Below are 144,179 nucleotides of genomic sequence, written 5' to 3' on the forward strand. Positions count from 1 at the left end.
TAAAACAGTATAAATTTTTTTGTCTAAATTATGGTCAGTGCTAGTTTTGGAGCCCTACCTGAATTGGTAGGCACTCGGGGCATTCTTCTTACCTGCAAATGGTAATTCTGTTGACCGCAATTCCAGGGAAAACTTGCAGATGGTTTCTTCATTGTAAAAAGGAAATTCCTAACACTGAAGACAAAAATGGAGATCTTATAGCAAATTTAATTACTTTGGCAGTTTATGAAATGAGTGTTTCCTTACCTTTACAATGAAGTCAGAAATTACTATCGTGAACAATCACTTACGCTGACCTCCTTACGTGCTGGGCAGGTTAACCATGGAGGTACTTACCAGGAAGCCTATAATTCGGAATTCTTGCTGAGAAGGAAGCTTGAGTAATAACTCTTCTTGCTCCTTGATGCTGCAACTATCACACTCATCTTCAAAGTAAAACCTAGTCTGACACTTGCAGCAACGAGCAGGGATGGTAGGGTGGGTTCTGCTGACCTTCTTGTCCTTCAGGAGCAAAGGAATGCCTCTGGACTTGGTGCAGGCTTAAGGCATTCTCTATTTCCAAGTATCATCGGGTTTTGATGAACACAGGTTGCATCTGAATTAGAGGCTGAGTACAGGGCTTTGAAGAGTCTGTGAGCTAGTAAACTGCTTTTGCTGGATTTCTTCAGCAATATTCCTTCCTCCAGCAGGAAAAGCAGAACCATAAACATAAACACTCTTTCGTGTCGGAGGGAGACGGGTGGCGGAAAAGCATGGGTTGAGTAATCACATATTGTGAAACACTAAGTTATGAATCACCAGAATCAACTGAGTGTTGGCATAAACAGATAACAGGGAAAGCAAAACATTACAGCAGCTGGAACTAACATTGAAAAAAAGATTTGCCTCTGTTAAGTGGTCTTCAGTGATCTGTGCAGGGTGACTTGGTCTTTTTGAAAATTATCTGCCAGCTCCATTCATTTCAACAGGGCACTAAAACTGTTTATTCCCATCTTCCTTTAGCCAATTTCTCTGAATTGAATTCAGGACCACGTGAATTAACTACTTGCATGCTTACTATTTACAAATTTGTGTAATTGCCTGAAATTCATCACGTAACAGCAGCAGCATTTTCAGCAGTGCACTCACACCTCCACAGGCAGCAGCCAGCCCAGCCTGCTTTGCTTAATAGGATGACTCTCCATCCTCTCCCACCCCTCACATTCATCCTATGCTCCTCTCCTACATGGATGTTTTGCCAAAAGACCATTCTTTCTGTGTAAATGCCATAGGGTACACATCACATGCAGGTTCAATGACAGCTATATAGCTGGCCGATTTTATCTTTTGCAGTAGAGGGAAGTCGTCCACGCTCCTCACACAAGTAAATCCCATTTGTGCCCACAAACACTTCTGTCTTTTCCAAACAAGAAAATGGATTATCCACCTTGGTTTTCATACCATCATCTCAATCAACATTAAACCTACTAAGTAAAAGCCAGTTAGCATGACTTGGAGAAGAGTTTTCTGGCTTAACCAATCATAAATGACTTATTTTCCCCAATGAGGTCACTAGATCCCATCCTTATGCCTGTAAGGAATCAAGCTGGGGACAGAACTTGAATTAACATATTAAAATACATCAAGGGAAATATGAATTTTCTTTACTGAGCAGCATCTGCTACTCCCAGATTCTCATCTACACTGTTAATAGAAAATGGGACCCACAGTCTTCCTACATTTTACTCCTTTGCTTTCTGCAAGCTTTTCATGGAAAGTTTCAGGAACAACATTTCCGACAGGAGTACACAAGTAAGAAGATGCATATTGTTTCTTCAAACTCCAAAGTGTGATTTTACTTTGTAAAATCTGACCTTGATGATAAACTTGCGTGCCAAGCAGTATTACAGTTTCTTGGGAGCATCTCTCCAGATGAGGACAGGCAAGACATGTAGTACTCCAAGACAAAAGAACATGAGTTAATTGGATCCCCATAGCAGGGGCTCTATTGAACAAGATATACCGCCACACTGTTTAAACAGTATTTTTCTTTTAGCATATTCAACAAATTAATTCATTGTAAGTTGTGAAGGCTTTTCAGAGATGTATGTGGCAGTCTTCTGTCCCCCCAGAATTTGGATTAAAAAAGAAAACCAAAACAAGTACACCTTTTTCTGTCACTAACTCTTAAGAGTCTAACTAGACAGGTGAGGTCGATTACCACGATTTGTAAGCTTCTGCTGCTCTTTGCCTTTTGTACTGTTTTAAATAATGCCTTCTCCACTATGGCTGCTTTCAAAGCTTTCCATTTTAAAGTATTCAAGGGAAATCACACTGTGTCTAAGCCACATTTTCCTTTTTCCAAGCAGTTAAGATTCCTGTCCAGTTGCACGTGCACGCACCAAACACCGCCGACAATCTGCTCAAACATCTATATAAAGAATGAAACCACCCTGTTCACCTTCCTAAGCTCTGATTTTTAATTCTGTCTAACTTACCACACCTCTCCAAGCTATCACGCATGGCTTAGCATGGACGTTGTTACATTACACGTGGGTTTGTAGAACAGTCCTGGTTTGGGATTCTTTGAAATGAATCAGCAGCGCGTCAACTCCTATCTACAGCTGGTAACATCTGTTTGACGAGTGTTTTATTTTAACTGATTTAGATAGAAAAATCCCCTGAAGAAGCCCACTGTGAAATGTTAGACACAAAAATCAGGCACAGAGGGAGGGTTCAGTGCCTTGCAGGTATTTAAACCAAACCAGATTCAATGTCAGTCCACACAGTTTAAGGCACTGTAAGCAGTTAAGAGCTAAAGGTCGATCTCGTTTTTACAACATTGTACAAGCTCATATTGAAGTTCTTCCTGAATTTATCAGGAAGAAATCATTACAGGCATCAGACTCTCAATATTATGCACTGCACAAACTTAAATGTTAATAACCACATAATTAAATTTAACACAAAACACAGATCAGTTTAGAAGGGCTTTCTTTTTTTTTAATGTTAGCATCTAAAGGAAAAAACCAAAAAGCTTTTTTAAACAAATTCAGGAGTACAATACCTTTCACCTTCTTCCCCCTTATACAATGCCAAGTTGTCAGAGGCTGATCATTAAAAGATTCAGCAGAGTCAGAAGTTGGGCTTCCCTCAAAGCAGAGTAAGAACGAAGAGTAAAAAGGCTACTTTGCCTCATGCGTGCCTATTTGGCAATGCATACCGTGAGTGCCACAGAGCATTTTTCTGCCATTTATGCTTGCCACCAGTAAGGAATACATTCAGACTCAAACACCACTAGGCACAGCAGGGAGAGAACACTATTAACAGAATTCATGGTCATTAAGAGGTCTGTTTATTGGCTGCAGGGTCCAACACTTTCTTCACTGCTGCCATATGCAAAGTCAACTCCATTTTTGGTGCACAAAGGTTCTCCTTGCTCTTTGTTCAAAGGGCTCAGTACAGTGCCAGCATGATTTTCAACCCATCATCTTTTAATCAACACTGATGATCAATGAGGCAAAAAAACCCAAACCATGCAACATGTGGTAGTTTGATAAAATTGGGCTGAGAATATTTATATATTTACACAGAGAACGTTCAACATTGCAACCGGCTTGCAGCCCTGTATTATCCTGACGAAGCATCCAAACAGCTACATTCTGGTGTACAACACTCTTTAAGGTTTGGTGTAAAAGCTACTTAATTTCACAATGCCTTTAACTGGATTCTACTGCATCTATTTTTGATACAGAATTTCTACACACCAGTGCCACACACTTCCAGTCACACCTCATAGAACAAGGTAAGGCATTCGCAGATATCTCTCTGCTGTGATCACAAGAAATCCATTTTCCAGAGCATTCAGCCACGACCTTTGGAGACCATTGACAGAATTCTAAACACAAAGGGTTGTCTGTAGGAGACAGCCAGTTCTTCCAAGAACTATAAACTTGTCATTTCTTGACGTTGCTACACACAACACAGATAGAATTTAAGACTACTTTATTGATGTCCTAAATAAAAATTTGTTATCCAGTGGGGTTTAAGAACAACAGGGCTTAGGCACTTCTGAAGATTTTATCTTTTATCTGTCTTTAACAAGGGGAAGCTTCAGACTACAAAATACAGGACAAACAATCATCTGGAAAGGGAAAAACTAATGATTGGCAAGAAGCAGGCCAATAGTCTAAAAAGTGTAGACTATTTATTTGGACTCCACATCCATACAGAACTTCAGTGACCAGATGGTATTCTGTACATGAGGGTCTGCCAGAAGAAATCTGTCTGCAGAGCCAAGGATTTCACTGTCTAAATTAAAACTCGGTGTAAGAATATACTTTGGAAAAAACGTTTTACCATGTGTGCAAACAATTTTCTTTTCTGGAAAGCACACCATGCCCAGAAATGGAAAACTGAGTGACACCAATCCAGAGCCCAACATGCTCAAGCCTTGTAAACAACGAAGACCAGGAGAATAAAAAGAGAAGGTACATGAACAACACACAAACTGGATTAGCCAAGACAGCTGAAAGATTTGTGGAGTTTCTAAAAATGGCTTCTTCTTTTAAAGGAGACTTGGAACCCACCCTGTGCTGGCTGACAATAAGAGAACGCAATTTCACATATGTGATGGTCTCTAAGACAGAGCAATAATCTGCTAATACAAAATTACTGTTTTAAGAGCTTTCTTTGAAAAACAAAGGCATTTTACTTGTTAAATTGACAGCAGTGAAAAACCTGTTGAGGGTGAAAAGATTTACATCTTTGCATTTGGCATCTACCAATATACCTTGGAGGGTTCAAGTGGTAAGCCTCGATCTCCAGAGGGAGTGAATGGGCAGAAGGATGGAGGAAGTTAACTGAGTAGTGAGGTATGGTGGGATTCTGTAAATAAATAAAGCTGTTCTGCAAAGCTTCCCAAATTTAACAATGCTGCAACCTCAAGCACCAACATAGCTAATGAAAACCACCGTGCTCGAAGAGTTGACATCCACAGCTATACAGCCTTTATAGCATGCAGAACACCTCAGTTCATTCCTCAGCAATTATTTAAATGGCAAACAGAGGCTCAAAATGGTTTACTGATTAGGACCTACAGAATTAACCCCCCCTCGAAATTAGAAGGGTGAGAGTTCCTATTAACATTCCCTTTTCTTTTTTGGTATAGTGCAATAGCGTGCTAAGGGCCCAGCCGTGCCATCTTGACCCAAGCAAAACTTTGATCACCTTCCCTGTCAATCTGTCTATACAAAGACAATAAATTATAATTTTCAGGGTTTGTTTAAAAGCAGAACAAAGTTTGTTTTGGAATTTGTTTCCCCCCACCTTGAGAACAGAAAGTGGGAACCAGGGGCTATACATCAGAAGTGTAAGTCCGCTGTTTAGAGGAGGAATAACTGACAATCTGGCACATCTACTTGTTTCTGAAAAGCACTATTGACATTCAGTAGACTTTTTGACCTCTTTTTTCCATAGCTGTCCACCTGGGCATACCTGTAGCCCTTTACTGCTAAAAGAGCCGAGACTTTGACATAGCTATACCATATCCACTGGCAAGATACAAGAAATAAATTGACTTTTTTTTAGGACATTTACATTGCAGCCCTTCAAAAAGTAGACATCAAAATCCACCCACGTACATGTAACAAAGCAGACTATACCTCCTGCATAATAGATGTGGGATCTGAACTTACTTTCTGTAACGTTGCCTTTATACTAATGTACTAGTTTAGAATCATTCATTTGCTCTGAAATCTTAGGCAGCAAGATTTGTTCAGTCTTTCAGATCACATGAAATTAAGCTACCTAAACATAATACACAATACCAAGAAAGCATTATAAATTACTGTTGACTGAGAAGTATTCAGGCACCTGCCACTCAGGTTCTAACCTGGATACATGTCCTTTTCAGGTGTGTTATTCCTCTAGCTGTTTGACTGACAGGTATCAATTGTCACTAGTAGCACAAATATGAACCCTCTCTCCCTTCCCTCCCCTCCCCTCCCCAATGAATATTTAAAGGAAAACTGAGCAGGGATTTGCCCAGCCCAGCAGTATGAAAGTGAAGAATAAGGCGCATCTTGAGAGGCTTCAGAGCAGGACTGGTCTGGCTGAAGAGTGGTTTAACTCTCAGCGTGGGCACAGGGAGAATATTTGTACCAACTGACATCAGGCACGCTACCTAGGGATCTCAGGTAAGCACCCAGGCTGCCTAGCAAGTTCCTTGAGGGCACTTCAGCTGCTGATTTAGGACTCCACCTGTTCCCCGGCTCAGGAAGGACGCCCAGGCACCCACACCACACGCCTCAGGTTAGACGGGGTGAACACCCTCACACATGCACAACCGCACGCTGCCACGGAGCAGAGTTGGAAGGCTGCCATGTGAAAAGTGCCTGCACTGGTAACAACAAAGTGAATGTTCTTCTAACACAGTTGCAACGCATTTGAAGCAAACTTCAAACCGGTGAGCTGTCCCTGTCATGCACTCATGCTGCCAGTGTTAGAAATGCTGTCACTCTGTGCTAAGGTGACTGCTTCCAGGCCTAACCTCAAATAAAAAAAGACCTCCTTACCATGCTGGATTCACCGTGTTGGGCTGAATGATAAAGTTAGTCTACCTTTAGGCTGAAGTGGAGCTACTCCCATGGAAACTGGCCTGGGGGAAAAAAGCAGAAAGTCCTATTTGAGAGGTTAAGTCATCAGATGCTTCTGAGAGAATAACAACAAAGCACTTTGGGAACGGCTGGGTGTAAGGGAGACCAAGGTCCAGGCCCAGAGCACATGCCATCGGTAACCGTGGCAACAGTGTTAATTTTTAGGTGCTCAGAGTCTGAAAAGCGACAAACCCGGCATCTTTGCTCTCCCTGTGTGCATGTATTGAGTCTCACATGCTGTAAGCAACACACTACCCCATCCACTGCCATGCCTGTATGCAGTTGTAAAGAAACCGGTGCGTGACTGGCTCCCATATTGAAACAGTGACCCAGACTGCAGCAGTCTCAGTATTCAATCATTTAGCTTTCAAATGTCAAGGACAGCAGAGTTTTGCTATTTAGAGAAAGCTGAATTTTACCTGTAAACATAAGGCTTTTTTCCTGAGAGCTCCTGACACGCCGTTTTCAGACCTCCCACTATGCAATTTTTAGTCACTTTTTAGAGCAGAATCACATTTTAATCCTTCTTTCAAGAAAACTCTCTATGCTTTGGTGTGTAATAGTACTGTGAAACGCCACCAGGAATCGAAGAATCCAGGCAAGCTGCCCAACCATTAATCAGCTCTCATGCCCTTCTTGGCTACAAACGCTACTGCAAGGATGACTCCACGTACTCTGAAGTCCAGTGCATGCAGGAGGATGTTGGCTATTGGCAAGGTTTTTAGGTTTTGGAGTCCGATTACTGCCTCCTATTCTTCCACTTTAGACTCAAACTTTCATCGACTCAGCTAACAGAGAGAGATAAGCAGCATTAGTACTGGATACGAACCTCGGCTTTGCTATAGCAGCACATTTTAGCCTTCTTTTCACTGGCTTATTTTCTTAGCCAGTTCTTGAGGATGAAAATGTCGCTGTTCTTTGGTAGATACAGAAATCTGTCAGCAGAGTTCACCTGTCCTAACACTGACACATGAACGAATGGGAACATTTTCAGCCTCCTTTAAGCTCTGGCCTGGCCTGCTGCACGTACCAAAATGGCAATGTACCTCTGTAGCATCTTTTTCCTTTTCCTCCCTCGGTAGGAAATTATCTTATCGCTCCGATCCCCACACGTACGCACGCACACTCGCACACACATTAAGCCAAACCAACACGGAGAGTGTATGGGCGAGAGTCTATGGAATGACGTTCATTAGTACATCATTATGAAATTCTCAGGTTTTTTCTTTCAAAGAATATAAAGTTTAACACATTCTGTACATATTGTTGGTTTCTTAATTATAAAGTAAACACAGTTACAAACTGTCCATAAAGCGTTGACTCGTTTTAAACACAGCCCCTTCTCGTTTTGCCTTGCTGAAAGTCCTCTTCCCAGTCAGAAACACTCAAGCGATGTACTGCAAGTGGGCATACGGTGTGTGACAGCAGAGGAGGGAAGAAAGAGGCACTTTGATCGGCTGGTATTCTTGGACATCCCTTTTTCCTGCGGAGGTTTATGTTCCTGACACTAGATGGTAGTGTTAGCACAGAAAACCGCTGTGGTTAGGCACTTGGCAACAAGGCTCCAAGGCAGTGCCCGCTCTCTGCTATGTCATCAGAATTGGTTTCTGCCGCACTTCCAAGATATCTGGGTAAGGGAGAGAAACACACACAGCAAACTTAGGAGACTCCTGAAAGTAGCCACAGTACCAGAAAGCGTGAAGAACCAGAGATGCAAGCGTGGGCTGCAGCGCAGCCCCCCTGCTACACCACTAAAGGAATTCAAAACGACCGAGTATGTGCCTTTGCCTGTTAAAAGTCCAATTAAATTCCTCCCCAGCTGCATCCTAGCTGAGAGATGGTAAAGCTGCAAATATATCCCATCACACAGAGATGATGGCTGACCTATATTAAGTACCATTTATAGTGGGATGAAGCAACATGTGTCAGACACAGAGTGGCATAATTTTCCAGAGAAACAAGTGGAAGTGACATAAACAGGAGATGCCAAGCGTTTTCCTTTTCTTGAAGAGAGAAATGCACCATCCTCAAGACCCTCAAAGAAACTTTTGGCTCTGAAGATGTGGGTAGAAATAATGCAACTGTTTCATCCATCCTACAGTCCAAAGCCTACATTTCTGCACTCAAAAAGCTGCCAGAAAAAACCCACTCCTTTTGTTGGCCCCTCAGCTCCATATTGTCCAAATGTGACAGCATATGAAGCTGTAAATTATCTGTTATAATCAAGGGCATCTTTCCAAATGTGGACAGTAAAACCAGCATGCTGGCAGGGCCATATGTAGAAATACCTGGAAATTGGGCTGCTATGTCCTTTTCAAGGCTACACAGAAAATAAAGAACATGGGAAAAGGGAGCACATGCTTCCCTAAGAGGCTGATCACACACAACTCCATGAAGAGGATGACATGAATAAAAATTGATCCACCGCTCCAAAAGGCTCTAGCCACAATTATAAAAAATAAGACACAGCAGAACAAGTCCAGTGAAGGACCACAAAGATGATTAAGGGATTGGAGCATCTTATGTACCAGAGAACTGGGATTATCTAGCATGGAGAGAAAGCTCAGAGTGAAGGAAGTCTTACCAGTATGTAAAAACTCCAGACATTTTAAGATGTACCTGGATCACTATCACTGGGATTTTAATTTCTTAGTACCCAAGGAAGATGAGTATCTTTCCCACTCCACCTTGCCTCACATGTAATACTCCCGCTTGCTGGAAAGCTGCCACTGAACAAAGCGTTAATTACAAAAACACACGGGAAATGGGCTCTACCCAATGTGCCAAGCTAAACAAACATGGGGATTGAAAACTGCAGAATAAAATTCTGCCTTATAGCCCAGATATTTCATGTCCTATTTCTGTGCAACTCAATATATATACTCCAACTCCTGCAACTGTATGTTAAACAAATTAAGTCTTAGAAAGGATGTTCAAGCTTAGAGCAAATATTTGAGCACAGAGGCATTTATGCCACCCACTTAAGCAAGTATTAAATGCCAGCAGGAACAATACATCTTCTGTGAACTCCAAAATGCCTGTGGTGAGACAGTGTGTGAGCTTGATAACTCCAGCTAACTAGCTATAAGATTATCACCACAATTATCATACGGAATAATTACGTATTTCACAGAAATATTCTTCAAAATCCACCCTTAATTACAGAGGATCAATTTCTACTGGAATCTGTAATTTCTTCTAAATTGAAATCAATCCCTACATACAGTGAAAGGGCAAATGTAAAAACACCTCTTTGCTAAGTATAATTTCCACCTCTAACTTACCAGCTACAGTTTCCTTTTCTGTAGGCTAAGAGCCAGCCTACTTTTGCAACAGGCTCTAAGACCCTAGCCTGCAAACAAGGACAAGATTGCAGCTATTACTATTACACTAGCATCATAAACCTGACGACATTAATACCCATACTATCTTCTCATCTCTTAGCAGCAGCTTAACCCGTTTACCAAAAGGTTTCCCAACTCCTTTCTTCTTGGCTACCTTTCAGGAATTCTGGAAACAACCACTGTGTAATAGACTAGGTTTGATTTCAGGTGTGTTCTCTTTTTAGAGCCAGACAAGAAAAAGCAGGCACTGACCAAAACCCCACAGTCCAGACAAACGTATTCAGACGTTATCCCACCTGCTGGATGGGAAAAGAATAAAAAAGATTCACTTCATAGAGGAAGTAACAGTTCTGCGGCTCTTCCAAGGTTAGAGACAGGACTTTACATTGTGCTGCGATCATAACTTTATTCCAGTGGATTCCAACTTTATTCTGGTCTAGATTTTGGAGTTCAGCAATAGTTTTGCCCGAGATACTACTGTGCAGCTGGATCAAGCTTTCTTTCTGCCTGAGATAGTCCTTGTGTGTTTTCAGTAGTTGACACTAGCAATGTCTATATGAAAGAAATTGTCACTACATTTAGACAGAGGAGAAAGCCTTTAACCACTGCTGCTTTCTCAGTTTTCAGATGTATCTCAAGAGTCCCATGGGCACCCTCATACTGCAAGCTGTACCCCTGAAAGGCTAGCAGGCTTGCTGATGCATACAGTTCAAACAGACCAGTTCTCTTCTCTAGTCCACCTGTATTTGGAGGCAGACAAGAGTTACCTGGATAAAAATCAAAACGTCCTTACTGCCTGCAGATTGTAAAACCCAGCTTACTGTGCTATGCTAGCCCATCTGAACAAACATAGAGTTGGCTATCATCAGCATAGTAGCTGGCATAGCTAGACCAACGACAGGGAGGACTGATTATTCATGGCATGACACACATACATCATTATGTCCAGTTAAAGACACTGGGCACCTGACAGATTTACGGGCATCAGTGTGGACACTCTGATCAGCCCAAGCAAAACTTATACAGAAATCAAATCTAGGAGTCCAAACTGGCAAAGGAGGTCACTCCAAATTCCAGAGCTGCCTTTGTGTAACACTCCCAGTCACAGGTCTCTGTTACGGCTGTTGCTGTCAGTGCAATATGCCTTGCACTCAGGAGATGGATGAACTCTGTATTCCACTACTGAGGCAACTAGTGCTCCTCTGCACATTTGTTAGTACAAACTACCAGTTTATGTGAGCCATCACTGAGCAAAGCTGGCTCAAAGCCAGAGAACAGGTTGATGCCATTCTACTTGTTCATACTGATTTGCTGCTACAGTGAATAAATGAGGCCTGTGAAGTGATGCTCCCTTACAGAGAAATACCTGTTCCTCTTGTTGTCCTGGCTAGAGTTAACTTTCTTCTTAGCAGCTGGTGCAGTGTGGTGTTTTGGCTCTGATGTGAGAACAACATCAATACAACACTGATGGTTTTAGTTGTTGCTGGGTGATGTTTATACTACATCAAGGACTTTTTGGTTTTTCAGGCCCTGCCAGCCAGAGGGGTGGAGGGGCACGGGAAACTGGGAGGGGACACAGCCAGGGCAGGTGACCCGAACAAGCCAAAGGGGTATTCCATACCATATGACGTCATCCTGAGTATATAAGCTGGGGGAAAAACGAAGGGGGGGACATTTGACATTATGACATTTGTCTTCCCGAGTAACCGTTACGTGTGATGGAGCCCTGCATCCCTGGGGATGGCCGAACACCTGCCTGCCCATGGGAAGTGGTGAATGAATTCCTTGTTTTGCTTTGCTTGCGTGTATGGCTTTTGCTTTCCTTATTAAATTGTTCTTATCTCAACGCTTGAGTTTTACATTCCTTTCTGGTTCTCCTCCCCATCCCTCTGGGTGAGGGGGGGGTGAGCAAGCAGCTGCGTGGTGCTTGGCTGCCGGCCGGGGTTAAACCACGACACTTATCTAATAGCAAAATCCCCAAACAGAGAAGGCTACTTGGGACCCAAAGGACTCTCTGTTTGTGTGTAACACAAGTTAAAATTCACCTGTTAAAATTCGATGCAATGGCAAAGTGATGTAAGTTAAGTGTGCATAGAGTAGAAAGTTTTCATCTGTTCTGTTCAGCTTCAGCCACGAGCCCACCAGAGAGCGTCCTGTTCCAGATAAGGACCGCGACCTCAGATTTGTCGCATTGTGCAGATCTGTGAAGGCAGAAGACAGCAAGCTTAAAGTGACTGTTCTTTCTGCGTTTTACTGGAACACTTCTGAACATTAAAAAAAAAAAAAAAAAGGAAAGGCTACTATTCATTGTCTCAAGAGATGTCACATGCAGGACAGGTCAGAACTTATCCAAAGCCAACTGAAGAAAATGCCTTTTCACCAACTTTAACCAACTTTGGATCACATCAGGGAATTCAGAGAACTTGTCCATGAGAGGATGCTCTACCCCCTGTGAGGTTCAGGCTGTTTTTGAAAAAAAAACAAAACCCAAAAACAAACCAAAGAAGTGTGCTGAAGAAGGGAAACAGCCGTTGTAGCCATAAAGAGAGGAGCAGAACTTGGCATAGTCTGGGTAGTTTCTCCTTTCCGAGGCCCTCGATCCCTATTGCGCATAGGTGATAACACTGCCTTGCTCACACCCTCCATCTCAAGGGGAACAAAGCCCAGAGATAAAAACTATCTATCCGCTAAGGGGGAGCACACATCCAGTCTTGTAACACCTCCATGTTGTGTCTAAACTGATAAAAAAGGCTTGCCTATCGAAGTTATCCATACAAAAAGCCTACATGACTGTAAGGGTATAAAATCTCAACTCAGAAAGTGCTCTATGGAGCTCCCTCTCAGCTGGCCTGAGATCCCTTATCATCATCACACAGCGCTTTTCCCCTCAGCAGGTCGTATGTCTATTTACTTTTCCCACTTGTAGCTTACTCTAATGTGTTGATCACCTTTGTAGTCTATTTCTTTACCTTTCTATGTGTTTATTATGATACTATCAAGGGCGATCAACATATGATCACTACCTCCATTCTATCAACGGGGATAGTAGTTTGCTTGTGAGGATTGATTTATGGTGTTTACTAAAGTAATCATATTAATCACACGGTGAGTCCCACTGTTTGGTTGCACTTCCCAGGTCTATAACCAGTGAAGGTTATTCCCCACTCTGGGTAGCAGGCGGGAAGTCTGTTGGGTCACGACATCCCCTTAATATTGCGATACCTGGAAAGGTGCCACCTGGGAGCACAGTATCTGGGAAAGGAGAAGGCTCTTTCCTGCTCAAGTGTTTCTCAAATGGGTCTATATAAAAGGTGGAGATCAATTTTAAACATACGCAGGAATTAGTTTCCTGCCTTCAAAAAGATGCTGAGCTTGTGAACAATCCCATTTTCAGAGTGGCACTAGCGTTGGACTTTCCGGACCTAGGTTTTTCACACTGCAAACCTTTTGGAAATCCAGCATTGGGATCTCTTTCCATAGTTCTGTACCCTCTCCAGACAAGTCTATTGAGTTGATATTACATCTCTCACCTCCACCATCATCATCTCTGAAGAACTCCTCACTGTCATTTGCTGAGTGGGATTTTTTCATCTCAGCAATTCGATTTCGGGGCACTTTTCTTTTGAGGGATGGGGAGAAAAAGGATGGGCGATTGTTGCGTTCTGGGGTTGGCGGTGTGCTGAAAGAAGTCACCTGAAAAGGAAATAGAAGAAATGCTAGTACTACGCTTCTAGTAAGAAATAATCACTCTCAAATATGTGCCACGAGGCAGTCATATGTGTAAAAATCAGAATCATGACTGGTGAGCAGCTGTAAAAGTTTAATCACAGTGGCCAGAGAATATCAACCGAACAGCCATCTCAGCTTCAAGATGCTCATCAAGATGAAAATATTTTGACATATCATCACCCTCAGCTGTTCAGTGAGTAATGAAAACCCTCTCTTAGCTGATGACTTAGAAAGCATTTGGTCAAAAAGGGACAAAATTAATAATTTAGGCACAAGAACATCAATCTTACTTTTGTGTGTTGAAATTTAGAAGACTTAATAGGCTAAGAACGTATTGTACTTGACACACTAGAATTGCGCATCTTCATTTCTTTGGCAAACGCAAGACAGTAGTTTCCCTGCTTAGAAAGATGCCACATGGGATCACTGCAAAATGTCACAGTGTCTCTGTGAAGCAGGGTCACAAGGCAATTACTTAGCTCAAGATGCTGATGCAAAAGTGAAGTCAGCGTACAATTATATGTATACCATATTTCAATACACGATGGAGAAAAACAAGATGAGATGCCCCTGATGATTTCGTTAAAGTGATGACAAATACAAGGACATAATTGTCAAAGGTGAAATAGAGGTTATGGACAAAACTATAGAGTCACCCTTCCTTCAGAGCAGCAGTTGCTCTTGTGTAAACCACAACTTCAGTCAGCCACACCTATTTCAGAAAGAGTTGAAATGCAGTGCTTATGCACTGGTTTTGGTAGTGGATTTTTAATAGTTTCTTTTCAAATGCAAAAAAATAGAGATAACTACTTTGCTAATGGAGGTAACTTCTATCTCACCCTTCCTTCTTCACACAGTTAATTTAACAATCCCACAACTCTCCCTGAGATGACACCTGATATTGCTCATGTCCGTCCATACAAATAAGGAGGGAGGTGACATGTGAGTAAGGATGACAGCCAAGCCAGGTTGGTGTTGGACTGCAGAAAACACTGTGTCGTCCCTCTATTGTTAATGTTTAAAATAAATTAAAACAAAGTAGAAGCATTCTATCACCCAACTGATCCTCTCTTTAGTGCACCTGACCTCTGATTTGCATTTGTCTCTATTTTTCATTCTGTAGCCATTTCACATCATACCTGGAGGGAACATCAGAAACCGACAAATCACCATTAAAAGCATTAGCAAAATGCAATAATAATGCATTAGCAAATCTATTTTATTTTCCAGTTGACACTGGAAGTCTTTGAGCCAAAAGATCGTGAAGTCCCTCCAGGCCTGATTTCTCCAGGCTGTACCTCTATGGTGGAGAGCAAGCAGCTAACAAACTCTGTGCTGGCAGCTTATTTTCCCTTTTAGGAAGCCAGAAACAAAAAACATTCAGCTTGCACACAGCCATTTAGAAGCAGTCCTGCAGACCTTTAAACTACACTATGTAGCTATGTTACACATAAAACCAGACTAGAATCCATCAGGAACTACCCAGCCCAGGCCAGGACACATCTGTGCAGGTATCTTGAAGACATGTTGCCTAATCACCATTAACTAGGTAAAATGCTTTAGTGGAAAACAAGGCTCAGGACTGAACAAGGGCCAAATCAGCATCTATGGACTGATTCTATTTGTATTTTACTGCCCTTGCATCAAAATCAAGCACGTGCATAAATATGATACTGCATCTAGATCCGTAATCTTTGTTTTAATATTATACAGGCTTCACATTGGCAGCATTCATCAGTGGCAAAATCTCCTAACAGTACCACTCCCTGTGAGGTTTAACAAGCACCCTACACAACACACAAATTCCACATTTCTAGGTAAATCCCGCCTTGCACAGAAATGGAATCTGTTAATTTTCACAGAAAACAGGCAGAATCATAATTTTCCCTGGCATCAACATTGCTGTTTCAACAAAACACTCCCCCAGAAGTATGAATCATCCAGTCATCTCTGTATTCAGTATTTGCTCAAGGGAAACTGTGCTAAAAGCCCATCTGCACGTACTGAGCATGTTCAAATCATACACAGCAAACCTAAATTCAGAACCTTGATGTGAGTTAATCCCAGCTTTAGTTCATCTCCTGGCTTTGGAACAAAACAGGTTCACGCAACTTTAATTCAGTATTTCTGTCTGCTACTTACTCTCTCATGCACTGGGGATTCTGGATTTGAATCTTCTTCCGTCCCGTACGGTGAAGTGTCACCAGTAGAAACTCTACTCACTGCCATCTCTGCGTGTCCTTTCCCTTGTGGCCCTTTCATTCGGACAAACTCCATGTTGTTATATTTATAAAAGCCAAAAGACATTCTTTGAGCCATCTTAGCTGCAACACTCACCTACAGTGCATCAAGACAGGAGAGAGAAGCATGATATATCACCTCCATGTTTCAAAAATATAACATGCCCTGAAAGTAGTTATCTAAGAATAAGTAAAAAACATAGTGGATAACAATCATTATCTTGATTATTAAGAAGCATTTTAAGCTACAATCTGAAGTGTCCTCCAAAAGGGAAGCAGTTTTACAGATACAAAACCAGAAGCTCAGAGAAGAGTCAACTACTGTAGCTATCCAAAAGGCAGTTACCTAATGGCACACTGAGATAAAACAAAAGGTTTTTATTCAGATCCACGCAACGTGGCACACCAGAGCACAAGAAGGCACGTGCACAACTCAATGCAGCCTGTGCAGGGACACTCATTTGAGTTCAAAAAGCAATAGACACACAGACACAAGATGCTCCAAACTAGCAAAGCGCACTGCACAATTCTGGCACTACTTTGTGGCAAGCCAATTTGGACAGTTGTGTGTCCACGCTGTCCAGGCCAAGCCATAAAGAACCAGCCCCCGTGCACAACTAACCTGCATCGCATTGCTCACCGCAAACCCCTGACAGCTTTTGAACCCTCTGAACAGACACAAGGGCTCAACTTCCAGTTAACACAACTGAACTGAAAACTGAACTGAGAACTGAAAAAAGGAACAGACCAATATGAAAACAGTCAAGGTTTTGCCACATGAAATAAGTAAGACTTATCCATAAGTTTAAGCGGTTTATCAAAACTTCCAGAAGTTTAATGCCTGAAAGGGCGAAGATGCTCACCATGTAACACAACTCATACTGTACTAAGAATCGTAAAATCATAGAATTATTTAAGTTGGAAAAGAACTTTAAGATCGAGTCCAACTGCAAACCTAACACTGCCAAGTCCATCAATAAACCCTGTCCCTAAGCACCACATCTACACACCTTTCAAATACCTCCAGGGATGGTGACTCAACCACCTCCCTGGGCAGCCTGTTCCAATGCCTGACAACCCTTTTGGTGAAGAAATTTTTCCTAATATCCAATCTAAACCTCCTCGATACAACTGAAATCAAGTAACCTTCAAAAGGATAGAGAGATTGCTTCCATTCTGTTACAAGAATGGTCGAAGTTCAAGTTTTGCCTTCAGCCATAATTGAGTATTTGAAGAGCTAACAATTTGATTTCATTTAATAGAACAATGTAAAGTAGCTGTGTGGTCAGACAGGGCATTTGGAGGCTACGACATGACTTTACTACATCAAATCTTTTCTTTCTACTGCAGGACTTTTTTCTTATGTTGTCTTTAGTGATTCTTATTCCCATGTATTTTAATAACCCACCTGCCGATTATATGAGGCCATAAGACGATGGTGGGACAAACAACTTCAGTTTCACATTCTCTTGAAAAACTGCTAGAAAAGTTCAATTATTCACATTTAAAACAGGAAGGAGAGAAATTACTCATGACTTCTCATGACAAGGGTCGGAACAAAGGAAAATGAAGTTTAGAGTCACAGTAGATATTGGGGGGGCGCGTTTTTTAAAATCTCTCAGAATTGTCTTCATAAACTGAGAAGTTTATTGGCTCTTGCACTCACTGGACTTGAGCACTAAGTACTGAATTTCAAGCTGAAAGTGCTGGCATTTCATGTTTCTGTAGGGAAACAAAGAAAGCTTCTTTCTGTGGCAGTGAAACTACAGTGGTCAAATAGCCACGAGTACAAAGACACTAAAGAAAAACATGTTTTACATATAGCAAGACAGTGATCAGAGTTTAAGATCTCCCTGCAAAACATGCCTTCGCTGAAGTAACTAGAAATATCCATGACATTTCCAGAAAACGAAGGGGCTCGCAGACTTCCGTTATTCAGATCCCTTCCTGTGTCACGCTCCCAACTATTTACCACCTTCACTAATTCTGGCAAACACCAAGGTAATATATATCCTGATCTGAATACTCTTCAGCTGTCTGAGCCAAAAACATTAGCTTTCAGGTAACTTTCAAAGCCAAAAAGGACAGACTACGATATCTAACGGGACAAAAAGCCAACAGCCTCAGCAGCCAAGAACGGTGATCAGAGGATCATTGTTGCAAAGGGCATCGTCTTTCAGATCCACCTTACCCTGTTGTCATAGACCTTCTTGAGTGCTTCATAGCGGATGGACCCCTGAAAAATCACCCCTTGGAAGGTGTTGCTTTTGTCACTGGCCACCAGCTCCACACAGACCATTTCTCCTTCTCCAACAGTCATGTCACTGAAAACCTGCCAAAGATGCAAGATGAAACACTTGGAGGCAAACTGCAGCTGTTAAAGTTGAAATATATTCAGGTTCCCATGATTGTCCTTAGGCCCAAGGCAGTTTCAATGTAAATGGCAGAAATCAAGGCAGCTGTATGCTCCACCCCAGCCTTTCAAAAAAAACTTAGTTCAGGCAGTGCACACTGCAAATCATTTGTTGAGATAAGCAGCTCTCACATCAAGCTCCTTGCTTTAGCCCATCATAAAGACAAATGCCAAAATCCAGCTTTAAGCTCAGATTTCAAACACTGAAAAAAGAGAAAGGTCATATAAAATAAAAATTACTGGAAGATAACACCCAACTAGCCAAGAACATTTGTTCAAAAGGTACAAGAAAACAACTAATCAGGACATAAGACTAGAATAGGCCAAAGTTCTGCTGCTGCAGCAAGGAACTCACCTCTTCAAAACTGTCGATCATGAAGAATATGTTGGGGTAGCTGATCTTTGACTCCTCTCCTTTACTGTCCATTGGGTGTTTGCTAGGAGATGCAAACACTTGCTGAGAAAGATATGGAAAGACATACATTTTCTCAGTGCCACGTGCTCAGGAACGGGTGTGCTGAATACAAGGCAAGCAATGCCAAAACACCATGGTCCCACACTGCTCAGTCAGCCAACACTCACTTACGCTAGAGATGCTGGACATCCTGCAGGCAAAGCTGAGCTGGTTTCTGACAACAGCCTGTTTTGCAATAATGACAACACTTGTGAAATCCTTGAGTTTTCACCTGCAAGTTATCAAATACCAGTTGCTCCACAGTAAATGTGTACTTGGCCTCTCAACATCTTATGGTACAGCTAAGGTATTCTCCTTTTCATTAACAGAGAAAACCACCTTGAGCTGCCTTTAAGTTACTGCAGTGCACTGCAAAAATAAAAGCACACACAGCAAGAAAGTTACTGTGGAGTAGCTGACCTAACACTATTTGCTTGTACAGTTAATTCCATTGTTATTGTTTGCTTAGTACCACAATAAGATCAACATCACTCAGTAATGGAAAGCATGACCCTCAGGAAGACAAGCACTCGATTCTTCATCCTCATCTTCTGCTTCTGTTTCTTTCTCTATTGACCGTGCCTCCTCTTGCACACTCCTCCCACTGAAGCAGTTCCTGAAATTCACTGGTCACTTAACTCCTCAATCCAACTTCTGTTTAAAGAGCTAAAGGCTTTAGATTTTATCATTCCAACAAGATTAAAAAGCAGATAAAGAGGGAGAAGAATTCATGCCGAGTACCTTGCTTTGCTTCCACCTCTGTTTACAAACAAAGCTTTGAATTAAAGAAACCTGTCAAAACTTAGCCCACTGTGAATGTGTGGAAAGCTCTGAACCTGCCCAGATTGTCAGGCTTGCGATACAGTCTCGCTACAAAGCATTCAACACAAACCACGACTAAGGGTAGGGTATTAGATATTCATGAGGGTTCCCTTTCCTTATTTGTACTTATGAAGCCTACATGCCCATTTAAATACAGATTATTAAACAGAAAGGCTGCTTCATGACAAGAAACAGCATTGTAAAGTAACAGGACTCCTCAAAGATGACACTTGCACTAATGACTGAAACAAGGACGTCTTCCAGGCATCCTTGTTCTCATGGCATCCAATGTAACACAAAAACCCCCTCCAACTAATCTCCAGTCAGACCTGTCACACCTGAGCAAAATACACATCCAGTCACACCTGAGGAAAATACAGTCTGTAGAGATCTTAATTGTCAAGCCAGCAGAGAACCAACCTCATCTGCAAAATAATTGAAGGGAAAGTCAGCCTTTTTCAGACTGGCTTCTTGCCTTAGGTACTCTGCTGGTATGAGCACATGGCGTTGTCATAGGTCTGGGGTAGCACAGCAAGTCCTGTGCCTGAATAGAGCTTCTACGTATTCAGCATCTGGCTGCACACTGATAGGATAATACATGCTTTCTAAAGCAAGAACCATCACAGCAGTAATATAGATCCAAAAATGTTAACTTCTGTTCATTTAAAACCGAGCCTCAGTGACGCACGTTACAATGAAATGCCATACTGCAAGTATGTTTTCCACAGCATATAGAACTGCCCTTTCTCTCTCCATAGATCAGCTTCATGATGTTGAAACGATACTAGTATGTACTGGTAAGTTTTAATGTGTGCTGAGTTTGCCCTAGAAAAGGGGAGACAAAAATTTATAAGCAGTCCCACAGTACAAGTCTCTGGGAATGAGGAATAGAAAACCTCCTCCTTACTCCGAACACCACTCACATGCAATGAGGGTAGGTCCCTCATCCTCATCTTCCTAGTTTTGAAATCTGCAAGTAATATTTACAGATTTTTCTCAAAAGAATTTTACAGAAGTTTACTGGGAGTGAAATTCGCAGCAATGGAAAAAACAGTAAGAAATAAAAGGCTTACATCGGTGGCGTTAATGTGTTCTCAACACCACCAGAAGGGAATTATGTGCCTAACTAATGCAAATTACAAATACAATAATCAGCATTGCTAGTTTTGTCTGTAGGCAAAGCAACAATTGTTTCAAAATGGTAAAACAAAAGTAAAGGTTTAAAGAGCATTGGTTTATTTTAGGTAAAGCCAGTAGGCAGCTGAATGAGCTAGAAGGAATGGAAATGCCTGTGAGAAACAGCCTTTTAAAGGCAACAGGAGCCTTTTACAGGAAGAATTTCTGCCTAGGAGAAGTTGCTGCAAGATCTGCTGGAAACTGAGTGAAGTTGTCTAGGGTTTCTTGTTCCTATCCCCTCCATGCTTATTACTCAGTTTCCTCCACTATGCTAAACTCTGAATTAACTGTGTGCTGCACACAAACAAGCGATAAAAGCCTTTGGCATAGAGATGGAAGGAATGAGCAGTTTAAGAGAGAAAACAAAAATATCATAAACCAATAAAGAGATGAATTGATAATCAGTAAGTTGTCTACAATTCAATAGCCCTACATTACAGATTTACCCTGAAGGCTTCTAATAGCTCAGGTCTCACCCAGTTTCAGGGTTACCCTCAGACTGGTCAACAGTTGGGCATACTCCCCACCTTCAGCAGCTCCCACCATCCCCAAATCCAGCAGGCAAATATACAAATCTTGAAAGCATGCAGAGGTCTTTACAATTTTTTGAGAGGGACTATAAAGGACATTTAGATCTCATATTTAGATGACTGGCAGGAAATGTCACTAGAAAAAGACTTGAGATGCTTCACAAGGATGCATCTGTCTGAGCACAGCCTGAGAACCACCGCCTGGTTTTGATGCAGTTTTTAGGATTAGGTAATACTGGATGCCAGCCTCTTAACCACTGCAACAACAGGGTAATCTCACCTGAGACTTCTTTTTGTGAATGTGAATATCTCCTCCATCGGAGCGTGTGCACACAGCACATGTCACCACATAATCCAGCTAAAACAAGGCACCAGAACAAGAAATAAAGGTTTAGAGTTAGAAAAACATAACATTCATGTGCATGAAGCAGAACACATTCTGTCTTAATATTTTTAGCTGTCTCGTTAAAAAGTAAGATGCTTTAGTATTGCCATTTTCTTTATTTTCTTTACTATACTGAAACTCCTACAATTTTCAAGCCTATGTTTGTTTGTTAACTTAGTGATACTGAAATATTTTGCACAGATGCTTGCTGAGGTGCACAACCTATGGGTAAAGAAACTGCTGTCAATATTGTTTAAGACTAGCAAGCATGACCCACACACACAAGCACACTTAAGGCAGAAATGGAAAAGACACCCTCACTTCAAAAAGGGAAAAATAGAAACACTAAAGAACACAAGCAACATGTTAGAGAGGTCAGAAACCAGTACCATAGCCTGCCAAACAACCTGAAAACAACTTGTAAGGAGTAAGCATGATAGATCTGGATAGAATGCCCAGCTGTAACAGCATCTCTGAATTCTGACTGTAGCAAATGGATTCTGGTTTTATTCAGCACCAAATAAAGGTGGAAACTGCTCTCTGGAGAGAAGTTCTGCAATGAGACTTCTGGGAGGAAGGAGAGAGAATGAAAACAATTTATTTTCCAGGATGTGTGCAATAACCCAGCAGTCTCTCATTCTGAGATCATAATCAACAAAATTTTTAGGGGATCTCAAGTGACTGCAGTAACATTCAGCTTCCCTAAGCACTGACTTAAAATATGAAGTAACTAAGCAACCTATGAGTTAATTACAGAAATAATTTGTGCTCATGTTTCCACCACCAACAGAAAAAGTTTTATTGAAGTTCTGATGTCAACAGCAGCAAAGTCCCTGTGTAATACATAACACCTTTAGTACATTTCCACACAGCAGTTCGCTCTTAGATGCACCAGGATTGTGAAGTCTAATGGAAATGTTGCTTAACAGTCTCATTCACCCACAAAAACCATTAAAGTTTTGCAAAATGGAAGGCTTTGTCACAGAATATAAAATTCAGTCCAGCTTCACTGGATACACGTAAAGATTTTTTGAGGAAAGCTATTAGGACTCCACTGAAAAATAATAAACATCTCAGATTATATTCATTTGGACTCTGAAAGACGAAATTAAAGCCATGTTTTCTTTATATCCTCCAGAAGTATTTAAATTCCCCAAGACAGCGACGAAAGGGGACAGATCAAAGCCTACCCTGAAAAGTCTCTAGCATAAATAGCCCATGAAAATTAGATAAACATTGCTGTTACCTTCTGTAGGATGAGGTTCAAGTAGACGCTCTCTTCCCAGTCAATGTCAGGGTCTCCCAAGCCAGGAAGCTTCTTAGAATCTCTCCGGTAAACTTCAACTTCAACCTGCTAAAAAAATATCCCATCTCCTTGAAAAGTATTACTTAAAGGTACCTATATGCAAAACTGAAATGGACACCAGAAGCTGCACGTTGCACAGCATCCTGCTATATTTTTCTGTCAGGACTGGATTTTGCTGACCATGCAAGGTGAGCCCTTGTGGAAGGTTTTGCATGGAAGTGAAGCTGGAGAGACGGGGATGCCAGGGAGAACAGGTGAGAAAGGCAGGTCTGTGCAGGGGAATCTCAGTTTTGAGCAGCAGCTTCATTTATTCCTTGTAAGTGGCATGGTTTAGCAAAAATGAAAAGAAAATCAGGGATACACACACATATTTATCCTAACACAGTCCCTCGGAACCAAACATGTCACTGGATTAATGCTCAAGATCGTCAAGCAGGTAGGTGTTGCTTGCTCTGCATTAGGGTGGGAGTCTCTGGGAAGATGAAGTCCACGAATTAAAGCCTCACAGAGGACATTTTGGCAACCCCTCTGTATTTGGTTTGCATGGCAAGGTTTGGGGCGGGGGGGCTACAGTGGTGGCTTCTGTGAGAAGCTGCTAGAAACCTCCCCCATGTCTAATAGAGCCGATGCCAGTTGGTTCCACAATGGACCAGACGCTGGCCAAGCGTAAGCCCATCAGTGAAGGTGGTAGGTGCCTCCCTGATAACATATTTAAGAAGAGAGGAAAAAAAACCTGTGCAACAAATTGCAGCAGCAGGGTGAGAATATGTGAGAGCAATAACCCCTGCAGACACCAAGATCAGTGAAGAAGGAGGGGAAGGAGGTGCTTCAGGCACCTTCTCTTGTGGTGAAGACCATGGTGAGGCAGGCCACCTCCTTGCAGCCCATGGAGGTCCACAGTGGAGCAGATATCTACCTGCAGCCCATGGAGGACCCCACGGCAGAGCAGGTGGATGCCTGAAGGAGGCTGTGACCCTGTGGGAAGCCCGCGCTGGAGCAGGCTCCTGGTAGGACCTGTGGACCCATGGAGAGAGAAGCCCATGCTGGAGCAGGTTTGCTAGCAGGATTTGTGATCCCATGGGGGGTCTTGAAGGACTGCACCCCATGGGAAGGACCCATGCTGGAGCAGTTCATGAAGAACTGTAGCCTATGGGAAGGACTCATGTTGGAGAAGTTGGTGAGGGACTGTCTCCCATGGGAGGGACCCCACGCTGGAGAGGGGAAGAGTGAGTAATCCTCCCTCTGAGGAGGAAGAAGCAGCAGAGACACAACGCGGTGAACTGACCACAACCCCCGTTCCCCATCCCCTGCACCACCTGGAGGGGGCAGAGGCAGAGAAAAATCAGGAGTGAAGTTGAGCCTGGGAAGAAGGGAGGGGTGGGGGAAGGTGCTTTAAGATTTTATTTTATTTCTCATTATCCTTCTCTGATTTGATTGGTAATAAATTAAACTGATTACCCCAAGTCAGGTCTGTTCTGCCTGTGATGGTAATTGCTGAGTGATGTCCCTGTCCTTGTCTCAACCCACCAGCCTTTTGTTATATTTTCCCTCCACTGCCCAGCTGAGGAGGGGAGTGATGGAGTAGCTTTGGTGGGCACCTGGTGTCCAGCCAGGGTCAACCCACCACACCTTCTTCTAAAGGTTTCACACTGACAGCACTGATTGGACCCAACTGCATGTGAGATTTTCAGCTGTACTGAAAATAAGCAAATGAAAAATCCCAAATAATCTCAGAAAGCAGAAACAACTCTACCAATGCTAACAAACTGAAGCAACTGAGATAAATATAAAATTTGACGATGTAGTACACTGTGATGAACTGTACCTTGACACTTCCAAAAAAACCCCCAAAAAACTCCACAGCATGGCTTAATCTCTGAATTAGAGTGGAATACAAAATAGGGTGACAAGTAGCACACCTAACAGGTGTCAAAGCTATGCACTATCTTGACAGAATACCTGGAAAAGCATTTATTTCTCTGTGTTTGTCAAATATTTATTTATTTTTCTTTAAACACAGTAACATACTTTAACAGATGTTTAAGAAATATCCAGAATACGGTGACCGGTTGACATAGCTATAAACAGAAATTCATGATTTTTTTTTTGCTTTGGTTGGGGCAGAGAGAGAAGGAGAGAGATGATTTGTTAAAAAACAACAGATTGTTATAAAAATCAGGTTGTGCGAATGAAATCAGAGTAAGATTAAGCCCTATAGTACCTGTGCTTTTGTTTCAACTCCTCTGGGAAGGATAAAGCTACAAGACCGAAGTACAGTGAACAACAATGGAACAGTACAGTATTTCAGGATTGACCCTATTATCAGGTGCCATGAAGACTGACTGCACTGTTGTCTATCATTCACTTTTTAACTTACAAGTATCTTGTAGAAATGCCTGTAGACTCATACAACATCATTCTTCTGTTTTGTTTCTGTTTCTAGTAAAGCTCCTAACCATTAATTTTTCTATTGGCAATACAATCACATAAACTAATGAGAGTTACTGTAAAAAAACTAATATGTGAGCAGCTGAGGGAAATAATCTAATTTCAATTCTTCTCCAAATAAACAAAGGTGATATTTGCATTTTCATGCCTAAAAGCCTAAAAACACCACATTCACAAGATTCTAGAAATACTCTGTGAAACAAAACCCATCCTGTTTCCGAAGGAAAGACACAACGAGAGGGCTGGGTGAATGCACAACTGAGTAATTCATAGAATGGTTTGGGTTGGAAGGGGCCTTAAAGATCATCTAGTTCCACCCCCCTGCCACGGGCAGGGACATTTTCCACTATACAGGTTGCTGAAATCTCCATCCAGCCTGGCCTTGAATGCTTCCAAAGTTGGTTCTTCTCTGGGCAACCTGTTCCAGTGCCTCACCACCCTCACAGTAAGGAATTTCTTCCTAATACCTAATGTAAATCTATCCTCTTGCAGTGTAAAACTTGTCTTTACCCTTTGTCCTGTCACTACAGGGTAAAACTCCAGCTTTAACTAACACCAGGGTAAGTGACACCAAGTGCTCAGCACTCTCTGCCTCCGCATCCACGGAGCCTTTATTTTACTCCAGACACCTCTTAATGATGAAATTTAAACTTTGCTTTGCAGAAGTCAGCCACTAATGTTTTCTGCTGGTGAAATTAATTCACAAGCTCCCCAGCAATTACAAAGCCACTGCACAACAATTCTTTCACGGAACGTGTGTCCCCCAACCCTGTCACAGATAACGACAGAACACGGCCCTTTCTTTAATCACTTTTTCCCTCTGCACTGATTTAGGGTAGGATTCCCAGGCAGTACAGCCTGCGGGTTAGGCCATGGTGGAGCACCATGAATCACCACCAAGGCTGTTCCCCAAGTCAAGTGCTTAAGCCACACTGTATTCCGAAGGAAATTAATTTAAGGAATTCAATCTTTTGCCAGGCAATAAATCGCACAGGGTACAGATCTCTGTTCAACTGGTCAAACTGGGCAGGACAGAAGCAACCTCCTCCCAGCAAGGAAGGGGCCATCAGCAGCCAGAAGTAAACAGAGGCAGTACTCAGCTGACCTCAGAAAGACAAAATGGACTTCCAAACGCTCTCTGTGGGGCTGGCATCTACTGGATGTTTTTGCAGCTCCGGCTTGCGCCCAGGTAAGCATGCTCGGTGAGCATCAGGGGAACAAACCAGCCCTACCCAGCACCAGGACAGTAGTTACACCACAAAGTCAGCGTTTGCTACAGCAGCCAGTGATTTCAGATATCTTAACGTTCCACATCACTGAAGACTCTGCTTTATAAAACACAATGAGCCCCCGCCAGGGTGCTGTAACAAGCAGCACCGCTGCTCCTCAACTGACTGGTAATATGCTTCATAGTGTGGGCACCCAAATTACAAGTCACTTTTGAAAAAAACCCACACCCCTTATCTCACGAACACCTCTATCTGCAACATCTCTTTTACTCGTTTCCAAACACTTGTTTCAGAAATACCAAAAAGGTGTCCATAAGGCATCTTGGCATAAAGCAAAATGCTAAATCCAGGCTGGCCAATACAAACAGCGCTTTCCAGGGGTTCAGTTTCACATACACTGCTGTAGCTCACAAATTAATCTCAACTACCCTCTGCTGCCACTGCACTGGACATGTGAAGGTGGCAATCCAATATTACGTGAAATAAATCAACAGGCCAGTTCAGCTCATAGCAAATGATCCTGCTGTCGTTGGCACACTGTGGAGTCTCAGGCAGGGCCAAGGACGTAGGAAAGACTGGAGCTGACTCCAGTCAGACCCTGCAGCCGCTTGTTCAGCATTAGCCAATAGAAGAGCCATCCAAATCAACCACTTAAAAAAATGTAAAATTTAAAACCCCTTATACAACAAACTTTAAACACAATTCTTCACTGTTCCATACATCTTAATCCCTATTGTTTAAATCAACAATCTAAATTTCTTGGCAGGCTGACCTAATTTGTCTGTGTCCCAAGGAAGCTTGCTTAGCATCTTTACACTTATATTCCTAGTACTATGCGCAAATGGCATATATGCCAAGTATGTAAAATCAAAACCTGAAGCCTCAGAAAGCCCCTTACTCAAACTTCTTATGCAAAAAAAAATAATAAAAAATTAAAAAAATAAAAATTGCGGCTGTAAGATCACATAGGTACTGTAGAAGCAGCTACCTTAGCTGTCACCAAGGGATTTTCTTCATTTAAGCCCCAGTCTGAACATCAACAAGTACGTACTAACCTTTCATATTTAAGTTAAATGTTTCAAGTAAATGTAGGCATTTGGGATTGGCGGTATGGGAGGCAGAAGACCCACGTATTCACTGTTCCGACCTCTAAGTGCTCGGACATCAACAAACTCTCAATGAGCTCCCAGTAACAAAAACCATTATGTGAGTTTTGGTAAGTTATTGTTGCCAGAGCTGAGCACAGCACTTCCTAAATAAAGAAAAACATCTGTCTTGCCAAAGTGTTGCCTTATAGTTACATAGAAATCACATGGTAAATGTGAGCCCAATTGCTTTTTATAGATAATAATATATAAAATAATATCTATAATACAGATATTATAAAAAAAAAATTATATGATTTCTCAATATATCTCATGCTTTTCATTAGAACACCATTTTGTGATAGTCTAGGCTTAATACATGTTATCACATTTGGCCTTCCGGAGTTAAGAAATGATATGGACTAGAGAACATGATGGATTTCAGACAGCTGAGCCCTCCCTGGAAAACAAGTCTGTCTCAGCCAGGGATCCAAGAGACACTGGGTCTTCTTCCAGGCGTGCTGCTGATTCACTTGGCCATGCCTCACCTCTATGCTTGTTTATCTGGCTTTAGACTAGATGTGCCTTCCTGCAAACGTGAAAAGTTATTAATAGAAAGAACAACATAAATACTAATTATTTATCCCAGTGAAATCCAAAAGCCAAGCTGGACACTTCTTCATTCAAGTCAAGAAGATGACCTTTCTACAATTTCAGCAAGCTGAAATCCATTACGCCACCTTTATAAAGTTTGCACAGGGTTACTGAGCTAAGGCTGTAACGGAGAATTACATCAGCCAGGCTGACCTCCTACGTGTCACCGACATTTTATCCTGTTACTTCTTCACAAAACCCAGTTAATCATATTTGACTAGACAGTGCCTGGGAAAATACCTTATTTTGAGAACATGTTCCAATGATTAATCATCCTCTTGGCTGAAACTGTGCAACTTCATTTAATTCAGCTGCTTTCCTTTTGCCAGCCTCTGGTTTTTATCATGCCTATTTTCCCTATATTAATAAGCTCTTTAATACTCAGTTCTGGTTGGTGGGTTTTTTTGGTTTTTGTTTTTGGGTTTTTTTGTGATTTATCTTTAAGATGAATGAGACAAAAATTCCTTTAGGAGGTCTCTGTGCCACTGTAGAACTTGTGCTCCTTTTCCACCTCCTCAGTATTTCACCAGTACTGGAATTTTCTGGTACCAGCACAGCACTAGCGTACACACATTTACTACTCCCTCAGGATTGCATTTTTTCTGCACAGCAACATGACTACATGCTAAATAACTTGCACTCTGTCCCTTCCCTGTCCTTCCCAGAGCCTGTGCACACTCCTGGCACTGAAGTCTTCAACTATACTAATAAATGGAGCCATCTCTCCTAGGGATCAGGCTGTGCAGTCTGATGCGCCCTCAATTTATGCAGCACCAATATGTGCCACCTGCAAATCTGAATCCACTGTAATTTTACAACTCCAGTCACCGATCCCTGCAGAGCCCCCTTACAAATATCTCCACCCGAAGTTGTTTTCCCCTTCCCTGCTCCATTTACCACTTCTGCTAGCCAGGATCCCTACCGTCATCCTGCTTTTCCTCAGTCCGTTTCTTTTCCGTGCTTGGCAAATGTTCTGGCTACCTTCCCGCACAGCTCTCACACACTAGTACGGTCCATCCCTGGGACTTCATGGGCTTCTGTGCCACAGTGCTTGTGCCTACTCTGGAGTGACACCAGAGGTCCCAGAGAACCTCACAGCTACTTCCAGCTGCAGCTACTCCCACCCACAACACACATTACCAAAACTGTTGTCAGGAGTTATCGTCTGCACGAAAAGAATATCCTAAGTGCAAAGAAGCAAACTGGTGTATTTTTTAACAGAAATATGCTTTTCTGAGACGAATATATTATGGACTTGTTATCTTTACAGAAGAACTCAAGCCATACAAGACCTTGTACTGGAAGTCAATACAACAGATCTTAAGTTATACACTTACAGACAGCTGGAACACTTTTATCATGAAACCCATCTAAGACCTCAGTCTAGGCTTAAAATCTTTGTGATAAACTGGATACTTTCTCCACTATGCCTATTTACTCCCCAAAACTTCCAGAATACAATCAATATTCTTAATTGATATTAATAAATATGAACACTGGGATATTTGGGCCCTCCCCCTCCAAGCCCCTCACTCAGGAGAGCATTAATCCTGTTCAGTTCCCAAGGCATTAGAGCTGTTTGATGAAAACTGTGTGAATTGAAAATCATCTTGTTTGCACAGCTTAGTACCTAAGCCTTTGAAAAATTCCTGGAAACAAATCTACAATCAAAATTGATACAGGCTGTCAGCTGGGCAGCATGGAAAGCATGGGGTAATAAGAACAGAGTTTACAAGAAGCACCATTTTGTTGGCATTCAGAAGCCATCCAAAAAAAAGCAGATTCTGGTTTTCTATTAAAAAGAAGTCTAATGGGACTACAGGTCTATCTAGTAGTAGCACCACTTTTCAGTTTTTTTCCCCCAGACCACAGTCACTAAAAAACAGTAAAGGGGAGGGGGTTGAACAGATACAGTGAACAAAATTCAAGATTTTTTCCACAATACAAGTTTAGCGAGGAAACACTCCTACTGTCTCCAGAGCCAACCGCAATACAGAGATTGCAATTTGATTTTTAGGATTTTACAGGTTTAGTTCAAAAGATCCAAAAAAAAAAAAATTAGCAAAAGAAAAAGTTTCTTTCAAAAACCGTCCATCTTCTACAAAAGTAGAATTATCCCCCAGTGTGTGCTCACCTCACAGTTTTAAAAGATCCCATCACACAGTGCATCTACCTATTGTGAAGCTAGTGGCTTTCAACATTTGAAGCATCTTGCTCACATTTATCCAAGTATTTCCTTTTACTAGTCTTCCCTGTAGCAAAAAGGTATAATTCCAAAATGGTATCTTAAACACTAACTAAATTAAATGTTTTTTCTAAATTCACTGACCAAAGGAACTAATGTCCTCCTCTCCCATGTTTCCGATCCACCTCCAAATACAGCCCTAGTTTGTTCTGTGCTTTTCGTGTGCATTATCTGCCAGTCACTTGTTTTACTTCCTCCCACTTTAACAATCTTTTTTCAGCACTGAGGTACCTTTAAGTGGTGTAACCCAGCTAAACATTAACAGAGCAAATTAGTATTACCAGCAGCATAGCATGTCGTCATTTTCTGGATAACACTTTACTCTTGGACACCTAATATTCTGCACCTCCACAGGCACTTATTTAAGCATCTAATCACATAGCTGGGATTTATGTGTGGCATCCTGTCTCCTCAGCCCAGCAACTAAACCTACAGCAGAAGGAAACCAGGTAGCTTTGGTACTGGTACCTATGTGCTGCAACTGCATGAGCCTGGCAGAAGCCAGCAGCTCGAGCCGTTAGGCTTTCTTGTTCCATTCCAGCAGCTCCTCATGGTGCAGCACCGCTGCCACAGCATGAAGCTGGAAGTAAGGAGTCGTTCCACAGTCTGCAGGTAGTCACAGACACCTACCATACCCCATCTAGACCCTCTCCAAGTAGAATTGTTGGTTCTCCAGGATTCAGGGCATCAGAAGAGCCTCTCCGTACAGATGTGATACTCAGATGCTTTCAGATCTGACTTGCATACAACTGACACAGCACACGGCACTTAGTTACAAAGGTAGACTGTGAAAGGTTCTTACCAGTATATATTTCTCTCTTAGGGGAATGAAAGATGTCTTAAAAAAATATTTAAAGAAAATATTTAAAGGGCAACAAAGTAGTGTTAAACGCTAAATACCAGCCATCAAGCAATGTCAGGACAAAAAATATATATATATATACACTTAACTGTAAATGCAATGTTAATGTAAGTTCTAGTTATATTCCCAAGCTGGGCAGAACATTAAACCCCTTCTTCTTTCTGGATCCTTTAAACACACACATTACAAGTAACTTTAAATGCTTCAAATAGCACCACCAGTGCTACTACAGCAAGACAGTTTATAGATGTGAAGGAGAGAGAATTTGTGACTACAGCAGCTTCTTATTAGAACCAACTGGTTACACAGCACGAACAAACTCTGGGGCATAAGCAGTCACCTTTGGCTCCTTCCACAACAGAAAATAATCTGTTTTTCCCCAACCTACGCAAAGACATCAGTTCTCACTCCCAGACCTCAGTTTTCCAATAACCTGAAAATAGTAGCTTCAATGGTTCTCAAAACCCAATATACTTCTGGACTTCTGCATCATCTCCATGACCAATGTCACCAAGGCTATCTCATTGATATAAATATATTTTGAACACATCAATCAAGCTGTACTAAGGTATTGGAATGCTTAGAAGAGTCCTAAAAGAGGCATTAAGAGAAAAATCCAGGTTCTCTGATGGAAGCAGACCTTCATTAGAAAGCAGATGATAAAGGGCATTAATTTTCTATGTTTCACTTTCACTGTCGCTCTGAAACACTCCAAATCCCAGTAGGCTTGCTTCTAACAATGTTAACTAAAAGAAAAAAAATACATGCAAACTCCCTTATAACTTTCAGAACATTATTTAATTTAAAGATGTAGCGATGCTGTTTTAAATCAGCCTCACAAATATCTCAAGCTACTTTAATACACTAATGATGGGGAAAAGAAGCATTATATTGATTTCTGCATCTAAAAAAAAAGAAATAATAATAAAAAAAGAAAATCAATAAGCTCCATGACCTCGATGTAATGCAGAGCACTCTTCCCTGGTCTGAACTTTTAATGGCATTTTTACCAGCAGGTGTCAGGTCTGAGATTATCAGATATTAGAAGGTAGATTCAGTCTGAGCCAAAGCTACCCAGTACCAGAAGAGGTTTTGTCCTATTCATCTTGGTCCTGGGGCTGCAGTGGAGGTAATTCATAAAAAAAGGAAACTAAGTGGAAAATAAGACTGCTGCCTGAAATCCAGCAGCAATACAGACCTGCATGAAAAATGCCAAAATCTCCGCAACGTCTCTGGCTTTAGCACCTTCTCCAGCTCATTGGAGCAAGGCTGGCTGCACAGAGACTGACCAGCCAAAAATCTGCCAAAACACGGTCCAAACTCTTCCTACAGCGTGGAGCTGCCATTACAACAGCGTTTGTTTCTTTGGGCAAAAGCTCCCCACCTCCAGACCACTGAGATGCAGGTCACTCCTTGCTTCCTTGCCTAGGTACTAGAACATATCAACAACATGATGCAATTTGGGAGGAAAAGACAGTACCCCAGGAGCTGCCAGGACTCTGGCATGGAAATAGGACATTTTCTCAGAACATGAAATCACCACAAATGGCATGGAGATCACCAATCTCCAAAGACTCTGGCCTCACGTGTATTTAACAAGCTGGAAGACGTGGCAATAATACAGACCTGTATACGAAGCAGTGTTCTTGTGTTTGGTAACAGGCTGCCAAGCATCACTGTAGATTATACACCCGATAAGACAGCGTGAACTGATCCGACCAAGTCACCCATGAAAATCCATCTGCTCACTCATCCGCTCAGCATTGACAGACCTGTCTTTATTAAATGGGAAGAAAATCAAAGTAGTCTGGTATTTTCTGGAGCATGTAGAGAAGCCCTATGGGAAGAGTGAATCCCCAGTCCTGTCACATAGAGAAGGTGCAGAAGGGACAACAATACAACAGATTACAACAGATTATGGTTACTGTAATTTTCACTGGCTGTAACTGTAAAGGACAAGAAAGCCCTCCAAAGCAAAACTCCAATTCCTTTTTCCTAGATACCATTAATTATTCAGAAGTTGCACCTGATCCTCCTGGAATGCACTCCGAAGCCCACATAAAGGCAGCATAATGCCCAGTAGCTATGGCAACTCAACACCCACCTTAGCTATAAAGCTGAAACAAAGCCCACTGCAATAAAGCAACTGTAACCTGTTTTTGTGCAAGAGGCAAAGTTCATCTACGGACAAACCCATCTGTGTTCTAAAAATTTGCTTCAACATTAATTACTTCTAATTCTCTCCCCACAACCACTTTGTATAATCAAAAGCCAGACCAACGGAAAGAGCAGTAAATGATCTAAAAAGCTGACTGTAATTTCTAGTGTATCTGAATAAATCAGAACAGCAAGAAGATAGCTCAGACTCTACTGCCTTGCAGAGGTTCCTTCAAAGGTCCAAATGGGACAAGTTGTGTGCCCCAAAAACGTTGCTCATCTTTTCTGTGATGCAATCACCCAGGAGAGTATATTGATAGCTTTGCACTCCCTCTTCCATTTGTTGGCATAAGAAATGCTGGGTGACTACAACTTCTGCCACTCACTCGTGACCTGCAGGTGAGAAACTTAGCAACGCAGATCATCCCAAAATGCAGTATTTACACCCTACCTCTGCCAACACCATGCTGACATTTAGCTTCAGCATTCAACTTGGAATATTTACTGCAAATGTTATGTATATTTGTAGGTAAGGACATGGGAGAGCATCTGTAGGTGGAATAAGAGCCTTGGAGAATGGCAGTGGATTACCCTCCCATCACCCAAGCTGCAGAATGGCTGAGGACACATGAAAGCTGCTAATACAACAGACACCATCCCTCCTCCAGCCCATACTAATCAGGAACAGGATTCACAGGTGGCTACAAGCAAACGTGCTTTTTAAATTGAAACGTAAACAAACACTTCACTCTGTTTTGTCACACAATGGGAGAGCCATTCAAATCAAAATCATCCAGACTATGTTGCAAGAATAGTTGCAATATTTCCTATCCTGAAGAAGCCACGTTAATTTAAATAAGCAGCTGAACTTGTTGTAAAATGTCTTCCCTCTTCCTGTCCTCTTTCTTGCATCTCTTGCATGTATTTAGAACATCACAACAGTAATCACCCCACGTGAATGTAGGATTGCCAGACAGATGTCACCTTAGAGCAAACTGGCTATGTGCATAAAGGGCTGTAGGGTTACTGACGTAATAATGCATATAATGGGGAAAAAAATACAACATCTAGCTTAAGAAAATGGGATTTACACAACCGGGTTCCTTCCTACTTGCACCCATCTTTCAAATGTGTCAGCTAGCCTCAAACCTGACAGAGGTCTCACAGACTGTATCACCGTGACAATTGGCAATCAGACGCCTCCTCGTTCCTACGCTGCTGAGAAAGGAAAGGGAAGCTCTGTCTTTTTCTCAGACACCATATGCCATGAACCACCCACAGCACCAGCTATCTTTTTGGTCTTTTTGGTCGCTACCAAGGCAAAAGGACTACACAGGTTAAGAGGCATGGGATGTTGCTGGAGGGACACTGGGGATCAAGCATGGAGATGAGCTGTACTTTGGAAAGGCCCAGGGAATACTGCAGGAACAGAATCACAGCAGTAAGAGAAGCAAGATTAGTCAAAGGGGATTTTTACAGAGATCAGATGTATCCATAGGCCTAGCTATATTATTCTGCAATTCAATTTATTTTGCCCTCTATATTTAATGGGAATGAAATTCTTGCCCATTGAAATTAATAGCAAAATTCTCAGCAACTTCAGAGGAGCTGGCATTTTACCTGAAGATTTTCCAAGTATTTGTAACTTATACACACATAACTCGAAGTAAATTTGACATTGGTGTATCTACAATAGTCTAGATTGAAATGTTTATAAAACAGGCAAACCACTGTAACAGGCAAACTGGATCAGATTCCAAAGAGGAATAATTACATATGAAGATTCACCACACAGGATCTTTTCTTTTGTACCAGAGTAATCTGATGGATTTGTAGACTTACTTGCAGTCCTATCACTAAAAACCACAGGCCTTGTAAGGTTTATTAGTCTTCATGTAAGAAATATAAAAAGCAACAGTAATGATTTTAAATAAGGTAATGAACGCTAGGGAAGCTAAAAAGAAAGTATGTGATTGCATAAAACATTTTTATTTGGTACAAAAAATACAAAAGGCAGGAAAATACTGTATTATAAAAATTTAATTCATATTTTGTTGTCACTTAAAGACTTCACTTGCAATTATTAAACTGGAATGATGCGTTTGAGACAGACAGCCGTTACATGGAGAACCATTACCATGATTTGCATGATATGTACTATATTTTTATTCCTGACAATTGAAATTAATTAAGGAGATTAAAATGGGCAGTGATTTCACCATATTTGATAAGGTTCAGCATGGTTCCCAATCATTTAAGTTTAGCTTTTATCAGGCAAAGAGCTAGAATTATGCTTTCTTTTTTTCATAGTTAACTTGGGATTTTAAAGAAAGTAAGACGACTAGGCTTACTGCTCTCCCTTCTAAAAGTCAAATAGGACTTAAATCCTTAAGGAAATGAGATGATCATGAGCTAGATTGCTTGGGAGCTTTTTCTTGTGCTAACCAAGAGGTATTAGGGATAAAGCCTCATACACCTGTGAAGGAGAGCAAAGCAGGGCTTTCTTCCTTGAACAAAGCTCTGAGCAAGATAGGCTAAAATTCTGATCTTGCACCACTTCATTACACAACGCTCCTGTACCCTCCACGTTCTAATGCACAGTAATGCTGAAAGGCTCAGACTGGGGATAACAGGTAACTGTATCCACTGACCAGTTAACTCATCGCCTGTCCACTCAACAAGTGCAGTTGCAGTCTAAGCTTGAAAACAGCAAAGTCACCTAATGCATAGCCTTTATTCCCTCCCTTTGATTTTACTCTTGATACTCAGTTCTGCAAAGCTATTCCCACTACTCACATGGGTTTCAGTGCTGCTGTAATTCCTTACAATCTAATCTTTCTCCTGTCATATATTGATCTGGTTGCAGATGATGGCTTAATGACATAAACCTGCCCTAAAGTCAACATTTTAGTTTACCTTAGACTGAGAAATGCTCTGATTGTGAAGTCCAGTCCCTGGAATTCAAGGTTAATTATGCTGCTCATCATCCCAACAGATGTGTGTCAGAAGACACGGAGGCAACGCTGCAAACATCCTCAGCTTCCATCCTTTGGCATCCTCTCCTTCCACCCAACTGCACTTTTCAGGGAAGAACAGACTTTGGTCTATGATTAGGTTTGAACTGAACATTAAACTCCAAAAAGAGAAACCCCATATATCTCTAATGAGAGAAAAAGCACACAGGGCATCAGTTGGCAGCTAGAAACAGTAGCTTCCCGTCTCTTCAAAGACGGAAAACACGCTCCTGTAACCTTTGCAATCTGTAGCAAAAAAATGCTGGTTTCCCCCCTCATTTGAGGGCACACACCAAACACTAAGGGTTTTTTTTAGATCCTGCACTGCCTTCTGTTTTCTCACTTTCTTCATTATTACGTGTTTATATCTCAGTATTAAAGAAACCACATTAAAATTAATTATAGCTCTTGCAAAAGTAATTCTTAAGCACAAGGAACTCCTCCCTAACGTAATGTTTTCTTTTCAATGAGCACAAGACATTCCTTCTGGATCAGCAAGTCACAGTCATAGAAAACAAAGACTTAACAAGCCTACACATCTAACTGTTTCCAGTACCTGCATATTGTACACAAAAAAGGAGAATCTGAAGTGATAAGAAGAACAAGTAAATTATAAGACTGAGAAAAACTAATGAGACCCACGGAGCTAAAAGTTGCCTTCAATCAACCACGACTGAAATTACTTATGTGAAAAGAATCCAAAGAGCCTAGTTCTGCCTTTGCAACTCCAGCAATAGCAGAAGAGGTATAGAAGATTAAAAATACAAAAAGTGCAAGTCGTTCATCTTACTGGAAGCGCCTAAATGCTTGATGATGCTCATCAAACAAATGAGGGGAAAGCAACAACACGTAAATCGTAAGACACACAGGGTTCGGAAACTGTTTTCCCCCAGCATAGCTCCGGCACCAAGAAAGCCATTGTAACTGTGGCTAAGCAAGACAACGCTGGGAGTTAAAATATGCTGATCAGTATCAGCAAGGCAAGAAATCACAGTATTCAAGATACTGGCAAAGTAATCCTAGCTGCTGACACCTGTACTCTGCGAATCGCATCAGCTTTCATTCCCCACTTCAAACCTTCCATAAATCTGCTAAATCAGCTTACAAAAATGGGAAGGATAGATACAAGTGACTATTTAAGCATTATCAAACATGGTCCCAGACCACACAGTAACCAATATTTTCAGATGTAATGGGTTGCTCGCTGTTAACCTTATTCCTGTAATATTCTCCAGTCTTTCTGAAGTCCTCCCTAGAAAAGCAGAAGTGCCACAAGCAACATGTAGCGTGCCTCCTGCAGAACAGCCAGCAAAACAAGGGAAGACGTGCTACATCAGTAATGAAGGAGAATGAAGGAGGCAAAGGCACGGCAGAAATAAGCTTACAGGATGTTAATAAATCATCTTATTTCAAACCATCTCTGTTGAATGTGGAAATGCATAAACTGGATTACTGACCAGAAAATGGGGGGGGGGGGGGGGGGGGACACCCAAACTTGGTGAATAGATTAGACATTGAAATTCTAATTACTAGTGTTATTAGAGACTTGATTACAATATTCCAGAGCTTCCCTTCAATTGCATATGAATTTTGACACCAAAACCAGACATTGTCATACCTCTACTAAGCAAGTTGCAATGGACTATAACCCACAGATCAAACATACCAAGTGCTCTGCTGAACTAGTAGCCTGATAAGGCTTTCAGGGAGCTCCAAGCAGACACTTTTTCCAGGGTGTAAAGCCCAGCCCAGCAGTGCTCTTCTGCCCCTCAATCCCCCAGTGACTCTGATATGCTGCATTTGTGATACTGAATTATTTATTACAATTCTATCAGACAGGGCAATCAGCTCTGGGCTTCTTTTCTTCCCACTGAAGTTTCTCTCTGCTGCAGAGAGTAGAGCACCCTCTCAGCCACATGACTCAGGGCTACCATGTTGCAGCACAATTCATATTAGATTCTATTCTGATCTGGGCTTTCTTGTCACCTTACTTGGCTGCTTAAGAAGAGTTCTTCAGAGACTGGAAGCAATTAATTAAAAATGCCTCTGCAGCCCACACCCTGCTCCCGAGTCCGGAGTTTACTGACTGTGATACTGCAAGGATATTTCAGCTGCATCCTCGCTTTGCCTCAGACACAAATTTACTCTGGAAACAGGACAGAATATGAAAGCATGTCCACTTTGAATGCTTGCTAGCCTGCCAGGTACGTTATAAACATATTCAAGTCACAGCCAGCCAGACCCAGTTCTGTGTGGGAAAGTGATGTTCTTGTAAAACCTGCGGCAGTATTCTTCTCTTCACTTTCGCCAAAAGATCCACTTTTGCATCACATGTAGGAAATGAAGAAGGTCTTGCAAAAAATGCACCATGAGCAGAGGCTGTCCGGTAGCAGCTCCTTTATGTTCACGTATTTAGACAACCAAACACTAGCAAAATAGTGTAAGAAAGTACAGGAATTTCTGAGAAGGTTAAGTATATAAGAAAAGCCAAATCTTTGCATTTAAGATGTTGAGCTCTTTACAGAAAATTGTATCAATTTGATAATGCCAGTGTTCCTTTTTAATTTCAAAATGAGAACCATGTGCTGATGCTGTCCTCTTCTGCAAGAGCCACTGCTCCTACTCACTGCAACTCCTCCATGACTTAGTGTAACAGAATAGTTGAGGCAGAACAGCTGTCTCTGGACTGACTTGCATATGTTGCAATCATTTTTTGATCCCACATACTATCCATGTTCAAGGAAAGAATTTATGTGGCAAAAAATATGCATTTTTTGACCATTTGTTTCTCTGTTGCATTCAAACAGTGATACAGAACTGTCACAAAGTACACCAAACAGCTCTTCTGGAGACATCCTGTTTGCTTACAATGTTCAGAAAAAAAAAAAAAAAGGGCAAAAAAAAAAAAGCAGCACTGTTCTGAAAAGTGCAACAGAGACAGCAACATAAGATTTTTAAAACATGCATTTCTGCTATATGCTGAGTTCAGGCTGTCAAATCTTGCAGCCAGATGGTGACAGTGAATTAGAGATTCAGCTATGAAAATCCTGTGTTTTTCAGTGGGAGTCATATGCCTGAAGTCACTTAGCTTTGGAAGCTAACTGGTCTCCTACCACAGCCAATATTTGTTGTGTCACAGGTCCAGATGCACACCATGGTACTGATGTTGTGGCTCCTGTTCAGTTCTGCTTCTGAAGCTGCAGCCACAACATCAGTAGCTTAAGCTTTTTGAAGATTTAACAGCCTAAATGACTACTCCATGCATTTGGCAGCAACTCTACTCCTCCACATTTATAGGATGCTGAAGAAAACAGGACCTAATCCAAAATCCAGGCAAGCTCAGAACATATATCAACAGTGTCTTAAATTTATCTTTCTTATTGCTTTGCCCTATAAAAGCAGCACCCTTTCCAGGTGACAAAGCATGATGCAAGGCTGAAGGGGTCAATACAAAATAGCTCTGCTGGTCTGAGGTTTTACCTTAGTTTCCCTACTCAGCAGTTGTCTCTTAACACCATGCTAGCATCTTCCATAGTCCTGTGAGAAAGTAAAGCTTCTTTCTCCAGAAAGATCAGAAGCTTGCAGCTGTAACAAAGCTTAATCCTTTAAAAATGCCTTTTGCACTGGAAAAAGCCAGAGATATTAAGTCTTTATCTAATACGATTTAAAAATCAGAATCCCAATCCAGCCACTTTAACCTTTTAAAGCTGTAGATTTTGATTTTGGCAATATACAGGACGCTTTGTAAGGGAGGATCACAGCTTACATTTTCCAGCAGGTCACATCAGCTGGTATGTGAAGCAGCAGCAAAGGGATTTTTTGAGTCTTAACAGTGCATACAGAGTGACATGTCAAAGGGATTTCCCCTTAAAAAAGCCCTGAACCTTAAGAGCTAAGCTCCACGGTGCCCTGCCTGCACAGATCCTGGCAGATGAGGTGTGTGGTTTGCTTAAAGACTTCGAGAGAAAAAGTTATCTTCAAAACCTGGCAAGAAAAACTGCAAGAGTATTATTGTGACATGCCAAGGAAATATGGAGTTGAATGCATTTCTCTGGGATCCTAGAGTCCGTGTAATGGATGTAGTCCAGAATTTGATATGGCAGTTCTGCCCTGGCACAGACCATATTAAGAGCTTAATTGCTGTTTCACCCATACACGCGCCGTTTAGAAATTGGTGGGATGGAAAAGAGAAGCAAACAGAAAGTCACTTAGACCAGGGGGTCTACGAAGTACACCATTTAAAAGGCCTTTTGAAATAAAATTTATGACAGTAGTGATGTTTAGCATCACCACCTACTGATACACCAAATTGTAAGATTTATTACTTCAAGCTGTTGTGACTAAGCTGCAGCCAAAGCCCTTCTCATCCAACCTTAAAACTGAACAGAACCTCTAATCTTGATCCTATCAGATTTTTTCTGCTTATCCTCTATTACACTTCAACTTAAAATCAAATGTTATTTCTGACACTTTTCAGCTCCAGTAAGCACAGAAAAAACCCCATAAGCAGGAAGGCCTTTCAACCACACATGACAGCCATCAAACCCTGAAAATAGTTTGATAAATTGACACTTGTTTATTGCTGACATGAATCATCACACCATGGCATGCAAATGATGTGAACACGCTGCATGAGCTCATCATCCTAGAACACAATCACCACTGTTGTCAGTATACAGGCAAACAACCCCTCCCCTCTCAATCCGTTTTTGTTGTTGTTGTCATCAGTTCTACAGAAGAATGCTGTGCAGATTATTTACATGAATATAAACTAATGCTCTGAGATGTCATAGGACAACTATTTACCTCACATGTCTCTGCCCGTGTTCTTCAGTCCAAACCTACAATTGCCAGGCAAATGCAGGGCACATATATAGGGTCTATGGAAGAACTACAATGAACTTGCTTCACTGTATACCCAAGCTACAACACCACCCACTTCTGTGGTTACCTAATAGTCAACTTCTGCGTGGCACGTGGAGAAGTCATCACCAGACCATTCAGCACAGGCTGGGCACAAGGCAGGAGCCAACAGTGCAGCACCAGTTCTAGCTCTTCATGGTCCCAAACAACTCTGAACCTCTCTCCTTTATCCATCTTTTCAGCCTACCTTTGGGGATGTAAATGAAAGCACACGGTTTGGTGGGTGGCAGGGATGCCTGAAGTAATGTTTGGCTTCTATAATTACCAGTCACTTGCTTCTTCCCCTTTTAATGATACAACTTTGGTATTTTGACACCATCTCTCAAGAAAGAATGGCCAAAACAACAAAGTAAAATAAAAACCTGTCTAGTCACAATTCAAAGAGTAGGGGTAGCTGTTTGGTGTCTCACTGCGCAGGACAGGCTCAAAAATTAGAAGAGGAGCTGGAACTGCAAAGCAGTCAGCTAAAAATTGAACAGGAACGCTGCACAGGTACCAAAGAACCACCAAACTATGGAGTTTCAAATGTAAAGTACTTCAAAGTCACAGGAAAGGTTCATTTCTCAGAGGCTGAGCAAAATGCAAACACTCAAGGAGGAATTACACAGTGTGTGCTACAAGGCACACTTCTCATCTTCACTGTTACGCAAGCAATTCACTAATGCTGACTTTGCAGTAACTACCACTTACAAAACCCCCTCACAAATAAAGATTATTTATGATGCTTTTAGGAGGCTTAAATAAAGCTCTGAGAGCAAATGCAATGGTTTATCCCACTGTCTCCTCTCCATAAGGAGTTCAAACACTTTAAACTGATTAATAAGTTAAACAGAGATTGATCAGGGGCACGTGAATGAATTTAAGTGACCAGCCTTCCTCTGAGGTTCAACCTTCCCTGTTGGGAAGGACAACAGAGTAAACAACCCATGCTTTTATTAGGCTAAACAAAGCCACAATATTGTTTGATGTGAAACAGGAATACATTTATAGTCATTTAAACAACAATTAGGATGAAAGTTGCCTCCAAAAGTCTTACAGCTCCAAGTATGCTGGCCAAAGACTACTAAACCACTGATCTGACAAAGAAAGAACAATATTTTGCCATCATCCTCTTAGTGGTTATCATGATGAAAGCTGGAGGGGTGGCGGGAAGAAAAAAGATCATTCCGGCCATTTTCTTATCTCCAATAAAAGCATGGAAAAAATCTTCTGGAATCCTTTTCTCAAGGGAGTTGACAACTATAGTTCTTTGTTTCACCATATTTAAACCCAGAGAACTCTGGTGTACCTGATTAAACACACTCTCACATACACCACGTGCAAATATCTGTGATTCAACAACAGTGTAAATTATTTACGTATATCAGGAAGTTAATCCCAGTCTTTTTTTCCTCCATTTATCTTCCTGCTTTTGATCCTCTGCAGTCATCTTAATTCCCATGAAAACTATAACTTCCTCCTGCTTCTGTTTCCCCTGCCTAAGATGAAAACTGCCATGAAATGCTGAGAAGTTTCTCAAATCTCTAATGGGAAAATACCCATGCAGCAGCACCAGGCTACCCGATTGTGTTTTCAAGAAATAGCACTTCTGTAGGAGGACATATTGTCTTAGATGTAGAATACAGTCATTTCTTCACTCTTCCTTGCTACCGTATCCCAGCTCCAGGAGGAAGGATGCATTCTGCTACTGAGTACCCAACAGGTGTCCATTCCTGACACTCCAGTATCTCAGGAAGGATTCTTCTAGAAGTACTGGAGTAACCATATTACTCGTCCTTTTTTCCTCCCTTTCTACAGATTTAAACTTTCAGTTTATAAAAGCATCATCATTGAAAAGCAAACCAAAAATCAGCATGAATGTCCTTCCCTTTCCCCCTGAGTGCAGGCTGATCAGCATAAAAGCTTCTCAAAAAAGCACTGAAAATCTCTGATCTCCTCAACTCTGTGATACTGAAGCTCACTTACACTGCTGCTGATGTTCACAGCGTTAACCACGGTACTTCTTTGCAGGCCAGTTTTGCGTAACTTCTTGTGGTGGACAAAGCTAGAGATTCCTTATCCTTGGTTTATAGTTCTTCAGATGTGTCAGGTACTCCAGAACACCAAATCCCATGTTAACTTATATTTCCCAGGTTAAAATATATCATTACTCACCTTTTTCCCCTCTGTACTATCACCGCTGACATAGGACAGTTTTCGACGGACATAGAAAAGCATATCATCTTGCCGGGGGGCCCATTTCTCCATAAAATACGTTGAAAACATCCAAGTCCAGAACACAATACGGTCATCTTTGAAACACCCTAAGCAGCATAAAAGAAAGGTGAAAAGAAAGGAGAAGTAAGTGTTGTGGAATTAGCATGTCACATTTGATTGTGTTTAACATGACACTCAAAAGTCTTCGCTACACATGGTGGGGTCAAAGCCCATCTGTAGCAGAAATACTCTTGCACAGCTCAGAGTAAGTTTTTCTACAGTGTAGAGCATAGCTGCCATTTAGCACAAACCCACAGACTGTCTTTGGCCACCATCAACTGAAACCACCTTCTGACAACTGATCTGCCCCTGTACACAACAAAGATCAGGGCCCATGAGTGTACCCTTGCTATGCCTGTGCCATGAGGAAGGACAGAACCAGTGCACTGAGCAAAAAAACATCAAAGAAGCACTCAAGGAGTGATTTCAAAGGCATGTAGTGCCAATATATGCTCCAGTTAATGATTTGAAGCCATCAGGTGCCAACAGTTTTATTATATGTTCTCAGGGAGTATAGCCAGTCCTTCAGAAACTAGCAGCTGATACCTTCCTTAAATTGATACACAGGACGAAGAACGTACCCATGCAGGGGCAACCGTAATTCACCCTCTCTCTGACAAGGAACAAACCCCACCTCTTCCTCCAGGAAACAAGGAGTTTTGAAGTCCTGAATCCCAATTAAACAACAAAAGCAGGGGGAGAAGTGGAAAAATGGGAAGGGGAAGATGCAACAAAGTCCTGTTCAAGGAGGTATTACACCAGCAATCATGGCAGTCGGCCTCCCACAAAGAAAAGGAGGCACAGTAGCGGTAACATCACATTTTGTGAAACTCTTCAAGCACTTAGCTCAAATTACTTAGCTGTAATAAAACAGCAAAAGGTGCTGAATCCCTTCTGTACCGTAATGCTTGCACACTGTTACAGACCAATATACAGACAACGAGAGAAACCACTCCTGTGCCAGGTGACAAGAGAGCTGAATTTCTCCACCGCTCTCTCAGTCCTCCTGGAGGCTCCTTGATGGAGCAATTGCATCCCCTCCCCGAAGCCCCACTGAGAGATAATTGTGGCTGTTAGCCAGAGCATAGCTGTTTTAAAACTCGTGAAGACAGAAACACTAAAAAAGGATATTACATTGCTGAGAAACAGCAAAAACCTGAAATGGATGATGGATGGTAGTGTTAGGTACAAGACGGCGAGACAAGTGTGGGGGGGTGTATGTACACACATGCAGCTGACAACCCACCCTCCAGAACATCTATCCTTTACAGTGGCTCATTTCCCTAAAAGCTATACATTGGCTGCCAAATTGGTACACACATTGCTCCCCAGCTCTCAGCTACCATTCAGCTTAGTGTATTTCCCTCCCAGCAGCACATTCCATGTATGAAATAGTTCTGCAGAGAAAAGAATCTTGCATGAGACAGAAATGACACCTATTTACAGCAATACCTGGATTAAGCTTTAGAAGATTTTCCAGTCAATTGCAAAGAAAGCTGACACATACCATAACAATGAACACGATTTTTCTCAGATACTGGTGGCTAACTGCAGGCTTCATAAAGCAATCAGTCAATCTTTTAATCCACAAGTGTAGCTCAGCACATTTTCCTACTTCATTTTGTGTGCAATATTTGCCAGACAAATCTTTTTTCCAATCTTTAATTACTATGGTGGGCAGGAGATTAGGCTTCCAAATTCTTCAGCAGACAAATGGGTGATTCAAATCAAAATCTTACAGCTCTCCAACTAAATCCAAAAGTAATATTGAAAATAAAATTAAATCCCACTGATGGACCGTGCACAGAATACATTGATCAACATGAGGTAGGATAGTATTTGAAAAACGTATATAGTTGACTATGTAAAAAAAAAATAATTAAAAAATGAAAAGGCTGAGAGAGAACAGGAAAGTGCAAGGTTAGGGGGATCCCAGTGCAGGTTAATTCCAGGCCACACTGCAATTGCTTTATTTACATGACTGCAGTGAAGGAAATTCAATTACTTAAGGTGGCATAGAACGTAATGTGGAATCACGAATAAAATATGTGATGCACTTAAGTACTATCCAGTTTTTCCAGCAAAGAAAGGGAATCTAGCACTGGAGAGATCAGACACGGGGTGATGGCCATCTGCACCATGTGAACCCCTCCCTTGGGCACAGGTGAACAGGCCTGCATGGCAAACAGCTATATTTGTGAGCCTACCACATAACAGTGGATTCAAAGGTGTTCAGACTTCCAAAACCAGGCTGAGAATGGACAGGATTATCATCAGTCAGTATATTCACAGACAAACACCAAGAAGAGAAAAAGGACTATTCAGGTTTAAGGATATACTGCTGATACAAGGACAAATGGCTTTATACTACCCATCAACACATATGTAGGCTGGAAATTCACAGCCAATTCCTAAGTATTCAAGCCATGAAGTTCAGGAGCAGCACCCTCAGTTGAAACAGTAAAGGCAAAAATCCCTAAGGCTGTAAAGACAGAGCTCAACTTGGTTAAGAAGGTTCAATGTCGTACCAGTGACAGCCAAGGACACCATGACCCAGTCCTGCCTCTATATTTAGCAGAGTAGAAAACAGGGCATACATTCATTGTGATTCATTAATGGTCTCGAAGAAACTTATTAAATCTCATGGGTTTTGAGTACCTGAAATCCCAGCCTTAATTAAATGGCGAGGGGAGGAGGAAAAGGGGAAAGAGCATTGCCCTGAGTTCATCTGGAGTTCTAGGAAAATCAAAGGAAAAACACTCTGTAAGAACCATCTCTGAAAAAGTTCTAGTGTTCAGAAGTACACTGCTATGGTTTTGCTTCATAAATGAGTAAACAAAATAACACTTACCAAGCCACTTCAAAATTTATAGAAGAATCTTTATCAGGGGAAAATATTTTTTCCTTATAAAGCAAAAATCAAGTTATCTAAACTCAGCATTGTAAATGAGGGTTAAATTCTGGTAGTACCTGCAAATATCTTGAGAAGCTGTCATATGAATTGCTTACATCATCAGATGTAATATGCAATAAAGCACGGGAATTAATGTGCTCTTCTGAACTATTTATGAGCAGTTATTATGAGCATTAATACATGCAGCAGAACAGCAGAACGGGGTAAGGTAACAGGATTTTGTATGTACTTTTACCCTTGCTGGGGAATGCAGGGCAAACTGGTTTAATGTATTCAACATTAGTCTAAACCAAAAACCAGGGGACAGAAGTGCTGCAGTAATGAAGTTACTTCAGCACTGCAGCATAATTGGGCAGGGGGGAGGGGAACCAACCTAAAACCCCTTATACCACTATTGGACAGCCATCAATTCAAAACCTTACCTGCAACAGATTAGATGTAAAATCATCCTCCAAGCTTCAGGGATACTTGCAGACACTGCTGTAATTAAAACCAGCCTGAGGATGTTCTAACTGTTCTGCCTGCAGTGGCTATAGGACTTCTCTTGAAGCCAAAAAGAGCCAAATCACTGCAACACAGCTGCCTCTATTAAATTTTAGCAGAATCACAAAGGATGGGGAACAGCACACAAGAAGAATTAGCCTTTAAAATCTACTCTTAAATAGCATTAACTTGGAAAGGAGATGATAAAATTTGTAATCGTAATCCAGACTTCTTAAAACTTGAGGCAGGGGGTGGGAGGTAGACTTCTATTCCTATTTCAAGCCAGAAACTATCAGATCCAGTATGTCCACTCAAGCTTGCCTTCAAATATTAGACCCCTGAAAGCATGGCGTACCCTTACAGTTATTTTGATGGTTTACAGCATCTCACTGGAAGCCTTCCAGCTTTGCCAAGGAAAAACTTGGAAACTGCTTTTAAAACTGTTTTGGGTGATGATTTTGAAACTGTCAGGCTAACAGCCAGTCAATAGAAAGAAGAAAGCCCAAAGCTTTACTTTCCCAGCCTTTACCACAGCACTCTGTCACAGTGCCTCAGCTGCACTCCAGGCAGTAGGGTCCACAGAGCAGTTGTGTCCCCATGACATGCCACCCACCAAAGAAGGGCTCACATTCAGCTCCCAGTTGGATAGCTGATGACCTTAACCCTCTGCTATTATACTTGATACTGCTTCTATCCACCTGGCAAGGACTGAAATCAAAAACAGACACAGATTTTTCATAGCCCAGACAATCGTGAGTTGGCAGCAGTTTTCTATCACGTTGGTTCATCACCATTTGTACAACACTCTGAAGAGGTGCATGCACACTTATACCCTACTGTTAAGTTGGAAGGCCCTTAATAAAACACCTGGCACTTAAAAGCTCTTGAAGTTTTGACTTTGGTATTTGGGGAGGACCTTTTAAACTGCTAACAGTTTTATTTTTGCCAGAGGAGTATTTGAGCCTTCTGCAACACCAGAATTAGATAATATTTGCAAAGGAATCAAATCCCATCTATAGTAGAGAGCATGTAGCAAGACAGCTTCCTGAAAACACTCCTCCCCTAGCAAATTCTGCTTCTAAATGAATGAAACAGATTTAAGAGTTCAGACTATAAATCTTAATACACCAGAAGTTGATTATATAATTATGAGACCTTTGTCATGAATAAATCCTAATTACAACAGTTTACTGTAATGATTCATTTACATGGATTTTATCCTCATTAGAAGCAAGATTTATGCCAGCTGCAATGTAATAAATGTCTTTCTTTTTACCTATTAAATTTTTATATTGAGCATTCATTTCAGGGAATTGACTCCAGAGCCACATAAGCAGTTACGATTTTTTTTTTTAAATTAATGCTTTCCAAAAAGATCACTGGATAAAGAGAAGTGTCAGCATATTATTTTGCTTCGAAGGAATAGAAGAAAAGATTTTCCATTTGGTGGATAATAATTTTTTCAGCATGTACCACTCAGAGTTCAGAGGAACAGTAACTTCAGCTAGACAGGGTTTCTTCCTATGCGTTCATTCCTCTAGCCTGCCATAGCTACTCTTTAACTGTGAACCATCACAAAACTCATTTCATCCAATTCTGCCACAGTGCTATCAGCTGTAAAATGAGCATCCTTAGATGTTTAGGGGTTAATTAGATGCTTATGAAGACCTTTATAGCCCCAGCACGGAAAGCAAACTAGAGTTCTAAGAGTTTCACACCATATTTAATTTTTGATTTGAGTTTAGCCAAGTATTTTGCAAGGACAATATGAGAAGTGCTTCACACATTAAAGCTACCTTTGATACTATAAAGTTATAATTATGACTGCATTAAATCAGAATGCATGTTCCCTACCCAGTGGTAGTTGCCAGCTAGACAGATCATTAGAAGTCTAAAGCTCTGTCTTCTTCCCATGCCTGCATAAAAGGACACACCATTTAATCCCTTCACTTTGACTTCATAAAAACACAGGACTTCACCAAACTTTCAGAAGTTCACTGGCAATGAACACTTGAGAGCAGGCAACACAGAGGGAATTATTACCAAACCAGAGGTCCCCAGAGCACATCCCTTGCAGCATGCTCCTCTCTCATAAATACTTGGGCTGGGAAAGGAGCACCACTGCTGATGCCAGCTGTAATGACATAGCACAGTGAGAAGTGTGCTTTTGCAAGTATGCAAGTCCTAAATCTGTCAGAAAAGACAACATATACTTTCAACATAAGTTTTTCTGGCAGAACTATAGCTAGAAAAAGAAGGCATCACGGTAACAGCAAAGACAGGGACAAGAAAGATGTCACAGATTAATCATCCTACTCTTCCACAGACTCAACCCTCCTCTTCTCCTCACTCCAAAATGGAGGTAACCATTCTCCTACCCCATCAACTGTTGCACGCATACAGCCATTAACATAATATAAAGAGGATAAGCAGAATATAATTAAAGATGAGAGAATAATTTCATAACAAATACAGCACACACTTCTTTACTAACATACAGTAATTTACAAGGAGGATGAATGGATGAAAGCTCATCTAAAGTTGAATGTAGAAACCCGGTTTAAACCAAATAGAAATGTTGCTGCTTTTTCCTTTCTTTCCATGGGCATTTTAAGACTATATCCTCCATCATGCTTTCAAACATGCACACATACATTAGACTTTTTTTAAAGCAATATAATTGATTTAAACCTTGGCTTCATAGCATATCTAGAACAGAACTGACAGAATTTGAGCTTCAAACATTGAGTCATCAATGTTAAAAGGCTGAGAAAAACATTAGGCCAATTACTCTTAGAGCTGCTGTGACAGATTTACTCATTTGCCAATAGATGATATCACCTCTCTCATATTTATCACCTTCTCTAAGCACGACTAAATGGTAGACGTCACTAAGATCCCCAGAATCAATATGCAGTTTCAGTAGACACCTTAAATTTAAGGCCTGTTCTCTCCAGGTAATTGGCTCAAAGGCCCAAAATAATATGAGCCAGAAGCTGTCACTTGGATCAAAGACAAATGTGGTCCTCTGTGTGTAGAGGGAGAGAGAAACACATTTCTACCTTCAGGACTAGGCTGTAAAGTCTTCCAGGAAGGCCTGTGAACAATTCCATGAAATAATACATCCAAAATACTTGAGATTCAGAGAAACTAAGCTCATTTTCAACTGATAAATTCCATTTCCTAAAATACAGAAATGACTCAGAGCTGACTGAACACAAGTTGTGCTTAAGTGTTATGCTGAACTACACAACAGTGGGTAAAACTTAAGTCTGTTCTAAAGATGACAGTTTACCCTACCCAGTAATAGTCTCCCTTCTATACACAGAACTTTGAGTCTCTATACAAAAGTCAAGCTACAGTTGTAGCAATGCAACTTTCACGGTCCATGCTTGTAAAACACCTGCCAGTCATACCACACGCCTATCCACTACTTGCAAAGTGACAGAATTATATTGCTCTGGAAAAAAAAGAAGGAAAATGCCACAATGTAAAAACTTTTGATTCTGAGGACTGAAGTATAAGCTTAAAGTATATTTGACATTCACTAGTGATGGCTCTCCACTGCCCCACGCTCCTCCTGACCCCTCGGACTGTCCCCTAAACCCAATACAACACGATTTCATTCACATAATTAGATACAGACTTTGTCTAGATTCTGAAGTTTTCTCTTTTACCCAGAGAGGCTATTTAATCAGGGTCGAGGCTGATGCATCAAGGGAATTCTGTCGCAGAGACAGCTTTCAGGAGGTACAGATTCCCTGTGCCATAACCATACCCCTACTTAGCCACTTGCTTTTTCATTAGATGGGACAGGTTTGTGCCGTAAATGTTAAGACAGAAGGCTTTGCTTTCAACATAGCGCAATTTCTAAACATCTGAACAGCAGACTATTCACAGACAGTTTATCTCTGTCACCAAAATTTATACCTTCTTCAACATAGCACGCATGCCAGCTACAACCACTTTCCTGTCTCCCTGGAAAATATGAAATAATTCATTTATATTGCAGCATCACTTTGGGTATCGTAAACAAGCTCTCCCTTTCTGCCTCTGAGAAAAAATAATTCATGCAAATTAAAATTTCACAGTATCTCCCAAGGTTGTTAGGAGTGCATATTCTTTCTAAGAATCACCCATGAATAACTTTGATGACACGAAAGGTGCCTTATCAAAATATCCAATAGAATGGAGATAGACCAGAATCAGACAATAAAATATACATCCATCTATCATTTCCTTAAGTTCTTTCTTTTGTGAAGGATCTGCAGAAAGTAACACAAGGTGTATTATACACAATTTCTAATATTGACTTTGCTTGAATTCCAAAAGCATGTTAAAAAGAATAATAGTTTCCGAAGAAATCAACTGTCCCAAGAATGACGCATATTTTGGCCTAGAATTTAGAGCAACATCATCCCCATAACATTAAAACAAACAAACAAACAAGTAGTTTTGTTCCTTTTCCCAGCTTATTTTTTTAGGAAAAGACAGTACTTCCACCGTCACCATATTTCTGGAAAAGGGCCTAGAGAAACCCGCTTTTTAATAGCTATAATTTGAAGGCTAAATCTTGAATTCACTGAACCACTAAGCTTGTAAGGGTGCAAACTTAGTGCTACTGGTCATCCACTGCCTTGGCTCTTACCTTTATCAGTAAGATGAGGAGGAAATTCTGCATGTTGAGGAATCAGTTCTCAGTGCTTTAATTCTACTAATGATCCCTAATGTTAGAAAGGAACAATTAACATTATATACATCAATAATCAGCAAGTGTTTTACATTTTCTGCCAAGAAATACTTCTTGAAATTAGGCTTCAAAGCGGTACTTTCTGAGTCTTCAGGTCTAATATTACAGTGATGAATTTAGTAACATAGAATATAAATATTGAAGTTTCATGATAAAGAGTGATTATAGATAAGGAACTACAGGTCAAACTAAATCACTTGAAAATAACAGGGACCATCTTCTCTTACATTACAAAAAATTCTAAAGAAATTAAAATGTTTCAAGACTAATAGCATGTAATAATGCGCTCCTTTCAGTGAAACCAAAGATAGTACTTTTTCATACTAGCATTAAAAAGTGTTTGCCCTCTTGCCATCAGTATAAAAATAGCATCTGTTAACATGAACGATAAACCACCAGCTCTCCATGTGGGGCATTTGCTTACTGAAGACAAAAAATACTTGCCAATAAGCTTAAAAAAAACCCCAAACAACTATATATTGAACCTCAAGAGATCAAAGGAAAATAGTGTTAAGGAAACATGTGAAGGGTAAAATATGAGAGTTGCTATTTCAGCTCCTGCCTGGCAGACCATGGAGAGCCACATCTTGTTTCTAACAGGAGCCTCAGAAAAAGCAAGAATCATTTCACAACAGGTAGGTATGGGATAATCTACTGCACACCCAAGTCTTACCCTAACACTTTGTGCTGAACCTTGAAACATGAAGATTTTTGTCCTTTCCAGAACTTTGGAATTATCCTAATGCACCTCAATAACTTGGGGGAAAAAAAAATCTTATGAAAATAAGACTTCCTCTCTGAAACTTTGCAAGTTCTCAGACTCAATTAATATTAATTCATTTTGATATAAAAGAGTGGTGCCGTTTCGGGGGGGGTGTTGAGCTTTTTTGGAGGGGTGTGTGTTTTGCTATGCTTTGGTTTGTGTTTTTTTTTTTTTATTGTATTTCATAACATGCAGAACTGATTTTGATGAGGGAACTAATAGGAAAAGCGATACAGCTCATGTCAAAACTAATTTTGCCAATTCTGGAAAAAACACATTGCAAACCAGCCAGCTAGAGCATTCCTAGAGGAAGACAAAATTCCTCTTGCAGCTTACAGGGAACAAGTGTATTGTCGTAGGAATGGATTAGCAATACTAGCTCCTGGTTACTACTAGCAGGTGATAAATGTATACTTTCCAGGGCAATGACCATGGACAAACACACCAAATTTTAGTGTACAGCCAAAATACTCTCTAGGTGGTTCTGCTACAGATAGCCATTTCCATATTGAAACAAGCAAGCACAATCTGAGTGCATACTAGGCTTCTGAATGACAACAAAATGCACTTATTACAGGAAATGATAATATTTTAAAAACACATAATAGAAATCTAGATCCCATTTCCAAGCAACTGCAAGTACTTGAAGTGTAAGTTTCATGGAAAGTCAAAGGACTTGGGGTTTTAAGTGCCACTTTATTATGTGACATTAGTAGTAGTAGTAGTACTATTATTATACACATTTCCCTCTGCTCTATCCTTTGGCTTTATTTCAAAATGCCCATTGTCTGTCTCCTTTTCCCTGAGAAGATACAACAAATAGAATAAAATCAGCATATCAAAATAGCTAAGAGACAGTAGATAAATGCATAGAATCTTTTAGAACCTGAAATCCATGCATGGAACCTGGAAATTAATACTTTCTCCTATTCAAAAGCCCTGAATTTCTGCATTAAATGTGATTTATTTTAAGCTTTTTTCCATAAAAAGATATCAATAGATATATTTTTTAAAATGTAAACAAAAGCATCCAGGATGAAAATGAAGGACTAAATCAAGGGAAGGGAAAGGTTACTGGAAATGCTAACAGATCTACTGAGCCAAGACAGTCTACCCTAAACGATGCCAGATTTTGCAAGCTGCCATTGTTACCAGAATTGGTGTAAATTCTAGCCCTATTCTAGTAGCTACATACTTAAAATACACGTCACTTAAGAACACAAAATAATAACAGGCAATTATTATCCCTATAGCAAAAAATAACCTTTTGAATGCAACATATTTAATACACCTCCTCTGGCTACAAAACAGGAATTTCAACAGGACTGTGATTTGTTGCAAGTGCACAGGGAGACCAGGAGTGATAACTGAACAGTAAATATCTACATCACAACATCAAACTAAAGTTAAGAAGTCTTGATTGTTTTATAAACAAAAAGTAATGCAAAAGAATGCAAGAAATAGCTCTTTCAGTAAACAAGAGTGTTTCTTTAAAAAAAGCACTGACGAGTAGCAAGCAGTAAAAAGAGAGGGATATAAACATCCTGGTAGAATAGGATTGTGTCTTACAAATCCTTGCATCCATAAATTTCAGAGTTAAAAAAAAAAAAAAAAGGCTAGTTTTAAAGCAAAGAGCTAACTGAAGGTAGTAGTTATAATTCTGCTCTCCAATGCTAACAAAAGACCACACCAATCTACTTTCAGATGCTAATCTTCAAATCTTACTTTCTCATTAAAACCAACCATGCAGAAGGAAAAAAGCAAGAGCACTTCAAAGCAACATGTGGCACAAAGGAGGGCTGCCATCATGGCTAGGGCTGCACTGCTCACCAACACTTTGTTTTTGCTCTGGCTTGTGTTGCAGACTATCTTGGCTACCCTGGGAAGCTGCCCAGTTTCCTCTCAGGAAAACAGGGTAGGGGATGCTTTCTCTTGTTTTCAGCTTTGCCTCTTTAAGTTGAAAAAAACCACATACAGCTGGTTCATTCATTTTTTTCCCCCTTTTCTTTGTACTTGGAGTGGTCTCTGAATTCTCTCGTATACTAGTACAAGCAATAAAAGCTATGCTGACTAAAAACACCAAGATGAAACTGGAACATGCCCCATCCTTGCTTTAGTCCCATTCTTTAAGCTTTAAGACACTATTTCAAGGCTTTTCCAGCTGTTTCTGCTTGACATTTGCATAGATGTCAGTAACTCCACAGCATACCAAGGTAAGGTACATGCACACAGGGGTGCTCACATGCTCTGCCACCAGCTGCTGGGACACGCTAATACTGTTTCCTATTCGCAGCATAACAGTGATACCAGGATTACACACCAGCTCTTCAAAGACTATCTTAAAATTTCTCACACTCAAGTGGCAAAGAATACAAGAGGATATCCTTTCTGATTATTCTTCTTTCTTTTTTCCTTTTCTTTTTTTTAGCCTTCTAGCTGTGAGAGCGGGCCAGAATCAAATTTCCTTCCCAAATCTAGTATGCATAACTGCTCTGGTATCTAAACCCTACTGAGATTTTATTGAACACTGCTTCCCAACTTCAAGAAAAGACAAAGAGTATGAATAAAATAAAACCTGTCACGACATCAGCAAGCAGGGAACTGACAAGGGAGAGCCCTCAACACAAGCCTGTTTGCCAAGTAGACTATACAGTGCACCGCAACATCTATTTTGTTGATAAGTTGCCCTACAGTCAGTGTAACTTACCCTCAGTTAAAAAGGCAAGATAGGGTACAACAGAAATAAAAAGGAAGGGGAACATGATCCATCCTATATCTTCTAACCTGATTTTGTCATTTTTCTTCCCATAAAGCCCACATTTGTGGCACCATTGCAAAGTGAAAACTGCATTCATTTACCCCCCACGTATACCAACATCCAGCTTATTTCGGTATTGTATCACCTCAGCCCGTGGACCAAAGCACAGATGGTCCTGCATGTTTTGGGCTATGTGGAAGGAATGCATTTGAGTCACTTGTTCTTAGCCAACACACCACTAAGATTCAGATCATCTGAAAGATCAAAGCAAGAAAAAAAAAAGGGGGGGGTGGGGGGGTGGATTTTGTATTAAAAGACTTAACTACATAATCATTCTACAGTCTTTCAACATAGCTTAGAAATTGCCAGGCATTTCCCTGAAAGGCACGTGACGATTAGACAAGAAAAATAAAGTATTTCTGTTTTTACTAACATGCACCCCAACCTTTCTTGCTTCTTGTAAACAAGAACTTCATTCCATTAGAGAATACACCTAGCTAAATGTAGCTGAGCGAGCGGCTGGTGTTTTGGGCATGCAAGGTAATTGGAAGAAAGGAGTATGACAGAGCAGGGATAAATAGCTTCCAATTTGCTAAAGGGAAAATGGGGGCAGGGGGGAAGTTACCACCAAGACCCAGCACTTGTACTTCACAAATTAAAATCCTCAATTCATATCTGCTCTCCCATTCAGCTTCCTTTTGTATAGGAAATCTGACATCTTGATACCTTTGACATATGCATTTCTTTCTGCAGGAAAAAAAAATGAGCTTTCTTCATTGTGTATCAGTTGTCAAGCTGTCAAGATGACTAATGTTCACATCACTGCCGCATCACTATTGTTGTCCTGTTTAAGCACTAAAAGCATTTGTCAGAAATTTTCTGTCAAATTAAAATACAGAAGAGAAAATAGCAGAAAGAGGATTCCAAGCTGGAGAAAGAAAAATAAAAATAAGTCGTGAGTTAATTATGAAATTCTCTCTCCTCCCAACATTAACACAGATGACTGTAATACCTAGAATAAATAAAAAAAAGTTAATCTTAAACCCAATGTGTCAGAACAATAAATTGCCAGGAGGAAGACACTTCCATATGTTAGAATTTTGTACAGTTAGATGAATCTCTTGGCTAAAATGTATGATGAGGAAAAGTGGAAGAAAATACGCAGCCTTCCCCTAGCACAGCACTTACAGAAAATAACCTAGCACACTATTTGGATCACAAATTTTCTCCTAGGATGAACTAAAGTTCACATCCTGGACACTAGCACAAGTAGCCTGGGCATAAGAAGGAACATATGTAAGTATTACCTTTCCACCACGGAATCATACAAGGTGACTGCAAATACACAACTTCTGTTGGAAAAAAATTCTAAGGTTGTCATCTGTGGCTGATGGTTCTTTCTTCCACCATAAATTACAGCCTTTGGAGCAGAACAGGTGTTGAATTTGCACCTCAACAGCTGTAGTTCAGAGTATTAACATGAACTAACATTTTTTTTTTTTTCCTTTGAGTCTGCCAGGCTGCAAGCACCTGAGGAACAGACTCAGTGACCATTCTGCAACCTCTGCTATGGAGGCAATCATCTCCAGCAGACAGCAGGGTGGATGCAGCTGGGGCTGGCAGCCTCTCAAATCCTCTCAGCATGAGTCTCCTGATAATCTATTACATGTCTTTTCACATTAATTCCAGGTATTTGTTCTCTAGAAGCCCGAGCCAGTAATCTCATAGGTAAGTAGTGCTTACAGGTTAAAACTGCCTTCTAGAGCTCCTCATGGAAAAGATGGCAAATTAAAGGCACTAAGTTAATAAAATAATTAGACAATATTATTTCAGCAAGAAAAACTGAGATCTCTAGCTTAATGTTTATTCAAGAAGACATTTGTAGATAAGCCAAGAAATCCATAGAAGGGTGTGTAACCTGGCTGCAGTCAAACATATTGATTCCAAGGAAATCCATACCTACACACTGTGCTACAAAGCTGTGTAGTTACAAATTCAGGAAGTCATCCCACAGTATCAGTGACCTCTAATCAATTTTGTGGCTTGATATCAAATTATTTGGAGAGAATTAGAATGGAAAGAAGGTGTCCCTCCTCTCCTAGCAAAAGTGAGAAATCAATCAGCCTCCCCTTACTCCACTTGAGTCTGGGAAGATGAGCTTCTTTCCTCCTTTTCATTAGCTTCAGAGATCAAGGAACCTCATGGAGGTAAACAGAAGGGAGATCAGCGGAAGGGACCAATACAGAGAAACAGATACTGAAGAACTTAAAGGGTTTTCTCATGTTGCTGTGCTCAGCAGCATAAAGACAGGCATCTGAAAAAGCAGAAATTGCCTAATCAGAACTTGTATCAATTGGGTTTTTTTTTTTCAGCTTTCAGGTGATTTTATTCCTATATTCTGCTTTTTGAGATCAGGTATTTTTTTTACTAGACATTGCATCAGAAGCTCTGCCAGGTCCCTCCAGCCTCCCAAAACTCCACAAAGAATGGCCATGAACTGGTAAGTTTGAGCACACGTGTTCCTCAGACCTATGCATCCACCTGTCACCAAAGATTTCCCAGTGCTCTGCCCCACCAGACAGGAATGATGCCACCTCCATCTTTTCCTGCTCAGGGTGCCAATTGTCTCTATCCCTGTGTTCAAGGTACCATACTTTAAACAATAATGGCGAAATTGTTTCAAAAGCTAAGATAAGTCATATTAAAAAGGCTCAGAAACAACTGAATGAAATCACTGTAGAAAATACAGCTGACATAGCAAGGAGAGTTCTACAGAAAAGTTTAAAGTAAATTTACCATCATCACCTGCACTGAACAAAACACTTCAGAAAAATGCACCATGTCCCCTTTGCCACCCAATTCTCGCCGAACGCTTTATCCTTGGGTAGGAGAGGGGGCAGGAAAGCCAAACATTGAAATAAACCGCTTGAAACCCGGTGGGTCAGGTACCCCCGGAGCCCCCGCTGCGGGACAGCGGCCCGCGGGCCTCAGCACCAGGGACAGCGGCGCCCCGGCACCCGGCACCGGCGCCCCCCGCCCCGGCATCGAGGCCCGGCGCCCTCCGCCCCGCCCCCCGCCCCGCCCCCCCGTTTCGGGACAGCTGCCCGGCGTCCCCCCATTGCGGGACACTTCAAAGGAACCACACGAAACACACCGAGCTCGATGGAACTTCCCAAGGACACTGCTTATGCGGCATCTCTAAACGGGTCACAAAGCATGAAAAAGCCATACTTTTTCGAAAGTAACATAATTTCCCCCCACACATGTTGATTTTAACCCATATAAGTATCAGTCAGTAGCTGTAGAAGCAGAGTTGGTTATCGAGGATACGGCATTTAACTGATGCCTTCTATAGACCTTTTGAAGCCCAAACGCACACTGGAGGCTCCATTTTAGGCCCGCACCTGAACCGCAGTGCCATGCAGGCTGCTATGGGGACGGTGAAACTCCGCCTGAACCAGAGCCTGCACACAGGTCTGTCAGTGGAGATGACCCATGTGCCATCGAGGCCAGAGGCCTCTGATGTCAGCACAAGCTGTGGCAAGCCAGGCTGGGGAAGGTCCTCCAAAAAAACCAGGGGAGACCCCACCAGCTGACAAGCCCTCTGGGCAGAGAAGCTCAGGAAGCCCCCACCCTCACCAAGTGCCTGAAGCAGATGACCTGCGTGTGGGGGTGGACTCTGGTCTAGAGCCACAGGACAGTCCCACCTGTCTCACCCCAACAGCGGCGGGACCTGCCCCCAGCACCAGTGGGACCCAGCACAGGAGCACTCCCTCCTCCTCCCCACCCCTGCAGCCCAGTCATGCCCAAGAGCAGGAAGCGCAGCCACCATGTTGCTGCTCCCTGCTTGGCATGTCCTCCTCTTCTGCCCACCACCATCAACCCATCACTCATTGCTTTTACCTGTTACTCATTAAACAGCCATTTCTCCACCACCATGGCAGCACACATCAACTCAGAACCATCACTTACAATGATCAGTTGCCCAAACTGTTGGCCAAAGGTAGACCTGCAAATTAGTTAAAAACAAGAGTGCTGTTTTAAAATTCTTGTTTTGGATATGATGGTGACTGAATTACCACAAGTAAGATCAGATTCTCCTGAAGACCAATTTGCACAAAACAACTCCCTTCAAAACCAAACTCGCGTTATTCCCACCACTTTGTTCTAACAGTTTCTCCCTGACAGGGCATCTGAAAAAGCTCTGCTCCACTCTCAGCAGATGAGCTGCTACCCTCCCCACACCATGATGACTTTAAAGATTTATTTGGCCAGGTTTTTGGCTGAGAAATTCCTTTTATGGCTTACTTACCAACCAGATGAATACAACAGGTACCACGAGAATGGTTTCACAGTAGGCAAAGAAGGGTTTCTCTATTCATGTCACATAACAAATAAAATGCTTCTTCTTTTTTTTTGCCTTTTAAAGGTGAAATTAGATATATTCAAAAACTCGACACAAAGAAAACAAATCAAAGCTACAATATAAAAGGCTCTGCAAAAGGCATTTCCTTCACACAGTGGGCATCTTCACTCTACAGGGCTTTCAAGAGACTATGTCAAAGGCCTTACTGAAGTCCAGGTAGACCCACTACTCAAGCAGGACTGAACTACCACCATGGCCTCAAAGAAACCACCACAACACTTCATCAACCACAACAGCAGAGACACTGCAAGATCAAATCAGCTCAAGGGAATACCAGCTTAGAGAAGAAAAACAAGTCAAAATTTAACAGCAAGCAGAAACAGGGTCACTAACACTGTGTGACACCAACTGAACTTCCTTTCGTACCTTAAAAAGCAGAACAAAGGTCCTGGTTCCTCAACTGTATTTCCCAGAGGATCCATATTGACAGCTCTACATTTTTCCTGCTGGGTTGTGCCTCAATTCTTGCTTGGAGCACAAGCATCAAACAAAAGGCAAGTCCAAAAAAGAGGTCTTGGACACCTCCAAGACTACAAAACACAGCCATATAGAATTCTAGTTGGGAGGAAGTAATGGAAAACAGTTTCAGGGCATGCTGTTGAAAACAAGGTGACTGGCTGGCTTACTTGTAAAGACCAATAACCTGCATCCAGAAGCATCCCACCACCCACACGCCTTCCTTCAGCACACATTCATACCTAGAGGCCATTCTGGCCCACGCCTGTGGACGTACTCTTCTCCCAAACCCTTCCTATCTTCCTGACTCAGCAGTGTACAACTGGCACAAGGGACCTCAAAGATCCTTACAGCCTGGAACTGCCAGGCACCCAAGGCACATCTTTCTCCAGACACATACACACAGGCAGGCAAGCCCAGAAATAGCCAGGGCACAACTGCAGGCAGGCATCGCTGCACAAGCCTTGCATTTTCACTACATGCTCAGGCCCAAGCCATCATCTGCTTAAACATCCTAGGGCAGGCTTGTGCTTTCAATTCCACAGCCAGATGGACAGAGGGAAGGAGATGAACAAGAAACACATCTAGAGAGGACACCTGTGGCTTGGCTAGAAGCCTGCAAGCTGCCATGAAACACACAGAAACACTACATCTACTTGGAAGTGTGTGGTGGGGGCAGGTATTTTAAGGAGAAACACTCAGCTTTACACCTCAGGCTTTGAGAGAGGTTTGCAGTAGTTAAACCAATTATAAACATGATTGTTGTTCATAAACCAAATGATACTAGAAGCCCTAATCATCACCCTTTCTGACAGTACCAGGCTGCCTTGCCAACACAACCTCAAAATGACCTCTCTCAAGGGGGAATTATTTCCTTTCCACCTTCCTCTCTTCAGCTCTTCCCCTTCACAGACACAGCTGGAAGGGGCATCATTAGGGACCACCAGGGCAGCTGCCCTCCCCAGTGTACCTTTGTCATGGTTTAACCCCAGCTGGTTAACTGCTACTTAACCAGTTGGTTACTAAGTGCCACACAACTGCTCGTTCACTCTCCCCGAACCCAGAGGGATGGGGAGGAGAATCAGAAAGGAATGTAAATTGTTTTTAACTCAGCCCTCGAGTTTTAATTAGTAAAGCAATAGCTGCGCATGCAAGCAAAGCAAAACAAGGAATTCATTCACCACTTCCCATGGGCAGGCAGGTGTTCAGCCATCCCCAGGAAAGCCGGGCTCCGTCACGCGTAACAGTTACTCAGGAAGACAAACACCATAATGCCAAATGTCCCCCCCTTCATATACTCAGCATGATATCATATGGTATGGAATGTGTTTGGGTCACCTGCCCTGGCTGTGTCCCCTCCCAGTTTCCCATGCCCCTCCCTCCAGCCCTCTCGCTGGCAGGGCCCCAGAAACTAAAAAGTCCTTGACTTAGTGTAAACGTTCCCTAGAACAACCAAACCCATCAGCGTGCTATCAACATTGTTCTCACACCAAAACCAAAACACAGCACTGCACTAGATACTGAGAAGAAAACTAACTCTATCCCAGCCAAAACCAGGACAACCCTCCAACAGCTCTGCCTGAGAAAGAGGCCCCAGCCCTGTACTCACACAGGGCACTGGAAGAATTTATTGCTCAGAAAGTGTCCAGAAAACAAGGTAATACTTAACTTGCAACCTGCCCAAGTCAAAGCTCCAAAATAGCTCTGCACAACAACAGGTAAACACTTTGCAGCATGGGCATGCAGAGGGAGGAAGCTACAGATGTCCACAACAGCCAGGCATCCTCGCTTTGCCATTTGCTTTGCAATCATAGCAAAGGGGAAACTCTTAACTACAGACTGTTTCCAGGGTTAGATTGCACCAAATGCTGGGTATTTGTAAGTACAGAGCACTTTTGAAGCCTTAATGCTTAAGGCAATGTTACTTGTACCTCCTTCCTATCTTCCTCCTGAAAAACAATCAATCTTGGGACCACCGGGGCAATACAGACCACAGCATTTTGCTAGCACAACCAACGGTTAAATGTGTCCACAAACTACACAGACAATCCCAAATGTCACAGGCAGTTTCCAAACCGGCGCAGACTTGCACAATAAGGTAAAGCCATGGCTGTGCAAAGGCCCTCGCAAGTGGATTGGTTTCTAAGCATTGCTGAAGTTCTGCAGAAGACCAGTGTTGAGCATCAAGAGAAAGAAGGGCTGCCCTTCAAAAAAATAAAATGTAGAGGGCAAGTTCCTCATGGGTCATCCCCCTCTTTCCTCATTTGGTGGTGTTAGGCCACTTTAATAATTGTTTGGGGGTTTTTCCCCCCCACTATGTTTTCCAGGCCACTGGGACAAAACAACCAAGAACTACCACTACACTTGCTATCAACTGGTCAAAGGGCTTCACCTTTTCTAAGGACTCTTAAAAGACTGTCCTTTTTCCTCCAAGAGCGAGCCTCTAGTCACCAACAGCAATAATAAGCAAAGCACTTCGTGTCACTTTGCCTTTCTTTGGCCTGCTCTCCCCTGCCTTAGGCTTCAAACTCTGGAGGCAGAAACCATTAAGTACCTCTTCAAACACCTTGGCAGCAGTCACAGAAGCCAAACAGTGCTACTTCGCCAAAAGGAGAGATAATCAATACTAAATGTACTAAAATACACTTTCAAAAAACTCTCTTACCCTCTTCAACTTACGTACAGCCAACATGTGAGAAAGGTAGTGGGTAGAAATAAACACTTGATAGAGAGCAGCCAAGCCCAAGTGGGGACCAAAACTCTGGAAAAGTCCTCTTCAGCTCTGAACCCGGAGGCCTTCACATGACAAAGCCAGCAGAGAACAGCAACACTAGGACTTCTCTCGAAGCTCACTACCTCATTCATGCAGATCCACTTCCCACCTCCCCCTGCCTCACACATGTTTGCAGCACTCAAGCTCAGCTTTTGTAGGGAAGCAAAAGCCATGTCGAGAAAACCAAGTCTGGTCCCTGGGCATGTGCCTTTAGCCACGCACAAGGTTATGGCCCTTCAAAGCTCCTCATAACATGAATCTATCAACACTGGAACTGGAGTCAGGGTTTTCCTTCCCCACACTAAGTTAATCCTTGTATTTCAAAGTCGTCTAGTTTATTTCATTTCTGGGTACCAGAAACACATCCTTAGTAAAACTCCACCAACTCCAAACACAAGCCATGCTCAACAGAAGGTTCAAAGTCCTTCGCCATCCTCTGGCAACGCACAAAATCCTGCTACTGCTTTGGAGAGCAGAAGCAGTGGAAAAGGAGAGCAGAGGAAGATCCTCTTGAAAGCTGAACTTCTGGGGACAGGGGGAAATAGCAGCATCAGATCCTCCCAGATACTACAGGAAATGAAGCCTACAGGATGCTTCTTGTTTCTAAACCATCTTAAAAATGCCTTTGATTTTATTTTCTTTTTTTTCCTTCCTTCTGATACCTTGGTTTCTTCCCAGTTCAACACTAAGCAGCTGCAACCTTGGAGGACTAATCCATTGGAAAGATGATACTCTACCTGTCGTCTCCTGCCAGCTTCCAAAGCTGAACAGCACAGGCTGCTTTCCAGAGAGCAGGAACAGCGTGAACAAACAGGCATTCTCTGAAGTTTGCATCCTTATACCCACACATTACCAACTGAAACAGAGTATGACTGGCAATCATCTAGTCTCATCACTAAAAAACAAAGTGACACACTGGTGGTAGGTAAATTTGCCATTTACTTTCAAAAAACAATTCTTACTTTGACCATGACAATGACAGAACTACCAAATTTTTTAAAGGCAAAACTATAACCATTAAAGAACTAGACAAACAGAAGTAAAAAAAAAAAAAAAAAAAAGAATTAACAGGCTGTGCACACAGTATTTCCTTTGATGGGGGATTTGTCTGTGCTAAGGGATCTGCCTTTGCTTGACAGGGCTCATCCTGTTCACGCAGATGAGCGAGAAGCTTCTTCTTCCTCCAGCTCCACTCAACGAGGGGCTAGCCATCCGCCCACAAACCCAAATTCCCCAAAATCTAGTCCTCCCTCACCAGTCGAGACAGGGGAAGGATGTGGCAGGTGGCATCCCTTCTCCTCCGTGTCACACACAGGCGATCCCCACCTCAGCCTTACTGCCACTTTCTGTGGGAGCCTGACACGTGAGTGCATGAAGCAAACCGACAAACCTCATGAGAGATTCAGTAAAGCAGCCTCCCCTTCCCCGCCCAAAAGATGTCACGCTGAGCTTTAGCACACAGATCTCCCTGCGCTGCCATCCTACATCGAATCCCTCAGCCTCTTCTAGAGACGTTTCTGGCTCTTGCTACGAGCCTTTGGAAAAGCCCTTGCAAGTGACTGCAGGTCCACGGCAGCCAGCCTGGCCACCCAAGCACAACAAGGGACTCTTCTGCAGGGGAGCTGCCAGCCCATCACCCCTGACAGCTCAACACCCACGCAACCTGCTCCTCCCCGTCCCCGTCCTGAAACAGCTACGGGCCAGCAGGCAGGAGCACCAAAACCCTCACCCCCCGTTGCCTTCCCATACTCGGGCGACACACCAGGGGTTTGTGCAAATCTGCCTTGATTAACAAGGAGCTTGGCTGCAGAACCAAATTACCAAAATCAAATAATTAAAGACAAGGATAGCCAGTGCTAATCTAACACATATACACAGGCTTCCTAATAAATGTAATTATAGTATTTCTGTAATGCATTTTGAGTCTTTCTTTCCACATCCTAATTAGCCACTGGCAAGCAGGAAGAGGAGCACAGACACAACCAGTGCTGAGAGACGGCAGCACGGTTCCTCTGTGAAGTTGCTTTCATCTGACTCTATACCACATCAACAGAGAGGAGACATTTAGGCTGTTGATCTGTCAGTTATTTCTGTGTTATTAAGAGTATAGCTAATGATCTGTAGGGAGAAAGCACTGACCTCCTCTTTGCAGACTTTTGCTAAAGCAGCACTTTGTACAAAGACTAGAAAAAGTGGTAGTACATTTATTCCACCACTTTCTGCTTATTTTGTACAAAAGTGCTTAAATATAGTCCAGGCACCTAATTGTACATGACTATTACCAGGTATAGCTAGCTATTATCCTAACTTCTAGAGGATTTTTTTTTTATAGAGTTTGTTGTAATTCTTTAATTTAAATGCTTTATGACTAGAAAAGTAATTCCTACATTCATCTTATACATCAGGTGCTGTCTTTTGAGTTGCTTTGCCTTTTATAGTTAAATAATGTTTTTATTGAAGTTAAAGAAGTTGGTCCTGTATTCCTACAATGATCTCTAAAATCTACAATCTGTTTACGTATCTTTTTCCTGCAGCTCCTACTGTTTTAAGTTCTTTTCTCCTCCTCCTCCTCAGAGAGGCTGCCTCCTCTTTCTGTGCATCTAGACAGAAAAGATACCAGACCACAACTTCTAGAGCCATTAAGATAATACTGTGCAGTCTTTCTAGATACCTGTACGTTAATACTGGGCATAAGAACAATAGCATTTCTAGTCAAAGACAGAAACAGTTAATGCATGTCTCGCGCATTTAAGGACTTCGTTCTGCCCCGATGTTACTACTAGGCTCAAAGACTTTTGGAAAGGGAAGAGCAGGGCACAGGGCATAGAAAATCTTCAGACACAAGTACCAGTTCTATCATTTGCAGCACTCTGGGAAAGGGCAGGTCTCAGCAGGTTTTCAACAACAGAATACAGTACTTCAGGATTAAAAGTGTCAGAGGTGGCTCTAGCTCACCTGGGAAAGGCCCCAAAGAAGAAAAAAGCAACCAAAAGAGGTTCTGGCCTTGCAAACCTCCCCACAGAGGGAACACAAAGTAGAGGGAATGGCAGAGAGCAGGGCTTAACAACTCAGCAGCTGAAGGGTCTTTCTCATCATTTATTTCAGGGCCCATAAGTTTAAGTACTCCCTCAGTAGCAAAGTGGGGAGAAAAAAGGCACAACACTTCTGTGCACCTAAATCATAACAGAAATGTGTCTAATCAGGAGCTAAAACAGCAGGGAGCAGAGTCAGCTATAACCATAGCACTTGACCATTTTGGAGGAACTCTTTCACATATTTAGATGCTATAAGAAGCACTCCAAAATGATCATGTTTTGTACCAAAGGCATGAAAACTTCGATGTCCTCACTTTCAGGATTGCCTGCATTACGTTACCGAAGATTCAACTTTTACAAAGATGACCCAAAAAAACCCAACCCAAAAAACAACAACAAACCATGGACTTCAAAACAAACGTCAAACACATTGCAGGAGGGATTGAATGCATTTTTCTGCCCTTTGTATGAATCCAAGATTTTACTGGAAAAGTTAATATTCCAGAAAAAAGCTCAAGTCAAAAACCACCAAAAGAGGGTTGTCTCTCCCTATCACCAACTCTTTTGGTCTAAGTCACTCACTTAGCAGCCCTGCTTGACCCTATTCCACCTGTCAGGATGAGGCAATATTTTCATCCTGTCACGGAGACAGGTTAGTTTATTAAAAAAAAGATAATCCTCCAAATATTTCATTTGTAACTAAAGAAGAACATGCTTTAAGCTGTTCTTTGACAAAAATGCTCTATTTTGTAGATTATGACTCCAAAGTAGTGCAAGCATAGAAGAGCCTAAGAGCATCAATGGAAACATAAAAAAAGATATTAAAGGTCTATCTAGACACCAGTTGTCAACATAGTTGTCATTAACTGTCTGGAGCTAACACTTTGGGTGTACTGACAAGACACCACAAAATTGCAGTTTAACCTCTTCCTAAACCAGCTCCATGCCACTACCTTGATCTGCCTTGGCTAATTAAACAGTGACATAAAAGAGCTTATTTTTCTTCTCTCTTATCAACTGCTTAGGATTAACACTGGGGTATCGTTCTGCAGCACAATTTCTTACATTGCATTTCATGATCAAAGTTATATACCCAGAAACTCGACAGAGTTACTACAAGAGCAGCACAGCAATAGCACAGAGAAGTTAAATTCTGAAAACTGTTAAGTATGGAATATTTCTTCTTTAATTTCCAGTTCTCTCTGTATTAAGCCATTACATAGCAAAATGCTATTCCAGGGCATTCCTGATAAGGAAACCACTTGGAGAACATTATCCTTTAAATTCCAAGGAATACAAAACCAGCACGTAAGAATCGTGAGTCAAGACCAAAGACTGTTTATTCCAGTAACATGTCTTAAACAGTTGGCAATGTAGACGGCCAGGGAGGAGCAGACAACAAAGGCAGTACACTACCTTTCTCTTCAATACCTTCACAGTCCCCAGTGATTCACAGGTCAGCAACCTTCTGTGCCAGAGACCTGTGTATGTGGCAGCTCCCACTGGATCTCTGTTCTACTCACCTGTTCATGTTCTCCTTGGACCCACGTAAGCTTTTACAACCTACACAATTGTCCGTGACCACGAACCCCACAACTCTTACCATACATTGTGTGTTTTGGTGGTGGTGGTGTTCTTCACCTACTACTTTTGTGTAATGGCTTCCTCCACAAGATGACAGTGAGCATTTACTGCCTATACACTGTATTCACATCACACACAAGACCTGAAGCACCCCTTTTCCAGGTTGAGAAGTCCTAGCCTACCAGTTAAACATCCCTTGTATGGAAGGCATCCCCATAGCACCTCTGCTGCTCTCCTTTGAACCTGCTCTTCAAATCTTCTCATTGCAGAGCTCTAACTGAACGAGAAGAAAGAATCTACCCTCATGCACAGCCAGGAACAACAAACAACGTTTCAAATGTGCTCTTGTACAAAAGGACACATTAACAGGCCTGGGAGAGGGTATAATAGAGCCCTCACAGGCAACACTTAAAATACAAACATAGTATGAAATTGCACAGCTTTGTATTAAGGAAGTTCAGCCCAGAGCTCTTTGAACACCTCTTTATCAACAATATGTAACACAGGAAGAGACCCCTAAGAAAAACCTAAGCTCAATGTTTAATATGTTTTAATTTTCCAAGATTAAATTCACAAAGCCTACTGCATTAGCAATGGAAACAATTCCACCCACCTGAGGAATGCCCCTGGAACTCAAGAGCAAGCAACGAACACAAAATGGTTTTCAGTTGCATCCTTACTCTTAAGATCTTGTACAGCCGTTTCTGAATTCAAACCATTCTTTTCCACTATTTTTTGTTTTATTGGATTTCACCCAAGAGAGAAGCGATTCACTGAAGTTATCTTGAGCGTGGCTTTAGGTACATCTGTAATGTACAATGAACAGAGAACAACATACAACACAAAGCGAAGTTCTCCCGCAGACTGACTTGCTTTTTCTAGGTCAAACTGAGCATCTCCTTATACAGAAAACAGCTAAAAACCAGTCAAAGAACTCCCGTGAAGAGTAGTTACCTTATGAGAGAAAGGACACTGTGGTTCAAATACTAGATTGGTACACACCCATTTGGTAGCTTTGGGAGGGAACTTTTTTTTTCCTATTTTCTTACCAAACTAAAGATTTTTTGCCCAGTACTCACCTCACCATTCTAGATATCAATAACACATCTTACCTATGTCCTCAACTGTTTTCTAATGTACTTCTGGTCATCTCAGAAAATTTCAGTTTCTGGAACATTTGATTTCTGCTTCATATACCACCTACCACTTTGATCACCTTTATCATACTTGTTTTCACTCTGTTCTCTCTCACTGCGAGAAACAGAATGACCTTTGTAGAGGTCTAGCACAAGTTCATACATTATTTAAGACCAACTCCTCAAAGCATTTTTGTGGAAGTCATGTGAAGAGAACAACTCAGCTGATCCTGCAACTCATGCTAAAGTATATTCTAAGCATATGAATACTTGCACTTAATAAAACAAATGCCAAGTTGAATGCTCATTTTCACATGACAGCCACATAATATCATATATTATGGCACCGTAATACATTTGATGCTGATTGCCACAATTCAATGGACATGCAAATCTTTGTACAGTATTTTGAAGGACGACTAAAAGAGACAGAGAAAGGTATAACTGAACACACCTGAGTTCGCACACTAGCCACAAAGTGTGGCTGGGGTTTTAGAGCTTTCTCAAGTTTGGACCCTATTTTGATTTCTCCCATCCTGGAAAAAAAAATAAACTTGCTTATTGGTTACTGCATTTCATGCAGTAAATTAAAAATATCAAAAGAAAACAATTGTTCACTCAAACAAAAGCATCAAGAAGTCTCAGTGCTTGGACCTTGGGCACTGTGGTTTTCTTCTTTCTCTTCCTTGGGATGGTTTCTGTATTACTCAGGAGGGGCAGGTGGGGGAGACCTTACTTTCTCTCATCCACATTTGTTTCAATTCTCTATTTCCATTTGCATTTGTTCTTCTCCTGCTGCAGAAGATTGCTGCATATCATCATGGCTGAAAACACAAAACACAACCTCCTCCAGAAAAAAACTGTAAAATGTATTCTTGAAGTTCACGCCTCTTCCTGTCAGTCTTCTCTCTTCTGTTACCACATGCATTGTGGAAACCATCATTTTAGTTAACACTTAACAGTGAATCAAAGCCCACAGGATTTAAAAGCATAAACTACTGTGCACCATCTATAATACCCACTTCGACAAAGTGGAATTCAAATTGAGCCATAAATAATTTGAAAAATATTTTGTGAGACAGAGCAATCCTAGATGTAAATTTAAAGAGAAATAATTAAATATTATATGTCAGTATGAAACACCAAATCAAGACAGCATCTTACAGGCATCTGCCAGTTTACTTTAAATACCTAATCATAGCAAGGGTCAACAAAATCAACAGGATGCAGTTATCAGCCACTGAACTTCGGTGCACAGCAATAATAAACTCATTTTCATCCAACTGTCATCAGCTACTTTGCTGTACTTCAGCCTCACAGCACATGATCGTTCAGTTCCCCAGAAGCTGCATCCAAACCTCACTCAAACCCATGTGCAATTCCACAAGGGACGGAAGCATCACTTCCACAGATTTAATTTATTCATTACAATAACACCAGAGGAACAATCTAGTTGTGCCTTTCACATAAGAAACTAATGCAGAAAGCGTCTGCGTTTCCTAACTGACATAACTGGGAATTCAGTGCAGTTGTAAACATCCTCCCTTAACCAAGAGGCAACCTTGATTTCACTGGGTGCAACCACTTTAAACCCAGTGGAAGAGGGACAAATGGTTACACATTCCCTACTGCTGCTTCCAGGATCGCCCAGCAACAGTCCCAAAATTTCCAACACCTAAATCTGATCTGGAAAGATTGCTTAGTAATTTATGAAGCATGCTGGCACTGCTGGAGCGCAGAAACTTGTCTGTAAGCGGACAAACGTGCATTTTCAACGCTAATATATGCATGCTATTTTTGTTCTCTGCCAAAGCAATCACTCTGATCAAAGACTGCTAGTCCTGTAAGTTTGTGACGTACAATGGCTCTGGTTTCACACTTAATAAATACCACTGTCAAAGCACTCACTATCTGACAGACTATTGTGGCAGATCAGGTAAAGCCAACAAACTGCATTTTGGAAGAACTCCAGCCTTACAAAACTACCTATAGTGTGGTTGTTACTTATGTTTTCATGTATGTACCTCCCCTAGCATCTCGTCTTTGTTGTGGGCTGCTAGTTAGCGTCATGCTGCCAAGGCAGAAGAGTAATTATTACAACAGCAGTCTGCAGGGAAGCAGAGCTATTTCCTACACGTCTACTATCACACACTGGCATTTTCCAAATTCAGTTTTCCTTGTTCTAAGTAGAAACAGCAGCAGCAGCTTTCCGAGTGAACACTTGGCAACTTTGCACTGGAAACCGTAATTCTCACTTACCTTCTAGACCACAAACCCACTCATTTTTAGAAGCTGGCAACCAACACTGTCACCCATCTTGTGGCCAAGATTTTTTTTGAAAAATGTTTGTCACTGCATCTCTCAACTGGGTGCCCAACTTGACACACATATATAAGAAGAGTAGTCTACAGAAGGAGGTGGTACTTGAAAAAACAAGCCCTTTAAAAATCCCACTTTGGGTTGCTTTCTAAAGTCGTCAAGCTAAAGCAAATTGGTAATTGATGCTATGTCCAACAAACTGAACGTCTTTGCCAGTGCCTAGATATTTCAGTTAATTAGGCAGCATTCTCTTTAGCATTTCCATTATTATGATGACAGGCTTCTAAGATAATAAATACAGCTGTTTAGCTAAAAATAAAAATGAAGAGTGCCTGCCCACTCACATACATCCCAGTGAAACCTCCTCTTATTGCAAAAGCAGGTCTCTCTCTTTAAACAAACCACGCTCATACAAGGAAGAAAAAAAGTTTCCTCTAACAGCTTATCATTTCACTGTGAAACCATCAAAGGGACAAGTAACCAGTCCAAGGCCAACCTGTAGACATTGCATGTAGCTTGCTTAACTGCAGATCTGGAGACCATCAATCCCCTCGACAGCACACCAGCCTTTTGTGCTGCAGGCATCTCATATGTGTGAGGAAAGGTATCACTCCTTGACAGCCCCAAGTAAAGCACAAGATTTTAATTTAGTTCACGACAGAACAATTGAAAACAAGAAAAATTGGCTCCCTGGCAAAACAGTCATTATTGATTACAAGAGAGAAAGGAGAAAAAAAAAAAAAAAAAAGAATTTTAATAACATCTGTGACATACAAACTTCAGTCAGAAAACACAAAACTGTTCTAAAGCCAGCAGCACCCTACCCTTTAAGACAGAGAGCAACTACTGCAAAGCTTATGTTGTACTTTGCTACTGCAAAACGGTAGGTTTAGCCTGCCATTAACATGTTAGCTGCTGAAAACATGCCATCCCTTTCCACTTGTAACCAGCACCACTACTCTAATTTCTCCAAAGAACTGGAGACTTGCACAGGTACAAATCCCTACAGATCTGGAAGGCTTGCACATGGGTGTACGATAGTGAAGTGGCCCAGTGAACATGATATTGGACTAAATATTTAAGAAACTTCCTAGCTTTTTGCCTCCAACCCGCAACATGACTATGGTTTGACACTTCAGTTGTTTCTCCTGCCCTGCCTCCCTCCCTGGGTCTCTCCTACCCACCACATCACACTCAACCAGCCACTCTCTCCAGACTACAAAAATCATTGTGAAATACAGTTAATAAAACCAGAAACATTTACAGCCTTTATCTGTTAAGAAATCAGTTTCAAGGTCTCAAGCAGGAACACATGAGTTGAGAAAGAAAGGTTTTATTTAAAAAATGCCTCAGCAAAAGCACAAAAAGGAAACATCTTTTTGTGCTTTTTTCCCCACCGTTGGGCTCACAAACACCCTCCCCTGTGATTTTGATTACATAGTTCAGTACCTTTTGGCGTTGTCACTATAGTTTTAAAGTAAAGAACACAAATTTTAATATCCTTCCGTTCAATCATCCAAGCACTTGGTAGAGACACACAACGGCTTCAGACACAGCCACAGAAACTCCAGTTTGTCCCTGTCCTTTTGTAAATTTCAGACACCACCACCACCACCCCCAATCTCAGGTTTAAGACATGGTCACAAACAAGTTTAAGGTAAACATTATATTTTTAATTGCTGTATTTTTCCACAGCATTTTGCTGAAGAAGAAATATTTTTGATTCTTGCCAGGAAAGTAAAAAGAAGAAGGACATGCCTATGCTCGATTTCCCCCTTTTGCCCCATTCAAAACAATGCATGATGAAAAATTAGAACCTAGAGTTTTCTTCATTGCTGGCAGGTACATAAAATAATTCAGGTTAGGAAGGACCTCAGAATTCAAGTTTTGACCCAAAAATCCCACAGACAACTCTGTGTTTATGGGTTTACTTAATAAAGCAAGATTTGTGTTATTTACAGGCATTGGTTTTGTTCAGATGGGGAACAAAGCCATTAAATTACTGCATTACATTTTTTATGTTTTATTTTTAACATGTATTGCAAAATACACTGCAATACATGAACTGGCGTCTTCTGTTTTCTTTGCTGTTCTCATTTGCTCAATCTTTCTGCCAAACTAACAAGCTCAGGACTGAAGAGGGCAGTCCGCACTGGATGGACCCATGCTCTCCCTGATGTACTCCACTTTGGCTACGTTATTCCACTCCTCTGGGATGTCACTTACGGATGGAGCTCTCTGCTCCCACTCATCCCTCGTCCCCATTTTATCAGTAGAGTCACCAGTCATACGAGAGTTTTCCCCTCTGAGGTAAGGACTTACTGTTTCCCCAATACCAAATGCGGAACACAGGTGCAAAGAGTGCCAGCAACTTCCCAAAGTCACAGAAGAAATACACAGAATAGCAGACACTATATTAATATCTCGGAATTTCAGCATTAATGGTTGGTATATCCCTCCTCAGTGCGTGCATGCAGGGTTATAGACTTCGACCATGTTCCAGTTCAGAGTGACTCATTCCTCCCCCTCCTTCTGTAGTGCCAGAAACATCCAGTAAAAAGAACAATGAATGATAAAACCTCAGGTTGACTAAGGACTCAAAGCCTCAAGCAAGCATCAGATGGATGACAGTCTTCTATCCCCTGGCAACACTTGAAAAAAGTTTCATGACAGTAAAATATCACTAGCTGAAGGCAGTGCTCCTGGCCAGGATACAGTAAAGAGCAGTATGTCTCTCATGCAGCGGATGCACAGCTTCCAGAAATGGGACACCAGCCTGCTCAGAGCGCAACACCTATATCATTAGGACCATCTACAGAAGACAAGTCATAAAGCCTCAGAGCAAAAAATTAGAGCAAGCTTCAAGTCAGGATTCCAAGCAAGTCCAAACTTTTAAATCTCTTTATATTGGAGATACCTAGAAATGTTATTTTAGAAATAAATACAAACCAGTAAAATGTTAAAAGTGGCGAACAGCATACTTGGGATCTTACATTTTGCCTGCTTTTTTACTATTTCATTTTAGGCTCACAGCCACTTTCCCCCCAGTGGCTTCTAGGAGCAGCTATGTGCAATTAAATATTAAACAAAAGGTATCATTCCTCCATTAAAAAAAAAAGTTTTATCTTGCCATGGGATCAATGCACTGAATTAAAATATATATATATATGTGTTTGTGTGTGTGTGCATTTAACCAAATGAGTTAGCCTGACAGATGCTGAGCAGAAGAAAGTAAAAAATTTCATAGTCAATATTCTGATCATGGAACATTTTTAAAGCACCTGCATCCTCGAAGCACATAATGCATACCTTTAAACCTTTGCTTCTTTTTTAACTTGGAGGAGAGAAAAAAAATGCTTATGAAACAGTATTAATCTGAAAAGTCAGACCACAGAACACAGCATAGCGTAGTCTATGCCTGTAATATCAAAGATCAAAGAGGATGAAATTAGTTCCCCTTTATTCATGTGAAACATGGCCTACTAACAATTCACATGATGCTTTGACTTGACTTTAGTTAGCCTTATTATGAAAAACACAGGTCATCCATTCAGATCTTCATTATTTAGGTAGAATTAAACTTCTCATTAAAACTAAGGGAAAAAAGTAGTTAAGCAGTCCTATAAAGTATATAAAAAGCTGGATCATGATTATTTAGGAAGCCAGCTGGGTTTACACGGAGGTTTACCTCCAAGACATACTGCAATAACCTTGCTGCTTTGTTTCTGAACGGATGAGATCAGGTAATAACTAAGTGTAAGCGACCCTTATGAGGCAATAAACTCCCCTCCTCAAGACCAATTACTTAAATCACACTAAACTCCCTGTGTACTGTTATAGCTGAGTTTTATGGTAATTTTAAATCCACCTCTCGGTCCTTTAAGGCAGGTAAGTAAACATATTCCTTATTGAAAATACAGCATTGCTAGACACTCAAGAACTGTATTTGTTCTCTGAAAAAGCAGAGGAATAAACTACTTGCAAAATATTTCACAGCTCTTAGCAGAACACTATATATCCATTTCAAAACACTTCCCTCACCTTGATGATGTTTCAGCATCTCCAGGCAATTAAATCAAACTCTTCATAGTGCAAAGACAGCTCAAGATTCACTGACATTTTAATCCATCTCTCAAGTTCCTTCTGATCACATGGGGCCCTGCGAGACAGGACCAATAATTCCCAACATGCTTACCCCTTTTATCTAAGCTCGGTAGTTAGACAAAGATTGGAGTTAAAACTACCTATGTTACATCCAGATAATCAGAAGTAATGTATCTTCCACATCCATTTGATCAAGGGAAACACCACCCATGTGTTCAAGTGGCAAAATGCTGCCAACGTTCCTACAGAAGACCCTACATGCTGCAGCCCCAATGGGTTGATAAAGTGATAGCAATGCCTAATGCAAATTCCCTGAAATTAAGAATCCAGGCATGGACACAGCCTCTGGCATTTGCTGATATAAGGCCTCTCTCCTCTGTGTGGTAGCTTACAAAAAGCTAGGTCGCTGCTGAGCCATAAAGATTTTCACCATCCCAGCACTAACATCAAAACCAGGGGCAGCCTCAGCCCGACTCGCTGAGCGTGACCTGGTTAAAGGGGAAAGACAGAAAGTATGACAATATAACCTCCCATAAGAGGTTTATATACAGATTAGGTAGCCCCAAACGCACTCCTGAGCATCCAGCACGCTGTTGTACAGGGAAACATCCTGGAATGCTTCAAAATTGGTCCTAACATAAAGGACTATTGATTACCTACCATGTGCTAGGCTTTCTGACAGATCCAGTTGTAAGAAAGAAAATTATGCAAAGAATATTTTGAAACACCAGATACCACCTAAATATCAGCACTAGTAGCCATAATTTTCATTCTGCAGTGGCAGGAAGGACATGACCCCAAAAGGAATTGCTCTTCATGTCAGAACACACTATCTACCTGCAAAACAATATATTCACCTCAAAGGGATTTAACTTTGAGACTCCTAATGAAACATGTTTAAGAAACCCCCAGAGAAGAAAGATAAAGAATATTACTGTTTTCAGGGTTCAACTTCTGCATAATACTAGCACACAGTCAGTACTAGAGACCAGGCAAACCAAAGTGGCAAAGACTTCAGTTTCAAAGCTTTGTTTGTAAAACAGGATTGCAGAATACCCTATAAATCCTTACACGTAGTATTCATGGCTTAAACAGTAAGAATTCAGGGGAAAAAAAAATTACTTAGGACTGTTGTTGCATCTGATCAACTTCAGTCAACAGAACTGCTGTTGAAGCGTGCCCAGGTTACCACATCTCCTCTAAAGGAGCAGTATGATGCTGTATCTGGCGTTTCTGTATCATGGCTATATTTTACTTCCTGCATAGAGAAAAGTAATCAATACATTATTTTGGATCATACACACAAAAAAAGAGCAACCTTGATTCTGTGACATTCACCCTGTTCAGCCCAAGGGGCTGCAAACAGACCAAAAGCAGCTTGTTTCACATTATTTTGAATACTTACTAGGACAAAGTAGCTTCACTATTCTCAGTGGGCTCCTGAGGCCATGAACTGATTTTGTACAGACTTCCTTCTTACACCTAATCATTCACTTCATGGTATATTTTCAACATCAGTGGGTGCTACCCTGATCCTACTTAGCTTATTTATAACGATCATTACTAACTATTCAACAGCAGAGTTTTGGTTTTCCCAAAATGTAGCTGGAACATAAGAAACTGAGGATTTCAACTGTTGAAAAGTTTGCATCCTCTGAGCTTTTTCTATTGATCAGTACCCTGAACAGAGACAATGGGAGTGGAGACCAACATGCTTCATCCTTCAGGAAATTCAATTTTTCATTTCTTTGGAAAGAATCTAACCAGATATATTGTTAAATCCTTAAAAGATCAACCCTGAACTGTAAAGGTAAACTGTATTTTGATCCCTAAGACAGACCTCCCATCCATCTTCAAGTTCAAAACAGAACACAGACTTCAAAATTGCAACTAGTACCCTATTTAGAGAGTATACTGCTAGAACAACAAAACCAAACAGTTAAGGTATCAACTAGAACTACAGCATTACATATGTAAGACATGGGTATTTTAAAATACGCTGATATTCCCATTGTCAGCCCTACAGATTCATAAGTCGGCTCTGAGGGACTCTCATTTTCAAAAAATTGGGGATCCAGCAACTTCTGCTAGCATCCAAAAATGAACAGCAGCATGCCTCATATTAAAACTAAACTGCTAATTTAGTTGGGGCAAAAATGTTCTGAAAGGTATTTTGGTTTGTTTGGGTTTTTTTTTGTTGGGGTGGGATTTTGCATTTTTTGTTTGGTTGGTTTTAGTAGTGGGTTTTTGTTGTTGGTTTTGTTTTTTTTTTTTTCAATCTTGTCTCCTTACTTCAGCATTTCCAGACTCTTAGTATTTGAACATGGATACTTTTGAGCAGGACACAAAAATCCCATAAAGCTTCATCTCCATTAAAAAGAAAGAATAAATTAATAACCCAACTGCTCAAAAAAATATGTAAGAGATATAACAAAAGAAAGACCACATTATATTATTGGTCTGGGATGATGTCCATCAAGCTCCTGACAGAAGCTAACCTTCATAGTCAAATTACAAATCCCCTGAAAACACTGCTGTGTAATGGAAAGTCTGACAGGCCATTAGTGACAAAGCATAAACAAGGTTCTAATAAACAACAAAAATGGAATTTTAAATGAACCATTAAAAAAAAAAAAAAAAGGGTACTTACCCTGCAGGGCTGCAGCCCTACAGTTCGCCCCGTGCCATTCTCCATGACTTGATCCCACATGGATATTCCTAAATACCTTATGCTTGACTGCAGAAGTGGCAGGATGGGATCCTAGGGTACAAGATCTCAATAGTCCTTGTGACACCAGTTATTTTCTCTTCAGTCTTAATATGAAGATCATTATTTACCTCTTCCTGTAATCCTGTAACACAATCCTATCCCGACATCACAAGGCCTCCCAGCCCCAGGGTAAGATTCCCATCTGCCCCCCTCTCAGCCCCCACCACAGCACAGAAACACACCACAGCAAAATGACAGCCTCTCCTCTGCTCCGCGACACCAACAGAAAGCATGCCGCCTAGCACAGCCCTGTCAGAAAGGAAATTCCCCAGCAGCTGCCTACAACTCTGTTCTCACTGATGCATTACAGCAAAAGACATTACCTTAACAATTGGCACTGCACTCTGGTTTTAAAATTACCCGCTCCAGGCCCAATGCGAGCATCCAAAATTACCCTTCATCGGGCTTGCCCGAGTCTGGTATCTTTGGAGTACGAACAGTTCTCCTTGCATGAGTACTGGTTGCTGAGGCTCATCCCAGACCAGCACCACAGACTCTTCTCTCCCACCCTCTCTTCTCTAGGACGGCCATCCCTGCTCCTTGCCCCTGCGCCTTGCTGGGATAGAAAGCAAGACAGATCCCTCGCAGCACCAGGCGAGCACATCCCTCACTCCATCAGTCCCGCACACAGGGCTGCTGGACATGCAGAAACACGTTCCTGTCCCATGGCCGAACCCACTGGGTCTCAGAAGTAGCTCCAGCTGTTGTTTTTCCTATCCCACCCTACCCAAGCACTCAACTACACATCAAATGTCTACATGCAGACTTGATTTCAGAATTTCTCCACGACAGTTTTCTATGCCAGGCAAAAAAAAAAAAAAAAAAAAAAAAAGGAGCTTTAAAAACATCTTCTTCCAGCTCTAGAAAAAAAAATAAATTAAAAAAACATCACATTATACCCACTTTCACACTGGAACTTCTTTGCTATTTGTTTATCTTTCTCCGACACAAATCTGAGGTTAAATCACTTTGACTTCAAAGTACCTGCTTTAACTTTGATTTAAATAAACTGTTCTGATCTTGCTTTGCATTTGTACTTTCTAGAACTTCTTCTGCAAAGAAATATAGACTCTTCCTGGCTGGAATGCAGTGATGAATTTTTTGTTATTTTGTTACTGATTAGGAAGCTACTGTATAAACTTCTTTTTATTTTACTATTTATAAATTACTTACGTTAGTATTTTTGTTTCTCTTCAATATTTGAATACTCATTTTTTATTGAGAATTTCACATTAATTAGCTGCAAAACATTTTATAAATAGGCCGAAAGAATTTTTAAAAATAATAAGGTACAAGTAATAAAACCTGCATTTTACACTCAAATTAAATCCTTCTAAATGTGTTGAATGAAAAGAAAGTAAATTTATCAACATATTTGTATATTAAACTAACTCATTACAGGAGACATTACCCATAGTTAGTGAATGTGGTTGTATATGTCCCTCAAGTTTTTGTTAGGACAGATGTCATTTTCACACCTTCTTGTTATTCATAGATCAAAAAAACCCAAAGCTTCCCAGCTTTTGTAGTTTCTCACCTTTGACTGGACAACTCACTGAACTAATTCCAGAAAGAACCATCAATGAAGAATATGTTTTGTTTCTGCATGAAAGCTGCTCCTGTCAAACCAGTTCTGTACTGCAGCAAATTCTCAGCAGACGCTTCCACTTACTCAGTGGCTACACTTTCTTCAAAATTTCACAGAAGCAAACATATCCTTCTTGAATATTATAATTTAATTAGAAGTTATTACACTATGATAGAGTTAAGGCCTGAATCTAGTACTTTCAAATCCAAATTACTAATTCTTCTTTTTAATTCTTCATGTTAACCTCTTCTGCTTTCTGAAAATTTCTTCCAGTGCTCTTTACTCTTCTGCTGATGTTTTCCCACTTGGGTCTTTATGTTTCCATCACATTTTTGCAACACTTATGTGCATGAGCACTTACTGTATGCCACCTCACCCTTCCTTCTTTCAGGAAGGCTAGAGACCTATTTATTTCCAGGATTTATTCATCAAGATAATTTGGCACATGAATCATCTCACTGCCTTTACTCACATGACAAGCCCCGAGGTGTACTGCGGTGCAAACAAGTCCAAGCAAACCTCAGACTTTAAGGATGAATGTTCCTCCTTCTGCTGTCCCTATGCCAAGTATGCCCTCCTCTCATCAACAGTCGGTCAAATACGAGGACACTCTACCACTAGGAACCCAAAGAGATGACACGTTTCCTTACTGATGAGACTACTGGACCTTCTGCACAGTCCAGCTTCTCCACCAGCACCTATGACCAGCACCATTACAGACCTTCAGTGCCTGGTGGCAGCAGTTTTCAACAGCTGGTTTACTCCCAATTTCGTGCAGCCACCTCCTTCCCAGGACCCTTACCACTTCACCTTTCACCTGGCTACACATCTCCATTACCGACCAGCCACTGTTCAACACATTATTCAGATCTACCTATTTGGTTTTTCTTACTCGTCGTAAGCTCCAATACGCACAAAGTCACAGCTCCACCCAAGCACACTGTGCCACATACACTAAAGGCAGAGCAATTTGTTGCTGGAGGACAGAAGGACACAGGGAAATTAGGCACCTAACAACATTACACAGTAGTTTCAGGCACAATCGAAAATAAAACCTTCCCACTTCAGGGCTTTGGCCAAAAAGGTAACTTCAGAGCCTTATGTGCAGCCTGGCTAAGGAGACATACAGCAAGTCTGTCATTCCCTCAAAAGGAGAGCTATTTTGCCAGAGAAATGTTCTGGCACACAGCATTTCAGAGTGAGCTTTGTGCACAACACTAGTGTATACTCTGTACAAGTGGATGACACTAACATCCAGCAGAGACTATTTCTCAGAGAGGCATCATCCTTCCCCCCAGGCAACTTGACGAAGAGTCACACATGAGTCATTACTTTGAAGCACAATGCCAGATTTGCTATATTTTCTATATTACACAAACAGGACAACATAGAAAATCCCATGGAAGGGTATAGACGTTTTTGGACAATACTTGTCTAAATGCTCATGTGATATTCCTGAAATAAAGCAATCCCCTTCACCAAAACTCAGCATCAGCAAAAATAGCAATTTTCTCCTTAGGCTAGAGAGTAGGGGCTTGCTTAAAGAAAATACACAAAAGGAGAGAGGCCACGCAAGTTATAACCCATTGAGTCCCATTCTATTGTTGTGGGGTTAAGAGGGGAAACCCAGAATTTAACACAGTCAAAGTCTTTGCCAGTTGATTTCAAGAGCACTCAGAAAAGCACACAACAGGTTTAATCTACTGCTGAAAAGGATTTGGCCATTACAAAAAGAACCACTAATATGAAACTAGTACTGGTGTGCTAGTCCTGCAGACCAGCAGGTGATGTATCACAGGCTGGATCATTGGGACTCTTTTGAATAACGGCCCCCAGGCATAAAGAGCAGATGGAACCTCTGTGTTAGCCACCTAGAACCCATATGGGACTGTGACTCCTTTCATGAGTACTGAACTCAAGGAAAAGCCTTTACATCTGCTGTGCTGCTAGTGCCCAGCATAGTCTATGTTGCATGGTTTGCAACAGCACACGCTAGTGCAGTCCGCACATGTGTATATGCCAAGTCATAGGATTACACCCGATAACCTCCTGTTCATCTACAATTTCTATTGAGCACCACTCTAGAAATTCGGTGGTTTTGTCCCAAGAGAAGCATTTAAACTATTTACTTCCCTAGTAATAAGTCACAGAATAGGGAAAAAGAACACTAATTAACTGGGAGTGACAATGTTATACATTAAGCAACATGCAGCACACAATGAAGTGAAGGTTTTGGAAAATCCTTCAATACACAAAAGTGGAGATTTATAGCACAGAGGGGTTCTCTGTCTCATAAGCCTTAAGGAAGCTTCCCAGTATGCTCCTTCCAAATGTTAAGTAATAATACGTACAGATTTTAAATAAGCTGGTCAGATGCTGTGACAATTTAGATGTCCCTATAGCAACCTGAGTCCACAACCTCCTAATCCTGAGAGGGTCCCGCTTTGTGACTCTGCAGTGCTTGGGGATTAGCAAGGGGAGGGCCAGCTGGAACTGATATTCAGCAACTGTGCTCAGAAATACCCACCATAGAACAGATTCTCTCTGCATTGAAACTGCCACACTGTCCCACAGCCACTGAAGCTGAAGGTCCATCACACCCACAGTTGTCCAGAGTAAGGAGATCCACGGCACCTCTCCACGGGCAGGACACTGCACTCATGGGAAAGGCATACTGGCTTGGCAAATGACAGTCTTTTCAGCTAAAACTTCAGCTCTGCTCCCTGGATACAAAAATTGCACATCTGAGGCACTCCTGTGGCGACACATAACCTATTTCCACACAGGTATAGGCATCCACAGGCAAATCTCCACACCCAGGATCAGCCCTTCAGTACAACAAGCTAAGCACTTCTACCAGACAAAGACCTGAAAGGACAACATCTTGTGATTACTTGTGTGATTACCACACAGTTATGCAGAAGAACTCTTCATGATGACTTCTGTGGATGTGTTCAGACACAAGCAAAGAGGAAGCACTTCTATGTTATCAGCCACCACAGTTTTCTCCTTTTCAAATTTCAGTAACAGAAAGTGATGGTGATACTTCTATACCTGTGAGTCTTTATTTTCATTCAAACATGATATGGCCAAACATGAGCTGACAACAGCTTTTCAATGAATGCAATCTCACAGGCGTTTAGATTTTGTGAGGTTTTTTTCCTGTTTTGATTACAGTTTGCCACAACACTTTATTTGGCCCTGTAACATTTTTACACCACAGTAAGGCCTGGAGATCCAATTCCATTAGAAAAAGGCATAAAGAAACAAGAAAGACTATCATTTCTCTTTGTCTGCACAAGCCCTCGTTATGTGCAAGGGAAAAATAAAAAAGTAAGAGTCCATTCCTCCCTGGGGAGACCACAGTAAGCGCTGGTGGGCAAACCAAACATCAAGGTCAGGTGAAGAACCAAAGAGATTCGCCACGTCAATCCACATCACAAAGCCAGTAAAGGCCGAACAAAAACCTCATTCTGAGTTTTTAAAGAAAACTCAGAAACAGACATTTTTGGGACCTTACATACGAGCTGAAGAAGGAGTTGCCATTAATGAAGGCCCCATGGAAGAAACAAGTGAAGTATTGTACATCAGTGCTCATAATTTAAAGCCCTGGGCATTCATCCCCTCAGAGCACAGGTCCAGCCCAGGATATACAAAAGTTTTGAACAAGGTCAACAACATTTCTCACAGCAAAAACTTCTGTCTATGATCTCTATTGTTGCACATGAAAACGAATGATTTCTATTCATTAGCCTAGCCAGAAGTTTCCTGACGCAAAGGATTTTGATGGAGACGTAAAACCACCCCATGTTGCCTAACTGAATTTCAACCTCAAACTTCTATTTTGCAATGCGTAAGCTTCGCCAAAAGCTAAATAAAGACAGATCATACAAAATTTGCTCCGATCAAGGTGCAAACAAGCAAGATAGCCAAAAAGCTAAAGAAAACCTCCATGGTTTTAAAAAAATTACTTGACCAGCAAGAGCCACAACATTATGTGCTTACTAGACTACACCAAGCGGCGTGAAGTCATTTACTCAGAGGAGGGAGGTATCTGACTCAGAAGAGGAAAAAAAATCTACAGAGATCATCTGAGAGCCATAGGCTCACATGCACTGCAAGAGTAACAAAAAATTTGTTCCGTTCGATTCCAAAGCAGATGATACATAGTTTATACTTGGAAGAAAAACATGGGGCGATGTGCGTCGTGCCTTCTGACCATTTTCCTCCAAGGGCATTTCAGACAATGGAGAAGACGGCTACTCCCTCCGGTTCTCGGGGACCCGGGAAGGAAAAGGGCCCATCCCCGTGACAGCAACACACAACAGGTTCCCAGGGCACCGCCGGCTGCGCAGGGCGAGCCCGCAGCCCGGCCCAGCCCGCCGCCGCGGGGGTCCCCGCTCCCGCCGCGGGCCGCCCAGCCCGGGGGCGCCGTGCTCGCCCCTCCGCTCCCGCCCAGCCCGGCGGGGAGGCCCCGGCCGCCGACTCACCGAGGCCGCTGATCTCCTGGCGGAGGCCGGCGCGGCTCCGCTCCTCCGCTATCGCCCGCAGCATCTGCTGCAGGGAGCGGTCCAGGTCGCCGTTGGCCTCCTCGTCCCTCGGCCCGGCGCGGCCGCCGCTCCTGGCGGAGGCCATGCTGCCGCTGCCGCCGGCGGCGATGATCTCATGTCAGGCCGCCCCGCGGAGGCGGCCGCGGCACCCGGTGCTGCCGCCCCCGCCGCCCGCACGGCGCTCCCGGCAGCGGCGGGCGGAGCCGGGGGCCGCCCGGTGGCACTCAGCGAGAAACCTCCCCGGCTCCGCGCCCTCCGGCTCGGCGAGGGGCGCGACCCTCCCCGGTACCACCCCCCGGAAAGTTTCCCGGGCGCCGAGCGGCACCCCCCGGGACGCCGCCACCGGCTCCACAGGCGCTGCCCGGCCGCGCTCCGCCGCTTCCTGCTACAGCGGCCACGGGGGCGGCCCAGCCGGCCCCTCGCCCCGCCCCATCACACCCAAAGGGGCGGGGCGGGGGCGGGGACACGGCGGGGGCGGGGACACGAGGGCGGGCGGCTCCTTCCCTGGGGCGTCGCGTCGGAGCCCGCGAGCGCGCTGCTCCCGGCAGGAGTCGGGTATTTACGCGGGCCTTTTGCGGCGCAGACCTGACGGGGACCTGACTCCCTGCTGCACGAACGCACCTGGGTCGTTTGGGACGGAAAAACTTCTCCTGGGAGCTATAAACGGCGTAGGAACAACCAGAACGTGCCATGAGTGAGTTGGTCTGGGACATCAGCAAGAGCTCCCTCAGCCAGGGCAAGCCCCCTGCACCTTCCCTTATGCTCCCACCCACAAGTATGGGTTTTCACCTGCTGCGTTGGTGAAAAATACCTTTTCCTCTAAGGAAGACCCAAGCATGTCCAAGCAGAAAATGGAGAACGGTGTTTCAGGTGGGCTGTAACCCCACAAGGCTGAACAGAAAGACACAAAAATACACCTGCAGGCAGGCGCTGTGAAGAGAGCAGGGCCACGCACCTGACCATCATCCAGGGCAGCCCATGCAGTCCTGCATCCCTGCCATCTAAAGATCTTTAGTTTCTAGCCAGGCTTTCTGGACACCTTCTTCCCCATCCTTCCCTTCCACAGGTTTGCCCCCAGACTCCTGCCACTGCAGGCAGAACTTCCCTGCTGGCCCTACTGACATTACATCTTCTGAGCTACTGCTACCTTCTTGCTCACCTGTCCCTGCTGCTGTAAATACACATGTACAGCACTATGGGATCAAAACCCAACCCAAGGCATCCTTTGAAGTGTCTGCCAAGAGCTGGCACTCCTCTCCGTTACCTTTAGCATGTCTTGCTAGTGAGGTGTTGAGGTGCCATGTAAATCAGGAATGGGTGATCTGAGAACAAGCCAGCTTGTGCTGCAGGGTTTGGACCCCAAGCTCTGCTGCTGCTGGTTGTCCCTGGCGGATGCCAACAATGGCCAAACTTTCCTCAGCTCATAAATTAAGGATATTGTAAGCCTTATGCAGCCTTTTCTTCTCCCTGAAGTCCTATTTGAAACTTAGCCTTGAAGGTGGTAGTGGGAAGGAGAGAAAGAGGCAGGGGACAAAAGACTTGAGCTGACATCATTTGAGAGCTGTGCTTTCTGCGCCTGTTTAGTAAGAAAGAAAAGTTTTCAAATGCTGCATGATCATTTACCAACATAGCATACATTTACACCGTGTTTCCAGTTGCAGTTTCATGTCAACTTCTGGCACCAATAAACAAACAATCAGGCACCTGAAGGCTATTTACAGCCATATACTGATTCCCTACAGGGATATGAAGAGTATTTCCTATGGAAGACTCCTATGCTGATCTGGGCATGTGAGAGAAATTTGAAGTTGTCATACTGTTTTGGTAGTAAAGTATCTAGTTTTTTACAAAGCAATGGAGAGCATGGACGTATAATCACAGGACTTAAGCACCTCTTCTACTGTTGAGTCTGATAGTTCTCTTTCTAGGAGAGAACGAGGGTTTCCAGTCACACGCTGGCCCTGAAAATGCATGCTTTAGAGGTATTTACCCCACAAGCTTACAAAAGGGAAAAGCAGCAGAAGATTGTCCTGTACTGTTGGCCTCCAGGTTGTTCCTGACCTTGCCAAGATATGACACTTGAAACAGGAGGAAGGAATCCTGCTGCTGCCAGAGGAGATCGTGGTCTCATTTACCTCACGGCATCCAAGGTAAAGTTTGGGCATTTTCCCCTGGTAGATTACTGCTGGATACCAACACCACTGTCATGTTAGGGGTACATGGAAATAGTTTACATCTGTTGTGTCACCAGCACAACCTGGTTGTTGACAACCCTGCAGCAGTTTCTCCAGAGCCTCCAGCAGTTCAGCCTCTCTGCTGAGCCCTGAACACTCACCCTGAATTTCCAGCATCCCTGCTTAAAAAGAAAGCAAGTAAGCAAACATTCTGCTGCTCCATCCAGGCCTTTTGTATAAGGAAATGGTATCCCTGCCCCTATTCAGTTCCTAGGCCTACCTTCAGCTTCCTCTGGTTTCCACCAAAACAGGCCCATGGACAAAATCCTCACTCATTTTTCTTCCTGCAGCCCTCCCTAGCCAAGTGCAGCTCCTAGCAGATCACAGCTCTTGATCAGAAGGTGGAGGGATAAAGTCTCTTTTCTTAAAGGGCTATTGATTAAGGACCCTTAGGATCAGTTAGAAATCTGAAATGCTAATTGTTTTTGGTTTTTAAAGATCCCATGGTACATTTTAAAACAACAAACCCCTCTGCCTAGCAAAACTCTTGATGGGGAGGGGGGATTGTATTCTGACTTTACATATTGCTTCTAAAGGTTTTCTCCACCGACACTTAGCACCATGTTATCACTATAACGGGTATCAGGAGCCCTGTCCTACCATGCATGCTCTCACTGAACTCAATTACACACAAAATAATATATTCTCTGTCTTGCAAAGGGGTAGTGGGTGTTAGGACACTAACAGGCTTTAATGGCCCTGAGGAGCCTCACCTGGGGCCTCCACACACCCTCACAGGCTGGGGCCTGTTTAATCTTGGCCCTGAAGCTCTGGCTGAGCTGCAGCACTGGTTTTTGGTTCTGTTGCAGCTGTGTCTGGCTATGGATGTTATTCATCTGGATGCTGACTTCTCAGCTTGGCCGTGGACCTGCCCCATGACCACGGAGGTACCTTTTGACCTAGGCTTTGATTTACTGTGTTCCCTTGCTTAGGTTCTGGAATGTTCAGCTGTAGCCCCCAAGGCCCCTGCCAGCCTGGGAGTCTCCCCCTTGTTCCTTGGACCTTAAGGAGTTTCCAGCCTGTGTGGTGCCCTGAAAATAAATCCCTGTGCTTGTTTATATAATAATGCACTTTGTGTCCTGCTGTAAAATACTTATATAGGTTGACAAGATTGATAGACTGGATGCATCTTTTTTTGACTTAAGACGTGTGTTCTAAACAGCAGAAACCTACAAAAACTCAAGTTCATTGTAAATAACCAGCTGATTTAATGTGGTGAAGTAGGTCTTTTGAATTAATGAATAATAGTTAAGCTTTGCTACATTTGCACAAAAGTTAAGCAAGTTATTTATATAAGGCTACAATTTCCTTACTGTATTTATTTTAGCAGAAGCTAATGGTGGTAGTCTGCAGCGTATGTTAATAAGACCACATGGTGTATGAATATCTAACAATTAAAATGAGCTTGCAAGTTAGCAGATATGGGCTTTTTTAATGCATTTGAATGTATTTCTAGTGGATGAGTTCTAAGCTATATACGCCTTACAGTACTGACCCTGTCAAAACTTGTGTAGCTGCATATAGCCTGTCAAAGAGATCAGCATTACTTATGTGCCTCAAGCTCTGCATGTGCATAAACTTTTGCAGGATTGAACTTTAAAATTCTGAAGCTTTGAAAGTCCTGTTCAACACATTACAAGCATGCCAAGTACCCTCATTTTTTTGATGTCTTTATTGATAATAATAAATTCAGATTTATAACAGCTACAAGTGGCAAATGGATGTTACATCCACTTTAAAGGTACAGGGCATGAAAAGCACTTTTGTACCGAAGAGATTAAGCAAGTGGCTTAAAAATCTGAATCATATTTTGGTCATAAATTGGGGTATCTCAATCTTCAACAGTCTGATGCTTTCTAGTAAAGACATGCTCATGGCTCAGTGGGCCATCTGGTGAGTTTATATGCAAAAATTAATTCTGCAATCTTAATTGCCTCCCTAACTGTATCAAGGCATCAGGACACAGCAGTTTTGGGCCTTCCATTATAAATTATGTTAGTTTGGTCAGTTTGAAAGTTAATTCGGAGTTACTTTTGGAACTTTCCAGTGTTCAGCACAGGACTAATTCTGCTTCCAAGATTAAACCTACAATTAAAGTTTCTGAAAGTTCTGTCTCTAGAATGTTGCAAAATGTTTTACACCTAAAATTATCCTTTATAGTTACTCCTCTGAATGCACAGCAGAGTACTTAAGGTCATGTATTTCTGAAGTTAGAGGTGTTCTACCTGTTAGCTTTCTTTTGTCCTTCCATCTTTCTTTGTACTACTTTTGTCATCCCTGTCACTACTTGCATTAGTCAATTGCCACAGGGTATGCTGAATGGAAGCCAGAGAAGCTCAGTCTTGCATTGTAGGAGTAGGAACATATATACATATAACATATATGAATGCTAAATTCATATTCATATGAATTTATATGTATATGTAATATATATTCACATAACATATATGAATAGCTTTCAGTCCAGCTGATCCCTCTCTTGGGCAGCCAAAAGCACTGAGCCTTCTGTACCTGAGCCTTTTATCCTAGGTTGCTTCTGTGCTGTTCTTGAGTGTAATTATCTTAATAGGATTGAGATGTGAGCTGTAGCCTCTGTGATAACGGGCTGTTGGGTTTTGTAAGCAACTTGCACAGAATCCATGTTTCATTTGTTTTCCTTAAGTTGTACTTGTATTCAGAAACACCTCACTACCTATGAACCTACTCCAAGCCCTATGTCAGCTCAGGAAATTTAAAGTCCAAGTAGGAATTTGTTATTTTTTTTTTTATTACATAGCTAAGCTCTTGCCTAAGAGGAAATGGGGCAGTTCCTTGGTAAGGAGCTGCTTGCAGTAAGGAAGCCTCTGCCAGTCTGGGTATGGCTTTGCATTCAGGGTACAGGATTTTGCTGTAAAAACCGAACTGGGTGGGAATCTGCCTGAGACCACAGCTTGCGCGGGCCAAGTATCTGCTGAGAAGTCTGTCCAAAGCAGTGACAAACTTGGCATCGCTTTTCACTGGAGTGTTACTTGATGATAATATGTTGTTCCTTGAAGTGTTTACCTCTACGTATGTGTTTTGTTTCATGCGTCTGTGCTCTTTAGCCTATGTTTTATGTTGCAGGCTTTGAGTGAATATGCAGTAATAGATAAAGAAATGTTCACCACCTCTTAGGGAACCCAGGATTTCTGAACTGTGGATGTGTAACAGAGTGCTCAAGTATTGCCTATATCCTCTGAGACAACAAGTCTAGTTGAAGGGAGTTGCATGGTGAGTCTGCAGTGGTTCAGCAAGGGTAAGAGTTGTGAACTAACCTTGTGGAACACCAAGCTGTACCTGTCTGGCTGCCGGGATCTTGCATGTTTGCTGTTTGCTTTGGATGATGCTGAAGGTTTATGCAAGATCTGTTTGTAACAACAAAGAACTAGTTTCAGCCTGCCTTAAGGAGAAAGTTAAATCCTAACAGAGTAATAGAGGGTATAAAAGAAATTACTACTTCAGAGAAGTGATCAAATCATGAACAGATTATAAAGAATGCGGTAATCAACTTCTTAATTCTTTTGGGAAAAAATGTGTGGTAACTTTCAAAAAATAAACTGAATTTTCAGCAGTAATTTCTAAATAATTATATTGGAATCTAGAAATGAGATTTCGAGAAGTGTACACAAAAAATCAGGAGTTTAAAATGTAGAGGCAAAATCAAATTTGGCAATGAGTAATGATTGTATGAATGCAATTAGTAATGATTGAATCTTTTCTTTTTAGAAATAATCTAAAAGGGTATTTGGAAAGCCTACAATTTTTGTGATAGAACAGTATTTTTAATTTACTATTTAATATGTTGATTATACTATATTGTATAGTTTTGTTAGTATCTCAGTATTAAATTTTATGAATATTAGTTAATATTTTAAATAACAGGCAGAATAAGAAAGAAACTGTGAGTGAAGAGCAAAAGAAATCATATTCTCCAGAAGATCTGCTTTTATAGGCTGGGTTTTCCTTTGGTTTCATAGTTACTTGAGCAGACATTTAGACTGGGTCAACTGCATTCAAGACAATGCAGGTAACTTTCAGCACTTTACCTCTAGAACAAATAGTTGGACTTTATGATCCTAAAGGTCTCTTCCAATCTAAACAATTCTATGGTTTTTATGAGAAAGGCTTTTTCTACAGATCACTAGGCTGAACTCTGCTCAGACCCTCTTTCACCGATATCTAATCAGAGTGTTTCTTCACCTTTGCAAGATATTCTGGTCATTGTGTATGTATTTATTACATAATACATGAATTAGGGCAATCATGTTTCAAATACAAGAAATTATTTCTTGCTTAGAAAAAACAATTGTATTGTCAGGAAGATCTTTCACATCTGGCCTTACTGACTTAACTCTGTAAAAGGAAGATGTCAGTGAGGTCAAAACTTCATTTTGTGGCTTTTTGAAGCTTACTCAATACTTTTTCACTATTCTTCTGTAGAATATAGATAGTTAATGTCTCTTACAAAGGCATAAAGTCATTTACATGTGCAAGGAGCTCAATCTCAGATTTTGTGATGGAGAAGCTTTGTTGTTGTAAGGCAAAACAAGGAAGCCGAAGGGTTAAGGTACTATTAATGCTTAAAGGAAAGTATATGAAATATTGCCCTTTTCACTCAAGAGCCAAAATATAATGATCATTATTTGGTTAGAGGTGGGGAAAGGAAACCTGTGAAAGCAGGAATTTTATTTTGAAGATGTCTCCAACTGTTACATGTTAATGATTTTGAGTATCTTATTCATGATGACATTATGCATTTTTCTGCATGCTAGCTCAAGGTTAGATGCCAAGGTATTAATCCCGCTCACTTGTCTTCATGAGATCTTCCTCTCCTACCTGTGCTAATGATTCACCAGTGGTGAACTGAGAAAATGCAATTGGCTAGCAATTGGTAGCTATAGCCTTAAGCTGTGAAAATGGTCTCAATTGTTTAGTGGCTTGTGAAGCATTTATTAGCGCCCAGTGTGATTATTACTTCTGAGAATTCTTAGCCATACTAGTTTCAATAAATGTTTTTATAAATTGTGGGGTCTGCTGTTTTCACACAAAATTATGTCTATCATGCCTGTACGTATATCTTAAACCAGTGCCCATCTAGTGAGTTCACAATAATTTATGATCACTTCAAATCATCAACTTTTGTTCATCCAGTTTAATTACAGGCAATTACCTCCTAAGTTTAAGACTATATATCTTTTAGCGTATTATACAGTAAGTTTTATGTGCAGCAATGCCTGGAAAGTTAAGACTTGTATTTGAATCAAATGTGCTTCTGAAAATGAACATATATTTAATTAAGGAAATTCATCCTCACAAGGTGAAACATAAGAAAATAGATAAAGCAGTCTTAAATCCTGGTAAGGCCTGGATATTTCAAGAACCCTCGGAATTTACTAATACAGGAAGACTACACACTTGTAAAAAGCAGGTCCTTACTAAACACAACATTTAAGAGATTGAGAAGGGAAAGGATTGATTTTTGAGGTCAGGGAAAGTCCAGAACTAAGAACTTGCTTTGCCCGAAGGCTAGCACCTATCCTGCCAGACTACTACCTTTGACAAATATGTCTCTAATGGTACCATGCACTAGTTAAATTCTTGCCTAGCCAAGCCTTTAGCTGGTATAATTCTGTTTTTTTCACATGGACACAGGAATTGGTATATCACTTAAACTATCACGTTGGTCTGAATTACTTTAGACTAATTGTACCTCAGTGGTCAGCACTAAATCTGTAAGGTGTGAAAGTGCAAGAAGCTTTATGCTGGCCTCCGTAGCACAAAATGCCTTTCAGCTTGATTGGCTTATTCTGAGGCAGAAAGATAACTTAGTTTGATGGAGAAAAATCTGAAATTGTAGTAATGGCTATAAAAAAAACCCTAGACTAAAAGTTAAGTCAACCTTTATGAAGACCACCTGCATGTAATGAAAGGAATCTGAATAGAAGGTAATTTCAGCACAGACCTTAGTTATCTACACAGCTATAATTAGTGATAATGAAGGACATAATCTTTATGAAAGAGCTAGAATAGTGATCTGGGAGGCAAAAAAATATAATGACTCTTGCATTTTGTTACTGACATACCACATGTCTGCACAAACCTTGATGACAAGACTCTTTAGTGCTATCCACTTTTTGTTGGAGCTCTGGATTCCCCATCCTTGTAAGTGTGTGGTGTTACTAATTGAATACTTCATTAACAGTTGCTGGCAATTTTAAATTCTCAGCTGAAGCAGCATATTAAGAGAAAGGAAATATTTAAAAAAAATAATTCTGAACTTTGCAGAAGCAAATAGTCAATGTCAGTTGAACTAGATTCGCGTGACCTGTTCTCACCTGGTAACTTTTCGCAGCCTATTGATATGAACAGATCTAACCTAAGTTCCTAGTATTTCCTATCAGCCTGGTATTTACAGCCCGGGGCAACACTAAGCTCACATTTTCTGGAACAGTTTGTCTTTAAGTGTGTGCTGTATATGCAGCCAAACTTCTCAGTGGTGCTCGAATAGAACTAATGCTTTCAGGATCTATTAAAATGTCTGGTTTTCAACATTTCACAATGTCCAGACTGCTAAAAAAAGTTATCCTAAACCGTGAAAGGCAGAGTAATGGAACTAATGGCTGCTTTATATCTTTCTCACCTTTTTGTCTAACGATGTTCCAGAGAAACCCATAGGAAAGTGTCTTTAAATATAAAGATAACATATTTGGTTAAATTTCTTTTTCTTCCTCTCATCCCCTGTGCTTCTCTTAAGCCATCACTGAAATTAATCTTCCTTAAAAGTAAAGTGGAGATCATACCCTGCCCTTTTATTCTTTGGTAATATTGTTCCCTCTTTTGAAAGCCACATGCTTCCAACTCTTCAAACCCCACATCTTCTATTAGTGCAAAATTTCTTTCTTTCCAAGACAGTGTTCTTCTTTCTCACTCTTCTCCCAGACAACTAGTGACAGGACAAGAGGAAGACAAGAGGAAACAGTCTCAAGTTGCACCAGGGGAGGTTTATATTTGATATTGGGAAAAATTTCTTCACTGAAAGGGTTATCAAGCACTGGAGCAGGCTGCCCAGGGAGGTGGTAGCATCATCATCCCTGGAGGTGTTTAAAAAGACTTGTTGATGTGGTGCTTAGGGACGTGGTTTAGTTATAGACTTGGCAGTGCTGGGTTAACAGTTGGACTTGATCTCAAAGGTCCTTTCCAACCTAAATGATTCTATGATTCTTGAACATAACTGTTCTGGGTCCCTTTGCCCTAGGGCCTCTGTTCTGCATATACTTTCCCAGGGGCTTAACTTTAATCAAGTGCTAAACAATGACCAGGTTAAAGTGACAAATTTTGAGTAATGTTGGTTTACTTCACTTATGGTGCACATGATATGGTCATTCGTTTGGTAAATGTGTTCACCACATGGGTGCTTTGATGGGAAGGATAAAGACTAAAACTGGAGATATAAGTAACTGGTATCTGCTGAACAAGCAGAGACCATGATGCTCTTATTTGTTCACCTTGCTGTTCTATAGTCATAGATTTAGCAACATACAGAGGTTTAAGGATAAAATGGGCCAATAGTTAATCTCATTTAACTGTCTGTCACAGGCCGTTGAGCTTCATGCAATAAACTCTGCACTAAGCTCAATAAAACCAAAGGAGGATGTTAATCATTTCAATAGACATTTAAAAGCATGTTGATAAAAGCATAAGTCTGGGTAACTGTCTTATCCAAGCATCCACCAACCTGAACTGTAGTGAAATTAGTTTTCCATTTTTCTATAGGCATGTCGGTAGTTTACGTAAGCCATAAGTTATTTGAAATACAGTAGAGCTTTCTGTGGCTGAACATTATGTTTTTACTTCTGAAGGATGTATGTGTGTTTTCCTATGTTGTTTATACATTCCCCTGTTAAAGGCAATTTACATGTGTGTAAATCTTAACTGGCCTTGTAACCTCTTTTCACAATGCATAAGGAATTCCCCAAATAGTATTTTGGAGTATCTTGGAAGTAAAAGTTTCTTTACTTGTCTGTAACTTGTTTGTACAAAAGCTTGCTCTCTGTAAGGCATCTGGGTCCCACCAGGAGTAAAGAGGTGAGTGAAACTTTTGAAGACTTGAGGTATCTAGTGCTATTTCTGTTAGTGGCAGGTTGTTCACTGGCCAGCTGTATGCTCCCACACTTTGCTAGGGAATGCTGGATTTGAACAAGTTAACACAATTCCTAGAACAGGATAAAGTTATTTTGCCAGGGTTAATAGCAAAAGCAGATAACTGAAGTTAATTATTGTCAGAGATGGGATGCATTACTTTCCTATAGCTGTGACTGTTGTGAGACTTTAAGTCTGTGTCCATCTATGCTTGCTACTAGTGCTGAGGAGTGAGGCTGATGTCAGGCTGGGCAGTCAGAACAAGAAGAGATGGTTTAAGTTATCAGCAGAGTGTAAGGCTACTCATGGTTTCTGGGTTTCCCCCAGCACAGCTCTCCTTCACGTAGTGACGTTCTTCCTTAGCCAAATATTTTGGATTTAAAGAAGTGTTCCCAAGATCAGCTTAAAAAGTAGAGACATCTGTTAGATTTAGGGAGCTTATTATGTGCTTATCTCAGAAAGCTATGGGATTTCTTTTCCTGATGCAGGGTAATGGAAAAACAGGCAGTTAAGCAGCTTCAGGTGGGATGCCTCTTTCCACTGAAAAAAAACCTTCTCTTAGCATATTTAACATAAATAAGCTGAAGAACATTGATTTGAATTTCAGCTTTAATTACTTGTAGAGCATTGAGCAATTATTTGATGTCATGAATTCAGGCAGAAACTTTTCACTCCTGAAATATGAATTTGATTCCGAAGGCCAAAAGCAACAGTGTATAGCAACCATCTCTTCCTCTTTCACAGATGTCTTTTCAATCCACCCAAAGTGTGGTTGTCAGCTTCTCTCCTGGAAAATCCTTTACCTAGTAAGTGTTTCTTGTCAGGAGTGCCAAGGGGTGCTGCTATGGCAGTTTTGAGTCAAAGGCTTTACTGTTCATGCCAACTCTTACATCTAGTCCTAGCTGCTTACAGGGACTGTTGAAGTTTTATGAATGTCAGATGCCAAATGCATGGAATTATTTCCTGTATCTTATGAGCTCTTTGTAGAAACATTAAGGGAGAAAAGCAATTTCCTGTCAGGAAAAGCTAATGTCTCTAAGTGCAAGTATTAAATCCCTGCAGAATGGTGGCTTCACATGCTGTATCTACTTGCCAAACTCAATCAAGTAAATGGGAAGACTTGGTAGGTAATTAGCTAGTGCTTCATTGTCTGTTCATGAATGCCTGGTTGTATGTTACTCTGACAAATGCTTTCATTTAACAGTGGAATTGATAACTGCGAGTTTCTCTTAATGAGTTAGTTCGATGTCATGCTTTATTACACTGGCTTGCTTGCACCTTTGCAGATAAGCTTGTGTCAGAACTCCCATTGTAAGACCCACATGTTCAGAGGTGTAAACACAGCTGTAAGCCTTTGCAATAGGTAGAAAGGGACAATTCCACCTGGGAATAGCATATTCATTTGGGCTGTACAAAAAGAATAAGGGTAATACTTTCGAATAGAACTAAAGGAAAAATGCCACGCATATAGCCTTGAATGCTCCAGTATCCCATGCAACGTCTAGAGGCTCTAAATTATAGTGGGTCTAATTATTATACATGCACAAAGGAAGAGATAATCCCTGTCCTGAAGAGATTAAACAGGCTAGTTATTTCTTATGCTTAAACCTTTAGATTTCTTTCAAATCAGACATGGAAGCAATAAAGATAAAGAAATAAAAGCATCTGAAAGTGTCAGGACTTTGCTATGATTTGGATGTCACCTGACATTTCATCCACAAAAATCTGCCTTCCATATAGCTGGCTGCAAGCCTCCCTCCCATGTCTTCTTTAGGTGTCCCTCTCCCTGCCTCCCCCTGTTCTTCAAACTTTTTGTCAAACCTAGTTGAATTCTGCAACTCATGAGAGAAAGGAAACTTGTTTAAAGCTCAGTCTGCTCAATCTTGAAATGTTCTACCACACCTTTACTAGCAAACCAAACAGACATGAGACTGGCCCTGAACCATGGTGTGTAACATTTCCATACTGGGAAGAGCCACTAGTGCAGCTTTGGTCTGGGGAGATGATTCCCAGCTGTGGTTTGGGGCCTTGCACAGGACAGTGACTTGTGGTGACACTTTGTCCTGCAGGATAAGGGAGTTTAGCTGTCTGGATGGCAGTTGTGCCAGTTTGTCTAGGTGACAGAGGAGGGTCTTGATCTTGTTTTACATGCTAGCCCCTGAAGTGGCAGAAAAGTTCAGAAAGGATTCAGGGTAAAAATAAGTTCAGTAGGGGAAGTTCAAAGTAGTGAGCAGTAAGACCTACTGAACATGTGTCCCAAGGCTCTTCACCGAAATGTACTCAGTCAGGAAGATTCCAGGGGATCACATTTTTGGGCTGGGGAACTTGCTGTAGTAGAATTCAAGCACTATGTACCACATTCTTAAATGCTAGAAGTATAATAAAAATGTGAATAGACTTAACAGCACACAAGAACAAAATATGACTAAGCAGAGACTTGAAAAGAGGCAGAGCTGACATGGCATAAAAATGTTAAAAAAAAAACCAAAAAAAACCCCAAACCTGCTCAAGAGAGCTGTCAGAGCTCCGGGGCTTTGTGTGCCTGGGCTCAAGGCCAGCCCAGAGTTGGTGTAGCTGGTAGCCTTGAACGAAAAACAAGCAGCCTCAGCAGAGACTCCCCCTGAACATCTCTGCTAAGATGCCTCAGTGGAGACTCCTCACACTACTCTGGGGAGCTGTATTCAAGGTGAGGGCTGCTGCTTTAGTAGCTTGACCTTTGCTGCAGCCATGCGCGTGGCTGGTGATGTACCTGCTGATCTGGACCCGTGGTCTTGACTTTCTAGCCTGTTGCTATGAACTTGCCTGATGGTCTGGGTTAGGTGCTGCCCCTGGGCACCCCCTAGAACTGCTCTGCTCCCTGCTTGGGCGCAGCAGGACAGGCTCTAGCTAGCGAGGACCCTGCACTACCAGCCCCATGGGGGTCTCATGCAGCTCATGTCTCTCCTCTTGCAGAGCACCCAGCTGTTTTGGCACCCTGACAAGAGTTACTTTTGGCAGTTATTTACTGGTGTGTGACCCTGGAGAGGTTTTCAATCATGAGGAACATGTGCCAATGTAAAGAAGTTTTGATGCAATGTTTCCCTTAGCCCTCAGGAGCACAGGAGTCTGTCATTGCAACAACTGTCACCATCTTGCATTATAATAGCTATTATTGCATGTGGTAGGTATATGTAACAATCTAATATTGCTGGTTGGATAATGGCATCAAGTTGCCACAGTAAATGTTGATTTTTTTTTTTATTTTTTTTTTTTTAACACTAAAATACATCAGCCTGAAAGTAGAATACTTTGTTTTGGAACTAACCCTGGTGCAGAGGAGTGTGAGTCTGTGGCTCGAACAGCCCAGTACTGAGGGGATGCCATGACGGAGTGGGCTATTGAAACATCTGTTACCAATTCTGTAGAAGGTTTTGTTTTCAGGTTAAATATATTCCTTTTTAGTTATAAAGATTTTGGTTAAAAATATATATATTTATAGCTGGACTGTTTGGGACAGCTGACACTTCACAAACTCCCTTCTTCCTGTCTTTCCCTTCTTTCTCAGGATGAGGCAGAATCAACAAAACAACTTTCTGTCAGAGAACCTGTCCTGGTTTCAGCTGGGATGGAGTGAACTTTCTTCTTGGTAGCTGGTGCGGTGCTGTGTTTTGGCTCTGATGTGAGAACAATGTTGATAACCACGCTGATGGTTTTAATTGTTGCTGGGTGATTTTTATACTAAATCAAGGACTTTTAGGTTTCCTGGGCCCTGCCAGCGAGAGGGCTGGAGGGGTGTGGGAAATTGGGAGGGGACACAGCCAGGACAGATGACCTGAACTAGTGTAAAGGATATTCCATACCATATGACGTCATACCGAGTATATAAGCTGGGGGAAGAAGAAAGAAGGTGGGACATTTGGCATTATGGCGTTTGTCTTCCTGAGTAACCGTTACACGTGATGGAGCCTGGCTTCCCATGGGCAGGCAGGTGTTCAGCCATCTCCAGGAAAGTGGTGAATGAATTTCTTGTTTTGCTTTGCTTGTGTGCGCAGCTTTTGCTTTCCCTATTAAATTGTTCTTACCGCAACCCTTGCGTTTCACATTCCTTTCCGATTCTTCTCCCCATCTCTCTGGGTGAGGGGGAGTGAGCAAGTGGCTGCGTGGTGCTTGGGTGCCGGCCGGGGTTAAACCACAACAGAACCATTCAATGTTTTTCTGCTATGGCAATACTCCATCACACAACTTTTGATGCGTCCTGAACATGTATGAGGGATTAAGAAGCACTGAAAACATGTCTTTATCTCACAGATTTTCCTCTCACAGGTTGAAAGAATAGCTGAAAAAATTAGGTGAGAGAACCTGAGCTTTTATAAGCAACTAAAATGGGTGAATATGTAAGGAAAATGAGATGGTAAAAAAAAAAAAAAAAAAAAAAAAAAAGATGGTTTTGTGAGTTACACAGGGCAATTTCCTGGCTATAATGGGAGAAATGCTGTTATTTGTACCATAATAATTATTATTCCTAGATCCCTTTTGTGCTAAGTGTTGTATGAACAGAAATATAAACTCTTCCTCAAAGAGTGCATGATCCAGCCATAAAACAAAAGAAAACTAATAGATACAGATGAAAAGAGCACAGCAAAATACAAATCAGTAGCATGGATGCTACAGGAACACTTCCAATGCATTCAAAAGTGTCCACACTAGAATTTGCAGTTGCTGTTGGGTAGCCTTTGGTTATTAGTGTAGGCTGAAAAACAAACATTTAAAGCAGATGAATTCATATTGTTCCTTATTAAATCTGCAGAAACTCCACTTTCCACACAGCCATACATGATGCTGGCACTTGTTGCAGCAATACAGAATTTTCTAGTCCTGAAGGTATTACTGGCTGCCCTGCAGCCTGTGCTGTTCTGCTGGGTGCTTTGATTGCTACTTTTCATTCAGCAGGGTAATGAGTCTCTGCAGTCCATATGTGGCAAAGATTAGAAATACTGTCACAAGCTAGGAATGTGGGAAATCTGGATTCTGCTCCTAGCTGTGCCACTGACATGTTGGTCAGTCCTTAATGAGTCAGTTTAGACCAGTGTGCCTCTGTTCTCTATTCAACCTCTTTTATGTCAAACTTGTGAATTATTTCCCCAGCCACCCCCCCACCCCACCACACCCCCCCTTCAGGAGACTCGAGTATATGGGGCATGATGGATCCTTTAGACATTGCCATAAAATGGTAATACCAAAAAGGAGGAAGCTCCCTATTTAAGCCTTTCCTAATTTATCTGTATCTTGGTCTGGACAGACAAATCTAGTGACAGAAAATCTAGCTTCTCTGCCCAGCACCAGAGTAAGACTTGGTTCCTTCCATTGCAAATAATGATTTAGAACTGCGCTGTCAAAAGTATATAAAAGTGCGTTGCCTTATTAGGTCTTCATGATCGGGTCAAAATGGCAAGTAATGTTAATGATATTAGGCAACTGCATCCAGATGTCTCATCCCATTTCTAGAGTCAAGAATGGATCATGCGAATAATATTTCCACTTGTTTCCAGAAGAGCTGACCGAAGTGCTCTCCTGAGGTGAAAGACCTTGGAGTTATTTAACATTCATTAGTATCCATTCCTATAAAGAGGAGGACTTTAGAAACAGAACAAATGAGATAATTTTATTGAAATGTTTTGGGTATTCAGGAGCAATCCATGATGCATGACTATTTCCTATGTTGGGCCACTACCTAACATGTAATATTTGAGAGCAAAGAAACTATGGATAATTCTAGCATGGTTATGTTCAGCAAACAGTGTGGTAATGGAATTAACTTATCCTAACAGGCCTATGAAGATTCAGTATCTTTAACCTGTAGTATTTACTATGTTTAAGAAATCAAGCCAATCATAGGACTACTTTAAAGGTGAGATTGAACAACAAGAGAATTTCTGTGACTCCTGAGCACATGAAGTTCTATAGATAGCAAAAAAGATCCTTGGCCCTTACCTTATTAAATGTACATTGCTATAATCCATTGGGCCCAAGTAGAATGATGCTAGATGTAGACTTTTTAACAGACACTGCAGTGTTTTCAATTACATGCTTCAATGTTTTAAATGAGTGATTAAACCTGTTTCAAATCCTAAAATTACAAGGGTTAGAAAGAGGCCTGCTCATAAATTGCCTGTTCAGTATATTTCTGTGGAAGTATGAGGTGTAGAAGGAGAAGTAAGAATTAAGTAGGGCAATCAACATCCTAAACTTGAGAGAAAATAAAGTTTCTGACTGGCTGTGACTTGTACATGAAGTTCACACCAGTACAGATAACCATGGCACAGCACACGGCTTAAGCCGTTGTTTGGCCAGGATGTTCAAAGTAACGCAATGCCCACAGCTAAGTGGGGCTTTCATAAGTATTCCATACGTCTCAAAGTGGTTTCTTTTGAAAAAATGAAGAATATAAAAATTTTTAGTTGTGGTTACTGACCTCTGAAAAATGTAAGGGGTTGCTGGTGTTGGTTAGACAAAACTCTGTTCTTCAGCATTTTTTAAAATCTGGTTGAATTTTGAAGGGCTTACTGAGACTTTTACTGATTCATAGGTGTAAGAACCTTTCTGCAGAACAGTAAATGTCCTGGGTGCGAAAATATGAAGTGATTTGTTTTCTGTTCTTCAGTGAAATGATACAGTAGATATATTTTTCCTTAGTCTCTATGCTATAATATACTTATTTCATCATGGTAATGAAATAAATCAGAAGAATGCTCATAGCTGCCATTAGGTGAATCTGATGCAAAGATTATAGTAAACTTAATAAAAGCAAATGTATATACTAAAACGTAAAAGAAAAAATATTGCCTTCCCCATGGTAGACAGCTGCACACAGTGAAAGGTCTGCTGAAGACAGTGTTGTGTGGATTTTAGAAATGTTAAGATACTTTATAGCAGAGCGTATGTAAAATAGGCTATGGAAGTCAGCAGAAAGCTTGGGAAAGTATTGATAATAGCAAGAGAAAACAAGGAGAAGCACACTTGATGTCTTCCTCATCAAAGAAATGGTTAATTGTTTCCCTTTCACAAATTTAGATGAATTTTTATGAATAAACAAAGTTCCTCAAAAAAACATACATCCATTATGACATCAATATTTGATTCAAATAGAAATAAACCTGCAGCTCTGAATTCTGGTTAACTATTTGGGTAATAGTAATTTCCTGTATGTTGAAACACAAATATGTGATGGTTTGTGGCTTCTAAGCAACTGAAAGAAACCATGATGTAACTTACCTCTGTGTTTTTTCATTATGGAAGGTTGACCAAAAACAGCAACAAATCACAATGGCAGTGTTATTTATTATGCACTAGTTCAGTAATTCTACAAGAACAGTGCTGAATCTGGCTTAGACTTCTAGCTCCAAGAATTCCATATGTCTACGGTGTAAGATGTGTAGAAATACCTCAATAGCTTGAAACAAGCTATTTAATTTTCAGTTTTCATGGCATTAGCAAGAAACTGCCTAGGCAAGCTCACCCAAACCTTTTGCTACGTTGGAAGCTGCTCTGACATGTGTTTTGCTGAAAAACGTAGCCAGACCTGTACAACTAAGAACTGTTCAGACATGGACAACATTTATTTTGCTAAAGGGGACAATGGCTCTGTGTGTTTTCTCACGTTAGCTGCTTAAAACTAGAACTTACAACATGACAAGATCGCTAAGAACTGAGATCAGGACTTGATTCTGTGGATAAGTACATTTTAAAGGGTTAATTTTTATCGTTTCCTATCTCACCTTCAGTTTTCTTTGTCTCATATAATGTGATCTCCTGGCATTGAAGTTGAAGTTGGAACACTAATTCTTCCACTGTCATCTGTATCCAGCTTCAATGAGTGGCTGCCTTCCAGTGATGGTTCAGCATTTGTCTTACATCTTAACAGGATATTATAAGCTTAGCCTGTGGGCAGTGCAGGAAGTGCTCTCTTCCTGCGCTGATATCACAGTATGATAAGCAGGCCAGAGCAGTATATAGTTGCCTAATGACATACACACTGTCCTCTAAGCCCAGCTTTAAAGAAATTGCAGTACATAGCTCTGTAGCAGCTCAGCTATTACTAGGCTGACACAATTAAGGCAGAAAATTAATTAATTTTCTTTAGAAAAGAAAATGAAAAAAACCATGCTGCGCTTTGGGTTTGTGTTGTTGTTTTTTTTTTTATTTCTGTCTGTGCAACACAATGAACCTCAACAAAAATGCCAGAGCTTTTTATTTTAGAGGTATTAAAATTGTTCAGTGGTGAGATGCCATATGTATTCATGTACCTCCTTTTTATTGACACTGGTTTTCATTTTAGAACAGTCAATATCTTAGCTGGACAACAAAAAAGTATATTATTTAATGCAATGCCACAATGTCTTTGAAATGACTGCTTTAAAGTTATAATGTAACTTGTAGAATGACTCCTCAGGAAAAGTCAATGAAAGATACAGAAAAATCTTTTAAATGTACATTCAAACATGTACATGCACACATGCCTACTCATTCTTTGTTATCCAGCTTAAGGTTTCTCTCCTCCTTCTGCTTGGTTTCCTGGCTTATATATGTGGTTTTTTAGTAGTAAATGACTCTCAAAAAACTTGAGCTGTTCAGTTTGAGTAATTACCCCAAAAGAAGAATGATGCTTTTATTTAAAAGCTACACAGATTTTCCTAAGCCTTGCAAAGTGGGCTGCAGTTTGAGTAGTGACAGACAGGCTGATCAGGGTTCCGCCTAAGTACCAAACTGGACTGTTGGGTACAAAAGTCACACAGAGGTAGTAATTGCCTTTATCTTTGCCTGTTAGCAAATTATAAGGAATATCTTTCTGCTGGTGTGGGGCAATTGGAGGAACCAAATGAGAAATATCAGGGTTGCTGAATGAAAAGGAGCAGAAGAGTTGTCTGTAACGGCAAGGGAATACTGTCTTCCATGTGGGTTCCACTCCTTGCAGCCCTTTTATTCCACTGTCTGCCCACAAACGCTGTTGAACCTACTGTCAAAGAGCAGTATTATCCTACCAACTGCAGGTCTGTATGATGGGTGGTCACTGACTACTGTGGTGATCTTCCTTCCAGGTGATGTGGCAATTTGCAGCATATTGAGATGTTCTAAACTTGATGATGGCTTGTGAGTATAAAAACTGCATAGTTGTGTTGATGGGTTTTGGTCATCATTTTAAAACATTTTGATCAATGTGTTTAAAATGTTGGGGGTGGCATAAAAAAGGCATGAGGAAAAAAGTAGCACAAATAAAGTGTCCAGAAGTTCTGTGATACCTGTATTAACACATTTTGTGCAACCTGAAAGCAGCCTTCTTCACTTTACACATCTATTTCTAACATTTGACCCCCAACCTGGAGCTGCTTTTGTTTTGATTTAGGATTATGTAAAGAACTAGCTTGTTTTCTATAATACCTCTGTTTTAGATGTTGCAGAAACTAGGTACACATCTAGTAAATATGGCCTCCTGAAGATAAACTTGGTTGAAACTGAAGTCCATGCTTTTTGTGCCTGGAGCAAATGACACAAAATAGAGGTAAAAGATACATAGTTCTTGTTTTTTCACACAGAGTATTCCAGATGAGTGTAACTTTTTTGATTCTGTACCTCAGCCTTCCAATAGTAACATGAATGTTTATCACTGTCTCATGTAAAAAGATTTTTGTGAAAATGTAGTTACTGGTCTTGAAATAATCAGTTATGATAACAGTAAAAACAGAACAATACTGATTGTTTCATGGTGGGAATGAGTTTGAATTCATCATAGTAAGACAGGCGATGACTGAAAATAAAACAAGGTATCAGTAATCATTCCATTCATTGGTCAATCAAACTTGTTCTAGATATGAACTTGAGGTCCAAGGAAAAACAGAAACATGAGGTATAATGAAAGACTTCAAAATCTGAACATTTCTGTATATTTTTGCAATTAAAATACTCCTGCTATAAACTTTGAGAATGTAACTGTAACAAACTAATCAAATGCAAAAACATCACATACATCCATCACATGTTGTTCCATACAAAAATACATAAATGAGGGGCTTCCCTTTATTAAAAAAAAAAAAAAAAGACCAAAACCAAAAAGTGACAGAGCAAAGAAACAAAACCTTCTTTAAATTGATAATGACTGTTCTATGACTGTCCTTGGGGTAAGATTTTGAAGGTTGGGTTCTCAGCTGGGATGGATGTATTGGCTATGTACCAATGGAGCTGTGCCAGTCTACAAGTGCTAAGGATATGGCCATGTGTTAGTAAATATAAATCTTTAATATAACCATCTTGGATGCACTCTGCTTTTCATAGCATGCAGTGTACTTGGGTTCTGGTTGTTAATGAAGGTGGAGTGAAATTTCAAAGCTGATCATCTCAAAGGCTTATGAAAGTCAAAACTGAAAGGACAGCTATAAAACAATACATTACTTCAGAAACAAAGCTTATGTTCTGTTGTAATTGCTTTTTTGTTTCTGTGTTTTCTGATCTATGTCATTCCTAATAGGACCCACTATACTGCAATGGTCTGCTTGTATCATAGTAAAACTCAGCAAATATAAATCAAAATAAAGTCTACTGTAGAGTACACATGTATATACACAAACACACCAGTTCTGAAAACTGAGTGAGGTCATTTCAGCCAGTCCCTTGCTTTACATTTCCCAAAAGAAGGCTGTGCAGTACTTAGCTTTTGAAATGCTTTCCAATTAGTAAAGTGGTTTCTGTAATTCTGCCTTCCCACAGGCTGGTGCACTCGGTGTGGGAAGCCCTCCCCTCCCTGCTGGCTCAGAGCTAGTGGTGCTGCAGGATGGCTGAGGGCAGCCAGGTCTCCTGGTGCATCTTGTCCTACTGGTTACTCATTCTCAGGTTGTAACAGATTGGGGCTTCTAAGCAGTGAAGCAGTTTGAGATTGCCTGAAATGGATGTGGCAAGGGAGCTGTGCAGATTCCTTCTGGCCTGTGTGAGGACCCAGCAGCCCAGTATGTATCCTTGTACTGTGGCTTTTTGTTGTCATAGTCTGGGTTCATTAATGACCAAGAGACGTGCTTTCTTATAGCTGTCTATATGGACATCTTATGTGGACATCTTGGCTCCTTTGTGCCTCAGGGTCCAGTGACCGAGTGGTGGGATCCAGAGCCAAGCCACTGAATGCCAGAGCAGTGCTTCATCTCCTTGCCCTTTCATTGCAAGTAAAGACCTTCACAGGCCTTCAACACATCTGACTCCCCAGCCCCTCCTGTCCCACTTATGCCAAGTATTAAAGTCCTGTTTGAACCATGCCCTCTGAACTGTTGTGGGGAAGCACCAGGGTCCAGTGGACAAGGTACCAGGCTGTCAGTCTGGGGAGCTAGACCTGACCTTTGGCTGCCACTGGTGTAACATGTGTTGTTGGTCAAATAACCTCACTTCTCTGCGAGCTTTCACTAAGCTTTAAGGACAGCTTCTCTTCTGCTAGGCAAAACTATGGTATATGAAACCAGTCAAAGACAAACCTTACAATATATTCAGTTCTTGCATGAAAATATTAAACCTTTGATAAAATTAGGAACCACAAGAAAAGCAGATCTCAGCATGACTTACATTAAGCAATGTAAGGTACAGAACAGTCAGGGAAAAAATGACGTTGCTCAGCTTTCACATTGCGTGATTAAATGTAGGCATTACTTTGATTTATTGATGTACCTGTGGTACTCTAGTTTTAACATAGGTTTTTACAGGGGGCAAGCCATGACTACTGATGTGCCCTGTGCTGTTATCATTGCTATTGCAGGAATCCAGTTCTGGCCTCTGCACGGCCATACTTGACCCACTAATGACTCAGGCTATATGAATATGTCTGTGTTTGTGTCTGTATGTCAGTTTGTGTGTGCTTGCATGGGAGGACAAGGTCTCTTTTACAAACAATATTAACTCTTTTTCTTCTGTGCCCATCTGATAATGAACACTATTAGGACAGGGTACTTTTCTGTGGGCTTTATTGCTTTATCTTGATGACTAGTAATAGCCCTATACAGATTTTTTTCCTTTCTGAGATAAGATTCAAAGTGCTATAATGATTTCTCAGTCATGTCCAGTGGAAAAAGAAAGACCTGGTTTTCACTTTCATGACTGAAGGATGGGATTAAATGACTGGAGAAGGAATAACAAAACCAATCAGACCCTCAGTTCTCTCCAAGAAATAAAAGCAGTGTCTAATGGGGTTATATTTCAAGATAAGATCTGGCTCGGTACGTGCTCCCTTTTCATTTGGAAAGAAATTCCCAGATACTGCTTTTGCCATGCAGCTTGAGAAATGCGCTCAGCCTGCTGCTGTGCAGTTTTTGGATGATTTCAGTTTCTATAAAAAGAAGATGATCTCATCTTCAGTACTTAAAGATATATCACCTTATCTTTTTCCCTTGCCCAGCATGAAAGGGAATTTAAATGTATGAAGTCTGAAGTGACTATAAAAGGATTGATCTGAATGATAAAGACATTAGCTTTAATCCCTTCCTGCCTGTACATGTCCTGGCTGAAGAACAGCCACTACAAGCAGCTGGGAATTGAGATTCATGCAAGGTTTCCATGGTGGGCTGCAGAGACACCGCATTGCTCCAGTGCAGACTGCATTGCTCCCTCTGAGCTACAGCATCACTGACCTGTGGCAATACCTGGGCATAGACAGTGTGCAGCGTGCTCAGCTCTAAAAGAGAGAACAGGGTAGACTACCCAGTGCATTCCCTGGATGGGCTGTGAGAGTACTGGTAACCTCTCAGAAAACAGATATTCTATATTACAGGTATCTGTCAACATTTTCACAAACAGAAAAGTACAGTTTGAACACAGAGGTCATATTTTGGCGTGCCCGCTATGATTTGATTTTCAAAAGACCTATGGCACGTATTTAAGTCAGTGACAAATGCTTAAGGTGCTTAGGCTTTTGAGGGCCAAGCTATTCATTTAGGGGCCAGATACTAAAAGGTCTTTAGGTTCTAGAAACCTCTTCATGACAAATTTAAATTGATGATTTAAGAACCTAACTCAGAACATTTTGGCCTGAGGTTTTTTTGGCCCATGTGCATGAAACAAGACTGATTGCAGAGTAGTCATTTTACCTTAGCTACCTGCTTGCATTTTTGTAACACAAAGGTGCTTTTTTTTTTTTTTTTTTTTTTTCAGGGTCATTTAGTAAACTTAGTCTAATTCCAAGAAGAATTTTTTTTAAAAAAAACACCAAACCAAAACACAGAAGGGACATATACTGTGAGGAAAAAAAAATTGTGCAGAATACCTTTTGCATCCAATGTTCAGATCTTTGTGTATCCTACAGTAGTTTCCTATGAAGACAAGGCCCAAGAGAAGGGGGACTGTAATGCAGAGATGGTCAACAGCACTGTACTTGTTGCATTTCCTAGCTAAACATCAAATTCTTCATATCTTATTGGTATTTTGTTTCTGGCTACCACTGACAGCACACACTTCAACCCGCAATCTAGCCCTATGTTTACATATAGATTCCTTCTATTTCATTGCTTCTTAAGAACCTCTGTAACTTCATCCAGTGTTTTAAAATAGGCCAGAACAGGTGCTGAATTGTCCTGAACATAATAGATGTACGAACAAGAAAGTAAATTTCCAATATCCCAAAGTGTCTTTTTTTCTTCTTTGTTTTTCCCCTGAAAAATGTGAATCTTTCAAACTGTTTCTAATCAATACAGTTTAGTCATCTTAATTTACCTCAGCCAGCACCATGCTCAGAGAGGTTATCTATTTCAAAATTAGTTTTCTACTGCCTTTAAGCCAAGGCTCAGATCTCATTGCCATGTGCAGTGTTTCTCGTTAGGGATATCATTGTTGATTTATTACAACAGAAGAGACAGCTCACATGGAAGGACTGTAGAAAAAGGTGATTTCAAAAGAAATTATTTTATACTGTGAGCAGTAGATGCTGATGTTACGATTTTTGTTTGGCAGGTAAAGAGAGAAGCTGTGGATTGCTCTTGCACAAAGCCAGTTTTCCCTTAGGTTTCTCATTTCCTATTCATCAGTCCTGTCACAAACGCAGTTCAGAAGCTTCCCAAGTGCTCTGTAAATGACTGCATTTTGCATACTAGAGAAATACATAAAGCAATACAAAGATATTAAAATAATAACAATAATAAAAACACTTCACGTTTGTATAGTATCTTTCACAAGACCTTTCAAAAAAATGTTTTTAGCATTAATGGAGTCTAAGTATCTCTTAAAGGAAGCTGCAAACCGTATTGCCTGTATGTGGTTTACTGGTAAAATACAGCTGCTGTCAGGGTGCAAGAAAACCCCAGCTATGTAATAACTTGATGTAACATTTCAGAGAGCGAGTTGTAAGGATTCTGCAACTGATAACATAGGCTGAATTACTAGGAGTAAAATACAGAGATATCTCGGTTGACAGTTGGCCAGAGCCCCAGAAATTACAGTTCTGTGAGATCTTCGGTGACTGACAACAGTGAACAGGCAGGAGTCTTCTCTGTGACACAGCCTGACTGGGACATTGCTAACACTCCGATAAAACAATGGATCCCTTCAGATTCTGTGTAAGGGAATCCTACTGAATCCTTTCTAACAATGATGCCATCACCAAAAGGGAACAGCTACTTTATTAAAATGTAGCTAAACATTTCCTTTTATGAAAAAAGGTTTGTTTACAGTGAATAAACCCATCATTTGACCTTACTTTTGGGTGTGAATTTTGGGTTTTCACATGACTTTTGCTACAAACACTGAAATCCAAACTGAAAGTGAATATTTCCCCCACGTGCATCCTGGGTAGTTTGCTTTGGGGGAAACTGACAAAAAATTTTACTAAGGAATAAACTTTGAAGCAGGGAACTTTGTTGAAGTTTGAAAAAAAAAAAAAAAAAAGATATAGAAGTTAAAAACCACAAAGAATAGCTGGATTTGCAGTAACCTGTACAAATTAGAATTTTATATTGCTTAAATATCACTCACTGATGAAATGTCAGTAAATCAGAAGGCAACTGAAACTGCTACACAATACCACATCCCCCTCCCTTTATCATGTGATTAGTAAAATATATTAGAGTAAGTCAAATGGGCTTCCTGAATTATCCCACTACCCTTCAAAGGCAGTAATTCCCAGGTAAGCTTAAGAGGGCGTTCTGCCCACAATCTCCCAGATGCCTAAAACAGCACCTCAGGCAGGGTCCTCTGAAAATAGGGGATTTTTGTGGTGGTCTTTGAAGCAACGTAGACATTCAAGAGCAAACGGGAAACCTGGGATATAAGTGGACATGGGAAGGTAGCCTTGGGCAGCACCCTTGAGGCTGAGTTCTGTTGTGTCAAGCCCTGCTGACTGCAGCTAAAAGGTGCCTCTCAGAAAAACACAGACCAAAACTAAAGGCGCTACGTACTCAAAGTCCATGTTTCTTGTTTTTATTTCCAGTTTTAAATGAAAATTTAACTCTGCCTTGTTTGAATAAACCTCATTGTTTTAATTTTGAGTTTCTTTGCCATTTAAAATTAAGTCCACTGAGCCTGATAAATTTAGAGATGTTTTATTTTTCTAGAGGTACATACACAAATGAAACCAAAGCAGTGCTGCAGATAAACCAGGTGGGTGTTCAAGGAACTGGGGTATTATCTTTACCAAAGCTGCAATGCCAATGTGAGGCAGGTATTGTCAGGGGCTAGAAGGGAGAAGTCATCCCCATGAGCTAGGAGAAAGTCAACAGCTTCAGAAAATCTCAGATTATTTAATGCAGTTTGCAGTTGACCCTGAATCAGCAGTATTACTAACAGCAGTATTTGTTTGCTGTGCACATAAGAAAAAAATAGGTTCTTTTTCCCCTTTCTTGCAAGCTTTTTCTCCTTTATCACAAAGAAAGAATGATATTAATGATGCATTTTTGAAACTCATTATTACCTTGTGAACTAGAATCCCCAGATGAGACTGTTGGAAGTACATAGCCTAAGTAAGGATCAATGAACTGAAGTGAAATACACTAATACAGAGTTATTCAAATGACATTTTAGTGGTAGCTGTTTTCTCTAATAGCAGAATCTCTAGAATACATCATGTTACACTACCTGAATAATGATTTTTTAATAATTGTGAGTCACACCATAAAAATATGAGTATATAATAGTCTGTTCTATTGCCAATTGAATAGAAAGCATGAAATATGTCTGAGTTTTGAAGAGCAGCAACTGTTTAGATCCATGAGAAGCACAGTCTTAAGTAGTTATGAGATCTCACTTATATTAACTGAAAATACAGCCGCCCCATACTTCTCAGAATTAGTCCTTAGTCATCTAGTTCTGATCAAAAGTAATCATCCATTATAAAAACAATATTTGCAAATTTATACTTAGTTTTGATTTCATGGAAGAAGACTATTGTCAGAAATAGTAAATTTGAGGGTAAAAGAATACATTTAGTATAGTAATAAGTCTAGCATCTCTGTGTTTAACATCTCCATTAATGATCTGGATGAAGGGACAGAGTGAACCCTTGGCAGATGACAACAAACTGGGAGGAATGGCTGCTACACTAGAGGGTTATGCTGCCATCCAGAGAAACCTGGACAGGCTGGAGAAATGGGCCAACAGGAACCTCATGAAGTTCAACGAGAAGTGCAAAGTCCTGTCTCTGGGGAGGAGCAACTCCAGGCACCAGGATATGATGAGGACCACTCAGCTGGAAAGCAGCTTGGCAGAAAAGGACCTTCTGTGTGTCTTGGTGGACACCAGGCTGAACGTAAGCCAGCAATGTGCCCTTGCTGCAAAGAAGGTGAATGGCATCCTGGGTTGCATCAGACAAAGTATTGTCAGCAGCTCAAGGGAGGTGATCCTTCCCCTTTATTCAGTACTGGTGAGGCCGGAGGCCACAGCTGGAGTGCTGTGTCCAGTTCTGGGCTCCTCAGTACAAGAGAGACATGGATGTGCTGGAGAGAGTCTGGTGAAGGGTCACAAGGATGATGAAGAGACTGGAGCATCTGAACATTTGTGGAAAGGTTGAGAGAGATGGGGCTGTTTGGACTAGAGAAGAGAGCTCAGGGGGTTCTATCAATGTATATAAATACCTGAAGGGAGAGTGCAAAGAGGAGGCAGCCAGGGTCTTTTCAGTGATGCCCAGTGCCCAGACAAGGGGCAATGGGCACAAACTGAAATGCAGGAGTTTCCTTCCAAAGATCAGGAAACATCTTTTCATTTGATACTGAGTTCTATGTTAAACTGTTCACTGAAGCTGTTTACTTAAAGTATAAAGTTAAGCCTTGCTGTAAAGGTTTTGATGTGTATTATTTTCATTGGATATCATAACATAGCAAGATGTTCCATTCAAGAATGACATTGATGCTGAAACCTGTCAAAAGCTTTCTCAAAATATGTGATGTCTCAGTGGCTTTTACTATTCATTTATCTCTTTGAGGACTATTCTTAGGGTAAAAATCTGGTGGGCACATGGTTTTCTGGAAATAAATATGTCTTGCTCTTTCTTTACTTTTGCCTTAGTTCCTCAATTCTGTTTAAGTACTTCGTCTGCAGAAGACTGAAGGGACTTTAAGCCTGCATGGTTGTTGCATATGCTTAGGTCATCTTTGGCATTTTGAATGAAACGCTGTTTGCACATCGATGCAAAAGCTTCTCCTGGTCTCATAGGGTTTTTTAACAGTTTGATGATTTTGCTGATTACCTTACCAATTCCAGCTTTTTGTGACTGGTTTCTTTTAAAGCCTTTCATCTTTACCTGAAACTGCACTGGTTTTACATTCTATGTAACTTTTTCACAGCTTTGTTTGTGATGTGAAAAGATTTGGGGTTTGGCTCTAACGGTTTAATCTGTTTGCAACATCATTGGTTTTCTGTGCTGCTTGCCAGTGTTCCATCTCTTAAGCATGATTTGTCTATAGTCTTGGTCTTTTTCTGTTTCTAAAATTTTCCTTTGTTTATTTGTAACATGTCTTCCAGCAGATGTAAACTTGCCGGTCAGAACTTCGCTTTCCTTAACTAAATGATTTACATTGTTGCCTTTCAGAAGAAGCTTTTTTAGCTTTTGTGATAATGTTGATTAACATACTTGCTTTTCTCTGCTAGCACTGCTCTTTCCTGTTTCCCAATGTATGTCATACAGGGGGATGGGGGGGGACGGGGGCGACACGACACGGAGGGGGGATGCAGGTGGGTTGCTGCTTCTTTTTCTGGAGGCATTTTTGAGACATGGATGCTAGCTTCAGCTTGCAGCTCTTCTTTCACACAGCTGTGTGTGTCTTCACTCAGCAAACTTCAGATTTGCTTGTCTAGAAAACAATTGCAATTGTTAAGGCTTCCTCAGTATTGGTACAGCAAAGGTGTCGTGCCAATTTCTTGTACTGGTTTAACCATCTCAAAACTTAGCTCATTCTTTGGTTCAGTTTTATATTCCTTTTGTAATGCTTCTATGTTAACATTTTGCTCTTTCTAAAATGATAAACCTTGCTTCTATGTTAACATTTTGCTCTTTCTAAAATGATAAACCTTTGTGGATTTATGTATTTTTTAAGTTTCTTCTTAAATTTTACCATATGTGAACTACTTCTGCTTTCCATGTCAGCACCTGTATATGCTCAGACATTCCTGGAAGGTTTCTGCAATGAACCTTTTCAGGGAAATTCTCTTGATGAATTACAGCCTTTTGTTTTGAGGGGATTGATTTTAACAAGAACCAGTTTACTGTTCACCTTCACAAATGTATGTGAGGTCACAAGAGATGACAGGCGTGCAGTGGCAGGAGCAAACAGCACGTAGGGTGGGAACACCTCTGTAAGCTACAACTCTGGTTTATGCCAGCTCAAACTGTTTGTGGAGTTCCAGTGTGAGGAGATGATCCTCTCAGCAGCACTGTCAGTCAGGATCTGAAGGCAATTCTACCACTGAGCACTGACCTCAGCTTCACCCTCTGTGAGTGCTCATCGCTGCACAGTTCAGCTTGCATGTGTCGTGGCTGGTGTTTCATGCAGGTCTGATCAGCTGTTAGCTCTGGATTGGAAACACTTCTCTGTTCTGGAAGGCATAATTAATGGTAGTCCTACTGAGTTTTGCTTGCCTTTAAATTTACAACTTTATGGTCACCTGCCAATGACTTTTATCAGCTCCTGAACACTGATGTTAGCCTCCTCCAACAGTTTTTGAATGACTTTTGTACATTTTTTGCCACGTACTAATGTTCACTGTTGCACTCAGTTTTTTAGATGCCTCAGACCTACTTTGCTTTGTCTTTAAAATGCAGGATTCTCAACACTGCAGTTACCTAGTAGCTTTTGAAGGCTTATCAAGCCTGCCAACAGTAAACCCATTATTTTAGCAGTCTGCTTGCCAGATTGGATATCTCATTTTGTTCCCGCATCTTAATTTGTTTCTACTGGGATAGTCTGTGAGCTTTTGATTGGGTTTATGACCTTGGCAAACACGGCATTTTTGGTCCCTAGTCTCAAATTACCCAGTTTGTATGACTGTCTAAGTTAAACATCCTGCTAGCACAGAAAGTGGTAAGCATTTTCACCATGATAGCACATCCTCCAAAGAAGGAATTGTATATCTTGAGCAGCATGACTCCTCTCCTAGAAGGAAATGGGAAGGTTGTGCTGGTTTTGGCTGGGAGAGAGTTAATTTTCTTCGTAGTAGCTGGTCTGGGGCTGTGTTTTGGATCGGTGCTGAAAGTAGTGCTGGTAATTCAGGGATGTTTTAGCTCCTGCTGAGCGGTGCTTGCACAGTGTCAGGGGCTTTTCTGCCTCTCACCCCACCCCACCAGCGAGCAGGATGGGGGTGCTCAAGGGGTTGGGAGGGGACACAGCCGGGACAGCTGACCCCAACTGCCCAGAGGGATATTCCATACCATATGGCATCATGCTCAGCGTATAAAGCTGGGGGAAGAGGAAGGGGGAGGATGTTCAGCATGATGGCATTTGTCTTCTCAAGTCACTGTTATGCATGATGGAGCCCAGCTTTCCTGGAGATGGCTGAGCTCCTGCCTGCTGATGGGACATGGTGAATGAATTTCTTGTTTTGCTTTACTTGCATGCATGGCTTTTGCTTTACATATTAAACTGTCTTTATCTCAGCCCATGAGTTTTCTCACTTTTACTCTTTCAATTTTCTCCCCCCTCCCACCGGGGGGGAGTAAGCGAGTGGCTGTGTGGGGCTTGGTTGCTACTAGGGTTAAAACATGACAAAAGGTTACAACCCTTTTCTAGTACTCTATCCCATCTGATTTTTTCCCCAGTCTGAAAAAAAAAAATAATAATTTCCTTTTTTTTCAATTAGTAGATACAGTTTGTAAGAATTAAAACAACACCTGTTAGGCTTGAAAAGTCACAACCAGATCTGCTGGGAGATACTGGAAGTATTAAATATATTTGTGTAGGTTAGCCCACTTCCAGCTATGTCCCCCTTTCCCAGAGTCAGTGACGCACTACAGTTTCTAACTTCTTACATGATACAAACTTTTCCACATTGTCTTCCTAGAAAATGTATACATTTAATTCATATAGCAAGCTCAGTTGAATTATTATCAAATATGCAAACTAGAACTGCTCATAAAAATACCTTGGGAAGTCATTTGGAGAAAAATGATTTGCCATCAGTCCTGAACACAGGCAATCTAAGAAGCTTTGCAACTTGTCAACAAAAAAGTACCTTATCTTAAACAAAAAATACACCAAACAAATACTTCTCCACAAAAAAACAATTTTGACAGGAAATGTTCAGCAGCCTTTGTGTAGGCAAGTGATTCTCTTGTTACAGCTCCCAGCTCCTGCCCACTGCCTCATCTGCTGCCTGCTTGCATGGGAGCCTCCTACCACCCTGTTCAGAGCACACAATGCAAAGAGAAGTCAGTAGAGGACCAGGGCGCAGCACAGGACTCTCCTTCCTTGGGAGAGGTCTTACTAGACCTTGGCAATCATATCACTTCATCAAGTAGAAAGGAGGCAGCAAGGCTTAGTTTAGAAGACCATGTAATGCCCTCCTGGCCCTCCTTCTGGCGTTAAAGAGGCTGATCTCACACACAAAATGCAGAAACACAGTAGAAAAGCAGTTACATACAATACACTGAAAAACTTCCAGAAAGGGCTGGTTATTGGAGCTGTTGAAACTGAAGTACCCTGATTTTCACAGTGAAGCTTTATATGCTGCATAAAACAATAAGCTACTTCACAGCTTTATAGCTGCTTGGGACGAGAATGTCCCCAAAGAGCAACCTGTTCATGAGCATTTTCCTTTAGGCCTTTTCAGAGGAATTTGTTGGCAGCTAGCTATGGACAAAATCATAAGCAAGTCTGCAGTCTGCTCAGGAAAAGCTGTGTAGTGGTAGTATGAGTGGCTGAAACCTCCTTAAGAACCGAGCTCGGTCATTACTCTTGACACTGCGGTATATCAAGTGAAGAGGGCAGCCTCTGTGGCAGACACACCTCCCTGCAATGACAATGCATTTCATCAGGCGCTTCAGAAATTAGCAGACAAGAACGGTTTGGCAAGGCATGTACACAGAATAATTACCAAATGCCGACTCAAGCGAAAAAACCCTCCCTGAATTCTTTGGGAGAAGCTGACAGAAATATCATAGTGGCTGTTTTGAGCAACAGTTCAGTCATCCAGCTGTGCCAGAAATACATGTCTCCATAACAAGATGTGAAAAGGCTGGGATGTTCCATTACTGAAATTCCAATTAGCTAAAATGGGATAAAATTGGTTAATACTTAAGCTGATTCAATCAGCTGTCTTTAAATTTAAAAGCCGGAATAGTAATCATTTCAAGCATGTTCTCAGCCACGCAATCATGACAGCCTGAGGCTGAGCCAATTCAAAAGATGCATCCAGTGAAATTTATCAAGAGCTGGTTGACACACATCATTTGATTTCTATTTTGGCTTCTCCTTTTTGAGTCAGTCATTTCTGTGTTGAGGACTTACAGTCATATACCCATCAGAGCACTGACTAACTACCATTAACACACATAAAAATACATAAAAAGCTTACATACCAACAGCAAAATGTTTTAATTTTCATTTTGCTAGGGCACTAGGAATCTAGGCATGTGGCCTGCTCACTGTGGTGATGAGCACATACAGCTGTGTGGTTTTTAGCCTCTTTACCCAGTCACCCAAATGAGCCAGCTGCTGTCTGGCACCCAATTCATAGTATTGACATGATACAGTGCCTGATTCAACCTGCCTGGCTCTCTGCAAAAACCATCCTCAAACTCAGCATTGCATTAACCAAAACATCTTTGGATATTAGCCATCTGTTGAACATGGGCAATATCCTCGTTCTGAATATGATCTGTATTTCCCACTCTTTACATTTGTGAGGCACTCAGAGCACCTCAGACAGTCAGCACACACACACGGAATTGTCCAGTCCGTTCACACCACTAGTTTCATTAGTCATGTAGTCTTGCTTTACAGGACAAGTCTGAAAAACTGGGAAAAAGCCCACTGAGAAAAATTACAAAAAAACTGTCCAGCAGAAGACTTTCTCTCTAATCTAACTGGTTAGTGATTGCTTTGTGTCTTTCACCTCCCAATTCAGTTACTGCTGTTTCATTGTGCAGTTTATAGCCATAAAAGGGGAAAAAAGAATAAAATTCACAGGCTGACAAAACAGTCTCTTTGTTTTGTCAAATATAGAAATGCTCCTCTTCAAAATATCCCTTAGCTGCTTACCACAGATGGTTTGTACATTAATGAATTGTGAATGTGTACTGTGTTCTCAGTAATATCTTTGACATCTTCCTGTGATTACCACCTGTTTACTTTCCGAACCAATTGATGCTTTATAGAAATACACTGAATCTTTTGAATGGGCCATTACCACTGAGAAATATTTCTTGTGTGTTGCTATACAGCCTGATTAAGCTTTGAGAAATGATTAAAGGTGCCATACATTAGTTTATTGTTCAATTCCCCAACAACTATTCCTCAATCATCTGAAATCACAGCACACTGTGGCACATGTCTACCTGCTCCAGAAGCTGTTAGAGCTATTTTTAAAAGTATATATGTAATCTTTTGGAAACATGCAAATCACTAGCTATTATGTTTCCACTGATTTTCTAAATTATGTATTCATTTATGTATTAATTCTGAGGTTTCAAATCCATGAGTAATATCCCTGTGGTACTGCATAATACCATCAAACATAGATCAAGTACTTTCATTCTATATTATCTGATTGCTCTCCAATACATCTTCCTAACTCTCTTTAAACTAGAAGGTGTCAGGTACCACATGGAATATTAAGCTTCTCTCTGCCAGAGTACAATTCCCTAGAGCAAATCACTTACCAAAAGCCATTTCCTGTTGTTGTTTTTTTATTATTATTATTTAATTACATTAGCTTTCTCTGATAAGAACAAAACGTCCCATTTTAAAGAGATATCCCGTGCAGTGCAGTGCAGTGCAGAGAATACTTTGCTGGAGGGACTGTAGTCCTGAATCCAGAGTCTGATTTTTCTGTTGACTTCCTTTGTCTGTTGGGACCTTTTTTTTCTTTTTTTAGGTCTTACTGAGTCACTTTTTTCTGAATGTGATCTCAGCTCAGGCTGTATGTAAAGGCAGACTCTTAATCTGTGCATACATGATAATTAAAAACAGTTTCTCAGAAAAGAATGTGCAAAAAAGATCTTTGCATCCTCTACATGCACCGACAGACAGGAGGAGAACGCAACCAGTACTACACAACATCACCACACAAAATCAGACAGTTCTGTTCCTTCTTCACCCCCTCACATGATCTTGTTGCACACAGAAATAGATTAATTAACTCTATTTCACCAACCAAGCAAGTCTGAGTTGCATTAATAAATTTTGCTTGTCCTTTGGAAAATCTGGATACTGTATTCACTTCTGCTTGTTCCTTCTGTGTTTTGTTATTAAAATATTTCTTCATGGCAGAAATCAGACTGCTACTATTCAGACTTCTATTACAAAGTCCTTTTTCATTTCCCTGAAACACTCCTGATCATTTTAATAGGCCAACTTACAGTGAGATTTGTGATTTGTCCTAACACAAATGCTTCACATTATCATGTGACTTCTGGGAGCAACAGCTTGGGAAGGTCAGAGTTGAGTAAGAATATGTGAAAATAAAGGGATAAAAATAAAGCAGGACAGGAAGAAAACTAGAAAAAAAAAACCTTGGCTTTTTAAATCACAAAGAAATAAAAGGCAAAGTAATACAGCAATGCCTACAAAGTCACTATTTTCAATATGGTTTTCCTTATAACCACAACTCATCTTTATTACACACAATTTCAAGGTGTAAAAGTTTGCTACTTAGAAGTATCAGCTAAATTACCAGTCAAAAACTACAACTGGTTAGGCTGCGTAAGATGAATATATGTGAAGTTATTATACTGTGCAAAACACCCACGTCCAAAACTAAAGATCCAGGAGCAATTGAGCTGTGCCCAGATATTTGCAAAAACAGTATAGCTATTATGAATTTTCTCTTGTGTTGCCAGTTGTAGAAATGGTTTGAGATACTGCTGGAGGCAGATGAACTATTTCAGGAAGCTCTAGAGAAGGCATTCAAAATTACTTTGAATCTGAATCTGAATGACCAAGTAGTTTTTCTCAGACTACGTCTCTTCTAGTCATTCCTATCAGAAATAATTTCCCCAGGTAATGCATTCTTAATTCAAAATCAGAATCAAAGCTATGGAAGAGCTCTGCTTGTTGAAATTAGGTCAGTAAAACTAAAAGGACACTATTAGCTCTCTACTCTCCCAGCTGATGAATATTGCGGAGGTTGTAAACAAGGTTCTTCCATCCCTGTTAATCCTAAACCATGTTTTACATATTTTCTAGATTAAAATGTTTCCTTTCGGTATTGTTCAGCAGGGGGATCCTTTTGATTGAGCTCTTTTTTTTTTTCTTTTTTTTTTTTTTTTTTGACTGCCCCAATACATGCTTGTCACGGTAGATACTTTGGCTTCATTTCTTTTGTGTCTTACATAGTTATCCATCTTCTCTGGATAAAACTGATGGATTATGTGACAATCTCAACACTAAGAATTCATTACATACATTAACGGATGTTTCCTGAAGTACTTGTCTTCAGAAAGCATTCTGAGAATTTTCAGAACTGGATTTCCAGGTTTCATAGTCAAATATAAAGGGTAGAATAAACTTTGAGCTGAAGATACGTAATTCAGTTTTGCTTTTGCAGATTCTGTAGTCATTTTGAAGTTGATGAGAGCACCTCTTGCTTTGCCTGCTTGTAAAATAATTTCTTCCATTCCTCACTAGCTTTAGTGCAAGCTGGTTTACTACCCAATTCAAGGAAACAGATGTTGCTGTGCACATGCACTATGAATATGACCAAGCTTATGGTGGATTTAATTCACTCCTAGTTTAGCAATAACTATGTAATCTAGCCCAACACTTTGTGGAATCTCAGCTCTCAGATCCCTTCCCACCACTCCCAGATGTCTTCCACACCCCACAGTGGGTAAAGGCATCCCAGGAGACTTTAATTTTCAACCTGCTTAATTCTATCGAATGCCACACAGGAAGGATACGTGAATCTTGTTGTGTGCCCATGGTCACATTCCCACCCTGAATTGTGCAACAGTTATGAAGAATGTCTATAAAATCCTTTGTTGAACAGTGCTTGTTGCCAGTAAAGACATTTATACCTCTCTCCCAGAGGAAGCTCAGAATTATGTTGTTAATCTAAGATATTGCAGGAATTAAGTTGAAGGGATGTTATTTCCAGTTCAGCGATTATCTCATTCTGTTCCACAGTCAGAGGAAACGTGTTTTACTTGGACTGTGTCATTCAGCACCTTGCAGCCTGCAATCTTGATTAATTAATATTGGTTCAGAAGGGAAAGACAATAAAATAACTAGGTGACAAGAAAAAAATCTTTGTACTTATAGCTGCACTGAAGGCTTTTGCAAGGGGTTTATGCAGCACAAGTAGCAATAGCTATGATGACACCGTTCGTATCTCAGTCTTCAGATTAAATGATGATTCCTTTCAGGACTCTTGTTTTTCTTGAAGGACAAACAGAAACACCAGTTCTTTTTTGTTGCTGTTGTACCCGTCATTTGCAGAAATGGCAGAAAGGACAGGGGTGAGGCTCAGGGAGGGAGAAAGAAAAGAGGCAATGTTAGATGGCATGAGAGAAGGGAAGGGAAAACAGGTTGTGCACTTGAAATGAACAATCTAAAAGGCAGAGGAGTATTTAAGATGCTTATGGTTAAGCATGGCAGTCTGACAGCCTCTGCTAAAAAACTTTTCCTCCATACATCATAGAGCTGCTCTTTCTCCTTATTGCCAGAGAAGAAGAAATGGGAACCGAGATCCCTTGTGCCTGACCCTCTGTTGTTTGTGAGGAAGGCAAAACCAGGAAGTTAACTGGAGCACCCGCAGACTCCTCCTCAAGCCCGTTCTTATCAGTGTTAAGTCCAAGAAGCCAAATAGTTTCTCATCCTGCCTGTAGGAGAACAGTTTGGTTGACTGGCCCAGTACAGAATATGGCCTACAGCTTCATATAGTTAAGATATAGATGTATTTTAAGCTTTTTTAAGGTCCCAGGCGTTTAGATCTGAGTGTTCTGGTTTGCATTTCATGTGTGATAGTACTGTGTCTGGAGAAGAGTTTGGGGGATGTTCTGGCAGAGTCCATGGACGCACACCTGGGTGTCTCTGGGCGTGCCCATCACTAGAGGGAGCCATTGCCATTGCGTAGCAGCAGCGCCTTCGCCAAACCCACCAGGGGCGACGGAAAACTCCTGGTACAGAACAGAACTGTCGTCTGATGTCCTCTCGGTCACGAATTTTGTTCTGTATGACACAGAGTCCCCCTGTTTTTTGGAAGAAAGATAGGACAGAAGGCAGAAAGATTTTCTGAGAGGCTAGCGGTCAGGTGAACACTGGACACAAGGGTAAGAGCTAGGCTCTTCTGTTCTTCCATTTGAGCCTTTGACACTTTAATTCTCTTTTTGTCTAATATAAGTCCATCTTTACATGTAATGCATTCAAGATGCTATAAAAAATACATTACAACTTTATCTAGAACTCTCTTACAATCGAAGGTGATATCTCTTGAAAACTGAGATGAATAGTAATTTATTTTGTTAGAGAATATCTAAACCTCCCAAAGTTCTTCATTAGTGGAAAATAAAAATGACTGTAATTAAAGGCCAACTATTGCCTACATCAGAAGTAACTCAGTTACAGTAATGAATGTGAAATAAAGTGAAATAAATCCACTAAGTAAAACCAGAATTGGATCCTATATTATGAGGGAATAATTTCTGAATATTGAAGTTCAGAGCCTGAAGAGGAATATCTATACTAGTATAAATTCTACTTTTTGACTCAGGGAAATGGCTGGAAAAGAGATGACACTGGTTTAGGTCATAGAATCATAGAATTATTTAGGTTGGAAAAGACCTTTAAGATCATGCCACTGTTCACATGAAATCTGAAAATTATTCTTGTTCAGAATGTGCAATTTAAACCCAGAAAGAAGCATTAAATGATTCGGTCTTACACCCGCATGTCACAGAACATGCCTTTCGAACCACTGCTACATTATACGTGTAATTTCTGCTTTCTGCCTTACAGTTACCCTATGATGATTTGAATTCACCAATGATTCATTAGTGCATCACTTGACATGGCTTGTTCAATTAGTTAATGTTTATGTTTAAAAAGTTGCTCTCAGTTTTTCATGGAAAAGACTTTACCAGGCTTTGTGTTTGCTTCATTTTCCTTCCTTGCTTCTTCCTGCCTTTCTCTTAGATGAAGGTAAGAGTTTTGAGTACCTGGTCTTTTCCTCCTGGAGAGGCTCTCACATGCTGTAACCAAGTTCTCTTTTCATGCATCGTTTTTGGACAAACTAAAATCTTTTTCATAAGAAATTTATGGAATTTTATGCAGCCATCCTTGCTTCCAGTGATCTTCATTATGTTGTGTTAATATTTTGGTAAATATATCTCCCAATTTCCACTAACAAAGGATTACATGAGTCATTTTTATCTCATTATCCCAAAGGCAGTTTTCTCTCTGGGGTCAGTCCATTCCTCCCTGTGACTTTTCAGTCCTGTTCAGAGTGACCGATTTGAAGCTTTGTGTTCCCCTGCCCACAGACAAGGTTTACTTTCCTTGTTCATTTGTGTAATATTTGCACCTGGCTATGCATTTTAGGAAGCTCTCAAGCTCAGTTTGTGTGTTGCTTTACCTCTATCATTATATATCTTTTTGCCAATTTTAGTGTCACCTGAAATTTTAGTATCAGTGTCCATTCCCTGTCAAAAATCACAGTTTTCTGCTACTTTCATTTACACTATTCAGCAGGAGTTAGGTAACACTGGGGAAGAAAGTTCTTCGATGCAAATGAAATTGCGGAACTGTTTTATATACTTTGTGAGGACAACTGCCTACACAACCTAACTGGAATGCGCTTATATATTGGATGCCCTTGGAGTGCCTCAAAAATACGTAAGGTCTTACCTTACAGACCTTTTTTTGAAGCTGAACATATTCCAGGATGTTTTTATATGTAACAGTGACACAACAATGTATAAGTGTTGAGTCTGGAAATCTTTAGCAGAAAAATGCCTTGGAAATGCAAAGTGTGAAAACATTTATTAATTTCCTGACCTCAGCTAATAAATTCTCTTGGTCTTAGATACTATCCCAGAAAGACTATTATCCTAAAATGAATGTGTGGTTTCTCTGAGGAAAATGCTATTTTAATTCTGTCAGCTTTTCTAATCAGTAGGTTTTTTGCAATTTATAAATGAAACACCTCTGCCACCAAAACTTTCCCCTTCAAAGACAGTTAAATCAATGTTTGCCTTTTCCAAGGAGTGGGGGTTTTGCTTCTGAGATTTTCAGATGTTTTGCTCCTGAAAATGTTTTGCTTCATTTAGTATTAAATTGAGCAAAGGGTGTTTATTTGAGGCATTACCTTGTGGATATCTTCCTTTTGTTGATCAAACTGCTAATGTGCAAAATGCAATGTCTCTGAAAGGATCTCTCAGGTGCCAATGCAAATGAATAAGGTTGCTATCTGCAATAGAAATGTTGTCAAACTATGAGTCTATAGACTCTTATTTTCCTAAGGAGCAGAGGTGCAGGATTTTTTACATACTCTGTACTCCATATTGCACTTGGGAACTTCAAAGCATAAGGAAAACAGTGGAACAAATGGGGGAAGACAAGCCATATGGCAACAAAGGCACAGAGAAACCAGCCAAGCTTTGTTTCAACGCCGAGGGGTGAATGTTATGTATCAGATACTATGATACTCTCTATCTGTTGACAAGTACTGTGAGGTCTGTTTCATGTTACCACATCTTTTAATAATAAAAGCAGACTCACAATGCGAAGCATAAAGCCCAGGGGACACTCTCAGGACAGAGCAGCTGAGGCACATGACAATTAAGTGACTCATCAAAATCACACAGAAAGCTAGAAGAGATTCAGGCACCGGTGTTCCCACAACCCGATTAAGCATCTTAGCCAGAAGTTCTCCTTGTATCTCATTGCTTTCCTGATGTTTCAGGGGCCATTACAGGGCAGAATTAGGACTGAAGAGAAAGGAGTTTCATTACTCCTGCCAAAACCTATGACAGCAACTGAAGGAGATATTTACTTCCCAAACACAGCATGGAGAAGGTGTCTTGCTCATAGCAAGGGAGAGTGGGAGGGAGGCAGCACAGAGACCAAGGGCAGGGGGAATAGAAGTGGGGAGGAAGAAAGAAGCCAAAATGAGCAAGGGGCAGGAGCTGATGAGGAGGAAGCTTGCTGTTGCAGTGGGAAAATAAGAAGCAACAATATATCCTACTGCAGTGGTGGGGCACCAGGCAACCAGTGTGCACTTAAGAGGAACATGAGTAAAATTTTATGAGCCTGGGAGCTTAATAAGAGCTTTCCTGCAATTGCCTCTGTTTGGCCATACACCAGAATATCAGACCTATAAACGTGCCAGAAAGTCTCTCTCCAATCCTTCCCTGCAACGGTTACATTTTCTGGGCTTCCCTTTTGTTTTGCCTCAGAAAACAAAATAAGCAAATATCTCAAAAGAAGGAAAACAAAAAAAGCCCCAAACCCACAAACGCAGAGCAGGCATGAAATCACCTTTGAATTCACTAGGTGGCAACATGGAGTAAGAAAGCAGCACTAGAGTCTTCAACCAGAACATCTGGCTGGACCTCCACAGCCCCCCTGCCCCTTCATCCCCACCGAACAAATTCAAGTTCTGGTTGATCGAATGACCACCTTCTAAACACTAAATGAAATACACTCCTTGCAGATGTATAAATATTGTCTCAGTTGGCCAATGCTCATGCTGACTGTCTACCGCCACATTTATCTGGTTTCACTCACAGCCACCTTTGTGTGGCTTTGATGTGGCATTGAGGCTACCAGCTTTGACGTAAGCCTTGGCTCTGTAGCTCTCTTTGCCTCCTGAAAGCAGAGCAATTACTTTCCAATCAAGCAGCTTAGGAGTAGGGAGGAAAGAAATAATTCATTTTCTTGAAGTATAAATCATTTACATGTGTTGAAATGTTCCCACTTTACTGAATATGGGTTTCCAAGGGAAACATGGGCCTTCTCTTCCCTTGCTTTCCTGGAGAAATGGCAGCTTTAAGTCAGTAAACAAAGTGGCATACAATTAGAATATATATTTTTCTTTCAGTTAAAATATACAGGGTTTGTGTTCTCCTGTGTAAACCTCTAAACCAATGCATTTATAAAAAGAAATAATACCAGCATGATATGATTCAAACTTAATGCTGTTTCATGTCCTTGTAAATGGAGGCAACTATGGAAGTGTCAAATCCCTGAGGGCACAAATAATCCTAATGTCCCTGACCAACCTCATCTGGGGCATCCACCACATCCCCTGCCCATGGGCCCAAGCATCTATTTAAGCCCAGCCCTCTGCTGTGGTTCCTGCCTGAGTTCTGTGGTAGGTGTGCTGGTCTTTAGCCTAGCTGTGGCCTTGCCTACCATGGACCCTGTTGGTCTGGACCTGTGGGTTGACTTTCTGGCTTGATCTTATGCCTGCTGTGTAACTGTGGACCTGCCTGGTGGTCACTGGGATCTGTCTGACCCTGGTTACCATCGCCAGACCTGAACCTGACTTGTGGATTGATTTCCTGTCTTGTTGGTGGACCTGCTTCAGCACCATGACCTTGCCCAGCGCCCTGGACCCTGTGCTTCCCCTGCACTCACAGGCCTGCCTGGGCGCACGAGGTGGCCCCTGTCTGGGGAGGACCCTGCCCTGCTGGCTGTGGCACCCCCCTGGCTCCTGGACCAAGGGAGCAGCAGGCCTGTGCCTTGCCCTGATACGAAGTCTGGAGCCGGCCTCTGTGGAAGTAAGGGAGAACAGAAAAAGCAGTTAGGTGAGGCAGCACCCGCAGCCTCTGTGCATGCTGCAACTCATCCTGCCCGCAGTGAGCAGGCAGAGAGGAGGGGCAGAAGCCCCTTTGAAATCTGCTGCTGATGGCAGTCTGTTCCAAACATCAGCTCTCTCATGGACCTTGCAGCCTTCTCTCCAGCTGTTTCAGTTACGCAGATTCAAACAAGGAAAGGCTGCCACCTCTCCAGTGAAGGGCTTGGGATCCTCTGGCCTCAGTGCCAAACTTGTCGCATGTCTGACTTTCAGACAGCCACTGCAGGCCTAGGCCCAGGTACCTGCAACGTCTTGAAAGAGGTACCAGTGCAAGCCAGTGGCTGTGAGCTGTTGGTTCCCCTTGAGTTTCCAACTCTGCTGAAGTTGCTGCCTCCCATGGAGGCAAGCTGTCACCTCTCATCTGAGTAGCTTAGGAGCATCTCAGAGCGCCTCTGGGCTTTTAGCAGCATGCCAGCCACTCACCTGAGGCAGGAGGTTATACTCTGGCATGTCACCTTCACTAAGCTGTCAGCTTAATCAACATACAACTGATGAAGGATGGAAGAGAGATGTGTTCAGTTCCTGTGCCACCCCACTCCTTCCTGTTCAGTCCTCCCATACATCTGTCGGCTTACTCTGTTCCAGCTCTACAACCATAAAATGGGAACAGCACTTCTCAGCCTCAGACATCTGGGACACAAACCCACCCCTGGATCTGGAACTTCCAGACAAAACTGTCTGTGGACGGTGTACCTGGGCACATCAGCAGATGGGCTGTTATGGTGAGTGATACTGCAAACTGTGTATCATGATGCCTTTTCCAGATGTAGATCTGTATGCGATGTTTATTTAGCCAGGCATTCCTAACCCCACTGTCAAATGTCAGCTTCCTCTATCATGGGCTCAGCAATGGCACTGCAATTTAAAAGTGCAAATACGGTACAGGTAGGCATCTCATGCTAGATTAGATCTAAGCCAGGGAAGGGTGGGTTCATTCTTGGGTAGTTACAGTGTTCTTTATCTATATTTCTTCTTTATCTTCACTGGATAAATTTTAGTCATCCCTTTCTGGAATTGCTAGTGCTATTAATGTCATAGACATCCTACTCACAAAGTGCTTATAATGTCACTAAACATTTTATTGGTTTCAGTCCTAGCTCTCTGACCTGGTGAGTGTCAGGTCTCACTCTGCTGCATTTCTCACTTCCCTTCAACCATGAGTAAGCACAACAACTTATTTTTTTTCTTTGTAGGGTATCTTGAAAGATATTCACATAGGTCCAATCAATCAGCCACAGGAAAACTACACACTGACTTCAGTTGCCATAAATCATATCATACAAAATGTTGCACAAATACATTAGTACTTACACTAGAATATCAATTAGCAGTATAGTATTATATCAGGGTTTACACTTAGAACTATGAGACACTTAAGTGTAGTGATTAGGCAATGCTCAAACAGCCCTGGTTGTTAGGATCTTGTGATTTATGTTTTTTAGTACTTCACTTCCTAGTTCTTAATCAGATATTCATTGCCTGAAGAAAATTCCCCTTCGAAGTTTTTGCTCCACATCTCTTAAATGTGTTATGCCTGAAACTCTGTGAGGAATACTAAGAAGCTTGAAGTGCTTTGTTTCCACAAATGCACCTTTACGCAGCAGACTGTTCGTTAGCTGTGACCACATGTCAGAGTGTATGGCTTTCAGTATGCACCTGTGGACTGAAAGGACACCACTGACGGAAAAATAGCAATTTAGAAACACCTGTTCTCAGAATCCTGGCACCATAAGTAGTTTCCTGTGTTGTTTGGGTTTTATTTTGGCAATAACAGCAAGTACTACCTTCTAAGCTAGATCACTGCCATCTGCAGGGTTTATTCAGAAGGATAGGAGAGATTAATAAGGTAGGTCAGGTCTGAAATCAGGGGTTGGATCAATAAAATAGCTCTCTTGTGCACAAAAAGGAGACTATGAACACTGTGTATTGATCTCCATACATGGTGTAAAGCCACTGTGCTAATCTGAGTAATTCATAAGCCTGAGCTGCAGTGAAAGCATTTCTGGGGAAAAGGAGAAAATATGTCGTCTTCTTGTAGGGCAGGGGTCCTCAAACTTTTTAACCAGGGGGCCAGCACGCAGATGAAGTGGCAGGTAGTCATCTGTGGCTGCTTGGTTTCCCCCCCAACCCCCGGCTCGGGGGGGGCGCATCTGTAAATACTGGGGCTGGATTGAGGACCCTGGGGGCCGTATCCAGCCCGCGGGCCATAGTTTGAGGACCCCTGTTGTAGGGCATAATGTAGTTGGTCTGTGTGAAAGGAGAAGCCTGCTGCCGGCTCAGTTTCCCCACAGACACAGACTATACCACCATGAAGAAGGAGGACTGCGGGTCAAACTGTTCAGAAATCAGTATATAAAACAAACCATAAATCTGAGGGGTCATTTGCAAAACAAATCTCACTTTGTAACATCCAGGGCTTTTCAGGTAGCGTAACTAATGGGACAATAGTATTTCAAAGAACGACGTTGTTGTTAGCACCTATGCTCTGTGTGTGTCTCCTTCCTTCCTCACTCTACCTATTTATACTACAAGGTTTTCAAGGTGGAGGCTATTCTGTGTTTGTCTAGAGACTTGCACAGAGAAGACATCTCTCGTGGGATTTAATGTCCAGCTGAAATATAATGGAAAGCTAAATATTAATTGCAGCAACTTAAGATGTATATAACGGAGAAGTGCATGCAGTTTATTTTATTCAGTGTGGGTTTTCCCCTCCATGTTGATTGGAGGTCATTTGTATTCTGTGCCATATGTCTATATCATAAACACTATTTAATTCCATGAAGAATTTCATCCTAAAATTCAAGGCTTGTCTGACTCTCATTCAATGACCATAAGGGAATTCTCGTAAAGACAGATAAAAAATTATCTGGTTTAGATAACTAAGCCTTATATGTGAAGTATTTTACGTTTTTTACCCATTTAACTCACTCTACAAACATAATTATTGTATATCGTAAAAATAGTGTAAATACGAATTTAGAAGCCCAGGTTTCAATAACTTTAGATCTCAGCCAAAGAGCTGGAAGATTGAAAGGAGATTTACAGCCAGCAAGTAGAACTCTATTCTTGCAAGTCAGGTTCAAGTATGAGCAAATAAGCATCTATACACCTGATCACACACAAATATGCTCTTAAATTAGGACTGACAGAAACCATTCTCTTCAAGTCACGGTAACCTTGACCACTTTCAAGAGCTCTGAACTAGCTTGTAAAGCAAACTGGTTTCAGTGCCCAGTTTCATCTGGATGAGGAAGTGCTATATAAAGGTGAGAGACAGCTATCGCTAAGCCCTGTGTCTTCAGCCCTCAAGCTATCACTACATCCATCATCTAGTATTTTGGTGCAAGGGGAGAAAAAAACACATTAAATGTTAATGGAGATGTTAACTTTGCTCATTCGTATTTTGGTGGATGAAAAAATGCTTTAAAAAGGGTCAATGCAGCTAATATGCTCTATAAAAACAAAAATCTATCCTTCCTCAGACTAGTTTTTTCTTTAGATGAGGCTTTTCATAATGAAGGTAAGATGAATTACCTTTTATAGTACATTTCTGTCAAATAAATTTATAGACTCTAATCTCTTTAAAGATGCAGGACTTTTCATTTTATCAGGCTTTGGATTCACTACTTCAATCAAAAAAAAGATTTTTGGAAAAAAGTATGTGATTTTTCCTGGGAAATACTAGCCTATCCTGCAGTTACAGTGTAAATTCCAACATAAAATGCTTCATTAGTTTTATATCCCTGGATACCTATAAGACAGGAGAGTACCAAACAAGGGCCATTTCTCAGCAAACTGAGATGTGGAAGCAAAAGGTCAAATTCTGATTCAGCTTCACAGAATGTATATTTACATTCCTCACAATACTGAATTCACCCTTACAGTGATGAAACTGTAAGTACAAACTATCTTGAAACTATATTCTTCAGTTATCAGCTAACCAATGTCAAAGAGACTCTCCCCAGTTCCTGACCTTCAGACTGCTGCTCAGATTACTGGACCAGAGCATGGTACATTCACATATGAATGTCAGTGAACAACATTCGTACACAGTCACAAACACATACAATGCAAGACACTGTGGGGAACTGTCAGAGAAACTAGATAAACTAAGCTATACACAAAAAACAGACTTCAGAAGAGATTCTGATTACCTGTGGATCTCTGTGGGCTTATTTCAAAAGGCAGCTAATTTAATGGCTACAAACTAACACTCTCTTTCAGAGAACTCTTGTCTCTTCTTAAACACATGCATCTAAACCAACATTCCCAAATAGTTATGAAAGTGGGGAGGGGAGAGAGGTATGGATGGAGAGGAAATAATTTTATAGAGATACTCAAAACCAGTTTATTTCTGTTTACAGATAATGTAACACAAGTCATTAGAGTAATATTGCCAGATGTTTTGTCTCGATATTTAATAGTAATGTCTAATGTAATTAAATAATTAGTATAGCTCTCATTATTCCATGAATTTATTTAGATCTTGGAAAAACAATTGAAGCTATTGCACACTGCCTTAGGATTCAATACTACTTTGAATAGGTTTTATTAGGGCATCTTAATGTTTGTATGCATATTCAGTGGAATAAAAGAAGCTTTGCTCTTTATGTCCTTCCATAAAGGATGGACAACAAAATGGAGCCCTCCATGCTTCCTTAACTTTTGCTCAAATAAATGTCTGCCTGAAGTTGACTGTAGTTTAGCTTGTGGTAAGATTAAGGATGGGGATCAGGGGGGAAGCTCTGTATCTATAATAGTAATGGTAAATAGCACCCATAAAGCACTTCTTATCACTAAATTATTAAAAAATGCATAGTATCTTCTCAACCACTAACAACATAGTTTGAATTCCCTGTTGTTACTAATACATTGGGACATCATTTACAGCCAGTAGGAAAGACGGTTCTTTACCCTGCTTACCAGTGTTACACTTTGTAACCCATTCCTTCCTGTTGCCATCACAGGATGCTACCACCATTTGTACTTAAGGCTGAGATCAGTGCTCTTTTAACCTATTTTAACTCTTCTTTTCTCCGGAAACTCTTTTTTTTTTAATTAACTGTTTCACAAATTACTCTATCTAAAGTGAACTAAAGCCAACCTCAAAACTGAGGACTTGGAAAGAAGCATTGGCATTGTCCTTGCCCTACCTCCAGGGCACTCCTGCCGCAACCCTTCAGAAACACCTGAGCCTCAGACTTGCTGTGCCAGCTGGCAGGTAAGTGCTGAGACATGGTGTGAGTGCAGGCAGACAGCAGAGAGGATGGCCAGGAGGCACCTAGAAGTCACCTGAACTATGTGGCAGATGGAAGAGGGAGGCAACGTCTCTGGATGATGTAACAGCATTTGGGAACACTGCACAGAGAATAAAATTTCCAATAACTTTTAACGTTTATGTTTCTATTCTACTAATGATTGCGGGTTCAAGCTGAAAGTTTACATGATTCCAAACTCTTGTCATCAGCTATGAATGCACTTGCAGCTTGCTTTGTTGTGAGCTGGAATACGTTTTATAACTCAGTACTTATTTGTGGTTTACCATTCTGACTTTCTCCTTTTTTTGCTTCAAAACAGCCCTTTGTCCTTTACCATCTTACCAGCTTCTAAGTTTGAAATGCTTCCTACAGCAGCACTGGTTTTATTCGACACTGCCTGAGATGTGTCACGTTCCCACAGCCTAACTGAAGGCTCAGCACTGATTTAGCATTACCCACCGTGTGCTCCCTGACAGTGGAAAGGGACACAGGGGAACTGCAGTGCCAACCACAGGAATGCTGCTTAGGAGGTCTTTGCTGCTCCTCTGCTTTCTACTTGTTGCTTCAGGAGCAAGTCCCTGTGTTTGGGATGTGAAATATAGGTAGAGAAAAACTGTTTGACTTGGTATGTGCCAGCTTTCTTCTCATGTTGGTCATGGAGAGCTTTCTCCCTTTTTTTGTTTCTGACATTACGGAGCTTTTTTGCTTTGATTCTCATCTTTATGTTTGCAAAATCTTCAGCATCTTCTCTCCCCCAGTTCTCTCCAGTCAGTTCTGCTCTGTTCTCACCTCCCTATTCAACAGCCCTTTTTAAAGAATTACTGGCAGCATCGAGGTACGCAAGCAACATCTAGCATGTGTGGTTCATTCACTTTTTCACCCCTTCCCCAAGGAAAAGTTTGTGCATGCAGAAGAACGCTTTATTTCAGGAAGGCTTTTCTTGCATTTCTTATATATATGGTGCTATATATGCTGTGTTCCTGGATGAAAGGAGATTCATTTTCTGACAGTCATTAGTTTTCATGGAAGTCTATTATGCAGGCTGAGAAATCTGTCTCCCTTGCATATACGTTGCATCATGTCTTTCATCAAATCTTTCTCTAGAGGAAATGCAGCTCCACCTTCCCCTTCCCTGTGGCTGTCCCTCACTGTTTGCTGAACACTTAAGAGAGACTATGGTCAGTTAAGAGGGATTACTGCTTGGAGGAGACTACAGAGATAACACTTGGTACAAATCTATGTAGCTCCATTGGGTTCAGCTCTTTTTGGCTTTGGTAAGTGGTATTCACGTTTATGATGTTGGATTTATGATGTTATCCTCCTGGATGATAGATGTGTATTGCTTTGTGGAATTGTGGAAATACAGCTGGGATGGTGGCAATGACTTGTTATAAAACTAGATGGATTATATACTTGAAAATGTATTTTTGCTGCCCTGATTAGTGAGGTATTTTAGCATTTAATGTAGAAAAGCATGCATGATAACGTTAGGCTTGTGTTACAAATGTTCTCCAAATTCTGGCATGTCACTATCACTATTCAGCTTTTAGTAGAAAAATTGCTTTGACCAAGCAAGACTATGGCTGTGCAGTACAGCTGCAAACACCTGAGCTGCTGGATCATTCTCATTAAATATCTAAGTTGTGTCCCATACATCCATTACATTTAGGAGAACTGACTCTGAAGAGGAGCCTTTAGGCCTATGCGAGCTAGAAATGTACTTACAGAAACCTTGATGGAATAAAGATCTATAATAAACAGTCTTCCTTGGGATGTGCATTCTTTGTTAATAGAAAAATTTATATTAATGGAAAGTAAAGAAAGAAAAAAGTGTAAATAACAGGAGCAGAAATGCATCCCTTTAGTAGGTGAACACATAAAAGGGTTGCCATGTGAGATAAGCATTAGGACATAAATTAAGCTTTGCCTGATCAAGATCCTAGTACAAGTTTGGAGCTTCTTGTTTTTTTGGCAATGACCTAAGTCTTGCCACTACTAGACAGGGCACTGAAACAACACAGTCATTGATAAAAGTTGTCAGTGCGATAAACTAAATGAAATTCTTTTTTAACCTAGGAGAAGTAAGAAATTAATTAAGTTTGATTAAACTTTTCACTTCAGGCTACCAGTGAGATTGATGTGTGGTCCATATATATAGATAGTTGCAAATGGATCAAATTTCCCTGTTCTAATGTTCTGCTATTCAGATAATACACAGTAATTGGCAGTGTAATGTGCTCTTACACAGCTGCAGATGTGTAATGAAACTTGACAGGTTAAGTGGTTTAAGTTAACTCATTTTACTCCACAATTGCAAAGGGCTGGGAGATCACATACATCCAGCTCATATGGCTTGGCTGACAATCTGGAAGCTGGTAAACCACAGCAACTTACTGATTACTTGTGATTACCTCTATGCAGTGACCAGGTAATACATTTGTCATACCAGTTGCTGTGAAAGAAGAAATTGGGTCTATTTCATTCCAGTTTTAAAATATTAAAGGCTGAAATAGCACATAATTCCTTAATGTTTATAATGACACAGGATACTGGACTTCTAGAATTATCTCTGCTGAAATTTAATAATTCTACCAAACAGAAATGGCTTCTTGGAGCTATTCTCTTCTCTTGAATGTTTAACAACAAAGATAGGGGGGAAAATACCTTAAAAATGTAAAATGCAGGAGACAGCAACAAACCATTCTAGCCTGTCTGGTAGAACAAGAATTACAGCCAGACTGAAAGAGGGTGGAAAAACTCTTATGCAAATGACAAAGTCTATTTAGTACCTTCTGCATTCTTATTTTCAGGACTTCTGTACTAGGGATATGCTTTAGCAGACACTGTGTACGAAAGATGCTATTAATCCCAAAACCAGCATAACGAATGAGGTGCTGAAGTTGTCTGCTTTTCTTTTATCACCAAAAGCAGCACAAAGGATCTAACTTTGTTCTTGTCTTTGCATGAGGGACAAGGATAAGAAAAGATGTGTTCTCAAATAAAGTTGTACATGCCCTATTCCTGATTTTGTGAATCAGGTAGTCTGCTTGGTCTCTGGTCTAGATTACAGCAGGTTTTGTCCATGTAGCTTCACGTTGGCATTTTCTAACATGACTTGTTTTATTATCCTGACTACAGTATAGTTAAGACTAAACTCACATCATGCTGTATTGTAGCCTTTCTGACAAAGCATTTCTAAATAATTTGGATGAGGTTTAGAAAAAGTCTTTTCTTCTTAGCTGATTGTTCATACTGCTGATGGGCACCCCTTTGTACAGAGTCCAGTAACTCCATTTCATCCTGTCTTTCCATGTGCTTCTTCCTTTGGCTACCTTTTTGTTTTAGGCTCCCTCCCATCAGGTATTTATATGCATTGATTGGGTCGCCCCTGAACTTTCCTTTTACAAGGCTAAAAACCTGCAGCTCTCTCAGGCTCCTCTCTCATGCCAGATGCTTCAACCCTTTAATCACCTTAGTTGCCCTTCCCTGAACTCATGGCAGTAGCTCCATCTCTCTCTTGTGCTGGGGAGCCCAGAGCTGGACAGAGCACTCCAGCTGTGGTCTCACCAGGGCTGAGCAGAGGGGAAGGATCACCTTCTTCATGCAGCCCCACGTACTGTTGGCTGCCTTTGCCACAAGGGCACAGTGATGGCATGGTTAACTTTTTGTCCACCAGGAGCCAGCTCCTCTTCTGCAAAGCTGCTTTCCAGCCAACTGGCCCCATTCTGTACTGGTGTATAAGGTTATTTCTTCCCAGGTACAGGACTTTGCACTTTCCTTTGTCCAACTTCATGAGATCCTGTTGATCCATTCTCCACCATGTCCAGATGTCTCTCCTCTGGATGGCAGCACAAACTTCTGCTGTATCAGCCACTCCTCTCAGCTTTTTATCATCTGCAAACTTGGTGAAGGTACAATCTGGTTCATCACCTAGGTCATTAATAAAGGTGTTAGACAGTATTGATCCTAGTACGGACTCCTGGGGTACACCATTTGTGACTGGCCTCCAGCTGGACTTCATGCTGCTGATCACAACTCTCTGAGCCCAGTCATTCAGTCCACGGTGTTGTCTGCTTGTCTTGTCAGTTTTTCTTCAGCTTGTCTATGAGGATGCGCATATCCATATATACATAGTTTAAATCAGGAGTTTCAGAGTTTGACCTCTTGGTATGTGGCAATAGTAAAAGCAAATTTCTCAAGAATCAAGCCTTGTGCAACAAAATGCTGTGTGTATGGAAAAAAAAAAACCCAACAGCTGGGTCCCAGCTCCTGAACAGGAGTATCTGTTTAGACTGTGTTCATATGAAATTCATTCTTGGAAGCCAAATGCATTTAAGTTATTTCATCAGCCTGTACATATGGCAAGCTGTATAGTGAAGACTTTCCAGAGGTTCTGTGCACAAATGCTTGGAAACTGAAAGTGAGTTTGAGGATTGTATTCTATGTCTGCCAAAATTGGCCAGTGAATTGTATTACACAATTCTTTTAAAGGTTAAAGATGTAGTTAATAAAGAATAATCTTTCCCCAAACACATATAGTCTGAATAGACAACACTAAAAGCTGAGAGTGGAATGATTTTTATTCCTATTTTACAAGTGGGCAGCTGAAAAACAGACATTAAATAGGTTGTTTTCAGAGGGAGCCATTAGCTATGCATGATCTTTTGAATCCTCACCCAAGGCCTAATCACAAAACAACTCTTCCTTAAGGGAGTAATTAACAACTGAGAGCTGAGACACGTGCACTGCAGGGGTAGGCAGGCTGAAGACAAGGATAAGATTGGAACTGAAGCTGCTTAGAAAACAGATTCCAACAAAATGTCTCTTGCTGAGTCCTACTATGAATGCATTGTGAATAGAAAGAGACAGTTTAAATAGCTTTGTATAAGAAAAAAACCAAGATTGTGCCTACCAAGCTAAGTAAAAATATCTAATAATGAAATCCCCTGAAATAAGCTTACAATGAAGTCAGCTCGGTCCATTAGGTGCTGGACTAAGAGCCATGAGATTTGAGACACAGGCTTTCTTCAGTACTGTACACTCCAGTCAAGTTACTGCACTTTACTGTGCATCAGTTTCCCTGTTTAGACATTGGCCACAGCAATGCTTATTTTTTCATATAATCCTTTTAAGATAAAAATAATTGGATTTACCAGTTTAGTTTTGTCTCCTTTTACAGGGCTTTAAATTTAAATCTGTTGGCTGCAGAAAACTTACACCAGTATAGCTGAAATTCTAACATTTTGTATCACATTCCTCTCACAGCAGCTATTTACACTGAATCCTGCCTGTTTATTATTGATAATTATTAATTTATATTTACTTCTGATATCAGCTGAAAGCTTAGAACATCAGAAGCATATGAGTCAGGAGAAATATTGTCTTTCTTTTCTTGTATTGTTTCTTGAGTTGCTTCACTTTTTAATGTAAATTATTCTGGGATGCATTTTTGCAAACGCCTTCCACAGCATCACATTGACTTTTCTTTTGCCTTGAATCACTGACCAAAGCTATTTACTGCCAAGCATATCCAACATGCACATGATCTCAAAGAAGCTGTAGAAAAACACTGAAGCACCTCTGTCTATTTTAAACTGAAATTCTATAAATGTCATGTTAAACTACAAACCATACAAAAAAATGCTGGGTCAAGCATTTCTCTCCCTTTCCTAGAGCAACTGTGAATCACAGTAGTTTACTACATCAGGATCCTTTTTTACCCCAATCTCTTCTAGTCATATTCCAACTGTATTTGTGCATGAGAAGTTGCTGTATATCATGTTATCAAACCATGAAAATGAACTCCTCAAAACCCCAATCTTTTGATACTGCTCATTGACTTACAGAGAGAACTCAATACAGAGCTGGCAGCATTCCTGCTTGACAGGTTCTTATGGCTCCTATTCAATTAAGCGTCAAACAAGAAGTTGCTACTCCAGCATACTGTAGTACTTTGAATACTGAAGAGGAACGGAGATGAAACTGAGCCATTTAAACTTTATCAACAGGAAGCTATATGTAAATTCTGTAGAGGACTATGTTGTCAAACAACAAACAAAATGAGTGTAAGTAACCAGAAATATTGATATTGTTTAGAACATAAATTTTGACTAGCAGCAGATGGGCATTCAGTACCTATGCTTACAGATTATTCCATCTTCCTGCATAGTCTGCACTGGGGCCATGGATATAAATACCATGGTCTTGTATAATAAAATTGTTTACAAAGTCCTTTTACACCTCTTGGAAGGCAAATGAACAGGGCATTTCTTTAACATTGTTTAAAGAACGAGGATCCAGACTATGCAACATCTGATTCATATACCTCTTTTTAGGGGGTAGTTCTGGTTTTGGGGTTTTTATCTGGTTGTTAACTTCAAGCGGCATCTTTCAGAATTTACCATAAAGCATTTCAGCTACAACATAAAGACTTTAGTCAAAAACAGCATACACTTTTTGTCCTTCTAGGAACCATGAATTAGCTAGTGGGTTACAATTCAGTAAGTAAAGGAAGTCCTAACAGAAAGCTTTTTCCATTTTTAATTACAACATTATGGACTAATTCATCATTTTGTTAGAAAACTTTTACCCTGGCCTGTCTGCGGTGGAATTTGGCACACTGATCAGTACAGGAGCCTCATTGTGTTATACTTCACATTCATATAAAACCACAGCTATTGCACCAAAGTTCAGCTGAATCTCAAGGGAATTAAACTGACTTCATGAAGTGATATTTCAAGACTCTAGATTTAGAGAGGTATTTCAACCTTCCCCCAAAAATCTTTGTGAGGGAAGAGCCTGAGCCTCAGCCATTACAGAGAGATCATTCTCAAACCTCAAATATTAATCAAGTTTCATGTCATTAAAATTCACTCTTTCTTGCAGACCCAGAAAGCTGAGTTTTATTTTCCTGGTAGAATTAAATTAAAAGGGCTTCATTATATGAATAATCAAGAGCAGCCTGAGGACACAAGTGAGGGATTACACCCACCACTTGGGGAGGCCTGCTTCCTCTCATCAGCGAAGGAACGGGTCATTGCATGGACACACATCATGCCAACACAGCTAATACAAAGCCAGTTAACAGAAACCGCAGCCTAGGGAATGTAGCCAGTTCACAGACCAGGAAGATTAACTGCCCCACCCCCACCCCCACCGCCCACCCCCCATCATCTTACCTTTATTCTTCATGAAAAACATGTTGCTTTGGTCATAAATGCAGCACACAATTACCTAACCACTCTGAATTACTAAAGATACTTTCTCTTCTTTCTATTCTACAACAGTGTGACTCCACATTATTATTGATGTTTAGGACAAGCCCCTCAACCAACAATGAATTCACTGAAGTAGGGAAATACCATTCTGTAAGTGAAGAAGTGTGGGACCAACCTACATTGACTTGCCTGGCACAAACGAACCATCACAAGGGGAAGTTCTGAGAAGGCTGCAGCCAATGGTGCTTGCTTTTATTAGGGACATCTACACTATCATGTAAACCCAAAGAGGTTCACAAAAAGAAGTGCTTCTTAGTGGTTCTTACCAGTATGAGATGAAAGTTCAAGCAGGTAACTGTAGATAGTAAGACATTTCCTCAGCAAAGAAAACAATAACTTCTGTGTTACAATGAGGCCTTTCATTTTAACCCCTGGCTCCTCCAAGTTGCAGATGTTTCAGTGTTCTGTGTTTGGGGTTTACTGCAGTGATAAGATCTTACACGTGATTTATGAGAGGAATGCAAGAAGAACTGGTTCTTCTGTTTGTAAGAAATTTACCTCAATGAAGCCGTGCCAATTTATATTAGACAATGGTGTAGCCCTGATTTCTTAAGAAGAAAGTTATTTTTCCTTTTCTGATGTTTTCACTGCCTGACCTTTCAGGTTTGCACAAAATTAATTGCCACCAGATGATAAAATAAGTTCCAAGTTCTCATCTTTTTAACTGAGCCTTCATATTTCCTTATGGACACATGAAAGATTTCTAATTTAAGGAGATCAGTGGTTCAGTGAGTCATGCTGCACTGATCTGTGCACAGATGGGACCCTACTCAGCACGTAAGTCTGTTCCTGTGCTTAGTGAATGTAGGATGGGGATTATCTCCATCACATCGGTCCCTTTTTAACAAAACAGTTTGCAGAGCTCTTCTGGTGATTCACAGTCCATACGCACAAAGGGACTTTATTATGAAAGGAGTAAGACAGACCCTGAAAATAAATCCCAAGGCCATGTTAACAGGTATGTAGATTTCATGATCAGAAATGAATGCCCCTTGTGGCAGCAACAAAGGACAGAAGTACTTCTCCAGGAAGCCAAAGACATATCAAAGAGATTTCAGAACTGCACAACTGTACGAGGCATCTGTGTGGCCTTTGTGCAGCAGATCATGTGAGATGTAAGTCTCCTAGTCCCTTCAAGTATTCTGGGAAGACTTTGAGAGAAAGAAATGTCATAAGCGGTATTTCACCTCCTGCTTCAGTGAGGAGTTTTCTTCCTGGATAAATGGGAAATTTCTCCCTTTTATCTTCAGCCTTCTGATACAAATACAGTGCAGTAGTGACTGAAATTTATTTACCATTGGATGAAAATGTACATTGCCAGGATAGCCTGGATTTTCAGACACTGCCCATAACATTCTGTTACTAATATCAGCCCCCAGAACAACCACTTCTGAAGTCTGTAGTAGCTGACCAGTAACCTCTTTGAATAGATTTTTTGGTTTCAGTGCCACTCTCAATTGGACAGATGTTCTTGTCGTAACAGCAGTATTACAGCTGCTTCCCTTGTGGTTAACCTCTGCAGACCAGATGATGCATAAGACTGAGCAACAGAGGTGATTATAGTTCCTGCCAGATCATGTCTGAAGAACAGTGATGGACAGAAGGAAATTTTTTTCCATTGTTTCTCATTCCAACTTGTCTTCGCTTTCACAATATTTTATAATGCTGCATTTCTGTACTTCTCCATTTTTAACTGTCAGCTCTCCACCACTCTCCCAAGCCTTGATCACTTGTTTTATCAACTTTTTTTTAACTGCCTCTTCATTCTCTTCCAGATCTGCCATATTCATAGAATGCTTTTAAAAAATTAATTCACAAAGGCATTACTCCTCTTTCAGCACATTCCTCAAGGTCTACACCCACCAGGATACCTGCAGGAAATTACAAGCTAATAATAGCTATGTAGAAAACCAGTGAGGTTTTTCAAAATACTTTAAAACAGATTATATGTTTCATTCATCTTTCTCACCCTTTGGATTAGATTATCTCTTGACTGTTAGATCACCACCATGCTTTTTAATCTCTTTATTAAACACTGTAATGTCTCTACATGGAGCTGGGCTGCAAATAGCCTATACATTTTAGCCCATGCAGTGGACTGGAAAGATGGAGCACAGCAGAGTATGGAGGGTTATCTCCACTACACCCACAACAGACAATGTAAAGAAAGTTTGGACTTCAGATCTTGGAGGGTTGCACACTTTGCGTGGCCTTTTGGACTCCAGGCCTTATCCTCCTCAAACCTTTACAGGCTTCTCACAGCCCTGGAAAGCCAAGGCTAAAATTTTGTTCTCACAGAGCCATCAATCCAAACTGGCTCAGGAGGCTTCTATGAATTACTCCTGAATTGCCCACAAGGCTACACAGAGCAAGAAAATTGGCATTGTTAAACAAAGACATAGGAATTTACATTGGTTTCTTCCCCTGTGCCTCCTTCAGGGAACACTAATTATACTGAGGTTAAGTTTGTTTGCAGTAACACCCTTTAAATCCAGTCCAGCTCCCCTGACTCAAGTGGAGTTAATGTGGATTTACACAAATGTAAGCAAGGATGAGATCTGGTCCTAATTTAGGACACATCTGCCAGCACAGATGGAGCTGAGAGAGTTTATTGTCATGTTAATTTTCTACTTTTGTTTGAGATTCTTCTGAGCATGGAACAAACCCAATAATTCTAAAATCTCACAACACAGGCAATGTTACCCCCACCTTATTGTGACTGCTGAATTCCACCAGAGCACCAGATGGCCTTGTACTCAAGTAAATCATGATGGCTTGAAGAACTAGCCTCATGAAAAATAATGGCTAAAATTGTTATCCTGTATCCACTTTGAAAGGTGATTAACTTTCTGTGATGAGCAGCTCTACTGACATACTCCTGGCTGTTATAAAATTAATTGCCTGAGCAACAGTTCGAATGACTGTAGCCCAAGGAGCAGTTTGCCACACTCTTCATCCAGGCAAGACTCCAAGAAGGTCATGCAGGGTTTTGCCTGAGTAATAAGTACTGGATTTACTGTTTGATGGCTGTGAATCTAAGAAATAAAACTGTTACCTTTAAATAAAAAAAAATTGTTGTGATTCTGGGCCTTAACCTTTATTTTTTAGATTTATTTTTTTTGTTGCCTGTTTTGATGCTTTAGAAAGTGAATGAGGGAGCAGTGTTTTCTGATAAAACTCAGAAGAGTATTTTGTAGCATGTGCAAGTGGCTTGCATGCCATGAAGTAGAATATTTATTTTTCCCTGCCAACCAATATGTGCTGGTGTCTATTTTCTGTCTAAAGGGGGAAAAAAGCTGCTGCTGATTGCTCTCAAAGGATTACCTGTCTAAAGAATTCAGGGTCTGGTTTTACAGGAACCACTGTTTGGAGAAAACATTGATTTTATGATGGAGAAAGAGATCCTGTTGTTCTTACTCTCTGCTTTTACTGTGGAGTCAGAACCCTTGCAACTTTTGTGCATTATTATATTGCTTTAAGGGGTAAAAACACTCTTGAGCAGATCAGTATCAAGTTTATACAAGTAATTGCCCTAGTGTAAATGTTAACAATCATATTCCTAGGAATAAAAGACAGAAGGGTAAGATCTTTTCTGGCTTAGTCTGATTTACCTGAGTATTTATGCCAGCATAGACTTAGACTGCATTTATAGAGTGAGAAAGAATAATACAACTCTTTCTTACTCTATAACAGTGCAAATGCAGGGTAACTCCTGTATTCAGTATTCTCCCTCAAAAGTAATGTGAGAAAAAAGTCAAACCAAACACGCTGAAGACGACATGCAGAATTTGAAACAAAATAAGGCACGTATGGGGCGGAAATTGCATTATAATCATTTGATTACATATTTCAAACAGATTTCTGGGGCCCATGGCATATCAGTAAAGGAGATGGATTCGGTAATGTAACTGTAGTGATATTAGTGTAAACCTGGAGTTGCTGCAGTGACATCATGTTAGCCCCTTTAATTCTATAAAAGCTTGCTGATACTTTCTCCTCAGCCTGTTTTAAGTAGGTGATCAATAATTTTGTAATCTGATCTCTTATGTAATAGACTATTCATAATAGCAGTTACTCATCAAGTATATTCTTAGCTGAGCAATTTGGTACAACAGGTCAGATTCAGATTTCTGCATGGTTTGCTCTTCACGTAGGTGCCCTGAATCACATTAGAGTTAACCAGAAGCAGAAGGCTTTTGTTTTTCAGGATGTAACCCAGGAAACACAATTCAGAAGGCAATTGTAACCTCTATTAAGGCTGCCCAAATTTAGAGCTCTAAATCAAAACCATCCATGATGCACACTGGATGCAGGGTTCAGATACTTAGTTCCAAATTTTCCCTACCTGAGAGATTTCAAAAGTTTTTAGACAGAAGAAGGTAAAGAACAAAGCCACCTATCAATAGCACAGGTAGGGAGAAAACCTTCTTTACACCCACAGCACTGCTGAGAACTACACTGATGCCTAGTATCAACTGGAAATCAAAGCTGTAATACCCTTCCTCACCTCGGAGCAGATAATAGCTGGGGGACTGGCGACACCTGAGCAGGAGAGACAATTTGCGTATAGGGAGGTGCTGAGGGGGTAGGTAAATTCTAACTACAGGGGCCTTGAGGAGAGGAGTTGGTGTGGTTGACACCAAGGAGTAAGTGGATCTGGGAGCTCTTCAGTGGGGGCTGCCTCTCAGCATTTTTGTTTTGTTTTGTGACAAGTTTCTGGAGGGCTCAAGCATGTGTAGCTCTTGGGTTGTATTAGCCTTTTGCTGCTTGGGACAGCTGTGTGCAGGTAAGAGACATCTATCTACAGTCTTCCCCTTCCCCCCCCCCCCCCCCCCCTCTTTTTTTCTGCTCTCTATCTCTTCCCTTTCTGTTTCTTTCATGTTTTTTTTGTTTTGTCTTGGGTGTCAACTTTCTGCTCTAGAACATGTGTTGGGAGAGGAGTTTAGGGCTTCAAACGTGCATTCTGCTGCAAGATTGGTAAGGTGTCTCTACCGTAGCTAGGCTGGGAAAGAGGAGGAACTGCTGAATCTTTCTTTTTGTTTGTAGTTAATATTCCCAGGAGATGAGTTGGGATGAGCTTGTGTGGGGAGAAGGGAGTGTCTGATATAAACTCTATTCCAGTACTGCTTGCTCTTTCCAGTGCCTCTCCCAGACAGTTTTCCCTTCCGTAAGGCTTTGCTCAGTCTCTCACTCTTTATGTTAACAAGTCTAGTCTTAAAATGCTTACTAAGACTCCTTAGTGCTAAAGCATTCTAGAACTGACAGCATTGCTTTTGGTGCTGCCACTGGAAGAGGGAGACTGTATGTGTGTTCAAGCCTCCCCTATAATGAGGTCTTTGTCCTTCTGAGGTGGTGAGCCATATTTTTGAGAAGCAACATCTCTTACCTCCCTCCCTAAATCCTTGTCCCCATTTTGATTAAAGCAAAACCCCCTAACTCTCAAAGTTTCACCAGGCAGGTGGGCTGTTTCCTGCTCAGCTGCAGTTCACATCCCCCTTGTATGCTTTTA

General features: G+C 41.1%; 2 protein-coding genes across 6 annotated transcripts in view; one reads left to right on the forward strand and one right to left on the reverse strand.

Moving 5' to 3' along the window:
- Window positions 1-2,956: 2,956 nt before the first annotated feature.
- KIAA0930 (KIAA0930 ortholog) lies at window positions 2,957-84,717 on the reverse strand. Of its 5 annotated transcripts, none has more exons than XM_055807222.1 (10): window positions 84,257-84,717; window positions 43,806-43,954; window positions 22,975-23,079; window positions 21,624-21,701; window positions 18,717-18,818; window positions 18,140-18,280; window positions 15,851-16,045; window positions 13,510-13,672; window positions 12,025-12,180; window positions 2,957-8,262 (listed from the first exon to the last, which is right to left on the reverse strand). In XM_055807222.1, the coding sequence occupies exons 1-10, from the start codon at window positions 84,399-84,401 to the stop codon at window positions 8,222-8,224; spliced, it is 1,275 nt and encodes a 424-aa protein (XP_055663197.1). In that variant the 5' UTR covers window positions 84,402-84,717; the 3' UTR covers window positions 2,957-8,221. The 5 variants fall into 5 exon arrangements, with proteins under 5 accessions (XP_055663197.1, XP_055663198.1, XP_055663196.1 ...); XM_055807223.1 differs by having other exon boundaries at window positions 2,957-6,637; window positions 22,975-23,082; XM_055807221.1 differs by having other exon boundaries at window positions 22,975-23,082; window positions 84,257-84,716.
- A 42,035-nt stretch (window positions 84,718-126,752) lies between these two features.
- Window positions 126,753-144,179, forward strand: part of UPK3A (uroplakin 3A) — a 24,567-nt gene continuing 7,140 nt past the window's right edge. The window contains exons 1-2 of the mRNA XM_013300714.2: window positions 126,753-126,857; window positions 143,384-143,456. Coding sequence (XP_013156168.2) covers window positions 126,855-126,857; window positions 143,384-143,456 — 76 coding nt within the window. The 5' untranslated portion in view covers window positions 126,753-126,854. The remainder of the gene's footprint in view (window positions 126,858-143,383; window positions 143,457-144,179) is intronic.

Source organism: Falco peregrinus, chromosome 6, assembly GCF_023634155.1.
Source record: "Falco peregrinus isolate bFalPer1 chromosome 6, bFalPer1.pri, whole genome shotgun sequence".
Classification (NCBI taxonomy): domain Eukaryota; kingdom Metazoa; phylum Chordata; class Aves; order Falconiformes; family Falconidae; genus Falco; species Falco peregrinus.

Coding starts and splice junctions, on each gene's coding strand:
- KIAA0930 (XM_055807221.1), bottom strand. CDS start 84,401: ATGGCCTCCGCCAGGAGCGGCGGCCGCGCCGGGCCGAGGGACGAGGAG. Junction 43,955..84,256: donor CCAGGAGATCAGCGGCCTCG/GTGAGTCGGCGG, acceptor TATGCTGCTTAG/GGTGTTTCAAAGATGACCGT. Junction 18,819..21,623: donor TTCACAAAAAGAAGTCTCAG/GTGAGATTACCC, acceptor TATCTTTCTCAG/CAAGTGTTTGCATCTCCTAG.